Source organism: Pelodiscus sinensis, chromosome 9, assembly GCF_052426305.1.
Source record: "Pelodiscus sinensis isolate ZL-2025 chromosome 9, ASM5242630v1, whole genome shotgun sequence".
NCBI lineage: Eukaryota > Metazoa > Chordata > Testudines > Trionychidae > Pelodiscus > Pelodiscus sinensis.
The window spans coordinates 40,305,280-40,449,458 of NC_143060.1; the positions used below are offsets into that span (position 1 = coordinate 40,305,280).

The 144,179-nt window shown below is 41.6% G+C and overlaps 1 protein-coding gene across 1 annotated transcript; it reads right to left on the reverse strand.

Moving 5' to 3' along the window:
- Positions 1-25,486: 25,486 nt before the first annotated feature.
- On the reverse strand, positions 25,487-98,667 carry PLPPR5 (phospholipid phosphatase related 5). Its single transcript, XM_075936596.2, has 6 exons — positions 97,529-98,667; positions 67,640-67,772; positions 63,956-64,206; positions 40,202-40,378; positions 37,151-37,270; positions 25,487-25,651 (listed from the first exon to the last, which is right to left on the reverse strand). The coding sequence occupies exons 1-6, from the start codon at positions 97,730-97,732 to the stop codon at positions 25,619-25,621; spliced, it is 918 nt and encodes a 305-aa protein (XP_075792711.2). The 5' UTR covers positions 97,733-98,667; the 3' UTR covers positions 25,487-25,618.
- Positions 98,668-144,179: the final 45,512 nt, after the last annotated feature.

Here is a 144,179-nt window from a genome sequence, read left to right on the forward strand (position 1 = left end):
CGTAATTTGCATCCTTATAAAAGAATTAATGGAGCTTTAGCTTTGAAGTTCAATTATCCATGTGCATGTTTAAAACAGAGTATCTTAAACGTATTCTTCTGTTTGTACAGCTGCTAAGGACTCTTGATGGTTGTAGATTTACTAAGGACACTCAGCCAATAAGAATATAGTATTATGGTGCAGGCCAGAGAAGGTCTTACATGTGGGCAGGCTTTGAAGCACAAGATTTGATTATCTGAAGAATGTTTATGGCTCCCACCTTCATTTGTGAAGTATGAAGATAAATACAGTAACTCTCTTGAGAATGTATATATTATGGCAGTGCTGTCTGCAGCTCCATAATTAAGCTTGAGCTGAGCTTTGAACTTAAAGCAGGGATTCACCTTTGTTATTTATGAAGAATATATTGTATCCTCCCTGACTTTACAGCACTTGATCATTTTTTAATACAGAATAGATTTTTGGGGGGAGGGGAGTAATTTACAAGTAAAGAGTTAGCACTAAAATTTAGTTTTAAAGTAGGTCTTTGAAAAAATATAGCACACCGATATTTTGGTCTTGAAAGATATTAACAGAATAATACAGATTCTTGAAACTTTCCATTACAATTCAAACACATTGAAATCTCATGCGTAGGCTGTGTTTCAGGAAATTAGGTTATAATTAAACTAAAATAATTAATTATTGTGATGATTAACAGCTAATTTATTCTTACTTGAATAAGAATAAGTAACTTCAGGTAACTCAAACCAATGTTCACCCACCCTCTACAGCTAATTTGAATGCTACCATTTTATTGGCTGTAATGAGTCAGTGGTATGAAGGAGACTAGACACCATGTCCAGAACTGGATACAGGAATTATTCCTGGATCCATTTCTGTTCAGTATCTTCCTCAATGATTTAAATAATGTCATAGAGAGTACACATCTAAAGTTTGCATATAATACTAAGCTGGGAAAGGTTAAAAGTTGTTTGGAGGATAGAATTAAAGTCTTAAGTAAATAAGGACAAATGCAAAGTATTCCAGTTTAGATAGAAAAATCAAGTGCACACACACACAATGGGAAATTATTGGCTAGGAAGAAATACTGCAAAAATAGATCTGGGGGTCATAGTGGATCACAAGCTAAATATGAGTCAGGGGTGTAACATTGCTGCAGAAAAAAGCAAATATTCTGGGATGTTTTAGCAGAGGTGTTGCAAGCAAGATATTAGAAGTAATTCTTCTGCCTTACTCTGTACTGATAAAGCCTAAATTGGAGTACTGTATCCAATTCTGGGTGTGACATTTCAGGGAAGATACAGATAATTTGGAGAAAGTCCAGAGGAGAGCAACAAAAATGATAAAAATGTTCTTTCGAGTACATAAAAGTTTGTTACAAGGAAGAGGGAGACAATTGTTCTCCTTAACCTCTGAGGATAGGATAAGATGTAATGGGCTTAAGGGCAGCCAGAGAGGTTTTAGGCTGGACATTAGATAAAACTTCCTAATTGTCAGGATAGTGAAGCACTGTAATAAACTGCCTAGGGAGGTTTTGAAATCTTCATAATTGGAGATTTTTAAGAGTAGGTTAGACAAACATCTGTCTAGCTAATACTTGGTCCTGCTTTGACTGCAGGGGCTTGGACTAGAAGACCCTTTGAGGTCCCTTCCAGTCCAACACTTATGAGTTTGTCTGCAAAGAGTTCCCTTGTTACCTTGCTTGTCCCCAGCTTTTTTAAGGATTGGTGGTTGCATGCTAGCATGGACATTGAAAGACTCCATCACTGCCTGAGTTTCACAGGTGGCAAGGGCAGCTGAGAAAGAAGCACCAGAAATACTTAAAGTAAAAAATTAATTAAATAAATATAAATCAGTGTTCAGGAACTGGTCTCCTTTTCCCTGCCTCTCATCTTTTACTTAGCACCAGTCTTTCGAGCACCATGTTTATCATTCATAGTCCTCAAGGACATTTCTGCTTTCCACTCCCTCTTCATAAGCCTCCACTCTGCCCACTCATTTCCCCCCGAACACCATATAGCTGTACCTCTTAGAGCAAATGGAAATAGGTGCAGGGCAGGATTAAGACCTTTAGAGGCCCTAAGCACTGAAAAGATTATGGTGCTCCCCCCATATGTAATTCAAAATAAAATAAATACTATACCATAAAATCTCATTTTGGGGGATTCTCCTGCTTTGCTGGCACCCTAAGCACATACTTAGTCTGCCTATTGGGTAAGCCAGCCCTTGGTAGGCATAATCATCTCCAGAGAAAGGCGTGGGGTGAGTGGTGGGGTGTAGGAGACAGGTTAGATGTGCGTGGGCCTTGGGGAGAAAAGAGGCTGTATTTGAGGAAGAGACTATGTCAGAGAGACCAACAGTGTGCTATAGGGAGTGGTATTGGTGCACTGAGGAGAACTAAGAACCCTAGTCCCAATGATTCTGTGCTTTCAGGGCATCCTCTGCTGTGATGTCTTACAACAATATAGCTCAGGCAGCATGCTAATAGGAGCCTGATATCTTGTCACAGAGGAACTCCTCAGCCACACACCTATTCAGCCCAACCATGTGTGTGAACCTGACATTCACGAGAGCAATTATATTTCTCATATACCCTCATTTTAGCTGTAGCTGATAAGTGGTGGTCCCAGAAATCCATTTGCTATGGAAAAAACACAGAATTTGCTTTTTTGAAAAAGACCAAAACATATATTAACTGCTAGCTAAACTTGAGTGAAAGTACCAGTGGCACATAACCAGTGCATATAACCTCCCTCCTTATAGTAAATTTTTGAATGTATTTTAAATTTACATTGCTAAAATGTATGCTAATAAACTACTTCCGCAGATTACACAACAGTGCAGAGGGATTCATCTTTTAATTTCTCTCAAATTTCACTTCAGCCTCCAGATGTAATTAAAGTTATGAAAAGCTGAAGAAAACTTTTAAAATCACCCTGAGAGATCATGTCACTGAATTTGGCAAAGACAAATTTCACTTTGATGATAATATGCTGTTCTGTAAGACATGCAGCAAAACTATGGATTGTGTTTGAAGGCAGACAATTGTAGAACATATGGAAAGGACTAAATATAAATTGAATGAAAGCAAATGAAAACAAGAGGCTGAAACAGCAGGGACATCAACAACAGTAAAGAAACAATGCACTATGACTGGATGATTCCAGCATTTCTGTGCATTAAAAAAACCTTAATTTTAGTGAATAACTAGGCATAGAAATATTTCATACCTGTAAGAAATACAAATTGCAAGTCTATTAATTTTATTTTATATTTATGATTGATGGCAGCGGTAAGCTTTGAACTTGCTTAAAAACATCATGAGAAAACTAAAGTTCATCATTTTATTTTAGACATGGAAAAACGTGGATTTTAAGGTTTTTTTTCTAGAGTATTTTGGGGGCTTTTTAATCATGTAAAACTAGGATCTCTGCTGATTAGACAGTAAAACCATTGAACAATACATTAAAAGACCAGAGTCTTTCAATACAGCATAAGATATACATTAAAAGTAGTGCAGATTGTTACATGTGAAATCTATTAAATAAGTAGCCATAGGTGTGCCATGGCTTATGTTATATATTCAGGGTATTTGAATTTTAAAAGAAATTTAAACCTTACATAATTTGCATAATCCTTCATAGAAAACTGCCACTGGACCATATTTTGGTTCCTAGTCATTATTACACTAAATAGCAGGGATCATAGCAAAAGAGCTAGGCATAAAACATAATATTTATCTATGTTTGGAGTGGATATTTTGATTTGACATTTATAGTTATTGCTACTGATTAATCAAAGTTTCAGATCAATATCTAAGGCTCAGCAGTTCTAATTTGCAGGCAGCCTAACTCTTAATAATAGCAACATTGTAACAGCAATGATTCTATAGCCTATGGCATTTGTTACATGAGTGCACTTGGTAAAACGTAAGAAAAACTGACAGAGAAAACCTTACCAAAATAGAAATACTGGAGCTCTAATTATATTAATGCAAACTAACAGTCTTTGAAAACATGGCATTGTTTATCTAGCAAAGACTGCTGAAAAATGGTATGCAGGCAATGAGGATTTTGGAGATGCAGTGGGTAATTAAGGAGATCTGTTGTATGATAACGAAGTATGCTTTTTACAGTTTCAGGCAGTGAAAAATCTTTCTGAAGGGAAAATGCTTTCTAATGCTTTCCACTATACATTTTGTAATTAATTTGGTGTAAAATATTATCACATTTTGTTATGGCAAACTACTCTAAATTAGTGGCCAATCAGATCTCTCTAATTCATATTCAATTTATTCAGATTTTCAGAATTTCCCAAATAAACTCAAAAGACTGTAATCTCTTTCTGAAGATATTACACTTTTACTGGGATTAAAAGTACTTCACTAAGTACAATTAAACCAAGTTTTTGGTAAATCAGATTGAATAAACTGTATTAAACTTTTCTGTTTCACTCAGTGAATGATTTATTGGAAAAGCAGTACATCAACAGATGATCATAGCACCAGAATAGACTCTTGTTCCCTAAAACACTCTGGGTATGTCTACACTACCCTCCTAGTTCGAACTAGGAGGGTAATGTAGGCATACCGCATTTGCAAATGAAGCCCGGGATTTGAATTTCCCGGGCTTCATTTGCATAAGCGGGGAGCTGCCATTTTTAAAACCCTGCTGGTTCGAACCCCGTGCAGCGCGGCTACACGGGGCACGAACTAGGTAGTTCGAACTAGGCTTCCTAGTTCGAACTACCGTTACTCCTCATTTCACGAGGAGTAACGGTAGTTCGAACTAGGAAGCCTAGTTCGAACTACCTAGTTTGTGCCCCGTGTAGCCGCGCTGCACTGGGTTCGAACCAGCGGGATTTTAAAAATGGCGGCTCCCCGCTTATGCAAATGAAGCCCGGGAAATTCAAATCCCGGGCTTCATTTGCAAATGCGGTATGCCTATATTACCCCGCTAGTTCGAACTAGCGGGGTAGTGTAGACATACCCTCATTTACTTCAATGGAAGTGAGAGTATTATACAAAAGGAGTTGTACCATTGCAAACAAAATCAACATTGCCTGAACGTCTAAAAACTTGCAATCTAAAATTAGTGAGGTTTTGTTTTTTATATCTTAGTCTTGATCCATTCTTTTTTAAAACTATTAAAGCCATTCTTATTAATATACGGTTGCAATAAATAATATATTGTTACTTAAATGAAAAAATCCTGCTAATGCAGGATGTGCGTTAAAACTGATATTCAATAATGGTAATTAATCAGGTTTCATCTGAAAATAAGTGTATTCTGATCAGCTTCAATGAGATCTGTGAAAACTTGTTTTCCTACTAGAAGGCTAATAAGACAGATTTTAGTTGGCATAATCTCCCCTTTAGAACGTTGGTTTTAAAGAAAAAAAGTTACACTTTTGACATGTGAGGCCTGAAAGAGGTATTTCCAAGTATTTCTATAAAAGTAAGAATACAATTGTTGTATACTAATGTAATGCTAATTTCCAGGGATAGCAAGCAGAAGAAATAGAGATAAAGATAAATTAAAAATTTATCACCTGCATTGCATACATCTCAATAAACCTTCAATCTACTCTCAACCACAATTGCTCCCAAATAACTGATAGAAAAAGATGGCTTTGCAGTATATCCATAGAGTCAACAGAACAAGCTGGGTACCAGATTTCATAATCATTAGGAATGAGGACTTCTAGCAATTGCAATGGTGGCAGTAGAGCAAAAATAATTGGATGAATACTACATAAATATTTGTAGGCATTAGCTTGAATTTTTTAAAAAAATGCCATTTGACTTTGTTCCTTAAACCTTTTTGTTTGCAAAAATGTCAGTTTTTATTGGTATGAATATTTGTAGAAAGTGAATTTCAAAGTCACATGTACAAGTACTCATAGAAACTGAATGTGAAACATTCTTTGTGCCTGCATGTTTGCTGAAGTGTTTGTGTACATATCCAGTTGTAAAGCAGAAAGTATATCATGTCATTTGTCTGACCAGCACAGTTCTAGCTGTGAATATTGAATATTCACATTTCGCAATTAATTCAAAGTAGCAAAACATTTACCTTAGAAAAAAATTGCTAAACTGGATCAGGACACTGGTCACTATTTCTCCTATGAAAACCATCAGTGCCATATTCTTCACAAAAAGGTATATAGTAGACAATGATGCAATAATTTTCCCATAGGAGAAATCTTTCTTGTCCTCTTGGATAATGGATGGACTATGCCTTGAAGTGTCTTTATAAAGTGGTATCTAAAATAATTGTGGCTGTTCTCATACGTGAATCTAATCCTTTTTTTAATCCTACTAATTGCTTAGTCCCAATGATACTTTATGGCAATTGGTGCCACAGGTTAATTAGAAAAGTAATTTCTTTAAAATTTACCTTCTAAAACAGTTCCCTTTTTCTTGTATCATAGGGTGTGTCTGGACTACAGAGATTTGTTGACAAAAGTGGACTTTTGTCACAAAACTATACCTGCGTCTACACTACCGCTGAGTTCTGTCGACATAACGTCAACAGAACTCAGCAGTTTTGTCGACGCTGGTAAACCTCATTTTACAAGGCATAACGCCTTCTGTCGACAGAGTTCTGTCGACAGAAGGTGTTATTGCATGTAAACTGTCCTTGCGTCTACACTGCCATGTCGACAAAGCAGCTTGCTTTGTCGACAGAACTGAATGTAGTGTAGACGCTCTTTGTCGACAGTATCTGTCGACAAAACTTCTGTCGACAAAACCCCGTAGTCTAGACATACCCATAAATATGTAGGCATGGATTGTCTACATTTTCAAATGCAATGTACTATTTTCTCTACTTGCATCAAGTCCTCCCTTTGTCTCCTCTCTAAACTACACCAGCTCCATATTTTCAGTTTTTTCTCATAAGGAAATTTCCCCAGGCCTCTATTTGCCAAAAAATTAATTAGATAATAAATACATTCAAATAAATCCATAAATAAGGCTGAATTCACTGGACAAATTATTCATTTCAAATTGTACACTCAAATCTATAATGTTATAATTCATTTTATGTTGATGCATTACTTTATTTAACCTTTTCAATATAAAATGTTTATTGGTACTATTATTAAGCAGAATTGCTGTAGGGATTTCTGTATTAGTGCAGCCCCACTGTTTATTTTCCACTGTCATTTTTCCCTTTCTTTATAAAGGTGTGTTTGATTTTCAAAAATAAATATTCCTTTTCCCTTTACTCAAAGCAAAATGCAAACATCTTAACGAAAGTGATATTTTCATATCTCATTTGGTGAGCAAGTCACATTAATTGAAAAGCAAGGCAATTTCACAGTCATGAAACAGACCATAGATTTGTTAAATGTCTTCCTTTTACACTGAGGCTGACGAAGAACACTGAAAGATGAGCCAAGTGAGAGAATACCTTTTACTGGACCAACTTCTGTTGAGAAAGCAGAGTTTCAAGCAAGAAGAGCTCAGTGTAAGAAGCTTGTCTGTCTCATCAACAAAAATTGGTTCAATAAGAGTTGTTATCTCACCTGCTTGTGTTTCTAATATCCTGGGATAAACATGGCTAAAACATAGGCTGTGTCTACACTGGCAAGTTTTTCCAGAAAATCAGCCGCTTTTCCGGAAAAACTTGCCAGCTGTCTACACTGTCCGCTTGAATTTCCGGAAAAGCACTGACGATCTAATGTAAAATCATCAGTGCTTTACCGGAAAAACTATGCTGCTCCCGTTCGGGCAAAAGTCTTTTTCCAGAAAACTGTTCCGGAAAAGGGCCAGTGTAGACAGCACAGTAGTGTTTTCCGCAAAAGAGCCCCGATCGCGAAAATGACGATCGGGGCTTTTTTGCTGAAAAGCGTGTCTAGATTGGCCATGGACGCTTTTCCGGAAAAAGTGCTTTTCCGGAAAAGCGTCCTGCCAATCTAGACGCGCTTTTCCGAAAATGCTTTTAATGGAAAACTTTTCCGTTAAAAGCATTTCTGGAAAATCATGCCAGTGTAGACGTAGCCATACTGTATAAGCATCCTATGGGGCTTCCCCACAAGGCCAGGGTTTGACTGAATGCCATATTTGGAGATAGGAAGGAATTTTCTATGGGATCAGATTGGTAGAGACCTTGGTGTGGTTTTGCCTCCCTCTGGAGCATGGGGCATGCGTCACTTGCATGAGTCACTTGCATGTCCCCCAATAAGGTAAATGATGGGTTCTCTGTGACTTGATGTCCACAAACCATGATTTGAGGACTTTAGTAGTCTATTACAAAACTTAAAACCAATAGACAAAGTCTGTTACAGGAATGTGTGAGTGAGGTTCTGTGGCCTGCAATGTGCAGGAGGTCGGAGTAGATTAACAGTTTTCAGCCCATTGCCAGTGGACTGAATGTAGACCAATTAGCTCACAGCGGCAGCATAGCTGTGTGCTATTGGCTGCCTGACTCTGAGGGGTTGGCCATACAATCACCGGGGTCCAAAGCTGTCACCCAGACTCAGGAGGAGAGATTCAGGGCAGACATGCAGCTAGGAATCAGGGGCCTGTGACTTCTGGTCAGCCCTGTGGGATGGGAAGTCCAGGATGGCTGCTTTCCCACCCAGGTGACACATTGTGGACCACATATGCAGCCCACAATGATAAATAAGTTGAGACCCACTGAATTAGATTATCCTACTGGTCCCCTTCTGTCTTTAAAGTCTGTGAGTTTAAGAGCTAAAAACATGACTCTAACAAAGTACTGTGCTTCTACATTTCCATGCAGGCAAAGTTCCAAAGTCACTCTGTATGATGCTGAGTTAGAGACTAAAATGTCTGACATGTGACTGCTCATCTCTCAGAAATCAGGAACACAGATGATGTGCTTCTCATGAGGAAAAATCTGGTTAAACAGATCACACAATCTGTCCAACGGAAATGTTGCTATTGTAAAATACACAGCTGTGCCAAGTCCCCCAATATGTTCTATACTTCAAAGTACAATTTTGGTGATAAAAGCCAAAGAAAGAAAAGGTACTTACCCTGGTATATGGTAAGGGAAAAGGACCTACTTGTGAATTTAGAGGTTAAAAAAAACACACCCAAATTTTTCAGTACCATCAAAAAGCTGAAACCTCCTCTTCATGACAGAATTCATCACTGTACTTTAGATCTTTCCATCAGAAAGTCTAATGAGCTCCGTGGAAACCACAAAGCTGCCAAGAAAATATTTCATCCAAAGGCACCAATGACAAGACTCTTCCAAGTTCAGAGAAGTTGCCAGTTGGCTGTCATTCTCAGCACTATCTGCAACTCTTCCTTGAAGTTCCAGGAAAGCATCTAAAGGGTGAAAATTTGAGTCATAGCTCAGAATTGCTTCCAAATAGAGGACAAAAATAGCTATCAGTTGTCAAAATGGCCTTCCTGGAACACTGGACAAAGGCTGCTGCAATACCTTTGAGCAAAGCAAATGCACCACAGCCACAACTATAAATAGTTCTGAACAAAAATTTCATCTAATTGTTTTCTCAGTGAAACATTAAAATAAATACCAAGAAATCTGCTGCAAAGAGTTGTGACGCTCATGCGAGAAGATAAAATGAGGATATTTCCCCCCTCCCCCATTTATCTTGCTCTCACATGAAGTCCCTGATTCAGAGAGGGGAGAGTGAATTTTATTTTCTAACTTCTCTAAAATGATGAATTCTTCATTTGGCACCAGTTTGGTACAAGAGGGAATTTGACATTGAATCAGTAAAAACAAAAAGTTCCACATGCTCTAATTGGCTCACCATCCATCCTGCTGTTTCAAGGAGTTAGTTGTGTGGAACAAAACTATATAATTTAATGGAGTATTATCATCTATAAACCACTAGGCAGGCCCAGAGGTGTCCTGAATACCTCTAAAGGGAAAAGCATTGGCAGTAAAGAGCATAATAAACATCATTCTTTGCTTATTTACTGCTTAGAAGTATTTGAAATCTGCTTTTTTATTTGCAAGTGATATCTTAGCTGATAAACACACAACGCACCATTAGAAATGCTTCAGATCATAGATTATCTTATTAAGAGATCTGAACTACTAGTACACTTCGGAATGTTGCCCCAAATTATTTATAGTGTTGGTACTGTCAGAACACATATTTCCAGAGCAATAAGTATATGCTACTAGGTTCAGCATTAAACTTTTGTACAATGGGCATTCTGTACAATTGGCATGTCTAATGGAAGCAAGTGCACATGCTGTGGAAAAAATGCTTTAAACTGTTATCAAAGTTTGTTACATGAAAATGCCCTAGCAGTGACATAAAGACAGGGCTAATTCCTGATTTCAGTGAGAGCTCAGGGGGTGGGGGAGGAGCTCTTAATTGAATCCCAGAAGGATGTTTTGTGCCTTCCAAAATTCAGGCCTTTATAGATCACTTGAATTATGATGCAAAAGCTGGTATAGATTAAAATAAGCCTAACTGTGAAATTCAGATGTATTGAACAGTGAGGCATAATTTATGGTAAGTGTGTCAAATAAGTAGACATTAATAAGACACATCAATAGGATTTACAAATGAATAGTTGTGGACTACAAAATATAGTCTTAAAAATTAATTTAGGCCCTGATCCTGAACACAAAGGAATATCCAAGTTCTTAAAGTTAAGTACATGCCTCAGTCTTTGCAGGAGTAAAGACTTATGCTGGGTTAATGTTGGTATAATATGACAAAATAACCAAAAAACCATTATCAATTAGAAGAATGTTTATAGGCACACAGATATAATTTTTACAACAGAATTATTTGTATAAATACTTATAGCTTATTGAAAAACTGGATTTTAAATGGAAGTTCTTTGGTTTGAAACTTAGCCATGCACACCTGCTCTAGGCTGAATTATGGTATCTAAAAATTCAGAGCAAGGACATAATTTAGGCAAATGTGATTTACATGTAAATGTTTTGGAATTATAGTATAAAGATTATTAGTGACCAAATGTTACCATCTGTTACAGCTGTTTAGAATGCATATAAAACATTAAAAGGCTGGTCTAAGTCTAATTCCTAAAAGACAGGTAGCCCTTTTGGGACTGTTTCAAAAGAGGTTGAAGCCAAGGATTGACTGGACTTTAAAATTGTCCTTTCACTTCTAGCACTGATTGTTTCATTTCAAACAAACAAATAGCTGAAAGCTTGAATACTTGTTCGGTGTAAACATACCGTGGCAGGGCTGTACATGTTACACATCGGCTGCCAAACAGCTATTAGATGTCTATTCCTGCTTACCTGGGCTGACCTAAAGGCTGTGTTCCCATTTCTAATCCCCCTGAGCTACCTAGATCAGGTACCTAGGTAAGTCCTGTTAATTTCACTAGTCTTGCACAGGTATAACTCATGGGATGTGATAATGCTCAAGAAAGAATAAAACAGAGGTTTAATATTCCATAGTTGTGTTGGCTCTGTCTACTGTACATGGCCAAAGGGTAATAAAAACTGAGCAGATGCTAAACACACAGGGAATTATTCTGTAAAGAAAGGAAGTTCCATTTTTACTCTGCTCACTTTCTGCCGGAGATGTCCTGTGCCAAGGTAATGGTCTTTTTGTTTTATTAGATTAAGTTCCCTACAAAGCCATAATCAAGATTGTTGATTAGCTTTTAAAAGATGCTTATGCATCTTACCTTACTACTTTTGTATTTATAGACTGTGTGCTACATCTCAAGGAATGCTAGTGTCAGCTCCTGAATTGCAGCCAAATATATTCGTAGGGATGAGATACCAACTTTGGCTAATACAGAGAAAGGTACTTTACTATAGCAGTATTGTGTCCAAAGGTCTCAAGTAATCTGAAAGCTCCACTGTTCTAGACATTGTACATACATAAACACAGACAGTCTCTGCCCCACAGAGCTTATAATTTAAAAGATAAAATCAGAGAAAGATTTGCAGACAGGGAACAACATGCAAGCAAATATGGCTATAAATTGATACTGTTTTGTTATTTACTTTTCCCCCTTTTTTCATTTAGATAGAAGGAAGGTGAGAGAATGGCATAGCAAGCTTGGAGAAATTGGTAAGAATAAGGGTACATCTACACAGCAGGGCTAAAGTCATAGCAGAGCTATGTCAATTGCGTAGTTTAAGTCAAAATTATTTTGGTTTTTGGTGCTGTCTACACAGCAGAAAGTCAGAGAGAGAGCACTCTTCCTTCAGCTTCCCTTACTCCTCGTAAAATAAAGTTTGCAGGAGTCAGAGTAAGAAGTCCTCCAGCTCAACATTATTTTGACATTGTCAAAATAACTGCTTGTAGTTACACATGGATTATGTTTTTTGGAATAATGTGAATTATTGTAACGTCTTCTCCAATTTCTCCACATCTTTCTTGAAATGAGGTGGCCAAGAACTGGGCACAATACTCCAACTGAGGTCTAATCAGTGCAGCGTAGAGAGGAAGAATGACTTCTTGTATCTTGCTCACAACATGCCTGTTAAAGCATCCCAGAATCATGGCTGGTTTTTTTAGGGTTATTTGGGTTTTTTTTTGCAACACTGTTTACTCATATTTAACTTGTCGTGTACTAAGACTCCTAGATCCCTTTCTGCAGTACTCCTTCCTAGACAGTCATTTCCTGTTCCGTATGTGTGAAATTGATTGTTCCTTCCTAATTGGAGTACTTTGCATTTGTTCTGATTACACTTCATCCTGTTTACCTCAGACAATTTCTCTGGTTTGTCCAGATCATTTCAAATTTTGACCCTATCCTCCAAAGCACTTGCAACCTCTCCCAGCTTGGCATCATCTGCAAACTTATTAAGCGTACTCTCTTTGCCAATATCTAAATTGTTGATGAAGATACTGAACAGAACTGGTCCCAAAACAGATCCTTGTGGAATCTCACTTGTTATTCTCTTCCAGCATGACTCTGAACCATTAATAACTACTCTCTGAGAACGGATATCCAGCTAATTATGCACCTACCTTATAGTAGTCCCATCTAGGTTGTATTTCCTTATTTTTTTGATAAGAAGCTAATTCAAGACCGGGTCAAATGCCTTATTAAAATCTAGGTATGCCGCATACGCCACTTCTCCCTGATCCAGAAGATTTGTTAGCCTGTCAAAGAAAGCTATGGTTTGACATGATTTGTTCTCTACAAGACCATGTTGGCTGTTAACTATCACCTTATTATCTTCCAGATGTTTGCAGTTGAATTCCTTAATTATTTTCCCTGTTATCTTCCCTGGCCCAGAACTTAAACTGAGTGGTCTGTGGTTACCCGAGGTGGTCTTATTTCCATTTTTATAGATGGGCTCTGTATTTTCCCATTTTCAGTCTCTCCCAACTTACATGACTTTTAAAAGATGACAGCTAGAGGCTCAGATACCTCCTCTATCAGCTCCTTGAATATTCTAGGATGCATTTCATCAGGCCTTGGAGACTTAAAGATGTCCACATTTTCTAAGTAATTTTTAACTTGTTCTTTTTTATTTTAACTTCTAAGCCTACCCCATTTTCACTAGCATTCTCTGTGTTAGGCATCCCATCACCATCAAGCTTCCTGGTGAAAACCAAAACAAATAAGTCGTGAAGCACCTCTGCCATTTTCAAGTTTCCTGTTATTGTTTCACCCTCTTCATTGAGCAACAGGCCTACCTTGTCCTTGGTCTTCCTCTGGAAGAAAGACTAACACATTGCCACCTGCCTCCATCATCAGCAGGCTGGGTTTTACCAGTTTTATGGAAGAAATTGAAGGAAAACAAAGGTGATGGCAATATAGATTTTGCAGTGCAAGAGAATGTTCAAAGGTGTTGGAAAGGTGAGATATTTTCAATATTACTCAAATTTCCATATAGAGGATACACCAAAATGTGCTGAGTAAATTAGGTATTTGTTTATAATATATTCTAAGACAACTGACAAGCTGCTAAAGAAAAGGGGAGAAGACAATACACGTCGATAATGCTAACTGAAGTAGAATGTAAAGTATAAACTGAGTGGAATGGAAAAAAATGGCACTGAAAGGAAATGGAAATTTTTTAAAGCTAGATTAATGAATGCTTCAAGGCTGTTTGTGCCATCTGGCACTAAGAGCAATAAAAGGCCAATATGGAAGAATGAGTAAGTTTGAAAAGTAATCAAGAATAAGGACTAGACATATGAAAGAAAAAAAGCATCTGTTAAAAAGAGTGAATGGAAATTACATCCATCTACTTCTCCAAGATTTAGAAATAACAGGCTCAGACACATACACTCACTGATAACATGCTGCACTGTGAACGACATCCTGCAATAGTCCAAAGTTTTCAGAAAGCATAAATTCTGTGTGCATGATAATTCTTCTGCCCTCTTGTTAAGTGAAAGAATATACCCAGGCTGTAGCAGGAATCACTGATTACATGATATATTGCATCCGTTCTAACCACTTATCATAATCAGGTCTATTAGAAGAGACAATACTGTCATAGCAACATGAATATGCAAGTCATCTCCAAGGCTTAGGACCATAAACAACAGTCTGCATATTTAAAACTTTTGGCATTGGTTTGATTTAACTAAATGGGAAAGTTGTGGGACTGTGGCCACATCACACAGCACTAGATCATAGAACTGCCTGGTGGCCGTTTAGCTCTTAACTGACTTATGACTTCCCAAATGGCCTACAGCTAGTTCCTCTGTGCAGCCATACTAACGGTCACAGCTAATGCAGGCATGTGTTTGTATAAAACAGAAATATAACACAAATGTCAGATCTAAAAATCTAGCATCTGCTGAGGATACTTTCATGATACTTTAACCTTTTTAGTAGTACAGAACATTTTCCCATCTTGATTGGGGTATACAATATTCCCTAAAACTTCCTTTATATTATGCTTTCTGCCTTGATTATCCAGTTGGAATTTATTATAAAAATTTGCTTTGCTTCTTATTGCTTCTTTCGAATGACACCACCTTCTTTTCTTTTACACCTCTAAAAAAATGAAAAGAAACATCTTTGTAATTTTATCCTTCCATATTTGTTTGGAGAATAGATGTTTTTGAAAATGCATTTTACTGTTGACAAAGATCTGAGCTCCAAGTCCATGTGCTGGTTGTGACATAATGTCATATTTGTAATATCTGATGAGAAAGAGATGCAGCTATCAGAAGCTAAGGTTGCAGGGAGGGGAACCATTAAGCTAAAGCACTATGCAAAAATTCAGATGTATGAAAAGGGGAATGAAGAGAATGAAAATTCTGTTGGCATTTTCTTTTGTATTGGTTTGCACTAAAAATGTTCTTTATATTGAAACTACAGAACTGACAGTGAACACATTAGGTGAAATTCTTCACAGTTCAGATAGTGAGTACACAGCCTTAAAGACCACTGAAACCTTGTCTTGCATAATTCCATGAGAACTGCCATCCTGGATCAGCCCAATGGTCCATCTACCCAAGTACCCCATTGTCCAGCACTGGGTGGTGCCAGGAGATTCAAAGAGAATTAAGACAATGGCAATTTATCACACAATCCATCCCCTGTTGTCTAATCCCAGTATCTGGCAGTCACTGGTTAAGAGACATCCAGAACATGAGGTTGCATCCCTGACCATCTTGTCCAATTGCATTGATGGATCTGTGCAACTTTTTTTGAACCCAGTTGTACTTTTGGCCTTCACAACATACTGGGCAATGAGTTCCAGAGGTTGCTTGTGCATTGTGTAAGAACTATTTCTGTATGTTCCATATGCTGCCTATTAATTTCATTGGGTGATCCCTGGGTCTTATGTGAAGGAGTACATAACACTTCCCATGCTTTGTTTTCTTGTAGTGGCTTGTCCAAAGAAGTTAATAAGTCTCTGAGCTCATGGAGAGAGCCCTTTTTGCTTAAAATACAGATGCTCATTACATTTTAACTTGAGGTTCAAAGTTCAGTCCTTGCAAACCATCTGGACAGTTGCAATATTACAAGTACATAACATTTCACAACCTCACATAGAGCACCCCTTGTTATGAAGTCCATGGTTGGGACTGAACTTTGGTTCTAAAAGCATGAGACTCTGCTCCTTGGAGACAGTAGCAGATTCTTCAACTTCTATTCATTGCCTGGTCACTAGAAGGCAACAAAGGGCCACACTAGGTTAGAATGGGTACAGTTTCCATTAAACTTTAAGAGTAGCTTTTGGGCCTTATTCAGGTCCTTGTGGAGTGGGCTCAATTTCACTCATTGACCATAACAAGTACACAACTTAAGCTTGAGTTCCCCTGGTGACCATGCTGCTTTCCTTTCCAGTGGATCATGAAAAGAGAGCATTGTAATAGGTCTTCATCTGTGTTTGGGTTTAAGCAGAACAGAGACTCCACGTGTGCTGCTGTGATGGGCAGTCAGCGGCCCGCACGCCGAACGGCCCAAACCGCCGGGAGGCGAGCGGAGTCGCGGGCCAAACCCCCCTGCGCCGCGGGACAGCAGGAGAATGGCAGCGGGGCCAGACCCTGTCACCTTGCCTGCGCCGGCGGGAGGCTACTGGCTCCTCCCCTGGGAGGGCTCAGAGAGGGGCTGTTGCGGGGAGTGAGAGCCATGAGGCAGCTGGGTAAGCCGCCAAACCGCCAGAAGTGGGGGGCTCCCGGACCACTTCCAGCCCGGCGGGCCATTTTAAAAAGTTCGCCGGCAGAGCGAGAGGGCGCGGCCTCCTCTCGGGGAGGGAGAGGCGAACCAGGGCCCAGGATGGACCAGGTGCACGTCCAAGACCACGGCGGTCAGCGAGTCCCAGGTCGGAGGACAATCAGGACAGACCCCGCCACTCACAAAGGGAGCAACTCGGCCGGGACCGGACCCTCGGAGACAGACAGCCCCATGGGACTTGGATGGAACAACCCCAAACCCGGACCCCAGAATCCCGGTAGGTCATGGGAAACAGCAGGGGTGCTCAAGAGACTAGGGGAAGGGAGGAAGCAGCCCCGGGCAGGAGCCTTCTGGCATCCATGGGCAGACGTGTTACAGGAGGAAACATCCCCTGTCTGCCATGCAGGGGCGACAGCGAGCCCCTGCACTTAGGGCCCCGGGCTGGGACCCAGAGAGAGGGTAGACCCGGGTCCCCCTCCCTCAAACCCCTTGAGCACCCGACCCCTTTCAGAGCCAGAATGCACCCAGACGTGCGAACAGCAGCGGCCGGACAGCAGGGCCAGCCAGGGTATTGCCCCTCTGAGGGGCAAGACTTGGGGCGCAAGCCCCCTCCTTTTCCGCTAAGGCGGGATATAGGCACTGGATCTGCTGAACCCTCCTCTCTGGCCCTGCAGGGAGGGGCGATCACACCCACCATCCGGGACGTATGACCGGGAATCCTGGCTACGGGGCAGGGGGGAGGACGAAGGGGTTTGCTGAGCCTCCCTACCCGCCCGGTAGGGGGTAATCGCACCCCACTGATCTCCCACAGCTGCCAAACATGACACAATGAGTGATACAGACTTAAAATGAAGGAAATGCAAACAACAAAAATCCCCTTGAGGAGACTTGAAATGACATGCGATTCTGTCTGCTAACGTAAATAACTATTACTTTAATCTCAGCTTTTTATTCAAATAGGCTATGTCTACACTCGCAGCTTCTTGAACAAGAAATATGCAAATGAGGCTAAGCATGGAATATCGCAGAGCCATCTCTTTTGCAAAAATGGTGTCTCATTAGGTATGCAAATGAGGCTCAGCAATATTCCACGCTTAGCCTCATTTGCATATTTCTCATGCAAGAAGCTGCGAGTGTAGACATAGCCATAGTGTATATGACAGAGAAAGAAAGAGGTCCCCAAATGTTGTGGGAACACAGGTAATGCAGCTTAAACTGAGTGATATTTCTTAAAATGATATTAGATATGTAGCCGTGTTAGTCTAATCTAGCTGAAACAAAAAACAGGACTATGTAGCACTTTAAAGACTAACAAGATGGTTTATTAGGTGATAAGCTTTCATAGGCCAGACCCACTTCCTCAGATCAAATTGTGGAAGAAAATTGGCATGACCATATATACCAAAGGGATACATGGTCATGCCAATTTTCTTCCACAATTTGATCTGAGGAAGTGGGTCTGGCCCACGAAAGCTCATCGTCTAATAAACCATCTTGTTAGTCTTTAAAATGCTACATAGTCCTGTTTTTTGTTTCCTTAAAATGAGTTTTACTTAAAAGAATGTTTTTCATCATTTCATAGATAGATAAATAGGAAGGAAGAAAGGAAAATTGGTTTCAGCATTACTTCCAACATTATCAAATTACATATTTACCTGTTATTGTTACATGTTTACCTGTTATTTCAATGGGTATAGGACAGCACACTTTACTAATGCCAGATTCCTGGATGAGAAAGCTACCTCTGGCTTTAGAGAAGATAAGTAATGTACAATATCCATGCTGTATGTGTCTGACAAGCTGACGAGGAATTTTAGAATCAAACATATTGTTCATCTTTTTTTCCCCCAAGTAAAATGTAAAATGCCTGAAATGTATTTGTTGTAAATAAACAACCTGTCATCCCCAGGTTTGCTGTAGGGACGTTGTCAGAGAGACAGTTACATAACTTTCAAATATGAAAGTACTTGCAACAGCTGCCAATATAAGATCTTCAACCCTTGTTCTTTCCCTAAAGCAGGTAAAAATGGGAAAGTTCCTACAAAATCCTCTCCATTGGTAGAGCACTAGTAGTCTTCAGTCTTAAAATTCTCCCTCTTATGCATCAGATTCCTTAGTCAATAAAACTGTATATCTGTTTTTTAAAGAAATCCAAAAGGACTTGCTGGAAGAAAAGAGGAATAGCATACCTCCATGTCTTTATACTTCTGGTTTTGCTAATTCTACCAGAAAACAATTGGATAGTTGCCAACAAGATCCAAAAAGATATGTCACATCCTACTTAACAGCAGTACAGCGTATTGACAAATTGCAAAGCCTTGGTTTATATGCAGTGTTGTTTCCCACTGGGATTATGTTCAAGCCTTCTGGCTGAAACAGGAGCAAAAGGCATTTAGGGTTTTGTTTTGCTAAAATGAGCATGTTACTCTCATCACATTAGGCCTATTTTTAGAATGTTTGAGCCTGAAATCTTTAAGATGTCAGCTGGCACTGTGCAGATAGTGCTAAGAAAGCAACAGTCACTGCTTCTTTAAGCAACAGTAGCAGAATAGGATGTAGCAACACACAATTTAGCAGAACAGTTGGCTAATCGAAGCAATTCTCTTCTTCTGATGCAATTTCATGACTAAAGAAATGTTTTCTACCAAACCAGCAGCTTTCTGTGCTATATTAAACTACAGCAAGTTTCTCTGCAGTTAGTGCATTTACTGTTCAGATTTCCCAACTGTGAAAATTTAAATAAATTAATATAAAAATGCTTAAAAATAAGCATTCATCAAAATAACAAAATCAAATTCTGCCAAGCCTATATATGCTCTGTTGAGTCCCTAAATGATGAAATTCATAAGGCACATGGGGACACCAGCTGATCTCATATTCCTACCATTTTAGTTGGCCTGATATGTTTTCTGTAGTTTGTTTGTAATCATGGAATGCACAAGACATACAGTGACAGCATCTGGACTCACTTCTATTCAGCTTGTACAAATGTTTATTTTTAACAATATATATTAAAGGGAAATAATGTTACTAAATTTTCAGTTGCAATTTGCTTTGCTATTTGTTGCTTCCTCCTAATTCTTCTACTTTCCAGGATCCTTGGAATTGTAGCAGTGTATTTGTCAGTCCATTTTCATATTCTGCTAGTAGGAAGCTTTCTGCACTCCAACAAGTACTTAATTTTGGCAATCCTGTAGCATGTCAACAGAAGGCAGAAGCAATACATGTTACGGACAGATAATGCCCACCTCCATTAGCATAAAAAAGAGCAATGAGAGTACTGCCATATATGATGTGGGAGGCAAAGGAGAAGATGTAGGAGATGGAAAATCAGAGCCTGTTCTTACAGATATAGATAATGGATTGATTTAGGCACATTAACACATATGCCATTGTAATCCATGTACCTAATAGGAAGATATCTCTTTAAGGGGTCATAGTGGATCACAAAATAAATATGAGTCAACAGCGTGATATTGTTGCAAAAAAAAAAGAGCAAACATGATTCTGGGATGCATTAACAGGAATGTTGCGAGTAAGACACGAGAAGTCATTCTTCCACTCTACTCTGCACTGATTAGGCCTCAATTGGAGTATTGCATCCAGTTCTGGGCACCACATGTCCCACTCAGAGAAGACTGAGGGAGACATAATAGTGTTTTTTAGGAAAAAACTTTGTAAATATCAGGGTGGTTAAACACTGGAATAAATTGCTTAGGGAGGATGTGGAATTTCCATCACTGGAGATATTTAAGAGCAGGTTAGACAGATGTCTATCAGGGATGATATAGACCTAGCTTGGTCCTACCATGAGGGTGGGGGACTGGACTTGATGATCTCTCATGGCCCCTTCCAGTTCCAGTATTCTATGAGTCTAAGAGACCCCTTGAGGGGAGATAAGAGAGAGTTGTTACTGGGTCAGTGTTGCTAGGCAGAGTTAGCACTACACATCCAGAAGCTTCTGGAATTGGATGTAGTAGTTTTGGGCGTTTGCTCTAATAGGTTCTGTCTCTGTTGCTGGGCTCAGACTCCATGAGCAAGCAGGCAGGGCAGCTGCTTTTCTAAGGGCCTTATGGTCTGTGTGAGCTGGGAGAGGCTGAGCCAGGGGCAAAAAGTGGGCTGTTGTGTCTCACTGTGAAGCATGTTGCAGCAGGTAACAATGATGTTAACCCTCTAGCAGGGAACACTGTCAATGTTAATTATAGCAAGAGAAAACTAGGAGGGAAAAAAACTTCTTCTGTTTTAATTATGCAAATGTTTTAGCCAAACAGTTCTAGTTAACCCATTACAAAGATAGCTTCCCCAATTATCACCCCTAATATCATTATCTCATAAACACTAACCTCTCCCTCTCACTCCCCTTCTGTTCTAAAATCTGATTTGTCAATTTTATATGTGTTCACTTTTTTTTTGTATTGTATCCCTTTGGTATATATGGTCATGCCAATTTTCTTCCACAATTTGATCTGATGAAGTTGGTCTGGCCCTCGAAAGCTCATCACCTAATAAACCATCTTGTTAGTCTTTAAAGTGCTGCATAGTCCTGTCTTTTGTTTCTCAGATCGTGTGATTCTTCAGCTCTTCTTTAGTAACTAGCCAATTAGCCCGCCATAAGACGGGATTTTCAGGTCTCTCCTCCACGTCCTCTTCCCTTTCTATCTCAGTCTTCTCTCCTGAGCCTCCGGTCTCTCGCTCCTTCTCTCTCTCTCTCTCCCCTCCTCCTCCTGCCTCCCCCTCTGTCTCTCAGCTCTCCTCCGCCTTCTGCCTCTCTCTCCGTCTCTCTCTTTCTCTTCTCCTTCCCCTCTTGCCTCTCACTCTCTTTTCGCTCTCCTCTGTCTCTGTCGGAGATGCACGCTCATCAAGGCCCCACCCCCTGGGTGTGTATGTCACCATCCTGCCCTCCTTCACCTCCCGAGAGGGAGGAGGAAGGGCAATACCTAGGTCATGGTTGGTTACTTTTAACATAACCCTGTTTCTACTGAGATACCCAACTGCCAGGCACCCTTAGATAAAAGATATCCTGAAAACGAAGGCAAACATTTCTGTGATTTATTATAAAAGAAAAACTGAAGACATGAAGAGCCATTATCAAAATGACAGAGACACATGGGCTGAAATTCCAAATTCAATGATGTAAGTACGTATATGGCTTCCTCTTCCAATGAAACCTCCACTATCATTAGAACCCTACCAAATTTCCAGCCCAGAAAAATACATCACAGACCTTGAAATCTGGTCTCCCCAGTAAAATCTGGCAATTGTAGGAGGGTCATGGTATGGTCACCCTTCTGTAGTGCCTTCAGAGCAGTGGCTGCTGGTTGGGCACCCAGCTTTGAAGGCAGCACTGCCACAAGCAGCAGCTCAGAAGTGAAGGTGCTGTGCACTTTTTGAGGGAGGGCAGGGATGGCATAATGGGTGGGCAGCTTGGTCAGGGATGGCACTGCAGTCACCCCCCCCCTCCCCCCCCACAGCCAGTCACAGGATGTTTTAATACCAAAGTGCTTGGGAGAAGGAAGGCTTGGGGTATGCTGGCCATGGCCATGTAACAGGCTCTAGCTGCTAGCTGTGACTGGGCTGCAAAGGGAGGGGCCACTCAGACCTACCTCTGGTGGAAGCACAGAAGCTAAGGGTGGCAATACTATAACAGGCTCATGGTTTTGCTGCTTTTAGAGCTGGGCTCCCAACCACAGCCAACATTCTACAGCTGCAGTGTCGCCACCACCAGCAGTGCAGAGGTCAGGGTTCTAATACTATGACCTCCGTAGTAAAACCGCTTCCCCCCACTCTTTTTTTAATGTCAGGACCATCACAGTTACACCACCATGAAACCTTAGATTTAAATATCTGAAAATGAAATTTAAGATTTCAAAAAGAAAGCTAAGACTATAATTTAATGATAGATGTTGAGATTCAAAAAGCTAAGCCTCATGACCATTAACGCCAGCATTGTCATCACCACATGTAAAAACATGCAAATAGAAATCCTTAAATCAAACCCTAAGTTCTCAAGCAGTGTTCTTCTTACTTTGCCTAACTGTAAATTATTATTATAAATGGAGAGCTTTATCCATTTATTAGTGTGTGTGGTGAAATCAATGTTTACAGATTCAATTGTTATCAATAAATGTCTTAAGTAGAGCAGCAGAACTGGTTTCTACATGTTAGGCATCTTATCTTTAAACTATACAAGTCAGATTTGCTGCACTGAAGTGTTCTGTGCTATGATCAAAACAGGCTCATCAAGAGTTCATGAAATTGCATTTGAAAATAATTGAAATTTTACAGTCATCTAATGTGTTTTACTGGGAACACTACTGGTCTAACTAATATATTTTCAAGGAGGGTCATGATTGATGGTTAGGTATGGAAACCTCAGGCCAACATGGTACCATACAATTCTTTAAAAAAAAAAAAAACCAAAAAACCGTAGGATAGAGAAGTAGATAAATGAGGTGGTAGAAAGCCATTAGTGGGTGTGTTTACTGACCTGCTAGTGCAGTAAGACCAGCCTTTCCTACTGCACATTGTGGATGAGGATGAATTAAATATTGTGGCAGTACATCATGGAATACTAGTGCATCCTATAATAATGGAGACAGTCTATCAATGTCAACTTTTAAATTACTCAATATAGCTTATTTACTTATAGACTATGAATAACTACTGTCCCACATCCCTTATCTAAAAATTTTGTACCTATAAATGAAAAACAATATTTAAAAATACAGTACAGAACAAATACAGTACAAAATATGCCACTTCGTTTGTTTATCCAGTGTCAGTTTACAATGAAAACACCTGATACATTTAACCTGAATATGTGACTGGAATAAATCCTGAGGAGGGAGAGAGTAAGAGACCGGTTACAAGCTGATACATAATATTCAGGGAAAAAAATCTCAACATAAGAGTCTCATAGTAATCTTATATAAAATCTGCAGGCTCACTACCATGCAAAAATATAAACAGTGATGCTTTCACTTAAAACTGCACATAGAGCAATTTTAGAGGATGGGTCCTAAACAGTTAAAGTAAGAAGGGCAATGCACGTAACAGGATGGTGCACACATTTGAGATGCTACAGTTAAAACAACTGATGTTTTAATTAAGATTATTGTCAATAGTGTAAGTTGCATTGTGGCGACTAAGTCTGTTTTCACTTACATGTGTCTTTTTTCTAGATTCTCAGTTTATCTGAATAATTATATGATCTGTTCTCTGTTTTACTTGAACAGTTCTCTCTGCCACTGTTCCTTAAGCAGTGTTAAGATTACTATGCTTTATTTAAAGTAAGAGATTAAATGGACCTTCAGTTTATTGACCAAATAAAGGGAAAGTATAGGGTTAAACATAATATACAGATAACATTACAGGGATTTTTTGAATAAGTTGGGCAGCCTACACCATTGTTAGTGTATAGGCACTACATGGAAGCACGAAAATGCAAGGCTTTGCATGTTTTGCTTGTTGTAACAGATCTACCAACACTGCTATTCTGGATATGTAACTAGCATTATTTGCCAAAACTCAGTCTTCAGTTGAAAACACTTTTGGGATCGCCACCACTATAAAAGAACTCTATAGAGGTGAAGATCAGCATTAACGGAAAGCTAGATTGCCTTTACAATGGGGAGGTTTGATATGATTGTGAAAAGCGATAAGTGGAAAAAGAAGATTGAGTGCATGGTGTTAAAGACAAGTCAGGTTCTCGATTACACACTAGAGAAATTGTTGGAAAATTCATTCATCTGAAATATGTCCCGTTATGCGACCAAGGGCAGTTAGCTAACTTGATTATATGAATTCTGGTCATGTAAGCTAAAAGGCTGAAATCTATACAGGTATTCAGGTGCTGCACCCACGGTTGTGATACCTAAATGATTTAGGAGCCTAAATTTCATTTTTAAAATATATTTAGGCACTTACAAGCCAAAAGCTCATTGACAACCATAAGCTTATCAATGTATAAATACCTTTAAAAATTTGGATCAAGATGTCTATAATACAGCTTACATTTTTCCACAAGTTTCCCCAAATAAAATCGTAAAGTAGAAAAATATGTACATTGCTTGTTAGGCTAGTCCCCCCTTCTTCTTTATTCCTCATTCCATAGGTGCTGGAAGTGGTGTTGCACAGGTTTCCCATATATTCAAGATTTATTGTTTGGTTTAAATTACTCACAGCACCCTCAGTATAAAAACTGTCCCAGCACCTCTGCCGGATTCATCTTGATATGTACTCTTCCAGCATACTATCTCCATGTCTGGCGATGCACAAGGAATGTTTGGGAGCAGGATATAGACTCTGCTTGGTTTCAGTGCTCTGCAGTATGGATATATACCAGTGACCAGAATTTCTATATTTTGTCATTTCCTTTATCCTAGATACATTGTAAATCTCTCAAGACATTCAAGAACTTCATATCAACCACTAGATTCCACATAAGTCAGGAAAATATCCAAATAAACTTTTAATTATGATACAATACTTATTACAGTAAAAATTGGCATTTTTTCTTTTCAAAAGCAGAAGCACCAGTCTTACATGTAACATATGGTATGAATTATGTCTTAAGTGAAATACAGCATAATACAATGAGCAAACAGCATTTTAGTACAGAATATAATTTTAAAAAAAATTTACACACTGAAATCTGCTCAGATGGAAAACAATGTCATGCTGAATTAAAAACTCAGATTTTAAAAATCCAAACAAATCAGAATATGATGTACTGCTGAACGAATACATGAATAATCAAAATAACTAGCCAAAAAGGCTACAGAGGGCATTGTCATACAAACATGACTAGTGTTCAAATTCCTCCCCTTCCCAGCCTCCCTTAAATAAATACATAAATAATGGTGCAATGCTTTTGTTCAAAAGTAAAGTGAACTGTTATATTTAAGAAGCATTCTTCAAATGTTGATGTAGTTTTAATGTTGTAAAAATCAAGTTATACATCAGACAATTTTTACTCTCTTATTTTCAACACACTTCAGTTATTATGAGTGGACTGTGAAAAGAGATGATGTCCAATGTAGTGAATATACCTCAGCTTCATCATCATGTGATTTCTGCAAAGGCCGTGATGTGGTTCTATAAGTTTAAAAAAAAATAAAAAACACATAGTTAGATAGCATTAATCATCATGACTAAAATTATTCCTATTTTGGGGTCTGAAACAAACTTGTGCTTGGGGAGTTTTGTAGAATAATGTAAATGTAAGTATTTCTAATTGCTGTGCTGTCCATTCCGTCCCATAGCAAATCTTTATTTAAATATTGCAAAAATTATATGCATAAGTACAGTGAATAAAGTACCTCAGTGTTATAGTTCTACCACATTTTAGCTTTTAATGTATTTTTCATTTAATAACAATGTGAATAATTAAATTAGTTGTAGTTTTATTACTGTCTTATTTATAATTAAAAGCTAAATGTCTGAGAATGAAAACCTGACAGCTGATAGTATTCTGCTTTACTGTTAATGCAATTTTAATGCTGCATTTCTTTTTAAGTTTAATTGCTCCCTGTGAGCCAGATGGCATGGAATGAAGTAGTGAAATGCTAGAATTCACTAGTTGATCGAACATATTAAAAACTACTAATTCAGAACCACTGCAGCATCATTTGCAATGCTCTGTTGGTTCCTTCAACAAGTGTATTCTTTAGGGCTATATCTACACAGCAGGCTTCTTGCACAAGAACAGTCATTCTTGTGCAAAAACGTGGAGCATCTACAGTGCACGTGCAGTGAATTTACAGTAAAGTGTTGGAACAGAGGGCTTTTTGGCAAGAGTTATTCCTCTCTCCATGAGGAATAAGCCCTCTTGCACAAGAAGACAGTGTGGACAGGCAACAGGGGTTTCTTGCGCAAGAAACCCCTATGGCTAAAATGGCCATCAGAGCTTTCTTGTGCAAGATAGAGTCCACATTGCCATGGACACTCTTGCGCCAAAGCACATGGCAGTGTGGACGCGCTCATGCGCAAGAACTTTTGCTCAAGAACTCTTGCGCAAAACAGTTCTTGCATAAGAAGCCTGAAGTGTAGACGTAACCTAGACGTGTGTGTATTTGTAACAGATTTGACTTCACTTTTTCTTAAAACACTATACAGGTGTCCAAAATAATTCATTGTTATGCTCCAGTTGGAGACTGTTCAGTCAAATACTTATGCAGGTGGACAACTTGATACATGTGAGTCTCAGGCTATATGTCTACACTACAGAGTTTTTTTCAGAAAAACAGCCATTCTTCCAAAACATCTTCACTTACGTCCACACTGCAATTGCGTTCTCTCCAAAAACAATCAAAAGAACGGGGGGGGGGACGGACGCGAGGGTTCTGATACTGGTAAACCTCTTTCTACGAGGAAGAAGCCTTTTTCTGAAAGAGCTCTTTCAGAAAAAGGAGTGTGTGGACGGGGAAGAAGGAGTTCTTTTGAAAGAAGAGGAAAGAGGAAAAAGCACAGGTGCCCTGGTGGCCACTCCGTTCATAGTAATCACAGTGTAAATGCGAGATAGTTTCCATTCAGTGTGGACGCTATCTTTCGAAAAAGCAGATCTCTTTTCTGATGCTTTTTGGCAGTGTGGATGCTCTCTTTCAGAATAAGGTTTTTTGGAAGATCTCTTCTGGAAAGACTTATTCTGAAAGAAGCCTGCAGTCTAGACATATCCTCATTCACACACCTTCTAAAGTGTGTGCATTTGGCCTGAGTGGTGGGATTCTGCAAAGCATTGAAATCTCTCTCTGTAGTACCAAGTGTTCTCAACTCCTATTGTATTCAATAAACAATCTCTTTTCTATGGAATTTTTAAAGCCACCCCTGTGAAATATGTTTTAAACAGACAAAATGAAGTAGTCCTGTTGATAAAGGGCCCTATGTATCTCCTCCCATGTGAAAATACACCAAGAAAAAATTAATGTAGAAGCACTGCAGATTTTGGTGTATTGCTGTAGGATCACATCTCTCCTTTGCCACTTGCTCAAATCCCCAGCCATAGGACCACATGTAATGTGGAGTCAGGCCAAGGTAAGGAAAATAGGTAAAGGATATGAATGACTCTGTATAGTCCTTGCCCTTCTGCCACTTAGTCTCACTTTTCTCAGTGCTCCTTCAAGTGTCATCTCCCTTTGCCAGTAACATTCCTGTCTTCCCAATTGCTCTCTGGTTGTAAGGTAGTTTTGTGACTCATATGATACGTTCAGAGCTCACATTCAGGTAATTCATATTGGACCATGCCATCATTATTTATTACAAGGAATTTAATCAGTGCAGGAGAGGAAAGGTGCTACTTAAAGTGCAGATTTCTTAGCTCTTCCTTTAGACAACTCTCCTATGGGAATAAGAGTATTTTACAGAAGAGAATGCAGTAGTTACCCATCAGGGATGGAGAGATGGAACATCCTACCCCATTACACCCTATTCCCCTATGTCTTTAACCCTAATCATTCTGGTATGTTTGTTCCTGGCCCCAGAGCACAGCAAAGGGACATAACTATTTTTTATTTGGGGGGGGAGGGGGTGGAGAGAGAGAGTTTTACCTAGTATAGATTTAAAAACATATTGGAATAAAAAAAAAGCTTTTGTATTAGCACAACTGTGGGTTTCTATAAAGTCTCCAAAACATAACACAAGGGCTTTAAAAATGAAAATTGATTAAATGTCTGCTAGCAAACTACTTTCTCTAATGATCATTTTGATTATTTCAGAACTTGAAGTGAAGAGGTTTTCAGAGTTTAACAGAATTAATACTTCAGAGAGATTTCTACACTGTATTCAACAAAAGCAATATAAAATTAGATTTCCTAAATGGAGAATAACATATTCAGATGAAGCAAAGGGAATTATTTACTTAGCCAAATTCTGCTTTCAATTATGTTTGTGGCACCGCACTGAACCCAAAGCAGTTCCAGGGGATTATGAAATTTTGCCCACTGCATTTGTATTTGACACCTATTAGGACCTGAAAAATGATACTGTCAATGTAAATCTGATTGCTGTCTAAAAATTGTTTATCTATTGTTATACAAAACACTTAATTGAAAGAGCTTAGAGAAAGAAATATTTGCTCTTTTTACATTAGGTAACATTTCGAGAAAATGGGACATAGGAACGTTTAAACATTTTACTGTTAGTGTACTTGACCCTTTAATATTCAGTTTCTCCTGTTGTTTATATGGATTTTTCAAAAAGCAACAGAGAAAAGGAAACATTGTAAAGAACACATTCTGGCAGAGGCACTGCAGGGAAAGAGCTAAGATCATTGTTTTGAAATTGGATTTATTGTCTCAGTGCTTGTCCACAGAAGTATCCAGTGAAGGGATTAGTGGATCCAGATTGGTAGTCAACATGGAGTTTTTCCTGGGGGTAATGGAGGAAGCAGAAGTTATGGCTTTCCAAAGCCATAGATACTTGGGATCTCCAAGAAAGGGAACACACAGTCCTGTAGATAACTGATCCACCTTTACCACTCCTCTGCTAGTTTGGATACTGTGCATAATCCCCCTTTCTGAGGGATGTGTGTGCATGAGAGAGCAAGATAGAGAATGCGGAGTCCAGGTTTAATACTGTTTCAATGGTAGTAGTTCTGAATGGAAACCTACTACGTAAGAAAGAGAGAATGCCATTGACAGTGGTTTCATCCTCCTACCTCTAAAATCCAGCAGGTCACCAAATTCTTAGATCATTCCCTGAGGAGAATCTGTGTGGTCTTATGGCAAAAGGGTATCCTACTACAGAGGAATTCCTGCACAAGATCCTCAGCAAGGTCTGCTAACTTAGGATTCCCTCCAATTAGGGAAAGGTTGACCTTGTGAACATCCTTAAAACATGCCCAGTTATTTTCAGTGGAGTTCACAAGATGACATTTTAAATGGATTAAAATTAATCATTTGCTATGCAGTGCCTGATTGGAACTGATGCATATAAGTGTGGCACAGTTCATGGTTCCATATAGTCTTCTCAGACAGATTCTGAGGAAGGATGGTATTTAGAGAAAGAACAATCTCCCTCTAAAGTAAGTGACTCTTCAGTTGCTTTACTATGCCCCTGTACTTCAGGTTAGTTTTATTATTAAAGACTAGAGGACTGAGCCCATTGCGCTCTATGCTCACCAGTCCCCCTCTCTCTGGCAGCTTTCACAGCCAGAGCGTGTGAGAGTGTGATGACATCATTCTGTCACCTGACAGGAAAAACTTTTTATATAGAGAAAGACATAATTCAGGGTATGAAATTTGCAACAATGCCAGCCAATAAAGGCACACGGATGCAGTAGACAAGCAAAAATCCATGCATGAAAGCTCAAATCTCAAACTCCATGAAACAGTTATACCATTCAGTGCTCAAAAGAACTAGAATACAGTTGGGTTCTGTTAAATTTCAGCAGCTTTCTATATTGGTACACTGTTTTCTGGTATTTTTAATTGACAGTATGAAGTTTAAAATCTTTTCTTTCTGCTTCTACAAACACGTTGTGCTTTGTAGTAATTCCTTCAAATCAATAAAAATTAGAGAAGTGAAATGCTAAAAGCTACACCTTGAGTGCAGGTTTTTTTGGGGGAAAAAGTCCATGTTTTGTAACATGTTTGTATTTATTTAATTTTGATGTATAAAGTGCATGTTGTACATGAAAAATTTAGTATCCTCTTACTTATATTTTGTACTTTCCTTTACTGATTTCACATTTTAGAGTAGGATATAATCTTCCCTGTTGTATAAAAACAATTATTACTATAGCTGTGCCTGTGAACCATAACCATAGCCATTTATGCAACAACTTTTTGTCCAAGACATTTTAAAAATCATTCATATATTGCTAGCAGGGTGAAGTTTAGATTAAAGCTAACAGAAAAATTTAAGGAGTGATTCAGAAAAAATTCTGTAGTTGCAGAAATTTAGCTCTTCTATATTTAAGTTCCAACACAAAAGAATGTCTCCTGGTTCTATAGGAAAGAGAGACATTTTTAGAGAATGAAGGAAGTGTTCCTTTAATGAAATGCTATTTTTTCCAAAGTTCTAAACCTGCACAGAAGGCTAGCATACGTTAGATCTGCTTTTGCCTTAACTAGACACTCCATAACACTAGCGCGCTTTTGCACCCATACGTTTATTGCCTTATGTGAAGATGTTCGAAGCGGTTCATTCGTGTTATCCAGGAGAAGAACCTAACGAGGTGTGCTTTGAAGGAGTTTTGTTGTAAAGGGTCTTCTTGACTGTTATCAATAGCAGAATTCTGTAATACCTACAATATGTATTTTTACAGAAATCACATTAAACATATTTTCACATTTCTTTTGTTCAACTGCTCTCTCACTTGTACTACTTACTAAAACTTGAATACTCTGATAATATAGTTTGCATTTGAAATAAAACTATTTTATATACATTGACATTGCCTGGAAATAGATGTTTATTTAATAGGAGAAAAGGTCTGTTGGGACCAGCTATCCAGATACTTGATTTCAGTAAAATTGGGAGCTTAACTGTTTTTTTGAGCACTCTCTTCTGCGTTTACTATACATATTGTTGACATACTGAGTGTTTAAGATATAGCCAGATGGCTACAACAAATCAGCAAAATTTCTCATACAAAAAGTAAACCCATGCATTCTGTTTGGATAGCACGCAAGTGAGCACAGATCTGTCCATGTGTTCAAATACGCATTGCATGTATGGCTACCCACATGGACCTCATCGCCACAGCATTTGAGCATCTTCCAATTAAATAATATAAACACTTCACACTAGCATTCTAAGGAGCAATGTGTTCTGCCCTAATGTTAAAACAGCTGTGTTGCCCGTGCTGGAGCAGGAATGCAATGACCCTTCCAGGGGAGACAGTACCCATAGCATCTGAGCATCAAAAAGACCAGATATCTTTATTTCAGTACTACAGTTACCTCCATGCATCCACAGACTTGCCAGACCATTAATAGCCAGTCCTTACCATTAAGTGGCATTAGACTCAATTCAGCTTGCTAAGAAATATTCCAGTTAAGTGTATAGAATCATAGAATCATAGGACTGGAAGGGACCTCGAGAGGTCATCGAGTCCAGCCCCCCGCCCTCAAGGCAGGACCAAGCTCCGTCTACACCATCCCTGACAGATGTCTATCTAATCTGTTCTTAAATATCTCCAGAGAGGGAGATTCCACCACCTCCCTTGGCAATTTATTCCAATATTTGACCACCCTGACAGTTAGGAATTTTTTCCTAATGTCCAATCTAAACCTCCCTTGCTGCACTTTAAGCCCATTACTCCTTGTCCTGTCTTCAGAAACCAAGAGGAACAAATTTTCTCCTTCCTCCTTGTGACACCCTTTTAGATATTTGAAAACCGCTATCATGTCCCCCCTTAATCTTCTTTTTTCCAAACTAAACAAGCCCAGTTCATGAAGCCTGGCTTCATAGGTAATGTTCTCTAGACCTTTAATCATTCTTGTTGCTTTTCTCTGTACCCTTTCCAATTTCTCCACATCTTTCTTGAAATGTGGCACCCAGAACTGGACACAGTACTGCAGCTGAGGCCTAACTAGTGCAGAGTAGAGCGGCAGAATGACTTCATGATTTTTGCTTACAACACACCTGTTGATACAACCTAGAATCATATTTGCTTTTTTTGCAACAGCATCACACTGTTGACTCATATTCAACTTGTGGTCCACTATGACCCCCAGATCCCTTTCCACCATGCTCCTTCCTAGACAGTCGCTTCCCATCTTGTATGTATGGAACTGATTGTTCCTTCCTAAGTGGAGCACTTTGCATTTCTCTTTATTAAACTTCATCCTGTTTACCTCTGACCATTTCTCTAACTTGCTAAGGTCATTTTGAATTATGTCCCTATCCTCCAAAGAAGTCGCAACCCCACCCAGTTTGGTAATCATCTGCAAACTTAATAAGCGTACTCTCTATCCCAATATCTACATCATTGATGAAGATATTGAACAGTACGGGTCCCAAAACAGACCCTTGTGGAACTCCACTTGTTATCCCTTTCCAGCAGGATTTAGCACCGTTAACAACAACTCTCCGACTACGGTTATCCAGCCAATTGTGCACCCACCTTATCGTGGCCCTATCTAAGTTATATTTGCCTAGTTTATCAATAAGAATATCATGCGAGACCGTATCAAATGCCTTACTAAAGTCTAGGTATATGACATCCACTGCTTCTCCCTTATCCACAAGGCTCGTTATCCTATCAAAGAAAGCTATCAGATTAGTTTGGCATAACTTGTTCTTCACAAACCCATGCTGGCTATTCCCTATCACTTTATTACCTTCTAAGTGTTTGCATATGATTTCCTTAATTACCTGCTCCATTATCTTCCCTGGGACAGACGTTAAACTGACCGGTCTGTAGTTTCCTGGGTTGTTCTTATTCCCCTTTTTATAGATGGGCACAATATTTGCCCTTTTCCAGTCTTTTGGTATCTCCCCTGTCTTCCATGATTTTTCAAAGATCATAGCTAAAGGCTCAGATACCTCCTCTATCAGCTCCTTGAGTATCCTGGGATGCATTTCATCAGGACCTGGTGACTTGCTGACATCTAACTTTCCTTTAACTTGTTCTTTGTGTATGCTATCTTCTAAACTTACCCTCTCTCTGCTTGTATTCACTACGTTAGGCACACCTCCAGACTTCTCGGTGAAGACCGAAACAAAGAAGTCATTGAGCATCTCCGCCATTTCCAAGTTTCCTGTTACTGCTTCTCCCTCCTCACTGAGCAGTGGGCCTGCCCTGTCCTTGGTCTTCCTCTTGCTTTTAATGTATTTATCAAAGGTATTCTTGTTTGCCTTTATGCCTGTAGCTAGTTTGATCTCATTTTGTGCCTTTGCCTTTCTAATCTTGCCCCTGCATTCCCGTGTTGCTTGCTTATTCATCCTTTGTTATTTGTCCTAGTTTCCATTTTTTATATGACTCCTTTTTTATTTTGAGATCATGCAAGATCTCTTTGTTAAGCCAAGCTGGTCTTTTGCCATATTTTCTATCTTTCCTACACAGAGGAATTGTTTGCTTTTGGGCCCTTAACAACGTCCCTTTGAAATACTCCCAACTCTCCTCAGTTGTTTTTCCCTTCAGTCTTGCTTCCCATGGGACCTTACCTACAAGTTCTCTGAGCTTATCAAAATCTGCCTTCCTGAAATCCATTACCTCAATTGTGCTGGTCTCCCTTCTACCTTTCCTTAAGATCATGAACTCTATTATTTCATGATCACTGTCCCCTATACTGTCTTCCACTTTCAAGTTCTCAACTAGTTCCTCCCTATTTGTTAAAATCAAACCCAGAACAGCTTCTCCTCTGGTAGCTTTTTCAACCTTCTGAAACAGAAAGTTGTCTCCAATGCAGTCCAGATTTAAGTGCACCTTATGTTCTCTAGTATTTGGCCCCCATTGGGAGACGATGGAATGCAACACAGCCCTATGGGAGCTCATGGGGAGAGGATGAAATATGTCAGTCCTTTCTCCCATTCCCTTTTTTGTGCCCATGTTGGTGATAACAAGGAGCATTCACCGTGCACATGAGTGCATGAGCTAGAACTGTACTTGTCCTAGCAGAAGTGGTTGCAGTGGAGAAGGACCTGAGTGTCCACCTCCTTTGGCCACCCAGCAATGTGCTTGGTGCCATCTAACTGTATGCAAAGAGTATTGCATCACAGCTATAAGTACTGATCGGGGCACTCCCAGGCATAGTATATTTTCTTCATTTATGGAAAGAGATTAAGATACAATTCTAGGATGGATAAGTAAACACCCATTCTGCTGGGGCAAAAAATGAAGTCAGGTTTCAGCAAAAGAGTGACTCCATTTTAGTTTGTTTGTTTTTTAATTTAAGAGAAACAGAATAGTTGAAATGCCTTGGTCCATGGAAACATGATCCTCTCAGAGTTCTAGTCAGGCAAGTAGTGATTTGCTATCATTAAGTTATCCTAACTATTTCAATAGAAGCATATAAACTGATAATAAGGAAAAGAGATTTAAATAAGCCACATTCCAATAAATGCAAAGTCAGGATTTAGATTCATGATAGTCAAATTTGGTATATGCTCATCAATAGCACAGGGAAGAAAAAAAGCATCATTCATGCCAGCTTTCGAGCTTGCCCTTGTCTCCAGAGAAGACAATATTATAAGAGGTTAGGTAGAAAACAAAGAATGATAAAAATAAATAGCTAGAGACTGGGGTTTAAACTAAATTAATTTTACACATATCCCTACTATTTATAATTAATTGTGAATTACTATTTGATTGTTTCTCTGGATCCTATCCAGAAGTGTAGGTTGCTCAAAAAATCTTTATCACACCACTGAAAATCCAAACAGTGCAAATACAAGACTTTAGTTCATCAATTATTTTCTAATTACAAATCTTCTGAAAAAAAGATAAATGCTTTTCCCACTGCCAAAATCATCTTTCAGTCATCAGCCTCTCTACCTTGGGACACCTAATATGCCTAAGTGCTGAGAAGACTAATGGAAAACACCTGCTGGTATCCCCCCTGATTAAACTCAGAGTGAATCATTGATCTCAGTTGAGAGAGTATAAGTAGGAGCCAAAGGCAGTCTCTCATGTTACAGGGTCCATCCCAAATCACTCACAAATAGTGGACACATTCTATCAGGCAGGACGAAGCCACTATGCAGGCAGACATATCCACTGACTTCACTCAATCTATCATCATCAAATCAATCTTGTCTGCATTAAGACTCAGACAGATATTATTATCCTTCAGGAGATGGGAGGGAATGAAGAAGAAAATACTCGCTTGCTTCCATGAAATCTTCACTCCAGAATGGGTGGGATGGAGAGAAAGGCTTCAGTTGCTAAGCTGGATTTCTAGTCAATAGGTCAGCTCTGCACAGATTCAAAATGCATGACCTATGAAGGCTCCTGCCCTGTCTCTCTGGCTTTCAGCCCAGGAGAGCACATAAATAAGGGATGTTTTCTTTTAATAATACAGTCTGTTCTAGGCCAGCCAATATCTTATTTTGTTTACTGAATAAATACAATCAAAATGATCCATTCATCAACTAAAATGCTTGTTAAGGCAAATGAGACTGTGACCTCCTTATGACAAAAGCTCAACGTAACTGACTTAGACACATGTGGTTATAAAAGGCATATTACATAATTCTGAGAAGCAATCTGCTTTCTCTTCCAAGGAAATGAACAAGAAACTGAAGTCTCATGCAATAATCTTTAGTGGTGGAAAAATCCCATTCTCAAATAATGGGCATAGGATATGAATTGATTAAAAACGCATCTTTTTCTTATGCCTTAATACAAAGCACATAATACTAGTTTGTACTAAAGTGAACTTGTTTACCATCTTCAAATGAGAAGAGATTTTAATAAGTAATGACAGGAAAGCTCATTCTAAAAATTAGATTTACTTTAAAATTTGCATTAGTAGTTCAAACTTTCCTTTAGGTAAAAGGTCTGAAGTATTAATGAACTTAGTTACTGCTCTGATATAGCCGAGCCTAACATTTATATAACAGCATATTTGCAAAAATTTTAGAACTTTAAAAATTAAAGAGATTTTTAGAACTTTAAAAAGTGCAAGATTAAATGAACTTTAAATACAATACAATAGTTACTCATGCCAAGCTTTTTGATTTATCCCAGGATTTTGTCATTAATTAATGCCAATCTAAAGGCTTATTTATTTTGGCAAGAGATCACAACTTTTTTCCAGTTACTGTACCACTGGTGTTTGAACCATTTTATCCTACGTGATCATCACTCTCATTCAGAAGTTAGCTCTGATCTTCCAGTCTTTACAGAAGCAAAGATATTATTTTTTAACCTGGTCTTGCAAAGGTAACATACCCAGAATTTTCATTTACTTAAATGGAGATTCTGTACATATGGTAAAAGTTGTATGGGAATACAAGACCAGCACTACACCCGGGAACCTCTTCAGCTCTACACAGGTATCAACCCATTGGTTGAACTGCTTTTGTGTATGTAAGCCCTTGATGCAGCTGCATAGCAACTCTGTACGCACTCTGCTCCAACTGCTCCTCCTTCTACCCACTCTCAGACTGAATACCCAGTCAATTAAAAGATCCTCATCTCAAAGCTCTTCACTGCCAGCACCCTAACACCAGCACTCAGCCCTAAATCTGTGGGATGGAACCTGAGAAGTGGACTAGTTTCCAATGTAGTCAAACCATAAAGGACATAAATGGTAGATGAAAGTAGCACATGCTTCCCCTCTTCCCATTTACTCCAGGTCATTTCATAGTCACATTGTACATGACCTGATGTGTCTGCAGCACCACTAGTCATGGCTGCAAGAAGGGCAAATGGCCATAATCCAGTCTAGAGCTTGGCTGACTTCACACATTTCCCAAAACACAATTGCTAGAAGGGCCTCACAGGGAAGCCTCATGTGTCTCATAATATGTCTTTCCCCTTCTTCCAGAACATAAACACACCTTAATAACAGCATTTCCTGCCTCGCACTCTATTGAGGCAGTCTGAGGTACAGGATACAAGCATCAATGTTCAGCCAATCTAGAAAAGTTAGTCAAGTCACCACCACATTTCGGTATTTAAAATAAAACCACCTGGATGGACATTACCTTTTCTAACGGACTTTCTACTCGTGGGATGCTGATCATTGGCATCTGGGACAGATTATCCATATGAGAATTGTCATGTTCTGGTTGTCTTCCTCTAAAATTATTTACCACACATACAACCTAAAAAGGTCAGAAGGTAGTTAGAATAATGAACAAACATTTTACTTATATGAGACTGAGATTGAACTCCTTACTCAGACAACATTCCTACTGACTTTAATTTAGTTCACAGATGTTTCTGTGTTCCTACCATAAGCTGTTACTAAAGATACCCAGTTTGTCCTACCATATCTCACCCTCTAAATACTAATTCTTTTCGAACTAGCCTGAGTTTAATGGACATTTTACTGAAGTAATAAAAGTCAGGAGTGGGCCCTTTACACCAGAAGCAATGGCATAGTAACTCTAGCAAAGTTTACATTACAAATTTGACTAAATTAACCAGACTGACTGAAAGAATCATGTGAGTGTGTTAGTCAAACTTATGCTAATACGAAATCCTTAATATTTCCAAGATGATATAGTTTTAAACAATATATTGTTACATACATGATCATAGTACAAGTACAACTATTATTCCATGATGTGGAATAATAAATAGTCAATTATAGTAATTTAAATTTCAAACTAAGTACATGTTCAAATCAAGTTTTATCAAATAAATGCACAAAAAGTACAGCAATAACACTGAACTATAACAATTAGCAAATACTGAAGATCATGATAGTGTTTCTAACAGAGCATAATTTAAATGCTTATCATCTGGCACTATCAAGCACCACCATGAACATTCACAAACACTTTCTCAAGCAATGACTATACAAATTAGTTGAGTTTTATTTTATTAATTGCTTGTATAGCTTATTCTCAACATGTTTATTCACTTGGCTTTTCAAAATGTATTGCTGGACTTGTACAGAGTAGAAACTGATTTTAGTGACAACTGACTCGTTTGAAATACATTTTTCAAAATGTTAAATAATGTTTCTTCAAGTTACTTGAGTTTAAATTAAATGTCTTGATAACAATTTATTTATGTAATGCCATGCATTTTTTTCACATAACATTTATGGCAGAATATAATTTCTTTAAATAAATACTTAGTCAAATTGAGGTATTTCTACAATTAATATCCGAATATAAGAATGATACTTACAGAAGTCTGCATGCCTCATTTTCCCTTCCCCAGAAACAGCTAATGAATAATCACATATTTAAACACCATGATTTTGATTGTTTCTACTAAGAACTCATTATAGAACTGGGGGGTTTACCAATGTACCGTCTCCAAAATCTAATTAAATATGATGTCCCTACCAATTTTATATCAACTCCTGGAAGTATGAGAAGCTAGTACTTGTTTCTTTGTAAAACTCTTGAGGTGTCAGCAGGATAGAAAGCTAGCTTAAACAGCATGTGAGGAATTCTCCTACAGTAAACTGTTTAGTGCAAAACCCACCTGTTCCTAGCTCTATCGGGTAGGAGGTCTATGTGGCTAAGTATCTAACATTCCCTCCCTTTGTTGTGAGCAACAGGACCAAACCTGGAAGGATTTGAGTGGGGAGAGAGCATAATTTAAAGAAGCCTTAAGGATGCTCTCAAATGTGCCTCCCCAGAATCCCAAGGATCATACCCAAAATATTTCTTAGGGGAAAATAAATATAAACTTTTGGGATTGTGAATTAAGTATTAGTGAATGGTGTCAGAGAGACAGAGCTATAGGGAGTTTCAATATTGATCAGCACCTGTGTCTTTTCACAACTTTCAACTCTCTCGAGATTGTCAATAAAAGTGTTAAAGGATGGTGGAGGTTTTATGATGTCGACACAGGTCCACATGAACTGAGACTGCAGATCTGGATACCATAATAAAGTTGCATCAATTCCAAAATTCTCTCCAAAAGCAAAAATGAACCTTTTTACATGAAGTAAACAAACCAGGTACCATTTGCAGCATCACTAATGGCTATACTTGCAATGTCAGAAAACTGTACACTAAATCATCCTTTGTTGGTTTCTATAGGATTTAAAGTTAAATGAATTTATTTATTCTTGTAAATCACATAAATTTCAATTAAATATGAGTACAATGTAAATTTACCAGGTTGTTTGGTTTCATTTTACCACAAAGAGCAACTGATATATTATACTAATGCAGAACTTTAATATTACACAGTGAAAATGAAAATTGGATGTCTTTCTAAAAGAAATATCTTAGCTCAACAAGTTAGGGGCTTGATATATGAACTATGGCATGAAATTCTATGCTCTCTGTTCTAAAAATTCTATCCATCTAGGAAAACTGATATTTTAATTATAAAGCTGAGGCCTGCCTCAAAAGTCTGGCATTTTAGTTTCCTGTAAAAGAATCTGAAGTATTGGTACTCCAATTAACATAAAATTACACATGGAATTATTTAATCTGATGTAGACATTTGTCCACATGAACTGAGGGTGTGTCTAGACTACAGAGTTTTGTCGACAAAAGTGGACTTTTGTCGACAAAACTATACCTGCGTCTACACTACCGCTGAGTTCTGTCGACATAATGTCAACAGAACTCAGCAGTTTTGTGGACGCTGGTAAACCTCATTTTACGAGGCATAACGCCTTCTGTCGACAGAGTTTCTGTCGGCAGAAGGTGTTATTGCATGTAAACTGTCCTTTGCGTCTACACTACCATGTCGACAAAGCAGCTTGCTTTGTCGACAGAACTGAATGTACTGTAGACGCTCTTTGTCGACAGAAGTTTTGTCGACAGATACTGTCGACAAAACTTCTGTCGACAAAAGCCTGTAGTCTAGACGTATCCTGAGGCTACAGATCTTGGTGTCAAAACATAGGGGCATACAATTTCAGAAGAAAAAAGGCATTTTGTTCTATGCAATATACAAAATAGACACCTAAACTGCTACATCACTAAGCTAAGAAATCTAGGATGCAGTGAGGTAGAGGAGAATTTTGACATTGACTTAATGGGGTTAACATTTTACCTTTTGTGTCTCTGTCACCAACATCCAAACACACACACACACATATTATGTGCACTTACCAAAAACACTGCTATTGATATTCCAATTATAAATCCTGCTATCACATCTGACCAGTGATTTCGATACTCGGCTACTCTGTTGATACCAGTAAGAAATGCCAAACACATTAAGCCTAAGCACAGAACAGGTTTTGCAAGCCTTGTTCCTCTGGCTTTTATTGTGTTGGTAATGTACATCTGAAAATTAGAAAAAATGAAACATAAGACTATAACCTCAAAGGGAAATCTTTAATTTGGTTTGAAAAAGACAACTATGCATACTTTGTTTTTTGTATAGAAAAAAACCGAGGGCTCATTATGCAGTACAAACCAATTTCATATTCTTCTTTTCCAGGGATTAGATGGGTACAACCTTTACTTGGGATTCAGAACTACAGAAATTAAAAATAAGAGTGGCACAAGACATGCTTATTAAAAACCTTATATAATGCAGTCAAATGTTCATTTCCCTTTTTAGTTTGCCTGTTTTGCTTTACATTCTCTCTCTCTCTCTCTTTTTTTGTTGCTAACTCTAAAAATAAAGTTAAATGGAAACAAATTAATCTCCAGTTAATTTAAAAACCAAAAAGAAAATTCTTGCAGTGTTATAACATAATCTTCAGATTTCACATTGTGAAATAGGGCGGCAGCATTTTAACAATAAGCAAGGTCCCTTTCCATACAATACAGCATATTATCTCTACAATAAAGCGACCTCCCCCCTCCTTCCCAGGATTATGACTGAAGTCCCAGAATGAATACAAAATCCTACCCACAAGACACCTGCTGTTCACAGTTTGGCCTAGCACAGAAAAGAAATCCTCTTCTAACTGCTGGCATCAACTGGCTCAACTCTGTGCATAACAATAGTGAGGAGGAAGAGAGAGTCTTCTATAAATCTGGCCTGGGAATGAATTTCTGACTGCAAGGCTGTTAAAACTAAAGCTGAGCAAATGAGATTTAAGGGATTTCACAGGTCACTCACATCTCCATGCTGTGCTCCAGTACCATACAAGGAGGACCTGGCTGACTCACCCCCAGAGCAGGTTTCCCTCTAATCTGTGCACCTGTGCGGCCATGCACACCACATTTTAGGCCTGTGCTCCTCACCTGCAGAACCACACAGCAGCACTCACCACCACTCACTTTCCTGCTGGAGGGAAGGTGAGTGGTGGCAGTGGCTCTCTGGCAGGGCCACTTGATGGTGGGCAGGCTGCCCTGCTCCTGTTTGCTGTGGTTGGAGCCAGGGTGCGTTGAGGCTGTTCCTCACCAGCTACGGTTCCATCTATGGCAGGCAGGACGCTATGGCCTTGCTGGTGGGGCCGTGTGGCTGGGGGCAGTTGCTTGGGCAGCCTTGGCTGGGGCTGGATCCACCTCCCCAAGCCCCCATCCTGTGCTCCTCCTTGCCCCTGAATCCTGCAACCCCTGTCCTGAGCCCACCCCCTTATCTCCCACCTCCTGCCCTGATTCCTGTACCACAGGTTCATGCACCTTGTTAATTATCCCTTGGTTTAATATTTTTCCTTGTATAACAATTTTGTGTGTATGTTAGTACCTGGCCGGTGCCTCAGGGGTGCAGGTCCAAATAAGTGCACATGATGTCAATGTGGGTGCACAAGACAAAACTCACTCTGCTCAGGGATGGGAAATCTTAGAGGAACACTGCCCCTGAGATAGCTCTAGCCTTATTCTAGTGAAATTTCCAAGGCATGCAGAGGAAAACCAGTCTCTTAAACATGTTAGGTGTCAAGGTAGCCGAGGGTATGTCTACACTACCACCCTAGTTCGAACTAGGGTGGTTAATGTAGGCAACCGAAGTTGCAAATGAAGCCTGGGATTTAAATATCCCGGGCTTCATTTGCATCTTGCCGGGCGCCGCCATTTTTAAAGCCCCTGTAGTTCGGACTCCGTGCCCGCGGCTACACGCGGCACGGAGTAGGTAGTTTGAATTAGGCTCTCTTACCGTGGAGGAGTAACGGTAGTTCGAATTAGAAAGCCTAATTCGAACTACCTACTCCGTGCCACGTGTAGCCGCGGGCACGGAGTCCGAACTACCGGGGCTTTAAAAATGGCAGCGCCCAGCAAGATGCAAATGAAGCCTGGGATATTTAAATCCCGGGCTTCATTTGCAACTTCGGTTGCCTACATTAACCACCCTAGTTCGAACTAGGGTGGTAGTGTAGACATACCCCAAGTCATGTAATTTTATTGCAAATCATGTGATACTTGGTATTTGTGGAGTCATGGGATTAGGATAGATTCTCAACATCCATTAAAAATAATGGAAAGTATTTAGCCCTCATGATGGTGAAAACAATCTTGAAAATATGAATATTTAAACACTCAAAAAACAGGAGGCAAATAGGAAAAAACCCCAAGTGTATCATTTTTAAAATCTCACATTTTTTAAGATCATCTCATATTTTAAGTAGCTGACTCATGATATTTGAATACCTGGTGCTCCCAATACCGGGAGGATGCTTGTCCTGTAAGTTCCTGACCTCTCAATGCAATTGTCTGTATCTCACATACCTGTTAGCAATTTTAAAGAGGGAGATTTGTCCATTTGCTCATTGCATAATCTGAAGGTCCATGGGGATTTACCCATAACATTGAGATTTATACCATATCACAATCACCACCACTACAGTGAGGACTAATTTTTGAAAATAAAAAGACAGCAGGAAGTTTCTGTAATCCTGGATGGATAGTTTACCTACACTTCTTAGAAGCAGACTGCGGACAATTAGTGACAATAAATCCTATAGTGTGACTAGACCATCTGAAAGTTGAAGCATTTATATTCAACAGCAACTTTGCATGCCAAACACCTCCCATCACCTACTTATCTCTAAGGGTATGTCTACACTACAGCACTAATTCGAACTAAGCTAATTCGAACTAACGCGTCTAGAACTAAAAACTAGTTCGAATTAGCATTTTGCTAATTCGAACTAGCATGTCCACATTAAGTGGACCCTGAACCGGGCTTAAGGATGGCCGGAAGTAGTGCCGGCAGGGCATCAGAGGAGGACTTAGAGCGTGGAGATGCTGTCTCAGGCTAGCCGAGGGCTGCGCTTAAAGGGTCCCGACCCCCACCCCGGACAGACAGTTCTCAGGGGTGCCCCGCTTGCAAAGCAGTCCTGGCTTGGAGTGCCCGGAGTACCCACACTGGGCACATCACAGCACTTGGCCATCAGCCCAGCTGCACTTGCCGCAGGCTGCCATCTGTGGAGAGGGGGCAATTGGGGGGCTGCAGGAGAGCTTCCACCCCCAGAAGCCCACAGAGCCAGCCCAGTCCTCCCCATCGGGGGCGCGTACCCCATTCCTCCCTCACCTCCTTCCACTTACCCTTCCCTAGCCCCTTTTCTTGATGTACAAAATAAAGGACAATTGTGTTCAAAAATGGAATCTGTCTTTATTGAACAAAACTGGGGGAGACTGGGAAAAGGAGGTGGGAGAGGGGAAGAGAGAGGCTGGGAGTGGGGAGGGCAACTAAAATGATCAGAGGTTGGGAACAGGTCCCATATGAAGAGAGGCTAAAGAAACTGGGACTTTTCAGCTTAGAAAAGAGGAGATGGAGGGGGGACAGGATAGAGGTCTCTAAAAGCAGGAGTTGGGTGGAGAGGGTGCATACAGAAAAGTTCTTCATTAGTTCCCATAAAGAAGGACTAGAGGACACCAAAGGAAAGGAATGGGTAGCAGGCTTCAAACTAGTAACAGAAAGTTGTTCTTCACAAAGCAAAGAGTCAACCTGTGGAACTCCTTGCTGCAGGAGGCTGTGAAGGCTAGAACTAGAACAGAGTTTAAAGGGAAGTGAGATCAAGTCAAGGAGGCTGGGTCCATGGAGTGGTATTAGCCAGGGGGTAGGAGTGTTGTCCCTGGCCAAGGTTTGTGGAAGGCTGGAGAGGGATGGCACAAGACAAATGGCTTGGTCACTGTCTTCGGTCCATCCCCTCCAGGGTCCCTAGGGTTGGCCGTTGTCGGCAGACAGGCTACTGGGCTAGATGGACCTTTGGTCTGACCCAAGACGGCCATTGTAAGCTCAGAGCTCAGGGTCAGGGGTCTCAATGGACCCCCTTGATTTTCATGCACACTTGCTCCTGGGTGGCCAGGCTGGCAGCTCTCCTGCCCTAGCTGGCCACTTTCCTGTGCCTAGTGCGGAGATCGTGGACGAGGTCCACGATGTCTGCACTAGCCCAGGCGGGTGCCTGCCTCTTGGGGTCCCGGGAAAACTCCCGGGAGCCGCCAGCCTGGTCCCAGGAAGAGGGGGAGGGCTGGGGGGCATCGGGTGGGTGGCTCGATCCGTGTCAGGTGCAGGGTCTCCTGGCTGGGTGCTGGCAGGCTTGCACCTGGCATGGGCACCGTAGCCAGCCCATGCCTCTTTAAGGTCTCCGGGGCTGGGAGGGGGGCATACAAGTTTCCCTGGTGTTGGCCAGAGTGGCCACCAGGGAAACCTGGGGAGGGCTAGCCTCCCACTAGTTTGAATTAAGGGTCTACACAGCCCTTAATTCGAATTAGTAAATTCGAACTAAGCTTAATCCTGATGGAATGAGGATTACCTAGTTCGAACTAAGCACTCCGTTAGTTCGAATTAAATTCGAACTAACGGAGCACTAGTGTAGCACCTATGAAAGTTAGTTCGAACTAATGGACGTTAGTTCGAACTAACTTTGTAGTGTAGACATACCCTAAGTGACATTGTCAGTGTACACACCAAGTGCAGTTGTAATGCCAACAGCTGGAACCAAGCCTGGGACCTCTGGAGCTTAGTGGACGAGCTAAAAGCCAGTTGGCTCTCAGCTAAGGCTGTAGAGTATATTCATTCTTTCTCTTGCTAAGTAGTCAAGTGCCTCTACATGGGACAGTATACCACATCCAGCAGATATACGAATTACAGAGTCACACTGCAATGGTATGAACGGTGATTGTTAGGATACAGCCAGTCTAGGCCAGTGGCTAATGACACCTAGCCATGAATGGCCTGGGCACAAAGAGCTCCAGCATTGAGTGTGCAGGAGATCCTAGACCTCATTGCTGTGTAGGGAGAGGAAACTGTTTAGGCAGATCTATGAATCAGTAAAAAAAAAAAAACCAAAAAACTCGCTGATATTCCCGACAAGGTCGCACAGAGCATGGTAGAAAAAAGATACGCAAGGGATGCCCAGCAGTGCCACACAAAAATAAAGGAGCTCAGTCAGCCATACCAGAAGACGAAGGAGGCAAACGGATGATCAGGGTCAGTGCTGCAAATATGTCGCTTCTACGAGCAGCTGTACGGGATTCTAGGGGGGAACTGACCAGTTTCCCAGCCCAGTCTGTTGATTCCCCCCAAGAGACTCTTCAGGTAGTAGCCTCGGGCAACAGCGGGGAGGACAGTGTGGATGAGGAGTACGAGACTGGTCAGCAAGCGAGCAGAGCATCTGATCACACCAACAGCCAGGACCTTTTTATAACTTTGCAACCAATTGCCTGCTCCCAGGATGTCTCGCTGCTGGGCCCTGATGATGGGGAGGACACTTCTGGTGAGTTCACATTTTTAATCATGCTACAAGTGGGTTAAGGCAGAGGCAGAGTGGGAATTCTCTCACAGAGGTATTCTTTCATCCTTCTTAGAGAGTTTCCGGGGAAGCCTGCCTTATTCTGTCCTCCTTAGTAGGATACCTTTCCACGCCAAGCTAAGGGCATCATTTCAGGAGGCGAGGAGAGGCAGAAGTCATGAGTACCGGGATGCTGTTTGCTTTTCTCCTTATTCCCCTGACTATCAGGGAGCGAGGGGATAATCCACGGCTTCTGGGCATGCCTATCACTCCTGGCTAGTGAAGAGAGGAGTAATTCACAAAATCCATGTACTTTCTCCTTGCTCCTAGATAGGGGAATGGGAAGGAAAGCAAGCCATGGCCCTCTATGCACAGCTTCTGCCTCCCTCCTGCACTCCCAAAATGGCACCCTTGTGCCAAGCCAGCAGCAAGTGGTCTGACATCATTGCAACACAAAGCATTGTAGCATAAGTTCCAGGTGTATGGCCACATTAACTCAGTGTTTGCTCCCTGTCACTGTGTGTGATTCAGAGAAGACTGGTAGCACATATGGCAACCTGGATGAAGCAGGGGAAGTGAAATATGTAACTGATACCACTGGCAGCATGCCTCCATTTGCTCATTCCCAATGAAAGATAGTTTGAGCCCCTGCTCTGCTGCCATGCTCAGAATCCCTTCCCCTCCCACCTGCAGGTTCCTCAGTGTCTGCATGAAACCCTGTCCTTCCAATGCTCCCATGCCCTTTCCTGCCCACAGAGTCCTCTGGGAAGGGAACATTGCACTCTCCTGACAAATGGGGAAGAGGAGGTGACGAACACACAGTCACTCTGGGAGCCCCTCCCTGCCCTGCTGCCATGCCACTGTGGTCACCCTTTGCAAATGCAGACACTTGCCTTGCTGCGGAAGCTGCTATTTGCAAGCATTGTGTTGCAAACCTGCTTCAAACACAATGTGGTTTGAGTTATCCAGTGACTCTCTCTTTTAGACTTACTGGGTATTTTAGCACTGTGCAATCATTGCAATTCATACCATGTAACACAGGTCGCCTTCCCCCTGGGATCAAGGAAGAGAGCAATATCTTAAGTGCAACAAGAATTCAAGCATAGCTTAGACCAGTGGTAGGCAACTCAGCCCACTGGAACTGCACCTGGAGCCCACGAACCCTCTGTCTGGCTCCCCTCCCCCATATGCCTCTTGTGCACTGGGGAACTGGAGCCCCACACTTCCTACTCCTCCCTCTCCATCCCTGCACTTCTGGAGCACACCAAATCCACTGATTTGTGCTCTGTCTCTGCTCCTTCCCCTCCCTCCCAGAGCTGGAATGCCATGAATCAGCTGTTTGTGGCTGTTCAAGCTCTGGGAGGGAGGGCAGAGGAGGAGTGGGCATGGAGTGCGAATCAGGTGATTTGCGGCATTCTAACAGGTCTGAGAGGGAGGGGAAGAAGTAGAAAGTGCAGGGCTCCAGTGTCCCAGTGCACAAAAGGTGCATGGGGGAAGAGAGCAGACAGAAAGTATCTGGGCTGCAGGTGGCTGCAGACTGCTGTGACCCACTGAGATGAAGGAAGGCCACATATGCAGCCCACCACTAATCTGGTTGCCCATCGCTAGCTTAGACAGATTTGACAAGAATGGAAGGAGGCTACCCTGATTCAACTCTGCACCATAGGGTATCACGTCAAAATGACTACTAAGCAAATATGAACTAAATAAATGGCTTTTCCAAAGGCACGTGATGGTGATGCATACCAACTGCCTGTGATCTATGCTTATTGCTTCAGTACATAATCTTAACTCTAACTCAGGAGCCAAAATATTATAGTCTAAGGAGACAATTCAGCCAAGTCCCCTTAAATCCATTCCAGATTGAGCACTCTGTGAGCGGCATTCAGTGGTGCTTAGAACTCCTCAACTCTTTAGTCAGGCAGAACACCCTCTTGAACAAAATAGGAGTGTGGCCTGAGTCAGAAAGCACTGCAGGATCAGGCTCTGTATATGTCCTTGTCCTCCTTGGCTAATTAACAATAAGTTCCCGCTACTGAGCCTACTGAGAGCCTCAATCAAAATGGTAATGCACCCTCACATTCTTCACAAGGGTAACTTAAGAGTTCTCCCAATATGGTCCCCATTTGACCTTGTCTTTATCACACAGGCTGATTTTACAGATAATGAATCAGGAAATGGGCCCTGTCTCTAGACTCTCTCCTCCGCAGTGGGGCATTTCAAATGTATAGTGTTCTCAGTAGACACTAGAAACAAAGAATTACAGCCATCCATCTCTAACACGGATTTCCTGAACTTTTGGAGGAATACGTTCTAATATTTAACTCAATCAAAGATTAGCCTGGCAGTGTACATACACAACATAATAAAATACACTTTCTATTCTTTTTCCTGAAGCAAAGTGACATTAAACAAATAAGTTAAACAAAACAATACACACTGAAAGAGTACAGATTTTTTTCCTATGGTTTATAAAAATGTTAATTTTCATAAATATTAAATTCATCTCCACAAAGGAAAAACAGCTCAGTGTATTAAACCTGTGCTTTTATTAGTGAGGCTGAAGGATGTTGGATGAATAAAGTTGCTTACTGAAAAAGTATTTAATTTTATTTCAAGGACAAAAATGTGCAGAAATCAAAAATAATTTGTAAAGTAATTAACATAGCAAAAAGGCCAATAACCAAATCAGATTATGCATGTAATATCAAGGTACGTGTCCTGTAATGATCCATCAGAGAACTATTATAGATAGCACTGTTCTATCTCTCTCTCTCTCTTTCTGAATCAGTTCCTTGTTAAATCCTGATCAGTAGTACTCTTGCTATTGCTAATCTTGTTTTCCTGGACATGTAGCTAGCAGTGTTGGGATAAGAAGCTGTTATGCACATAGGGGCATAAGATCAGTAAGAAGGTGACTTCTCACATGGTGTGATGGTTTTGAGACACGGTGGCAAGTTATAAAAAGATAACCTACCTCTTACAAAACCATAATGCCTTTCTGTAGCCAAATTGTTATTAATATGCATCTTTTTTAAAAGAAAAGACCTTTGTATATATTATTTTTCCCCAAACATATTATACATTTGATATGTTCAAAAATTGATTGTAACCATCCATACCACAATTCATACCTACTGCCACTAGAGGTCAGAATGATCATCATCTTCTTTGCTATGCCTTACACAAAGAAAACTATTAAATGGAATCCTCTTTACGACTATGTCTTTAAAGACTTAAGCAGAAAAATGACCACACATATTGGTTAAGATTTTAACAGGAAAATTTCCAGGTAAGAGTGTGACAACACTATCCAAGATGAAACAAAATATAGGTTTTATATATTCTGTACATACACATTATGGGGTAAATGAAACAATCTAGAAACATATGAATAAATTTTAAAAAACCATGTGGATCCATGGATCATTTTGAGAAACACTGGTCTATCCAATAGTCATTGGGCCAAATTCAATCCTGGAGTAAATCTAAGGGTATACACTAGCCCCCTGTTTCGGAATAGGAAAGCTAAAGTAGGCATTCGGAATTGCAAATCAGGCCTGGGATTTAAATATCCCACGCTTGATTTGAATCTTCCCAGCCAGTCGCCATTTTTGAAATTTACAAATCCAGACTAACTGTCCGTGTTTACACGCGGCAGGGACCTGGTATTTCGAATTACAGCCCTATTCTGAACTACCTGGTAAACCTCCTTGCAGGAGGAATAACTGGTAGTTCGGAATAGGGCTTTAATTCGAAATATCGGGTCCCTGCTGCGTGTAGATGCGGGCAGTTAGTCCGGACTTGTAAATTTCAAAAATGGCGACCGGCCAGGAAGATGCAAATCAAGCGCGGGATATTTAAATCCTGGGCTTGATTTGCAATTCTGAATGCCTACACTAGCATTCCTATTCCGAAATAGGAATAGTGTAGACATACCGTAACTGCGTCCTTAGGGAAAATAGAAAATATATCTGTTTTCCACTCTTCTGAGCCTTACCATAAACAAAAGAATTTCAAGAAAGAATTGCAAAAAAGAACTAGATAAATTAATGGAAGTTAGATCCATCAATGGCTATTAGACAGGATGGGTAGGGACGGTATCCCTGGCCTTTGTTTGTCAGAAGCTGGGAATGGGTGACAGGATAGGGATCACTTGATGATTACCTGTTCTGTTCATTCCCTCTGGGGCCACTGTTGAAAGACTGAGCTAGATGGACCTTTTAGTCTGACTCAGTATAGCCGTTCTTACGTGAGACCTATAGAAAATTCCTCGGTTCTTCTGTTACCACACCCAATCTTATACTTCTTCCATAGCATTGCAAATACCAGATTTTAGTTAGGGATGTAAATGACCAATCAACTATTGACTACTAGCCAATAAGCATATGCTTATCAGGTAGTCAAATAGGCTATGTCTAGACTGCAAGCCTCTTTCGAAAGAGGGTTTTTCGAAAGATACTTTCGAAAAAGCCTCTTTCGAAAAAGAGCGTCTAGACTGCAAGCAGAACTTTCGAAAAAGCAAGCCGCTTTTTCGAAAGAAAGCAGCGAGTGAGTCTGGATGCTCTCTTTCTAAAAAGCCCTGTTGGCATTCAAGAACGCCTTTTTTCGAAAGAGCACTTTCGAAAAAAGGCATTCTTCCTCGTGAAATGAGGTTTACCGCCGTCGAAAGAAAAGCTGCATTCTTTCGATTTAATTTCGAAAGAACGCGGCTGTAGTCTAGATGCAAGTGAAGTTTTTCCGAAAAAAGGCTACTTTTTTCGAAAAAAACCCTGAGTCTGGACACAGCCATAGTGACTCAACTAGTTGCTTCCTCCTCCCCTCTCCTCTCCTACTGCCTCTATCAGAGAGAGGCAGAAAGGAGGGGGAAGGAGCCAGTGCTGGGGGGAGCTGGCTTAAAAGCTGGTTCCCCTCAACACTATCTCCATGGCGGGGGGCAGTGGTGGCAGAGGCACAGCGGGGAAACGGCATGAGCAGGGAATGAAGCAGTCCTCGCTCATGCCGTCCCAACAACTGCATCCTCTCAGCTGCGCAGGTGGCTCTTGTACATTTCAAAGGGAGAGGTGCAGCAGATAAGAACCTGCATGAGCTGGGACTGCTTCGGTCCCCCGTGCGCGGGTTCCCCACTGCACCTCTTCCTTTGAAATGTACAAGAACCGCAGGCAGCTAGTGTACATTTCAAAGGCAGAGGTGCAGTGGGATAGCGAGCACCCTCCTTACTGACTAGTCGATTAGTTGATTATTCAAAATTTAACATCCCTAGTTTTAGTAGAAATGTTATTTCTCCACATTACTAGTGCTCAGAGTAAAGAGAGAATTCTGGGCACTTTTCTGTGGAAGGTGCTGCATAATACAAAGTACAATTTCCTAGAACTTGTACTAATCAATTATTCAGAGCTCAGGACTTTCTGACACATACAGCAGTACTAAATTCTCAATTCTCAATTTAGTCTCCTATGTTTTAATTACTGAATCATGACTTCTCTAAGAATACAAGCAATGCTGAAATCCATTAGATAAATACACCAACCTTGACATGACTCTAACTTCACAGTCCCAACAAACCACCGGAGCTTCCTCTAATCCTCCATTCAGGCAAAAACTTGTGCTAGGATAGCGGTCTCCAACCTTTTTACACCCAAGATCACTTTTTAAATGACAGAACAAGCCAAGATCTACCGCCCCGCCCCTTCTTTGAAGCCCCCCCCTCTGTTCTCCTCCTCTCCATCATTTGCTACCTCCCATCCTTACACTGCTGTTTCCCTCCCCCCAATTCTTCTGTAGGAAGAAGTTTTTCCAACATTTGGCCTGTCTAGACTTGACCAAATGTCAGAAAAAACCCTTCTTTTGGAAGCCCCCTTATTCCTCGCGGAAAGAGGAATATAGGGGTGACCGAAAGATCATGCTTGCTCTTCCACTAAAAGAAGTGGAAGAACAAATGCATCCCTGGATGCAGAAAAGTTTTTCTGCGGTATCTCTGGAATCCTGAAAAACTCCTGCAGTCTAGACGTACCCTCACCGAGCTGCTGCGTGGGGCCGCAACGGCCGCTAGAGCCACTTGCTCCAGCGGAGCCCAAACAGCGGTTTGCACTGGCACCGCTTGCTCCCGCACGACGTCCCAGCTGTGCAGCACAGAACACAGCTGAGGGCCATGGTGGGAGGCAAAGGGCGTGATAGAAGCCCCAGGTCCTGCCCCCTAGCTGTGTAAGTCACTGCCCCGCCCCCTTCGCCTCCCGCCATGGCACTCGGCTCTGCACCGCTCAGCCGGTGCAAACCGCCATTTGGGCTCCGTCAGTGAGAGGCAGGAGGAGGAGAAGAAGAGAAAAGGAGAGTGAGGCAGGAGGAGGAGAAGAAGAGAGAAAGTGAGGCAGGAGGAGGAGAAGACAAAAAGGAGAGTGAGGCAGGAGGAGGAGGAGAGAGAGAGACAGATGTGGAGGAGAGACCTGAAAAGCACTATTCGCTAGTTTTTTAAATAATGAACACTTAACATTGATATGTGAAACGTGTAATGAAGTAATGTGAATACGCAATGGGTGACAGATTGAAACTGATTTGCGCACGTGCTACTACCTGTTAGTAAAAAAACTCCATTTTTTACAGATAAATAAAAATTTTATAAGGGTAAATTTGCCAACAACCCCAAATTATAAAATGACTAGCAGAGCGAGAGACGCAGGTAGAAAATATTTGTCAGGAAGTCAAAAATTAAAGAAGAAAAGAAAACTTGAAGAATGTAATCTCAGTCTAAAAGGTACTATGCAAAAATTTGTTCAAAAGACAAAAAAATTAGATGAAGAACCACAACAGTCCTAATCATTGTCACTGTCATCACATTCAGATGCAGTAGAAGTAGATTCTGTGGAATTATCCACTTACTCCAACTTCAATTGCGACAACAGAACAAAATCTGCCATTAACATCAACATTCACTTCGTCTTCAATGGCACCAGATCTGCCAGATGACCCATTAACTGCAATAACATCAAGGTTATTAGACAAACTAAAGCAAAATCATCTGCTTTTTTTAGAAGAATCCGCAATAGCTGAAGTCAACATTAGTAACAAAGATCTTGCCGAAATTGATTCCAAGTATTCAGAAGAGCTTTCATCAGAAGATGATAATGGTGAGTTAGAATATGCCCCGAAAAGAAGTTTTACCGACCCTGCAAAATGGGCAACTATTCTAACTGATAAAGTCAGGTTGTTGATTGCTGAGCAAGGAACCGTAAATAAAAAGTTTTAAATTTCCTAGAGATGAACAAAACAGATCTTTTTCAGCAAATCATTACTCCGGATTATTAAACAATGGAGAAATGATGGAAAGAATGTGGTTAGTTTATTCTTTACTTCAAGATACTGTGTACTGCTTTAGCTGAAAATTGTTTGCGCCAATTCCAATTGCCCTTGTTACTGGCGGTTTCAATGACTGGAAACATTTGGCTGAAAGATTAAAAGAACATGAAAATTCATAGAATCATCGTGAAGGAATGATTAAATGGACAGATCTACAAAAACGTTTGAAGAATAAAGTAACTATCGATAAGATGACGCAAAACATGATAGAAAAAGAGAAACAAAGACTTATTGCAGTTTTCAAACGTATAGTTGAAATAATTATATTTATGGCGAGTCGAAATGTATCATTCAGAGGAAAAACCAAAAAACTTTTTCAATCCCATAATGGAAATTTTGGGGGAATAATTGAATTATTAGCTAAATTTGACCCAGTGATGGCAGAACATGTATACCATTTAACAGAAAAGGATACTTGAAACCATTTTTTGAGTCACTTAATTCAAAATGAATTAATTATATCAATATCTGAAAAAGTTAAGAAACACGTAATTGATGAAGTAAAACGGGCAAAATGTTATTCTATAATATTAGATTGTACTCCTGAAGTCAGTCACCAAGAACAATTATCGATGATAATCAGATTTGTGAATATAGAAAATCAAGATTTTAAAATAGATGAAAAGTTTATCAATTTTTTAGTTGTTGATGATACAACAAGAAGAGGGTTAGCAGAAAGATTAAAAAATGAACTCCAAGATCTAGGATTAGATTTAAAGGACTGTCGAGGACAAGTTTATGACAACGGGGCTAATATGAAGGGTAAAAATGTAGGAGTGCAGGCTTTAATTTTATAAGAAAATCGAAGAGCCTTCTATGTACCCTATGCTTGTCACAATTTGAATTTAGTGTTGGGAGATATTGCAAAATCGTCCACGCAAATGGTGACATTTTTCGAGATACTACAAAGGATTTACACAATTTTTGCGGTGTCAACAGCAAGATGGGATGTATTTAAAAGACATGCTCCTCTACTTTCACCAAAACCACTTTCAGAAACTAGATGGGAGTGCCGTATTGGAAGCATTAAAGCAATTCGATTTCAAACAACTTGATTGGACAATGCTTTAAGTGCACTTTTAAATACGGTAATGGATCACAAACTTAAATGTGAAGTACTTGCTGTCAGAAAGCATCTAAGAACATATGAATTTTTAACCAGCCTTGTTATTTGGTATGATGTATTACTTAAAGTAAATACTACCAGAAAAATTCTGCAGAAAACAAAATATAGAAATGGATATTGCTTTAAATCATTTGAAGTATCTTGTATCATATTTGGAGGAATGCAGATCTTCAGAATTCCAAAGTGCATTAACTACAGCCAAAGAGATGTGTGATGAATTGAACATCAATCCAACATTTCAGGAAAAACGTCTAAAAAATAAAACGAATAGTTTTCATACAAGGGAAATGATGAACCTATTGAAAATGCAGAGGAATCATACCAAATAAACTACTTTTTGATAATTGTTGATTCTGCTCTTGTTTCTATGAAGAAATAATTCGAGTGGTACGAAAATCACAAAAATGTATTTGGTTTTCTACATGATATGAAAAGCATCAAAGAAATGGATAAGGACACACTAAAAAACATTGTATGGATCTTCATGTCAATCTACAAGATGGTGACTCCTGTGACATTGAAGGTTTAGATCTTTATGAAGAGTTGCAGAACTTTTGTAGAATTATTCCAGACAGTTGTATTACAGTTCATGATTGTTTGAAAATAATTTGTTCGAACAATATGGAAGACATATATCCTAATATTTATATCACTCTTAGGATACTTCTAACTAGTCCAGTGACAGTAGCTTCGGCAGAGAGAAGTTTCTCTAAATTGAAACTAATAAAGAATTACTTAAGATCTACTATGAGCCAGGAGTGTTTTGTAGGTCTTTTGATTATATCGATTGAAAACGACCTGTGTAAAGAAATGGACTTTAATGACATAATTGAAGCATGCACTGCCAAAAGAGCTAGACAGCTATAATAGACTAAAATACAAATGAAAATATTTAATTATTAATGCAGAATTTTGTTTAAGAATGACATAATATAATTCAAATAAAAATTTTCCAACTAAATTAAGTTTCTATCGAATTTACCCAATTCACATTTAATATGAAAATAGCCATCAATTTGAGCATTTGACGCCTTTTTTCTATTTTTTCTCCAAAGGGGGGCCCTGCAAAATTGTGCTGCCCTGGGCCCCGCAAAACTTTCATCCGCTCCTGGCAGGGCCAAACCCTCTTTCCTACGGCGCGGCGTGGCCAATCCCACCCCCCTGCGGCGGGGCGAAATCCCCGCGGGCACCTGCCCCGGGGCCAAACCCCCTCTCCTGCAGCACAGTGTGGCACAGTCAGTCCCCCCCCCCCACTGCAGCATGGTCAACCCCCCCGGGCGCCTGCCCCAGGGCCACACACCCCTCCTGTGTCCTGGCTTGACCAACCCCACCTCCTCCCCTGACAGCGCAGCCAACCCTTGCAGGCGCCTGCCCCAGGCTAAACCCCAAGGCTGACCCCCGCTCCCACGGCGCAGGGAAATCCCTGCGCTCAACTCACCCCTCCAGCGCCGGCAGCGCAGGGAAGCCGCCGCACTCCTCCTCCAGGGCTGATGCCTCCTCCCCCAGCACGCAATAGAGCCGTGGGAGGGGAGTAGCCTGCGCACTTCCGGAACCTGCGGAAGTGACGCGGGCTTCAGACAGGCCTTCTGTCCACCCCGGGGGAAGCCGGCAGTACATTAGAGGTAGGTAGTGGGGTTTCTCGGGGGTGGGGGCAAAATGGGGGGTGGAGATGCCCGAATGCCTCGTGATTGACTGGTCAAGGCCTTGCCATCGACCAGTCGATCGCGATCAATGGGTTGGTGATCACAGTGCTAGGAGGTGGACCTTCCCACATTCTTTAAATACCCAACAAACTGGGCTCCTGGCCATAGAGGAGAGTGAGTTCCAGAGCAGTGGGTCCTTGACAGAAATGCTCTGCTATGAGCCCTGAGACATGTAAATCTGAGGGCTGGTGCGCCTCATCTGTTCTCAACAGGAGGGTAATAACACAAGGAGAGGGACATCCCTAATATAACCAGGAACACTGCCTTTGTATATTAAAACTAACAACTTGAAGTCCACCCAAAAGAAACTGAAAGGTAATTCAGACAATGGAGCACAGGTGATATCTATTCAGTGGGAGACACACCAATAGTTTAGTTGGCAGACACATTGTGCATTCAATAAAGACACCAAGTGGTCTTCAGGTACAGTCTGAACCTCAGCTGAAGTACCATTGAAGTCATTCAGCCTGAAGGTGACAGAGGCATCTAATAGATGAGACAAGATCAGTATTAAAGGGGAAAGATTTTAATCAATGCTCATTGTTGGAAATAAATTCCGTGGGTGAATATTGCTGCTCCTTGACTTCTAAGAGCAGCCAAAGACAATGATTCCAAAGGCCCCTTGTGTTGTACACCTTACTAACAAAAGATGGGCAGCCCCATCTCTCTTTCGCTATGTACTGGGAATACCATCACATATTTCCCACAGACTATCATCATTGCTCTGTCTTGTCTGGACTGAGTTTCAGCCAAGTAGCTATTATCCAGATACCATTAAGTAGACAGAGGGAACACTAAGAGACTATGCCCTCTGGATCTCTTAAGAGATATACTGAGGTGAGTGTCATCATCATCATCCTGATGGCAATAGAACCCAAACTGTCCCATGGTCTCCTCCTATGGCGTATTACATGCAAGGATGATAATCTCACAGGACAGAGCATAAAATGCCCAACATTAGGGTTCCAGAGAAAAAAAATGGAGTTCCTTCATTATACCAAATTCTATCCCTGCCTAGATCACAGCCATGCCTAAATTTCATACTCAATGGTATCAAATGCAATCAACAGATCAAAAAGTTTTGTCTAGCATTTGGAAGGCAAATAAAATGTCCATAGATGGCTCCTTACCATATCCAGTTAGAAATGGATCTAGGAGATCTTTAGCACTCTTGATATTGCCAGATTTACTGCACTGTAATCCCAACCTGCATTTATTCATTAATAATAATAAACAGAACAAAACCAAAAATGATCTGAATATTTTTCAGACATGTAAATCCAAAATCTTTTAATCTCACAAATGGAATTAAAATCTCTTTCAAGGTATAACTTGCAAAGATCAGTGCCCACATTTTCAAAGTAGAGTAACAATTGTTAGCCACAATACTCATGAAAGCCTAAGAATGATCCTAATCTACTGCTTTGAATTTGTACCCAAAAGACTCATGGATTCTTTTTTGTGTATTCAGTTATCAATATATTCATGTTTTTTTCATAACTGATGTATTTTAATATACTCCCAACTTAATGAGACCAGGTTAAGTTTTAGCTTATTCTACTATGTTGTATTTGTTTGCATGTCAAAATTCTGTTGATACTTTATTCTGTTTAACAAGCAGACAATGGTTACCTGACACATCCCATTGTGTTAGTAGGGAACATTTCCTGTTCGGAATTGGTTCTAATGATTTTCAGTAGAACCTCAGTATTACAAACATCTCAGTAATGGAACTTTACTATGAGGAAGGAAAATGCTTCTTTTCCTTTATTTTTAGAGGTTATATTTAACAGAGTATTGTATTTGCCTTTGCCCCCCTTCCCTCTGGTGCTGCCTGATTGCATACTTCCGATTGTAAATGTGGTGTGTGATTGACTGCTCAGTTCATAACTCTGGTCTTCACAACTCTGAAGTTCTACTCTACTGAGCCAGATGACTCATCACAACTGGCTATTAAGGTTGGGGAATGACTCTGGAGAAGACTGTGGGCTGAGCAATCTTTAAAGAGGAGTCCCCAGGAGTAACCATGCATGGGTAAAAGGTTTGGACTGGATTTTGTGTTGTTTCATTTAGAGTTTTGTTTTCATTTAGGGTTTTGGTATGGGGGAGGGGAAAATGCTAGGAAAAGGTAAGCTGAATCACTGCAGTCATCTGTGCTTGGAGTAGTGTGAGGAAGACAGTTCATGTTGCTAGTCACCAACATTTCAGTTGCTAAGGCCTTCTGGAGAAGTCCCTAGTAAAGAAAAGGTTCAAATATCAGAAACAAAATAGTTTGAGAAGGCTGAGCTTTCAGCAGAAGGGAAATTCAGAGTTGCCATAGCATCCACCCACATGCAAAAACAAAACAAAAAAAGCCACACTCTGCAAAGGAGTTAGCCAAAAAAAGAACCTATTGTTAACAAGCCAATCTGCTCAGATATTATGGTGACAGAGGCCATAGATGTTTGTCAATAGACCAATACAGAAGATAGCACAAACAGGGCTCCTGAGTTCAGGTGTAAAAACACTGCGTGGTAAAAATCACACCAATCCTGCTTAAGGTGAAATCACTGGCATAGTTCCTTCCCTGCTTATTTCCTAAAATGTATTTAGTGCATAGTAGGCTGACATGCAAAGGGAGTGACAACTGGGATTCTGCAACAACTTCCAAACAATACGTCCTGTAACAGTCAAGGAGCATGTTTGCCCCAGAAAGGGAAGAGTTGCACTCAGTACTCCAGTAATGCTAATGCGCACGTCAGCCTGGGTGAGGCCTGCAGTCTGTGCATCCTTGGACTCACCCTGGTACCCAAGTTCTAATGGAGTCCCAGACAAATTAAAACTTCTTCCCTGTTGAATAATTCTGTGGAAGGTCAGCTGAGTGGGTACATATAAATCTGAGGAACAGGCATCCGAAATAATGGGACACTGCACTTCTTACCTTTACATGTACTAAACTGGGCTTTCTAGCGGTACCAGTGCACACCACAAAACTTGTAGAAAATGAATGATGAAAGCAGGAAATATACATTTTAAGGGACAACTTTCTCCCTATTCTGTACAATGTACTTATAAATGTGTCATGAATTAGAGCAGAAGTGGGTAAAATCAAGCCGGGTCCAACCCACCAAGCATTTCTCGCTGGCCAGCCCAGCTGATTAGCAGGGCATGCACACTTACAGCTAGCAGTGTACGTTTAGCTGCCCCTTCACTATCTTGCTCAGTCCTGCAGCCCAGTTGCTCCCAGGATTCTCCTGTTAGCTGTGCAGAGGGGAGGGGAAAGGGAAGTGTGGAAGTCAGGGTGTTCCCCGTCCCTGTACCCTATCTGTGCACAGTAGAGGTTGGGGAGAGGGAGACACACAGCAGAGCTGCTCCAGTCTGAAGCATGGTGACTCAAAAAATGAAGTACGTGATTCAGAGGAGTTCCTGTCTTAAGACGTAGTGTATTTTTTCTAAGATTTCAGTACTCCTGCTCTCTCATACACACGTTTCCCCCCCAATACTCCATCTCTGCAGGGTGCAGGAGAGTGGAGATAACAGAGCAGGACAGCTTACCCAGCAGCAGCAAGTACACACATTCTCTGTGGCACTGTGATACACACCCACTTTGTGCCACATTGTCCCTGTGGCACAAACACACAGTCACTGTCACACACACACACACACACAGCCACACACACACACACAGCCACACACACTCTTCCAGTCTCTGTGCCACGTACACTCAATCTGTGTCACAAAGTCGGTCTGTCTCTCTCTCTCTCTCTCACACACACACACACACACACACACACTTTCTCTCTCTCTGTAGCTTCCAGATCCACCACTTTTGCCTGAAGCTCCGCCCCTTCTGGGGGGGGGGGGCTGAAGCTGGCATGTGACCACATACCAAAATTCATGAAATGCCCACCCCATGAAAATGAATGCCCACCCGTGACTTAGGGAGTGAACTGCATCATGATCATTCAGTGGATACTAATTCAGAATTCAATTCATGTCATTATTTTATAGCATTGTAGTATAATTAACTATATTGATGTATACTTAACTATATTGATGTATACTATGTCAGTGTTTCTCAACCAGTGGTATGAGTACCCTCAGTGGTACTTGAGAGAAGTCTGGGGTGGGGTGGGGTGGGGTGGAGTGGAGTGGGAGGGGGAGTTTCATCAACACAACTGAAATTGGGAGAAAACTGAATTTTTGTTTTAAGTTTTACAGTAATTGTGGAAGAACTTTGTACATGTGACAAATAGGGGTGGTGAGGCATGTATTTTCCCCCTTCCGCTATATCTGATGAGCCAGAAGCAAGCCTCTAGAAACACATACATTTAAGATAAGCGGTGGTGCTATTGTAGCAAAAACAAGTTATAGATAAGGGTAGGGAAAAGAGCAGGAACACATCACAATCTTGTTTACCCAGATGTACTGATCATGTAAACAAGGTCAAAGGACAAGTAGTACCAGATCGATAGTTAACAGCTGAACATACATTAACAAGTAATATGAAACCCCTGTAAATTTCCAAACTGCAAAATAAGGTAGAGACATTGTATGTAAAGCTGCACCACAGTATAGCAATTTGGACTTCACTGATGGACTCTGGTACCGGTGCCTCGGAAGCCTAGATGACTTCCCACTCGTCCACAGCTGAAACGGGGTCCCCAGCTTGCAGAAGGGACATAAGATGCCATTTTTCCTATCATGTTGTTCTTTTAGGGTATATCTAGACTGCATCCCTCTGTCAGCAGATTTAAATATCCCATGTCTAATTTGCATAAAAATGGCCACCACATTTTGCTGAATCAGCACTTTGTCGGCAAAAAGCAGCAGTCTAGAAGGGAATCTGTTGAAAAAGCCTTTTTCGCCAGATCCCTTCTGCCTCCTGCAAGGAGGTTTACAGGATCTGTCGAAAAAGGCTTTCTAGACATACCCTTAGTTAAGGGGTACAGTTGAAATCTATCAGGAAATAAACTGCTGGTGTTTGACAGATACTTGTGCAGCGTGTTTTGTACTTAAAGAACCCAATGTCGTACCTGAGAATTACTCTTGCCGGCAACAAATGCTTTATTATTTTTGTACTTTTTACACCCAAAAATTTCATCGCCCACCAGGCTATGATTAAGTTGTTTAAACAAATGTGTTACAATGGTAGAAAAAAATTGTGGGTGTCTGAAAACTAGGTACTGGGAGTACTCAATTTTTTTTAAAAGGGGGTACTTCTTTTAAAAAAGGAGTACAGGCAGTCCCCGGGTTACGTACAAGATAGGGACTGTAGGTTTGTTCTTAAGTTGAATTTGTATGTAAGTCGGAACTGGTTCATATTGTAGGGGAAACTCTAGCCAAACATTTCTCCAGAGCTCAGTTTTATTCTCCCACATCTCACTTCCCTCAGTCCTTTATTCTCAAGCTGAGGTGTCTGCTGAGAAAAGCCGCTCCACGTCTCCCTGGTCTGCTGGGGGGGGCGGGGGCGCTAGCTTCGCGTCTCCCTAGTCTGCTGGGGGGAAGCAGCTAGTGCGGGGTTGCCTCACCCCGTTTGTAAGTAGGGATCCGATGTAAGTCAGATCCATGTAACCCGGGGACTGCCTGTACTTTATTTTAAAAAGTTGAGAAACACTGTATTATGCAAAGTACATGATACCTATGGGATGCATTCATTTCTGCAGCTATAGAGAGAACTCACAACATGAAATAAACCCCCATTTATTTAGTTTTCTGACCTTGTCACATGCACCCTTGCACACCAACTGTACTAGAAATATCTGAAGCACTCCAATCGTTAATCAGTTTTCCTTCACAACCACCAGTTTTTCTTCTTAATAAACCCTACAACAACAAATGTTTTCTTCTTTCTCCAATCAAAAGCATAGGAATTGAAAATGACATAGGTCTAAGGACCAAGACTTGAATTATTCATGTCATGGCCACTGAGGGTTTGCAAACTCTCAGAGCAACAACAAAATGATCTATACACTTAGAAATCTGAAAGCATTATAATAAATGGAATAAGGTATTTGTACTTTCTTCTGATGACTCACTAGATATTGGACCTTGAAATCTTGACTTTTAAGAAAACGGTTTAGAATTGTTTGGCTTTTAAATACATTAGTGTTATTTTTTCCTTTTGCTCTGCAGTGGCTGTAGCAGCTAGTTTTCTTTAGTTGCCATGACTCATGGTTAAAGTGGAAATCCAGTTTTACAGATGGCTAAGACATATCAGAGCAATTAAAATGAAAAAGTCCAATTATTTTATAAAATATCTTGAAGCAAATACAGAAATAAGTTTCAAAGAATGAAAAGATGCTTCAAGTACATCCCCAAAACAGGAGAGAGAGCTGAAGAGGAGTGTTGCTCTTACCCACAGGCATGATGGAGGCTGTTTTATTATTTGCCTCCCTACTTATTTGCAGATAGCACTCTCTTTGTGGGGATGCTGATCAATGCTCCTAGAATACTCAAGGAAGGAACTTTCTGTAAATGCTCATTTAGTGCCAGAAACACAAATGTGTTGTCTGTAGGCCCCTAACAGTTTCTAGGAATACAAGAAGGTACTCTAGGAACAATGTTTTCAGTGTTCTGGGATCAGTGGACATAAAGGACTGCCAGCCAGTAGGAATTTAGTTGATAAATATCAATTGTCAACTCACTCAAGGTTTTCTAAATATAAATAAGCTTGAAAAACAAACATCTCTGAAGCAAAAATTGCTTCATTTGAAGGTAATAGTTTATCAAATGATGAGGACCACAGAGCTATCTATACATTTGCCTTGGTTCTCAACTTAGATGAGACCAGGAGGTTGTAAATTAAGGCCCTGAGGGTGACTATATTAAGAAGAAAACTGTGGATTTGGCTCTGAATGGGAAGTGTGCTCTGTACGCTGCTCCCTATAATTTTAAACTGCAATGTTGGAATCAGCCCCATTGCTACTTCCTCCTCCACTCCCCTTCTGCCACCACTTCTACAGCCCCTGGAGCAGCTCTGGTGTGATCCAGATTGACTGGGAGCAGCTCCTGTCCCAGTTCCCCTGCTGTCACAGGGAAGGGAGGAAAGAATAGTTCTGGCTCTTTCATTCCCTGCTTCCCTGGCCAAGAGAGGAAGAGAAGGACTCATCTGGCTTCTCCTGAAGCTAGTGGAACTCCTGGCAAAGGATGTCTCCTCACCCTCAGTCAGCCACCCAGGGAGGCTCAGGAGAGGTGTAAAGAGGAAAAGATGAGATGAGAAAGCAGCATTTGCAAATACCTGACATGCTACGCCATCCCCTGGACAGGTGAGAAGAGCCATTGGCTGCTCTAATTTCCACTAGCTGACATGTGTCTCCAATAGGCTGCTAACCAGAGAGGGACAGCCAGAGCACAATGAGCTGCCATCCCACTCTCACCCTCCCAATGCACCCCTGCAGCCAGGGGGGTGTCGGGAGGAGGCACAGGAGATGGCTATGGTGATTCCATGGGAATCCCCAGCAAGGAATTTACAGATGCCTTCCCTTTGCATTACCACCTGTGTGGCATAAAAGGAGCAGGACAGGAGATTAAATATACTCCAAAGTGATGTCTATGGCTGCTTTGTCTTTCTGAAAGATATCTGGCCTTCAGGCTGGCCATCACTAGATTAGATGTGCACACACAAATCCATAGTGTGTCCACTGAATTCAAAGGAGTTAGTCATGATTTACATCAATACGAATGCAAATTTTGGGCCAATGAGGTTCTCTTTGATGACTTTTGTTCTAATCCATTACTTAAGGGTGAACAGAAATGCCTTTTTAAAACAAACACACTCATAAACCTGATCTCTCCTCAATTTTCCCTCATATTATCCCTACATCTAGAGCCCACAAAAGTAGTATTCATGTAACTGACAGCAGAATTTGGCCTCATGTAATTATTCAAGTTCTCAAAGGAATCTCAATACTTTACAAAATATTTCAAGTCTAAATTTTAATGGATGAAAAGTCTCAGATATATTACTTGTTATTATTTATTTTACATTCAAAAAAGTAATAAAATATCTCAGACTGCTTATATACAGACTGTATTCAAGATACAATGAAATTAAATGGCACAATGTACTTACGGCGAGATATGTAGCTGCATATACACTTAGAGCTGCTTCTTTGGATGGAAACGTTTTTCTGGCTTTCATAATAAGATCTGGATTTCCAGTACAGGCATGTGCACCACTGACGAACTGTGTGAACTGCTGACATCCAAGTGCTGTATAATTGGGTTTACAAAGTGCAAGAAAATGTGGTGCAAGATTCCCCGTTACTACTTGTCCAGCATTTACAAAGATATCTGTAGCAAACAGTCCAAATGCATAGATTCCTAAACAGGAAAACAAAGTTAATTTCCTGCTCCAGTACAATATATTGTAGCTCTATTATTTATTATTATATTTAACATAAGAATGGCCATACAGGATCAGACCAGTGGTCCATCTGGAGTAATATTTCATCAGATGTTTCTGAGGGTATGTCTACACTACCCCCCTAGTTTGAACTGGGGGGGGGGGGTAATGTAGTCATACGGAGTTGCAAATGAAGCCCGGGATTTGAATTTCCCGGGCTTCATTTGCATAAAGCCAGCCGGCGCCATTTTTAAATGCCGGCTAGGTCGGACCCCGTGCTGCGCGGCTACACGCAGCACGGACTAGCTAGTTCGGATTAGGCTTCCTATCCGAACTAGCTGTACGCCTCGTGGAACGTACATGGGGAACGAGGTGTACAGCTAGTTCGGATTAGCACAGGGTCCGACCTAGCCGGCATTTAAAAATGGCGCCGGCCGGCTTTATGCAAATGAAGCCCGGGAAATTCAAATCCTGGGCTTCATTTGCAACTCCGTATGACTACATTACCCCCCCTAGTTCGAACTAGGGGGGTAGTGTAGACATACCCTGAGGGAGTGAACAAAACAGGGCAATTATCAAGTGATCCATCCTATCAGGCAGTCCCAGAATTAGGAAGCCATGAGCTTATGGACACCCAAAGCATGAAGTTCCATCTGGACCATTTTAGCTAATAGCCATGGCTGGGCCTATCGTTCATGAACTTATCTAATTCTTTTTCAGATCCACTCAGATTTTTGGCCTTTACCACATCCCCTAGAAATTAATTCCATGGGACAGTTTTGTGCAGTGTGAAGAAGTACTTCTGTTTGTTTTAAACTTCCTGCCTATTAATTTCATTAGATTCTGATGTCACGTGAAGGGTAAAATAACATTTTCTTAATCACTTTTTCCATATTCTTCATGATTTTATAGAGCTCTATCAACCCCCTCCCCCATCCCCCACCATTAGCTCGTTTCTGAGCTTAACAATTCCACAGTCTTTTGAATCTCTGCTCACATGGTAGCTGTTGCATATACTTAATAGCTCCTGCCATTCAATACACCTCAAAGCACCTCACCCCTATTAAGTGTCAAATGGTGGCATAAAGCATGTAGTGGGGTAACTAGCAGGACTTGCGCCTCAAGCACAAGGTCTGTAATTTGTCTGGTCCATAAGCAGCAGTGCAAGGGACTGTGGACAGGTGCTTTCAGCTTTCTAGCCACACATATTTTGAACAAGCTTTTCCTTTCCCCCCTCAACTGCTTAAACTAGCTGAAATGGTGAATTATTTGATATAACTGTGCACAAGCCAGCTTTGCTATCTATCATTTCTGTGTGTGGCATGTTTACCAGAACATCAGTTTAGTATGGTAAAGATCTATATTTAAGAAATTATTTATGCTGAAGGATTTAACATGAAACAGACATCAGGAAAGTATCAGCCTTGTTTTATTAGTGTGGAAATACATGTATCTGATTATTCAAAGGAAAAGCAGATTTGCTACTATTTAACATACATGTTACATTTCTTACCATTCCTGCTGGGAACAGTAGCTAGCACTAGCAAGGACAGTCTAGAAACTAGAACACCAGCCAAAGACGTAGCATATTTGTAGGTTCCATTTCTAGCCCAGCCACAGATTTCCTAAGCAAGTCTAAACCACTCTATGCCCCATTTGTTCCCCATGTACAGATGGGGACAATATTACCTCTTAATCTGTCAGAGTGTTTTGACAATAAATGTGTTAATGACGGTGAGCACCTGGATGGAGGGAGCTGCAGAAGTACCTACACTACTAACAGTTGCTCTTCTTTTAGACATTGCAGCAAAGCTTAGAACCAAAATGATTTATGAGGTGGCTGTTACTGAACACATATAACATTCATTTGGATTTCTAGAAATCACTGAAATGTAGATTATTCCTGGGTCTGCATGGGAAGACTCCCTCAGGCCCCAGAAGCACACAGCTCCCAAATGGGCAGAAAGGACACATGGCTTTAGGGCCAGTGAGAGGGTGGGACCAAAGAACAGTTTTCTCCTTCCTTCTCTGTCTTATTGCTCCTTGCTTCTGCACACTTGAGGGTTCATTGAATGAGCAGGAGTGCACTCACAGGCTACACACATCCCTACACAAAGTAACCAAGTGGTGGTAGCTCCTTGCCCTATCTCTTCTCATCCTCCTAGATCCACACAAAGCCCCAGCATAGTTTTGTCCTTAATGATTTCCACAAGCCCAATAGTATTGCTGCAGGTTGCACCTGCATAAACTAGGACCAGACAGCTCCCGGGTCAGGAGCTCAATGACAGGGGGGAGCCCTGCAGGGCTGATGGCAGTGGGGCTGGAGCCAGCAGCAGCCCCAAGGCAGGGAGGTGCGATGGCAGAGGCCAGTCAGGGGCCAAGGGTGCCGGACTAGGGAGGTCCAACCTACAGTCCAAACCTGTGAACTGGCTGGAATGAGTCTCTAATGAAAGATAGCAATGCCACAGAAATGTTCAGGCTGTAAAGTATGGCACAGCTATGTGCTCCTCTTACACAATAGAGCCATAAGGGAGGGCTTGAGCATCCCTAAGGCTTCACCTCCTGCTCTGGACTGCGTCTGAGAGTCTCCACTGAGCCTTGCTATGGCATCGCCGCATTTATCCAAAGGTTACAAGAAGTGACGTTTGGAAACGATTTTATGGATGTTGTAAGTGGTATTTTCCCCAGTGAAAGTTTATGCTGCACAGAGTGGTAACAGTGAGACCTGGCCCTACTGAAGTCTGTGGGAGAGCTGGCATTGACATCAGTGAAGCCAGAGCTCCAGCGTACATGTGTACAATGGCAATACAGGCTTTGACTCAGCAAAGCTCCTAAGCACGTGCTTCGCTTTAAACAATATAATTAAGTCTCAGTGATGTCAAGTTGGACACATGTACATGATGTGCTGGTAGCCAAGCCAAAGACCCTAAGAGCCAAGCTACCTCTGTATTCCCTGTTGGTAGTGGGCCTGGTCAGCCAATCTACCCTGCTGCAGGTCTGCTGACCATGTCTCTACTTTCACTAGGCCAGAGTGTAATTTTTAATTAAGGAGGTGCCAGGGCTCAAGCAATTTTTTTTATATTCATAACTGATGCAGCAAGCCCAGAGGTGCTGGCGCTATGAACTGCCAACCCTCGAAGTGACAGAGCTCAGCATAAATCAAGGACAGCCTGCACCCAATTCTTGCTATCTGTGCTGCTGCTAATAATGGCTAATCACCCAACACTCCCACTTACTGCACAAAAGAGCAGTGCTAAGCCTACAGAGGAGTCCATACACGGGGAAGAAACCCAAGATATATGTAAGTGCTATATGTGAAACATTTGATGTTACATAAAGTTTTTCCTCCTTTGAAAACTTATGATACTATTTGCATTCATTAAACCATGAAAGCATTAACTTTGCTCATACCAAGGAATCGGATGGTTCTGCGCACCAGCGGATTTATATAACAACAGTCTCCAGTTAATATGGTTTTTTCCTGGTTTTCAAAATCCCTTGTTGCTAACTGTAGGCAAAACACTGCAGTTTCTCCAACGATTATCTAAGGAGGGAAACAAAAGGGAAAGGCATGGCACATCAGAGTTCAGCAAATATAAATACTAATGATGTGGAGATGATTGTTTGTTTGGAGGGAGAGTTCAGACAGGTCAAGACAAACAACAGAAACCCACATAAGTGAGTCAAGTCCTGCACAGTTCATCGCTTGTGAAGGAAATAGATTGTATAGCTCGCTTAAGTTTATTTGCATAAAAAGAGGATAACTTTTTATAAGACTTGGAACTTATACCCACAACCCACTTTGCAGGGGAAAAACATGTTTAGTCAAAAGTCATTGACTACATAATACCTGAAAGGTGCATAAAAGCATCAGGGGTGAAGGGCTGATGCTGTGAGGTGCAGAATGCTCAAATCCTATTGATTGCAAAGGGCACTCAGCACCTTACAGCAGTGGGCCCTAAACCATTTGATCACAGAGGAGATACTCACTCTAAAACTTCTGTCCACATCAGGGACTGTTTGGCCACCATAGGTACTTCTGGGACTACGCTAGCATATATTGCTAAGTGAGATTGTCAAGTTCAATATTAGCTTTGTTCATCACACTTCAACAAAATGCCCTTGCTGAGATCTGAACACTCGCTGGATTCTGTTTCACACTGTACATTCTTTACATCAAAGTGGATTCATATTTGAAATGCTTTTAGACCTCGCGCTTTTCAGCTCTGTAAGAATGGAATCATTTGGAAACACTAAGCAAATGCCAATCTGAAATTTCAAGTAACCGTTAGAGTGTACATCATTTTAACATATGGTTACACACTGCCCTTGAATTGCATGTGCCAATGCATGATAGTTGTGACAGGGTCAGGCCAGAGGGCTACCGGAGAATGATAGAAGGGAAATATATTAGCCCTAGATTAAATAGGTCCTTGTTCCCAGGGTAAACTAACAAGGGCTGATCCAGAACCTGAAGTAACCTGTCTTGGGGAATCGTATCTGCAGTTTCTTAGTAAGTGGGGGAAGCAGACTTGAAGTGGTTGCCTGAACTGAACCCTCATGGGAATGTGGGATTCCCTGTGAGAGTCTTCCTGGAACTGATCAAGGCCTGCAAGCTGCCTCCCCCACTTATTAAGAAATGGATCTACTATTCCCCAAGACAGCTTCCTGCTGGTTCTGGATCAGCCCCTGTTAGTTTACCCTGGGAGCAGGAAGCTATTTAATTTAAGGCTGATATAGTTCCCTTATATTGCTCTCCTGTAGCCCTCCGGCCTGACCCTGTCACATAGTATAAAGCTCAGCTAAAACAAATGTGTATACAGAACTGAATTTTTGTATACAGAGTACTGAAGTTTAACAGCATGTACAGTGTTGTGTGGTAAAGGTGATCTAGTGAATGAAGTATAGGGTTAAGGCACTGTATATTAACTTGCCAGGGTTCAGTTCACTATGTGATCTTAGACAAACCATTTTGCCTGTTTGCCCTCAGTTAACCCATCTACATGAAGAGACTATCATGCCCATTTACACAGCACTTTGAGAACTCTAGATGTAAAGTGGTACCTTGCTATTAGTGAGTACCTTGCTATTAAATTCTGGCCAGAGAGCAAATCTTATGCAAATAAACAATGCTGTATTGTGTCCCAAATGTTGTAAAATATTCACATAACAGGAAATAATTAACCTTTTTAAAACCACAAAGTGTGTGTGCTTTATGAGCTATAATTTTCACAACGGCATCATACCACGATACATAAGAAACGGCAGGTAAATGCAATGAGCAAGTTGCAGACATCAGACTAAAGGTCATGTTATCTGACTCAGTTATTATTTAGATTCCAGCAGAAAATGTTTTGCTACATTGGGAGATGGACTACTCACCCACACTGTGGAGAAAATGGCTTGTCAGTAATAGTGTAGTCCAAATAACAAACAACAAAAACTCAGGGAGGTTATCTGGTTGGAATGGAGGGCTCAGAGACACGGAACGTTGATTTCTCTGACTGTAGTCATAAGCCAGTCTAACTGCATACTTTTAAAATTAAACACAGCAAATCCAGTACACAAACTACCAAACTTCCTTCCTCTCCACTTTCTTTCCTCTTTCTATACTCCTTTTATCAAGTTATGATTCAGAAACAGTTAAGTACATGTGTGAAGTTTAACTCAACCTTGAATCTGAGTTCATCAAAACAATGGTAACGGTAACAAGAGCTCAGCTTAACAACTCCTACAGCTTTCATGATAAAAAGCTTTAAATATGTGATGCAACGGCTGAAACCTCTTAAGATTTGTTATATGCTTCACAGATTTCTCCCCACCCACATGGAGAATAAAAAAAATTAGGATTTAATATTAGACATTTTGGACCAGATTCTTCCCATTACACCTATACCACTCTAAAGTGTCTCAGTGGAATTTCTCAAAATATCCACATTGTAATTAAAAGAAGAATCTGGCCCCCTTAATATGAATTCCGTACATGTACATGCCATAATACAGAGCGCTGGTGCTTGCAAACTCAAAGCAGCTTAGCATCTCTGAATCTGCTGATCCATATTTCTCTCTCCTATGAGTTTCCCTTCTTGGTTTACAGAGAAGCTGGGGCTTTCAATGGGACAAGCAGGCTTTCCAAGTAACTCCCATTTCCAGGTAGGAGAGGAGCCCTTGTCCATGACTTTTCAGCTCATCTGCAATGGTTGTATCAGAGTCCTGACAGGCAGCAGTGACAGGTCTTCTGCACCTCCTAGCTCTGTAGTAGGCCAGGCAAACACAAGTGCCACTCACAGTATATTTATACAATAGTGTTCTGCCTCTGAGGTGAAATAAGTTATGCTGGTGTTGAATGGCCAGGATGTTTGGGAATGCTGCTGTAAGCAGAGCTGTTGATGTGCCTTAGCTATAATGAACAATGAGTGGAATAAGGCATTGTGCACAACATGCAATCATTAGTATTCCTGCAAGACTCGAGTGTTGATGGATTTCTCCCAGAGTTTGATGATTTAGCTCTTCAGTCAGCTCTGATAAATTGTTCTTCTCTCCCCACAGCCTTTTTCATGGGCACAACTCTGCTCAGAATTCAGCCTCCATTGTTGCTAGAAGGTGAATTACCCCTGAGTCTCACAGCAGATCCTGAGCCAGATTCTGTTTCCTATTCCAGCACATATCCCTCACCCCTACACCTCCATGGATAGTCATCTCTACAGGGCATAGGGCCCATCACCTCTCCTCTACCCTGCCCCTTTGCTATGGTTTGACCACCCAGTATGGACTAAGCAGGAGCAACCACTGCAATCTGTCCAGAACAGAGGCTGCTACAGTAACCAGGTTTGCATTTGGGAGATGTTGCAATGGGAGGGAAATTTTATTTCAAATTTATTGAATTAAATGTGATTTCCTCTGCACTTATTTCAATAAATCCCCAAACAATTATTTTCCTTAATATTATTCAAAGCCCAAAATGAAAAATTCCGTTAGATAAATTAGTAAACAATTAATCGGTTATCCATGGTAGCATTGATACACTTATAGGAATACAAACATACTGATAATCATGAAAAAATGACAGATAGGAGCAGTATTCATTAGTGTGCACTATGCTTGTTAGCTGGGACCACTAAAGTAAAGAGCACACACAAGAATTCAAAGGGCATGGATGGAGTCTGCAATTATTATAGTTTTGTTGAGAATGAATGCCAGATTTAAGAGACTGTTGAGATGGAATTACAATATATAAGGTCTCAGGAAAGCAAGATATGAATTTTCCAAACAGAAGTAATTTTACACTGTATGAGTTGCAGTAACTTTCTTATTTGAAGAAAATGAATTACTACCTTTCTAACATTCCTCACATTAAATAAAATACTGACTATATATAGGTCTTTAAAAATCTTTAAGTTGTAATTTACCATGTGATTTATAGTAAGGTTAGCAGGAGAAAGATGGTGTAAGTGGCTAGGGAACAAGTCTAGAACTTGTGGCACCCATGTGTCAGCCACTTCTCTATCACAGCCTCTCTCTATGATCTTGGGCAAGTCACCTGGACTCTGTGCCTTAGTTTCCTATTTGTAAAACTGGGATTGTGATCACTTCCTTCCTCACAGGAGTACTGTAATTAAAGGATTGTGACATGCTCAGATACTATCATGACAGTCATTAAGATAGAATGCAGAGGATATGCACATTACATTTTACGTTGCAAACTTCATTATGAGTACTAAAATCTCCACAGAGAAGCAGAGTCAGACATACAGAATCAGACACACACAAAATAGAGCACAAAATGCTAAACTATAGGCAAAGTTGTCTGCCCTACACTTAACCCTCTCCATGGCAAATATCTTTCCTATAGTTTGATCCATGCTACACCCAGTTCTTAAAATTGAGAGGAGGGAAGTCTAACAGTATTACTATTCTAAAAATATACCTTAATACCTTGTTTGTTTTCATGGCTATTATGCACTGGTTCCACAGATTCAACAGCATTTTACAATGTAAGCCCTTTTTCTGTTAATTTTTCAGGGTGACTGTAGCATTTAGCACATATTTCCTAGATTGGCTCTCATTGCCAAAATCATTTCAGTTTTTTCTGCATTAGTCATCGTATGATACTACCTCCTGAACAATCCAAATCTTCTCTAATAGGGTTGCACTAGTGCTTATCTTCTTTCAGTTTTAGCATCATGTATACATTTTGGTTATGTCTAGACTACATCCCTCTGTCGGCAGAGGGATATAAATGAAGCACTTTGAAATATCCCGTGCTTCATTTGCATAATCACGTAATGGCACTCTTTCAAAAAAACACGATTTCAAAATTGAAACCGTAGTCTAGACGTGGGTCTTTCAAAAATGGGGCACTTTTTTAAAAGATCCTCTAAACCTCAGGATCATTCAAAAAAGAACCCTGTTTTCGAAAGAACCGCATCTAGACTGCGGTTTCCATTTTGAATTCACATTTTTTCGAAAAAGCACCATTACGTGATTATGCAAATGAAGCACAGGATATTTAAATCCCAGCTTCATTTGCACTTTCAAAGTGCTTATTTTACATCCCTCTGCCGACAGCGGGATGTAGTCTAGATGTAACCTTAGAGATCTATTTTGTATATCACCTAACCATTTATATGGTATATTCCAAACAACAGACACCCTAAAGTCTGAACCCTTTTCCAATTTGAAATATCACTATACACCTTTGATCTAGAATAGCTGTGACCTCAGTAGTTTGTCAAAGTACAGGATAAAGAAGTACCCTTCTTCTAATTACATAAACATGCACCCTTTGTCTGCTGTGAACAGTTGGAAGCTGAAAATATCCATATAGGTTAGATCCATGTATTCTAGAAAAGATTTTTCATGGACCTCACCTCTTATTCACAGTTGGTTCTTTCATTCACGATTTAATAGTATTTCAGGGTAAGTCTAGACTACAAGCCTCTTTCGAAAGAGGATTTTTGAAAGATTCTTTCAAAAGAGAGCGTCTAGATGCAATCACTTCTTTCGAAAAAGCAAGCCGCTTTTTTGAAAGAGAGCGCCCAGGCAGTCTGGATGCTCTTTCGAAAAAGCCCTGATTGCATCAAGAATGCTTTTTTTCAAAAAAGCACTTTCGAAAAAAGGCATTCTTCCTTGTAAAATGAGGTTTATCACTGTCAAAAAAAACGCCGAGTTCTTTCGATTTAATTTTGAAAGAACGCAGCGGCAGCTAGACGCAAGGGAATTTTTTTTTCAAAAAAGGCTGCTTTTTTCAAAAAAAAAAAACCTGTTGTCTAATCTTTTTTATCTGAGGGTGTGTCAAGACATTTATGCAGATAAGAATATCTAATTACAATACTAAGAGATCAGAAGGAAACCATTTTAAGAACAGATTCTCCTGTTACTGCCCACTTTAGAATTTACTGAACCTTTCGATAAAGTATCAGATAGTAGCCACTGTATGTGAGAGGATACTAGACTATACTGACCACTGTTTCAATTCACTATGTCATTTCTTATGTTTACTAGACAATTAGCCTGTCATAAGATGGGATTTTCAGGTCTCTCCTCCATGTCAGTCTTTTCTCCTGAGCCTCCAGTCTCTCGCTCCGTGTCTCTTTCTCTCTCTCTCCTCCTCCTGCCTCCCCCCTCTCTCTCAGCTCTTCTCCGCCTTCTGCCTATCTCTCCGTCTCTCTCTTTCTCTTCTCCCCCTTCTGCTCTCACTCTCTCTCCGCTCTCCTCTGTCTCCGTCAGGGATGCACACTCGTCCAGGCCCCGCCCCCGGCCGTGTACGTCACCGCCCCGTCCCCCTTCACCTCCCGCCGTAGCACTCGGCTGACTTTTACGCCGCTCAGCCAGGCTTTTGCAGGGGAGCAAACAGAGCAAGCGACCGTTTGGGCTCCCCCGCGGTGGCCCAGCTGGGCGGCGCAAAAGTCAGCCGAGCGCCATGGCAGGAGGCGAAGGGGGATGTGAATGGGGGGGGCAGGGTGGTGACATACACGGCCAGGCCCCGCCCCCTTCCCCTCCCGCCATGACTCCTGTGCCTCTCAGCCGGGCCGCCGCAGGGGAGCAAGCAGCGCAAGTGGCCATTTGGGCCCCACGCTCCCCACGAAGCATGGGGGTGCTGCATGGGGACCACAGCACCCAAACGTCCACTTGCGCTGCTTGCTCCCCCGTGGCAGCCCTGCTGAGCAGCGCAGAAGTCAGCCAAGCACCAAGGTAGGAGGTGAAGAACGTGACTCAGGCAACAGCGCCGCCCAGAGGGAACAACCAGCATTTCAGGCAACAGCGCCACCCAGAGGGAACAGCCAGCATTTCAGGCAACAGCACCGCCCAGAGGGAACAGCCAGCATTTCGGCGTTACAGACTCTCAGACACTGGTCTACTATATATATGATGTTTCAATTACAGCAATTGCTCATGTGAAAAAATAATTCTAGAAAAATATTTATATAAGTGACACATTCTTTAATTCGATAAATGTTATGTCCGTCTTGAACATATCAATGATACGGTCTACTTTTGCTCCTCTTTTCATTCCTCTCTCCTACCAGTCCTGTTTGTCTCAGCTGGAAACAATGTGCCTGATTCAAAACATACTAAAGTTACTAGGAGCCTTTCCATTAACTTCAATAGGACCACACCTAATGACAGACAGCACCACACGGTCTGTGAAGAGCTAGCTGCCCAACGGAACGCGTTCCCCAAATTGGTATGGTCCGTAGGCCACTGCGGAAGAATCACAGCCCTGAGTCAACAAGTCCTGCTTTTCTTCCAGAAGAAATTAATTTGTGAGTTGAAAAAATCTTAGTGAAGATGGAGAGGAATGTTCACTATAGCAAGATTTTGTGGAAGAAACTTCTGTAAAATGTGGGTTTCATCCAGCAGGCTCTCCCTGTTGGTTTCAATAAGAGTTCTCTCTCAGAAAGGGCTGCAGAGTTGAGGGGTTTTGTCTTGCTGTTGCTTTTCTTTCTTTAGCTTAAAATAAAAACAAGATAGCACTGCATTTTTGGCCAGCATTCACCTTCCAGTGATATCGATATTCACCTTTAAGTGACAGCAGCATCCTAAAGATCATGCAAAATCTAGCAGCACAAACGGTGGTGCTGACTGATTTTGCAGACCAGCTCCACAATCTCCTTTAAAATAAAATTGGCTTATGAGGTGACAGCCCTGGCAGAAAAAGTGGCAATATTACCAACAGTAGCAATTTCAAGTTCATTATGCAGAGCTTTTCCTCTAGGCCATTTTCTTTGTGGTTTCCTCATTCTTATTGCTTGTTTAAACTGACTCAGAAAGCCATTGTTTGTTTCACCTAAGCACATTTCCTATTGTAAATATGACCAAAAGTTTTGAGGAAAACAACAACAAAAAATTCTTCTGAAGGAAATGTTATCTGTTGTCCATTACACAGAGAATAACCCTCCTGCCTTTCAGCATGTAGAAATGCTATCACGCCGAGTAACCACTCAGTTGTGAAAAGATGCAAAAAAAAAAAAAAAAAAAAAAAAGACAACAATTTAACAGTAAGAGTGTGTCTGCACAGCACAGTTACGTTGAAATAAGCTATTTTGAATTGTTTAGAAATAGCTTAATTCAAAATAGCAAATGCACACTACAGGGAAGCCTCAAAATTAGTCTGAGGCAGGCTGCCCTAATGTGGATGCACTATCTTGATTACTCCCCAGGAAGCACTGGGGAGTATTACTTTCAATGGCCCCGGGAAGGAGCTATTTCAAAATAGCAGCAGTGGAGCGTCCACCTTACCACGATTTTGAAATAGCTATTTCAAAAGAGGTGTTATTCCTCATGCAGAGAGGTTTACTGATTTCAAAATAAGTCATCCATTATTTCAAATTCATTTCAAAATAATGGAATTGCTGTGTAGACACACCGTAAATGAGCAGCAAGAAAAACTCAGAAAATATCCTTAATTTTCAATGTGGTTCCTTATCCAGATTTAGGAAAGGGTGTGTGTGTGTGTGTGTCAGTTCAATGGACTTAAAGTTACCATGGGAAAAATATTAGTATATGCAATTCGATTTATAAATATTAGCAGCTTTAGCACAAGTTTTATAATGTAGAAAAATGTAGGTTGTATATCAGTCAGTAAATTAGCTATTTCTAATGGTTAGAAATGTTCTTTATTTCACTTTCTGATATATGGTATGGTTAATCATTATATAAAAACAGTAAAAGTTATTCACTCTCCATAAATGTTACTCTGGCTCATAGGTGAAAAGTGCATATTAATCAGACACTTTAGAAACAGAGGTCTTCAAGGGAATGCTATGAGAAAGCACTTTATAGAATACGAGTGACTAGCTTTGTCACTCATCCCTCAGCCTCTGAATTACAATAATTTGGTATACTGTTACATTTCAGTGGTACAAAACAGAATGTTTTGAGGTGCATTGTGGCTAAAAGCTTTCTTGTACTGAGCTTTTGTACTTATCTGTGAGAACCCTTCTACCCTCTCTTGAATGTTTACATGGCCCCAGAGGTGAGTTCTCCATATAACATACTATGTTGCGAACATAGGAAATGCATCATCTGCGACCAGCACTCAGACAAATAAAAGACTGGTTTTGGATATGATTATAGGAATTTAGATTTAGGCTATTTCTAAAGCAGTTACGAGAAACTCCTTTCATAAGGGTACCTCCAGTCTTGACCAGCTATGTACACAGATTTTGAGGTGATCATGCATAGGGGGAGGTGCACAATAAGCCCTTGTGTGCAAGGAACTGCCGTGGAGAGATTCTGCCTGTCTGAGGAATAATCTCTTAGCGCCACCTCCTCCAACTCTATAGTTTTGCACTATCCCCCCTACTCAAGGCTCTGAGTTAAAAGGCAAAGTCTAGTCCTCTGGATTGTTGTGTCACAGAAAGGCAGCATCCAACAGTCTGTTATACATGGAAACTCCTTGGATGAATAGGAAATGGATAAAACACTGGAATCACTATGGAGATGCTCTTAGCATTGCTATTTTGGGGACCCAACAGGCTGCTCCTTTAAAATTATGTCACTGGTACCATTGCATGTTGCTGGGACAAGGGGAACATTCTGGAATGTCACATTACAGACAGAAGAGGCAGTAGATTTCAAACACAATTCTCTCTATAAATAGAGCTGGTGAAGAAGGTGAACAGTGGCAATGATGGCCAGTGGTCATTACCACTTAGTGCAAGTGGGACTCAGAGAAAGGCATGAAATATATTGCTACACCAAGTTAACATGAGGACATTGGGAAACATGGTGATTGAAAGCAGAAGCAAACAGTTGTTTGTGCCTAATAAAGTGCATTGGTGACATTGTTCTAGACATGCTTAACTATGCAAACCGATCAGCCATGTAATATTAGCAAGCTGCAGGCTAAAACGCTGTTTAGCAATTGGCAACTGAAGGGCTAATTTCTCCTCCGGGCTCACAGATGTCTCAGAGTTGTCCACATTCAATCAAGTGTGAACACACCTCATCCTGGATGTAAAATATCAGTAAATACATTGGATTAGTAGCTTAGGCTTTTAAAAAGGTTCCTAATATTTGTAAAGCAAGGTCAGTTTGTGTAAGGTCCCACCATTATTTTTCTCAGGAGAAGGTAAATGCCATGCAGCATTGCTGGAGCACACTTTGGGTCTTATCCTCAGCCCACTGAAGTCAACGGCAAAGCATTCAGTAAAGTAACTGATGCAGGATCTTCCCCTTTACCTATTGGGCCAGATCCTGGCCCCTGATACACCCCCTTTATGCTGATTTGGCTGTGCAGAACAGCCATCAGCTTTTGTATCACATGACAATAGTTTGTCTCCTTATGTCTCTTGCACATGATGTATTAATCATAAAGCATATGATTTAGGTTATTTTCCCCCAAATGTATTTCTAATAGCTGTATTCCTTTCTATTTCCATAAGCCTCAGTTGAGCTACACATCTGTAACCCCATATTTATAATTAAACTGAAATGGTAAAATTCAGTATACACTGTGCCTAAGCAATCTTATCATACAAAGACATAGAATAACTATGTCTCTGAAAGTCCTGATCATAAATTAACTAGGGAGTTTGTGGCTTGACTGCTGCACCCTGCTCTTTGTGTTTATGGTTTGGTGGAAGATAAAAGTCTGAATCTCCTACCTTTCAACCTGTCCTCATTCAAATTAGGTTCTCCGTAGTCCAACTGACACTGAACAGAAATTGTAGATTGACAACTTTCTCTCTCCCTAAATGTACCTCTCTGTGCAATCAATCTCTGTGCAATGTTTTGGATAATGGTACTTCCTGCTTCATAGTGCCTTGATTTGCAGCATGTCAGAAACTAATTTCAATAACTCTGCAGAAGTTTGGACTTAGGCTATCTTCCACTCTTTCTAATCCTCCAATTTTCTCAAGAACAGAGGAAAAACAAAAGCATTTCTGAGATTCCTGAAAACCCCTGACCTGCCATACTTTAAAATATATTGTAAAAAATAGAGATGATCCTCTCCCTCTACTCCCATTCCCAAACATTTCCCTCATGTTTGGAGACGTTGCTCTTATTCTGAGTATCATTATAGTGTGCATGATTGTCAATCACTAGAGTGTTTAATAGAGCGGGTCTTGTGCCACTAGTGATTTACGTGGGAACTGGCAAGTCTCTGGTGTGATCATCTCTGGATGGAATTGCTGCCTGAACTTGTATACATTTCCCAGATTTTGGGCTAATCATATAGTTTTTATTCAAGCCATTGAGATTAAAGGATCACATCCTGTACCATGTATCATTATCAACACACGGTGGTCTAGTATTGGAATTAAATGCTACTGCTCAAGAAACTGATGTTTGTCACTAACGTTGCTTTGGCTTTTCATGCCAGACAAATGGATTTGAGAAGTCAATATTAGTACTTCCTCTTGGCTCCTATCGGTCACCATTAATCATTATTTGAGCCATGATTCCAAAGAAACTGAAATAAAACTAACAACAACAAATAGTCACCATTTTGCAAAACTTTTTCTTTATCTTCTAAACAATGTAACTGCTTCCTTTGATGCCACACCTGTAGCACTAAACTAATTATTAGGGACCCTGTACAAAACTCTACCCCTTCACATGTATCTTTAGACTACTAACTACCAGCCCAATCGCTCTAACTTTTTCCTGTTTAAGTTAGTGATAAAGCTCCCAATGAGTTCAACTGGAGGAGGATTGGCACCTAAATCCTTTTGCAATTAGGAATGAGATCAAATAAATGTGGGGTTGAACCATGAACTCTAAAAGTGAATGCTGCCCTAGAACTACCTGAACTAACGCCAGTAAAGTTGATAAAGGGCTAAGTGTCAACTTACGGGGAAGGAGTACAATGTTCACATAAATCAAATAGAAGAGACCTGACAAAAATGAGAGATTTGCTCATTATCATTGTAATTATCTTACAGTATTTACTTATGGCCCTCAAAATTCTAAGTAATTACTGTATAAGGATGAAATATAGCTAGAGATGAATTAAAGACACACTAATTTCCCTAATGGAGAAATACCCGATGGCATGGAATTATTAAACTAAATTCAACTTAATTTTATCTTCTGTACTTTGAGCATACGTATAGCATGTCTTCTGGGCCTCCGATTTGGTTACTGATGATTTCAGAAGTAAAATCCTGACCCAATTTAAGATTATATCTCGAGCACAAAATCAACAGTAAAATTCTGAATAACCAAACACTGAAATACAGATTACTTTTATTATTTCTAATGTGTGCAAAAGACAGAAGAGTATCCTGATGAGGGAATGAGATATCAATCTTTATTGAATGTTTGACACATATAGAAGGAGCCGAGGTAAAAATCCTGGCCACACAGAAGTCAAGAGCAGATCTTTCATTGACTTAAATTAGGTTAAGATTTTACCTTAGAAATCATCAGTAACCAAATCTGAGGCCTAGAAGAGATGCTATAAGTATGTATTAATAAGCAGGGACAGAGCTAGAAAACAACAAACTACAGGTTGAACCTCTCTCATCCAGAATTCTCTGGTCTAGAAACATCCGTAATCTGTAATTGTTTTAGTTAGCCAGGTGTCCACTTTTCATGGATGTGGCCAAGTTTTCTGTGGTCCCATAAAGTTTGTTTACAACCACCATTCCTGGCTCTCAGTGTTCTATGCTGTTATTTAGCTCTAATTTATCTCTAAGCATATGTCTACATTACAAAGAAAAGTCAGAAAAAGATACGCAAATTGCTGCTTTTCTTCCGAAATAGGCTTTTCCGACATTTGGCCCATCTACTCAGGGTCAAAAGTCAGAAAAAAAAAACTCCTCTCTTTCAGAACATCCCTTCTTCCTCATAGAATGAGGTTTATAGGGATGCCAATAAAACGCGTCTGCTTTTCCCAAATTGTTTGGAATTATGAAGTGCAGAGATAGCCTAATGTACACTAACAACCCAGCAAATAGTGGAAGTGTTGGTAATGCTGCTATACAATATTGACTTCCTGTGATCCAGAAAATTCTTTGGTTCAGGAGGGTTCCCCTTATTTAGGCAGCCCAAAAATAACAGGTTAAGTAGTAGTGGTAGCTATTGATAAGCACAGAGACAACAGTGTAAGACCATGTCCTGAAGTCCTTTACTCCCCTCAACACTTGAAGGGCTCTAATTTCACTGTGTCCAATTACTTCTCACTGAGAATGTTGCTACAATAAATGAGTTTACTGAAGTGATGTTTATTAGAGATAAAATTTTAATGAAGGTTTAGAAATGGGAGCAAATAGTTATTTATATAACTTAATCATTAGAGGTTTTAATGGCTACTATGTAGTTAACTAATCCATACAAGTCTTTTCATAGTATAGTACATGCCAGCAGCATAAATTCCTTTGGTATTTAGGAGTACATGAAAACAGCATGGCTCAACATAGGATTTTTTGTTCATAGAACCAAGAAACCAAAATGGTGTATCTACACTAGGCTTTTTTTAGCCAACCCTTCCCCCCCCCCCCCCCCCCAAATTATAGTGTTGTTAGCTGTACTGGATGGTAGGAATGGCAAGAAAGGTAGATTAGACTGGGCTCCAGATGAAAGTGGCATTTCTTTTACAAGGAACATACCATTATTTTATAACTAAATGCCTAATGTAACTAGACATAATTGGATGTGTCACATGTCTTGGGAAAAACAAGAGTTGAACTGAGGCACATATTTTAATGAAGACCGGACTATATCTGTATTAAAATATTAGGGATTGAAAAATTGTGAAACTGATAGGCTTCAATGCCGACTTTACTGTGGCTTTTTGTTATTCCTCTCTGTGAAGATAATAAACAGTATGTAGTTAAAATATGTAATTGCTATGTGAGTTTACACTCATTAAATTTAAAAATCAGTATTTGGGCCAATATCTCATACTTTAGTCAGCCAGAGCTCTCTTTGGAAACAGGAGTTCCAGGTGTGGTGGGAATGCAGAGTTGTGGTGCTGGATATTTATACAAGTTTAGCAATGCTGTTTGAACTTCTCTAGTCCAGGACTTTCTGGTCTGGCAACATCCGTGGTCCGGCATCCTCAGGGACCCTGTGGGTGCTTCAGGGTTGGAGCACTCAGGGGAAAAACCATGGCGGCAGTACCATGCATGTTGCCAGAGCAGAGAGCTATGGCAGCAGGGAGCCCAACAACAGTGGGACTGGCTGGGGCCAGAAGTGAGGTTGGGCCGGCAGCCAGGAGCCTGGTGGTAGGGAGCTTGGCTTGGGCCAGGAGCAGAGACTGATGACTAGGTCCAGTGGCCAGCAGGGGAGCCCAGCAGCTGGGAGTAGGGCTGCACTGACCTCCCCTGGTCCAGCAAATTCTCTGGTTCAGGACTGGCCAGGTCCCAAAGGTGCCAGACTAGGGAGGTGAACCTGTATTAGGATTTTTTCAGATGCTTAGCTGTACAGGAGTGGTATTGTCATATGCCTGACACTTTGAATAGCACAAATTACCAAAGATTTACTTCTTTGTTGGTATTAAAGCTTTGTCAGTCTTTTCCATCTGGGTGACTATATGGCTCTTTCATTGTCCTTGGTTTTCACTGTTTCCACAGGACAGATTCTATCACGTTCTACCTGTTTCTTGAGTTTTTTGCTACATTTCCTGATGCACAACCTGAATCTTCTCCTCTTCTAGTCATCTTGTGCATCACAGTCTAATATTACAAACAAGAGATGAGAAAACTTCCCTCACCCTCTCAAAGAATTACAAATACATTTAGCTAGAATTATAAACATATTTAGCAAACTGTGACAAACTATGCAGCTGCCCAGGGAATTGAGAAAGAGGGGTATGGAAGGGAAAGCATCCACAAGCCCACTTCTTTCCTTTCCGCAAATATAAGATGTAGGAGGGCAGGAAAGTGGACAGAGTCTTGGCTCCCCGCTTCCTTCCCACACAAATCCCTAATCAACACAGCTGAGCCAATGCATCAGAGGAAGTATCTGTGCCAGATGGGAACAGGGAACCAGCAACCAAATTGTGACTCTCAATCTGGTTAGCTCCAAGAAGAGCAAAGCTACTAGATGCCCTTTATTTTGAGCTCAAGGAAAAGCCACCATTACTCTTTTTTTCCTAGGTTAGGGCTCAAACAAAACCACATTTTACCTTTTAGGGAGATATGTGAAATATTATTCTAATTGCAAAACCATCCAAATTCCTCCCTGCTCCATTTCTTCTGACTTGAGTGAAGCTACAGAGGAGATAAATGAACCAAATATTTCCATGCTATAAGCACAGGAGGGTGCTGCTTGCTGTCAAGGAAATGACACAACCTATATATTTCTATACAAAAATGCTGTTTTGAAAATTAGAATATATACTCATTTTCCTAGTTCCTAAGACTTATCCTATGATATTGCAATCCATAAATTATTGGACCAACTTCAGCCGGTGAGAGACAATTTTTCAAGTTAACACAGAGCTTTTGGTCTTTGAGCTCTGTGTAAGCTAGAAAGCTCATCTTTCTTGCCAACAGCAGCTGGCCCAATACATGATATTACCTCACCCGCCTTGTCTCTCTAGTATCCTGGGATCAACACAACTACAACACAGCATACAATCCATCAATGGCATTTACTGCATTCTATTTATTTGTTATGGTTTCACATAAATATAGTTATTTTCCTCTCACCTCCAAGAAGATGGTTTGAGGAGTTGATTCCACAAGAGATAATCCTGTCTTATTCAGAATGTGAAAGACTTCAATATCATCCAAACGATGGCAGTAAAGATCAAAAACTTTGATGGTTTTATTTTTAATTATATATACAAAGAAACAGCTCTTTAATTGCACATAATTAAGTAATAAAGAGAGTAATAAGCATACACGCCTGTGTATTTTCCTGTACCGGGGCCTTAGTTGCTATAGATGTGTAATACAAATCCTTATTACAATACAAGACAACTATATATGCAAATGAAGTTCCACGTATTGATTCCAACATCATTCTTGAATAAAAAGTGACAGGCAACTAGCTGATTAAAGAAAATGTTCAGAATATTATTCAGAGTTTGAGTGACAATGAAATCATGAGTCAGATTCCTTTAGTAACTGCATGCCACCCACATGCCTAACACCACCAAAATGGTGTTTGAGAATGTTACATAGAGAAGGAAAAATAATCAGCAAAGCACATTAATGGACTGGTTTCAGTTTTTGAAAGCTAGTATGTTATAATCTCTATCAAAACTCCGAATTAAACCTTTGTTAACAAGGTTTACTTTCAATCAACCAAACTCCCCAAACAACAAAAAATCCCAAGACACTAATAAAGATCAACTACTGTAATTTATAATGGAGGAAGACGCTCAAAATAGAACCAATTTAAAATTATACTATACATTGCTTATGGCAAGTGAAATTCATATGACCATGAAATCATATGAAACAGCATGTATATATGGGACCAGGACCTACATTTTTAAATGTACTCACTTATCAGACAAATAGACTAAATGAAATTAAAATAATCAAATTTCATAGTCATTTTCAACTGTAGATCTCAGAGTACTTTTCAAAGGAAAATCAGTCTTATTCCTGTGTTACAGACATGGAAACTCAGCCACAAAAAGGATGAAGTGACTTTTTTAAAGTAACGCAGAGAGTTACTGATAGCCAGGAACAGAGTTCTGATCTACTGACTCCCCATCTGACGTCTTACGTACCAGACCAGGCTGCATCTACATAACTAAATATTAAAGGCTGGGTTACAAAAAATGTTCACAGAGTTTATTCATTTTTAGAACAAGATATCCCATGGAACTTCTGGGGAAATGGCCTATTAGCCTCAGCTACACTTTATATACATCCTAAACAGATATTCCTATGAAATCAGCGTCAGCGACATATGTCAAAATTTCAAACATATCATAGTTTTCAGTGCAAAAAAACAGAATTATAAGTAGCTTTTGCTATTAGTTTTGGCTGTCATTTATTGCATATCATATGGCCATATAAATCCTCAATCCTGTATTATGTGCAATGAATAACAGTTATTTAGCATGGTAAGTAGTTTTCATTCTCCATTATAGATTTAAAATAATGTGCCATGTGATTTAGGGATTTATACACAGGATTATTTGAACTCACAACATTCTCTCTTAACCATAAGTGAATCATTTAAGGACAAACAAGCATTCAGCTGTTGAAAACAGATTCTGGAGCCAATGCATGGATTAAAATACATGACCCAAAGGTGGCTCACGTGCCTTAGTGCTGCATTCAGTAAGCATAGTAGGTATTGTGAATTCCATTTTGATATACTTACTTATCTTTTGTGGTGTAATGGTGATTTACATTCCAACAAAATGGCAACAGGAGGAGAAAACAAATACCACTGAATGGCTCCCAACAAGAAAGGTTAAGGTTCAGATTTGTATCCTGGATGTACAGATTACAATGCCACTGGCCTTTTGTTTTACTATGTGAGAGCAGAATGAGACTCTAAAACAATGTATTTGCCCTGGTATCTGTGCTGACAGTCCAAAAGGTATAACACTGTCTGGTTAATAAATAAGTACCAACTTAACTTAGATCTAGTTAGAAAGACTTTATGCTACAGAATTGTAAACAAACAAAAACAAATTTGTAATGCAACTTTTCCTTCACACAAACTGATGTGGTATACGTTTCCTCTTTGCTTTATCATCAGGTGCCAAAAAGAAAAAAAAGAGACTTTCTAAAGCTACTTTTCGCACAAATAGTGAGATAACATGTTATATGTATAATTTGTGGAAATTAGCTTCTTGTGAAAGGGTAAGAATGATGAAGGGGGGAAAATTACACAAAAGAAATTAAAACCAAGATGGCTGGTTCAAATGGAATCCTGAAAGCACTTTGGAGAAAATTAGTGTGAAAATGGAAACATGTTTTTCCCTTACAGAACACTATAAAGGTGAAAGTACTGTGGAAACATAAGGGTTTGGCGATGACTGGATGAAACATTTGTAAATAGAAAAGACAATTTCAGCAAATTAAATAGAGCAGTCATTCATTGCATTTGTTTAAGTATTAAATTTAGCATATGGAAATTAAATTCATATCCCAAGATTAGATTTTGGTATTAAGCAGGGTATAAAGATGCTGGGGCCTTTCGGGAGTGATTCGATTAGCTGGTGAGAAAAGAGAGCTTTATTGGCTAGCTTTTCATATCAAGTATTATTAACAACTGTCAAAAGTACCATCTAAGTCATACCTGTAAATCAGCTTTAGCCAATAAAAGATGTTTAAAAACTGCTAGATAGGTCACACATCAGGAAAGTTGATTTTGCTCATTGTACGTGTGAAAATACATTTCCATTTGATATGAAAGTGGAGATTTCAAATTCAGGGTTTATTTAGGAACTGGGTATCCAACTCCAATGTGTTATATGACTATTTATTTGTGGAACAGCACTCAGATGTGTTCACATATTATAGTGATGGGTGATGACTGCCAAGTGTAAAATCCATTCAACAGAACAGTCAGATTTTTCCAAACTTTCTGGCATGATACCTTCAAAAGACTATTTGGAGGACTCTCAGTAATGAACATCTTGCCACACAAAAGATTATCCTTTCAGGGCATCAGAAATTGGTAACTTCTCACCCTGCTAGAAGGATCTATGCCTTCCTGCTTCAATTATCCAATTTCCTTGATTTCTTGTCAGGAGAGATCAAATGAAAGAAGTATTGGGACCGCATAGGAATCATTAAAGGTATGTTACACAGCAACTTGACATCTGGCACTGCCCTATGTCAAACAACTCAGGCTTATGGGGATCGAATTGTGGGATGTTTCATTGCTGTGTAGACTCCTGGGATGGGACTGACACCTTAGTCCTAGGATCTTGTGATGGGAGGATCCAAGAGCTTGGGCTCCAGCTAAAGCTCACTAGACTACATGGTAATTAATTAATATTGCAACCCAAGCTCCGTGAGCCTGAATCAGCGGGCATGGGTCAACTGGGGGTATCTAGTTGCAGTGCAGCATACCCTTAGACATCTGCTTTGGAATCATGGTGAAGCAGGTCTGAAGAATATTTCACCAGTGCTTTTAAAAAGATCTATGGAGGAGGAAGTTCACATGGGTCAAGTCTAATCCTGGAAAGGATCCAAGGAAGATTAATTGCACCTCAGAATGAAGCAGGTAGCACTTATATAGCAGAAAGACTCAAAGGAGGCAACTACATACATAACAGAATGGTGAATATGAATCCTAATAGAAGGTCACTGTGTCTGCACAAAAAGATGACATCAAATGAGGCTTCTGTATGTTTTCAAGAATTGAAAAAGATCTGATTCTCTCCATTCTGACCAACTTATTGAATACTAAGGTGGATAGCTGGATAGGGATGTAATAGTGTAGTCGATTATCTGATTACCCAATAAGTGAAAGCTTATCAGTTAAGGCATCAGACTACTCTCATTTCCCCCTCACTGCCTGCCAATAATTTTTTTGCAGGCTGGCCAGCAGCCTGGCTCAGTCCCAGCTTGCACTGGGTCTGAGACATACCTCTGCTGTGGCTCTGCATTTAAAGTGTATTAAGAGTCAGGTAGGCAGGCAGCCCAGCTCAGTTCCAGTTCATGCTGGGTCCAGGAGCTCAGACCCCCCGCTGGACAGGGGAACTAAACCAACAATTAGGTGACTAGCGTACTAAAGTAACAAGAATATGTTGAACACTTGCAGGTGACACAAGAGCAGTCCCAAGAGCAATAGCCTGAGGAATCAATCTTAAGTGTAAGGAGGAGACTGTAGGAGACTGGAGCAGTTTCAAAAGAGGCATCAACAGGATGAGTACAACTGTATGCGTATGACTCTCATATCCACACAGTAGTTGTGCCTCTGGAATCACAGATGCGCATATGGCTTTTTACAGAAACAGTCTTAGCACTGTACAGCGCCCATGCATTGACCCATAGCTTTCAACCCATCTTAACTAAATTCGTAGTCACAGGTCTGATCAACTCAGGCAAACTCTAGGGGCAAATGTGCCACGGAAAGACCAGAGATCTATGAAAGCTGTGGTGATACATCCTTCCCATGCAGGAAAGTTAATATACACTTATTGGTTTACCAAGACCTGAACCAAGAACACATTGTTCTCCTTTCTCTCTCTCCTTGAGAACGTGTTCTCAGTTCAGGCCTTGGTAAACCACAAGCATATATTAACTTCCCCACATAGGCAAACAATTAGGGAAACTTTTGGGAAAGAGAGAGCGTATACAGGAAGGATGGGCTCCACCTAGACCAAAATGGAACAAGATTGCTGGCACTAAATATTAAAAAGGTGGTAGAGAAGTTTTAAACGAAGGGCTGGAGGAAAGCCAACGGGTGCGGAGGAACACAAGGATCAGGCAGAGACATCTTTTAGGGAAAGGTCTATTAATAGAGATACTCTATGATCAAGTAAAGAGGAGAAGATAGAAGATGATAAAGTATGGCTAAGATCAGATGTGAAACAATCAAATGAAATAGAGTCTAACACTTCAGGACATGGCAGACAGATAAATAGTGAGAAATTTTTAAAGTGTTTATACACAAATGACAGAAGTCTAAATAATAAGATGGGTGAACTAGAGTGCCTTGTATTAAAGAAGGATATTGATATAATAGGCATCACAGAAACTTGGTGGAATGAGGACAATCAATGGGACACAGTCATACCATGGTACAAAATACATCAGAAGGACAGAATAAGTCGTGCTGGTGGGGGAGTGGCACTATATGTGAAAGAAAATGTAGAATCTGATGAAGTAAAAATTTTAAATAAAGCAAAATTTTCCATAGAATCTATATGGTAGTAAATTCATGCCCTAATAATAATAATATAGCAGTAGGGATATATTATTGACAACCTGACCAGATTAGTGATAGTGAATATGAAATGCTAAGGGAAATTAGAGAGTCTATCAAAATAAAAAACCCAATAATAATGGGTGATTTCAACTATCCCCCTATTGACTGAGTACATGTCACCTCAGTACAGGTTGTAGAGATAAAATGTCTTAATTCCTTAAATGACTGCTTCTTGGAGCAGCTGGTTCTGGAACCCACAAGGGGAGAGGCAATTCTTGATTTAGTCCTAAGTGGAGCACAGGATCTGGTCCCGGGGCAGATATAATTGGACGGCTTAGAAATAGTGATCATAATGTAAATAAAATTTAACAACTCTATCATGGGAAAAACACATCAACAGCCCAACACAATGGCATTAATTTCAGAAAGGGGAAACACAAAAAAGATGAGTTTAGTTAAACAGGAATTAAAAGGTACTGTGACAAAAGTAAAATCCCTGCAAGCTGTACGGAAACTTTTCAAAGACACCATAATAGAGACACAACTTCAGTGTATACCCCAAATAAAAAACACAGTAAGAGAACAAAAAAAGTGCCACTGTGGTTTAATCAAGTAAAAGAAGCAGTGAGAGATAAAAAGGCATAGTTTAAAAAGAGGAAGTTAAATCCTAGTGAGGAAAATAGAAAGGAACATAAATTCTGTAAAATTAAGTGTAAAAATATAATAAGAAAAGCCAAAAAGGAGTTTAAAGAGCAGCTAGCTAAAAATTTAAAAAGTAATAGCAAAAGGTTTTTTAAAAGTTCATCAGAAGCACAAAGCCTGCTAAACAAGCAGTGGGACCCCTGTATGATTGAGATGCTAAAAGAGCACTCAAAGATGATAAAGTCATTGCAGAAAAGCTAAATGAATTCTTTGCTTCGGTCTTCACAGCTGAGAATGCCAGGGAGATTTCCAAACCTGGCCCATTCTTTTTAGGTGACAAATCTGAGAAATTGTACCAGATTGAGGTATCATTAGAGGTGGTTCTGAAACAAATTGATGAACTTAAGAGTAACAAGTTACCGGGACCAGATGGCATTCACTCAAGAGTTCTGAAAGAACTGAAATGTGAAATTGTAGAATTATTAACTGTGGTTTGTAATCTATTCTTTAGCTTCTGTATCTAATGACTGGAAGATAGCTAATGTGATGCCAATATTTAAAAAGGGCTCTAGAGGTAATCCTGGCAATTACAGACCAGTAAGTGTAACATCAGTACTAAGCAAATTAGTTTAAAACTATAGTAAAGAATAAAATTGTCAGACACATTGAGGGAGTCAACACACATGTGGACAAGGGGGATCCGATAGATATAGCGTACTTAGATTTCCAGAAAGCCTTTGATGAGGTCCCTCACCAAAGGCTCTTAAGTAAAGTAAGTTTTCATGGGATAAGAGGGAAGGTCCTCTCATGGACTGATAACTGGTTAAAAGACAGGAAATAAAAAGTAGGAATAAATGGTAAATTTTCAAAATGGAAAGAGGTAACTAGTGTTGTCCCCCAAGGGACCGATCCTATTCAACCTATTTATAAATGGTCTGGAGAAAGGCATAAAGAGTGAGGTGGCAAAATTTGCAGATGATACTAAGCTGCTCAAAACAGTTAAGACCAAAGCAGACTGTGAAGAGCTTCAAAAAGATCTCACAAAACTAAGTAATTGGGAAACAAAATGGCAAATGAAATTTAATGTTGACAAATGTAAAGTAATGCACATTGAAAAAAATAATCCCAACTATACGTACAATATGATGGGGACTAATTTAGCTACAACTACTCAAGAAAGAGATCCTGGAGTCATTGTGGATAATTCTCTGAAAATATCCACTCAGTGTGTAGCGGCAGTCAAAAAAGCCAACAGAGTGTTAGGAATAATTAAAAAAGGATACAGAATAAGACAGAAAATATCTTATTACCTCTATAAAAAACCATGTTATGCCCACATCTTGAATACTGCCTACAGATGTGGTCGCCTCATCTCAAAAAAGATAGATTGGCATTGGAAAAGGTTCAGAAAAGCGCAACAAAAATGATTAGGAGTTTGGAACAGGCCCCATATGAAGAGAGCTTAAAAAGACTAGGACTTTTCAGCTTAGAAAAGAGGTGACTAAGGGGGGATATGAGGTCTATAAAATCACGCCTGGTGTGAAAGAGTGAATAAGGAAAAATTATTTACTTATTCCCATAACATAAGAACTAGGAGTCACCAAATGAAATTAATAGATAGCAAGGTTAAAAACAAACAAAAGGAAGTTTTTCCTCACATGGCGGACAAATGGCCCATGGAACTCCTAGCCACAGGAGGTTGTGAAGACCATGACATTAACAGGGTTCAAGAAAGAACCAGATAAATTCATGGAGGTTAGGTCCATCAAAGGACATTAGCCAGGAAGGGTAGGAATGGTGTTCCTACCCTCTGTAAGAGGCTGGGACTGGGTGATGGGAGAGGGATTGCTTGATGATTCCCTGTTCTGTTCTCTCCCTCTAGGGCATGTGGCACTGGTCTCTGTGGATACTGGGCTAGATGGACCTTTGGTCTGACCCAGAATGGCTGTTTTTATATTCTAACATTGGTCAGTTGCGGAAGAACTTTGTACGTACTAGTTTAGGGGTGGTGAGGCCTGCATTCTTTCCCCCCTTTCCCATTTCCCCCCCTTTTTCCCTACTACTGATGAGCCAGAAGCAAGCCTTTAGGTACATACGCCATTGTAGCAAGAATGAATTGTAGATAAGGGCGGGAACAAAACAATTCTGTTTACCCTAACGTACTGATCATGTAAACAGGACCAAAGAACAAGTAGATCCAGATCAGAACCAGATTGATAACTAACAGCTAAGCCCTACATCAGCACATAATGAGTAACCCCTGGAAATTTCCAAACTGCCAAACAAGGCAGGAAAACTGTATTTAAGGCTCCCTCAGAGCCTAGCAAATCAAACCTCACCGATGGGCTTTGGGTACCAGTGCCTCGCAAGCTGAGACAACCTCCCACTTTGTCTGCAGCCTACCCGAGGTTCCAGGCTTGCAGGAAGGGACATAAGCTATGCCGCTTCTTTGTTATATTGTTCTTCCATTCATGAGGCATAGCTGTTAGCTGTCAAGAAATAATAAACTACTTGTGTTTGACAGATACCTGTGTGGCATATTTTGTACCTTGGGAACCCAGTGTTGGACCTGAGACTTACTCTGGCTGGCTACACTCCCCCATCATTCATTCCAAGCTTCGGGTAGTCAGAGGTTAGACAAACCAAGGACATAGAGATGCAACCCTGACAATCTTAGCTAATAGTCATTAATGGACCTATCCTTCATGAAGTGATCTAGTTCTTTTTTTGAACCTTGTTATAGGCTGTATTTTTTTTAACTTCACAACATCCCCTAACAAGGAATTCCACAGGTTGACTGAGCATTTTATGAAGTACTTGGGATTTTTTTTGTTTTGTTTTAAATCTGCTGCCTATTAATGCCATTGGGTGACCCAGTGTTCTTGTATTATTTGAAGGAGTAACAATTTCTTATTAACTTTCTCCACACCATTCATGATTTTATAGATCTCTATCATGTCTCCCCCTTGTCATCTCTTGTCCCATCTAAATAACCTTATATGGATACTTCACCTTTCACCTCAATTGCCTTTTTTGCCCTTCTGTTAGCATGTTTTGACTGATGCTGTATGCTGAGTGTATATATTCAGAGAACTATCCACAAAGAACTCTCTCTTTCTTGAGGGCTAACAGTTAATTTAGAGAGCATCTTTTTGTATATATGCTTGGGATTATGGTTTCTAATATGCAGTACATATGATGCAGAAGTCCTTGCTCCAAAATAGCAGTGAGATGGGAGTTCGTGCATCTATAGATTAGCCTTAAAACTATCTGACTTGGACATCAGTTACTTCTTTAGATTGCACCAATGAAAAAGTTCATGCAGGCTACCAAAACAAAAACCAACAATAAATTATCTCTAAATGGATCGCATTTTTCAATGATATTAAGAGGATAATGCTAAAATACAAATTACTAACTAATTGATTTACAGAGAAAATATGAATATGCTATGAATCTGCCTAAACAAACAAAACCGTGAATGTTTTAAGTACTATAATCATCTCCTTATTACTTGGATATAAAAACAACCAATATTAGCATGATGTAACTTAGTGTTTACACAATGTATTAATGAAAATGTGTCATCTCCTTCTGTCTTATGTAAAGCAGTCAGTATACATTATAGTCCTGATCATCCATTCCTTTACACTGATTATATGCTTAAATAATTTTGTCAAGTTCAATCATACACACTAGTATGTGGCTCCACTAAAATCATACTTTTGTTCATTTCATCATTTTGACCTTTGCAAACTACTATTAAGGTCTACCGGAAAGAAATGGAGCAGAACAGATCATTTTGTAGCTTTTGAAAACACATGAGCAACTAGCAGAGAATTCTACAAATCATTTCCACTGGAAGCTAAAGGAGTAGACTGACGTATATTTCTCAAACGGCATCTGTCATAACAAGTCTAAAAAAGTCACCAGCCTGCTGAGCAAAAAATGGCAATTTGGGAAAAGGTTTAAATAGCACTGAACACAAAACTTATCATTTCTATGCTTCTTTTTTCATACTGTTAAATAGACTCAATTGAGACCATATTTATTTTCACTTTACTTTTGACTTCAAGTTATAAAGAAGGATTTAATAATTCCTTAGGACAGAAGTATCATTCTGGATGTTATTTTCTTAAACCAGCAAAAATAAGGAGTCTCAGCTAAAGCTGCTACTTCATACTCAACTCACATTAAAGGTCAGGAGGATAAGCCAAACCTATGAATTCTACTGACAGCATATTGGAGTCGCAGATCCTTTGAACTTGACATGTCATCAAAGCCATTTAAATTCTTCTGCTGAAATGTGTTAGTGTGTTCTAAAAAGAAATGCCTTAATATTTCCCAGTATAAACAGTATACCTGCTTGTACAAGGTTTTCTTGTATAGGTCATGACTTTATATCTATAAGGAAAAACCAGAAGTGGGAAAAGCTCACAAATAATATTGCAATCTACAATTAATAGAATGGATCCTGATCTCAATATAGCACCTCACACACTTTGCTTTCTTATAATATATCCTGAGAAGATGAAATTCATGCCTCCCTGCAAGAAATCCACATGAAACAGGCATAGTATGGAAGTCTCACTGGCAATGCTATTTTCTCTAACCCACAATCAGGGTGTTAAACTATACCCCAGTTCCTACACGGGTGCTGCTCTGTTCAATGGGAAGCAATAGCAGTCACAACCCCTTTCTCTCCATAGAGCTTTCTAGTCACTTGATGTGTGTACAGGTGGGTGATTAATAGCTTTTTATTTAATTTAACAGGTCTTTCGTGGAAGTTCTCATCAGCAGCAACGTGGTCTGTATAAAATATTATGCAAATTACAGTATCTACTATGATCGTTTGCATCACAACTCATCCGGTTCAAAACAAATATACATTACATGCTCCTCCCTGAACTGTCTCTTTCCACTACACAGAGTCTGCAGGAATTTGGAAAGAGAAAAATCCCAGGGAAGCTCACTGAATCTCCACTTAGTGCAATTGCCCCAAGTTTGATACACAGAGACTTTCACCCTCATCTATTAAGAGAAGCTCTGCCAGCCTAACACACAAAAGCCTAAGGCCTCCTCCGTCAAAAGCAGCCATCCTGCCCACTAAATCAGAGACACAGTAGCTCCTCCCCAACACTCCTTAAAGTGCACTTCCCTGACTTCAGTCTGAAATGTTCTCCCATAACAAGAACAACCTTCTACCCAGAAATACCTTAATTTTCCCTCTGTTGGTTCCACAGAGTTCTCCAGCTCATCTGGTACCACAGTGGGTCAGAGAGCTTTTCCTGATGTACTTCCATCAGTCTAGGCTATAATTCTTGATCAGCTTGAGTAAAAATAATGAAAATTTAAGGAGGAAAAATATGCTTATCAAAGCTGATTGGAAAATGGGAGCGAAAACATTGCAAGGATTGGTACCCTTTCCCCTCCTGCACACACACACAATTTTCATCAAATTACTGTTTTTGTCAAGTTTCTAACCAGCTCCAATATTTAGCATGAATGAGAATATTGTTTGGATTTTGTTTCCCATTTATAACTTTGCAAGTAACAAGATTTTTTTTTAAAAACACTTCCCTATGCAAATCATTTTTTCATATCAAACAAACATTTTTAAAAAGTTAATATCTTTGTTTGTGGAAATAGATCTTGCTCTTCAGCCTACATTTTCAGCTAGGTATGAAGAGACTTAGCCAAGCGACAGATTTTTTAGATCTTCCCTGCATTTCATTTTTAAAGACAGACTAGTTTGTTTGCACATCAGTATGCAGATGAACGACAAAGGCAGAAAGCAATGCTTAGTATAGTAGCAGACTCAAACTCATCCTTAGGAGAATTCAGTCAGTGGAGTTCCACTTTTGACTCTGGTCAACAGGTTTGGATTTGGAAAGAATAAACAGCTTTACTTCTTCCACCACAAAGAAACAAGTTACATCAACCAAGTAAATTAAAGAGCTTCATCAATAATATGCACAATGAGGCTGGTAGTGTGTACTAAAACACATCCCACGAAAATCCAGTGAGTTCAATAGGATCATGCAAGCTGTAGCAAAGCAGAATTTAACCAATGGCTTGCCCAATATATTTTCTTTATTAAATTCATTTAGTGTTTGCTGAAGATGCCATCATGGCATCCCTAAAGGCTGAAGTCTTCTGTTTATCCAAGGGAAAGGGTACAGCATAGGCAACTGCAATGCAAGCTTCCTTGCCCTAACCTGCCAACATGTCTCAACCCTTTTCTAGCAGTGACTGTACTGGGGCGCGGGATGGGGAGGGAGAGGGGAGAGAAAGAGTGTAGTGGTGAATAGGTTGAACCTCTCTAGCCTGGCACTCTCTGGTCAGGCAACAGCTGTGGTTCAGCATGATTTTAGTTAGCCAGATGTCCACTTATAATGGGTGTAGCCAAGTTTTCCACGGTGAAAAAGTTTGTTTACAGCCACCAATCCTGGCTCTTGGTGTTCACATCTAATTTATCCCAAATGTCTTCTAAGAGCCCAGTAAGCAGTGGAAGTGCTGGTAATGCTGCTAGGCAATATTGACCTGAAAATTCTCTGGTTTGTCACTGACCAGGTCCTGAGGGTGCTGCACTAGAGAGGTTCAGCCTGTAGTGCTAAATAAAGAAGTGTCTAAATCAACATAAATTAAACTCCATATTACCCAAATGAGAAGTGGGTAAACTCTATTTATGTGTTTAACCTCCAAAACTCTACCAATTAAATCCGAAACTTACTGTGCTGAGACAGTCATTGACATGGGTGCCAACTGATAAAAATTGTGATGATTTTTGTGTGCGTGATGTAGACATATAACAATTAGAAAATGGAAACCACCTAGGCTGTCAGACCTTAATAATTTTTGCTCACTACCACCTTGGACAATAGCCAATCCTACTACTGTACAAACTTTGGAACCATCAAACTGCTGTGAAAGTTAGAGTTTAAAACATAACACAACAACACACACATTTGGGCATTGAAAACAGCAAAAGAATAATCCAAACATACAAAACTCCCCTCCCCCCCAACTTAAAAATAATATAATTGGTTCCTTTAGTAACAGTTGTTAAAATCAAAATTAATTCTGGAACAAAAACCTATGCAATATATTTTACCACAGGATGCATTTCAATCCCTAGAAAACAAAGGACCAGATACATCAGAATGACACTCATCCAACCCCATTGACTTCAATATGAGAGCAGAATTTGTCCCAAAGGGTTTGAATTGGAGGATTTGACAGAAACAGAAGCATCATGGTGATACGGTGGTAAAATGAAATTAGATTTTAGGGATTACTGACAGAACTTCTAGATGAGAAAGCAATTTATTCTCAAATGTGTTTTAAAGATAATTTGCTGAAGGGGAATACATTTGTAAAATAAACAATTTTAATCTCCAGAGCTCTTTTTCTTGTTTGACAAGCTTCTTCAGCTCGTGTTGTGGAAACAACAGCAGCAAGTGCCAGCGTGCCCCACAATCGCAAATGGTTAAATACTCCCCTGGCTGATCCTCTCAATCTTCCCTGCTCAATATGATCAGGGATTATTAAAATGATGCCAATGTCCCTATCATCTGACAGTGTGCAGCTTGTACCTTCAGCCACTTAAAGGCCGGTGTTTTATTATGTGTTCATTTATATGCTTCTAAACAAAGAACACCCCTGAAAATAATCTTATATTGAGAAAATAATCTTATATTGAGAAAACCACACCAAAGTAACAAGTGCTTGGGTTTATTTTTCAGTAAAGGGAAAACCATCTAGCCTAGTTTGCATGTCAACTTTCAGAAAATAAAATACATAGAAATACATCTTTTTATTACTAGTAGATTAGCATGTGGACGTTAGCAGCATTGGCCGTCAGGATGCATCCCAGGGATGGGTGACTAACCCACAGGCTTTGGGAAAATAACTAAGCACATACACTAGCTAATAAATGGATTTAAGCCTTCAGGGGAGAAAGAGGCAGGTTAAGAAACCCGTGCATCAATGAACTTCGGAGGCAGACATTGGGAAATGGCCCCGGGGCGCTGGGGCTCGGGGGCCCCGGGTTTAGAGGGCCTGCTGGGGAGACTTGCAGCCCCAACACACGGGCATTCGGGAAGCAGCAGGCTCCTTCCTAGAAGGGAGCAAAAGGTAAAGATCCCCGGTCGCTCCTCCCCAAGAAATCGGCTCTCTCCGGCGCCCAGCCGCGGGAAATGGTGGCCGCGGATCCCTTCCAGCCAAGGGAATGCCCCGTTACCCTGATCTCGGTAAAGCCCCCGGGCTGCGCCAAGCCCGCAGCCGTCCCTCAGCGGTGCCCTCGGGGATGCCCTGCCACGAAGTTCATTCACTGGCGTGCTCCGGCTGGGCAGCGCAGCCCCAGGGCCGGGCGCCGGAGCGCGGGGAGAAGCGGCTCGTGCTTACCACCAGCACCGGGACCCCCGCGGCCAGCGCGTAGAGGAGCGCCGGGGGCACGGCGCTGCTGTCCTCCGGGCCCGGGTAGGGCTTGCGGTAGGCGCCCTCGTAGCAGAAGAAGCCCTGCACGTTGACCGAGAAGGTGTCCGTGTACTCGAAGTAATACGCCAGCATCACGGTCCCTGCCATGATCACCATCTGGAAGTAAAGCATGCTGGTGAGCGCGCAGGGCACTGGCAGGCGCTCCGGCTCCGGCGGCCGCGGCAGCCCCCCTTCCCCGGCTGCGCGCTCCGCCCGCTCCCCGGCGGCATCCACCGGGGGAGGAGGCGGCTAGTCCCAGCCAGCGGCGGCGCCCGGGCGCAGGTTGGTTAGTTCCGGGCACCGGCTCGGCCCATGGGCAGGCGGCGGCGGCTAGAGCCGGGCAGCTGCACCAGCCCGGCCCGGGCACAAGCCCATGCCCAGGGGCTGCCGCTGCCAGGCGGCTCAGTCCGGACACAGGCTCGTGCGCCGCGGGAGCAGGCGGCAGCGACGCCCGGGCAGCAGCGCCAGCTCCGCTCGGGAACGTGCAGGGGGGGCGGCGGGGCTCCTCCCGGGAGCAGCCCCGGCCGCCGAAGCGGGGGAAGCCCGGCTGGGAAGCGGATCCGAGAGTCCCCCCTCTCCAGTGGCGGGAGGGCCGCAGCGTCGGAGCCAAGCCCGCCCCCGGGCAGGTGCCTGACGCCTCTGCCCAGCGCCAGCCTCCCCCGCCAGGGGGGCGGGAATCCCACAGTCACTCTGAGCTCAGTCCGCACGAGCCCGGTTCCGGGCTGCCAAATCCGCCAGCGCAACTCCCCCAGCTTTAGGATTCGGGTTCTTTGTCCAAACAGCTGGAGCCATAATTCCCGCTGCTGAGCTGCCTCGTGCACAGCCCGTGCCGCCTCCGCCGCCTCCACGCTAGCTGCTTGCTAGACTTGGCGGTGCGGAGCTCTCCTCCAAGCCAGCCTTGCCAGCCAGTGGAAACGCGCGCGCTGCCAGACTCCTCTTGCTCGGCGGCTGCTTCCACCTCGCTTTCCAAAATGCTGCGCGAGGGTTCCGAGGACTTGAGCAACCAGCGGCGCCCCCCCAAGCCCCTGCCCCAAACTTTGCCCTACTGCAGGTTGTTTGCGCCTCGGACACACTGATGCTGTCTCCCCTGTGCCAACGCAGTGGGTGCAGCTCGCGATAAGCAGGCAGTGGGCACCTCCCTAGAGCTCCCTCCAGGCAGCCCCACCTGCAGCACTCCAGGGGGTAATGAGAAAGGCAGAACGGACCCAAAGTTCCCCAAAGAGCTTATTTTCACCACTAGGCTCATCGAATTTTAATTTAGTTAACAAGGTTGGATTCTAAGGGTAGTCTACACAGCAGTTACTTCAAAATAATATAGTGCACAGCTACACAGCAAGCTGTTATTTCAAGATAATGTCCAGATGGAGGACTTTTTACTCCAACTCCTATAACCCTCATTTCACAAAGAGTAAGGAAAGTGGAAGGAAGAATGCTCTTCTTTCCACTTCCCACTGTGTGGACAGCACCAAAAGCCAAATTAAGCTATTTCGACTTCAGCTAAGTAATTGATGCAGCTGAAGTTACATATCTTAATTCAACTTTTGCCCTGCTGTGTAGACATGCCCTACAAGGCTGATCCCAAATCCACTGAAGTCAGCATCCTCTTTCAATTGTGTTTAGTGAGACTCTGGTCACATCCTAAGCTCACACTTTTATTACTCTCCTTTCTATGTGAAAATTTAATTCCTAGGATAAATATTTAGTGAGGTGAGCATTAAGAATTTGTTTTTTTATAAATTCTCAGACAACTACAATATATTTGGCAACCCTACAATAATAATATTATTTTACAGCAGAGCAGTGGTGAAATGATTTTCTTCTGTTCTTTAAATGCTTTATATGTTTACTTCATATAACTTGCTCGAGTATGCAAATAGGATCTTAGCTGAAAGAGGACAATGTGTATTTAATTTGATAAACTGAAGAAAAAAACAAATAATTCATCCTTTTGAGAAATCACTTCTAAGATAAAAATGGAAAAAGGAGTCTTCTAATTAAAAATGCAAGATTAAACAACAAATGGTGAATACTTTTATGCTTCAATATATTCTTCAAAAATTTATGCTTTGATATTAAAACCCCCCAAAAATAAATACAGAGAAGTAGCTTTAAGGTTGAGCCACAAAAGGATAAAAGCCAAAGACTGTAGTCAAAAAGCTAAAATGGTCTTTTACAAGCCCATATGGTTTACTTTAAATTCATTTTAAACTCTACTTGGCTTTGCTACTGCAATCAATTAGGGTGTGTCTAGACTACAGCATTTTGTCGACAAAAGTGGACTTTTGTCGACAAAACTAAACCTGCGTCTACACTACCGCTGAGTTCTGTCGACATAACATCGACAGAACTCAGCAGTTTTGTTGACGCTGGTAAACCTCATTTTACGAGGAATAACGCCTTTTGTCGACAGTTCTGTCGACAGATGCATTATTGCATCTAAACTGTCCTTTGCATCCACACTGTTATGTCGACAAAGCAGCTTGCTTTGTCGACAGAACTGAATGTAGTCTAGACGCTCTTTGTTGACAGAAGCTTTGTCGACAGTATCTGTCAACAAAACTTCTGTCGACAAAACCCTGTAGTCTGGACTCACTTATTTCATTTCTCTGTTAACTTGGGCTTATTGATCTTTTCCTGCTCGCTGTACTTGAGTCTTGAAAAATTGATTTACTTCCTGGGTTCAGGAGCATTTACTTAGTGTTATCATGGCCTTGCAAGATGATATTGGTCTATATGCACTCATTTTTAACCACTGCATGAAATATTTTCTTTTATCTCTGTAGATGAAACGAAATCTGTTTTTGTTCATTTTGAACTTATTCTCCAAAAGACGCCTTAAAATAATTCATATGTTGTTACAGATTTTATTAGCTTGCTAGATAAACCGTTAATGTGTACAGAAGCTTCAGGGGGTAGGCAAGTTAGTCTGTACAGGATAAATTTAAAAAACAACAAATGGTCTGGTAGTACTTTATAGACTAACAAAACATACAGATGGTATCATGAGCTTTCATGGGCACACTTATTCAGATGACAGGAGTTTTGAGTTTAGGATGACTAGAGTTTTGAGTTTAGGATCTGCACATTCTAAACTCAAAACTCCGGTCATCTGAAGAAGTGGGCTGTGCCCACGAAAACTCATGTTAATATATAATGAGACATCTAGTGGTCAACTCTGCTCTGCCCAGATAGTTTTACTTTCCTTAGTGCTTCTGCTAGCAGTCACTAAAAGTGACCTATCTGTATCAAAATCTCTCAATGTTAAGGGTGGTGTTAGTTCACTAAAAATATACATAACTATTGTAACAGGGCCTGATCAATGCCCTTTAAAATCAGTGGAAAGACTCCTGCTGATTGATAGACATTGCCTCCAGCCCCTAGTTTCCACTATATTTCACTCAAAAAACAACGAGGAGTCCTATGGCATCTTAAAGACTAACAGATTCATTTGGGCATAAGCTCTTGTTGGCTAAGGCCACTGTGGGTCTTTGCCTGAAAAAGCTTATGCCCAAATAAATCTGTTAGTCTTTAAGATGCCACAGGAATGTTTTTGCAGATGCCAACTCACATGGCTACCCATCTGATACCTGTATTTCACTGGGAGTGCCATAAGAAAGGTGGCAACATTTGATGTTTAATGTATGAGCATATAATGTAGTTCTCTGTAAAAAGAGTTTGGGCTTTTACTAATATAAAATGTTTCTTTACAAATCTACTATTGTTAAAGAAAATTTTATTTTGTGGTTTCTAGTTATTACAGCATCGGTGAACATCCTACATTCTGGAATACTTGCTGTGCAGCAAATTCTTTTCCTGTGCAAAAAGAAGTGCCATTATACATATTCATTAAGGAGCAGGAAATGGTCTTTCTTGTGCTGATAAAATAAATGCTGTTTGAAGGTAGTCATCAATAGCAAAAGAGTGATGCATGTTTAAACACCAAGCAGTTGCTGTGTCTTCATTGTTGATATGAGAGATCTGCTGTTTTTAAGTGCAACATAGGACCATTTAAAGAAAAACTTATAGTGAAGAGACTTTACTGTTTCTCTTTCGCTCTATAATGCAGTCAAATCTTAGCTGGGCACTCTAAAGTAGGAGGTTTCCAGGCATATTTAAATATATTGTACAGCAGACTGAAATATATCTGATTCACCATATTAAATCCTATAATTTTTTTCATTTGAGTTTGGTTGTCTCAATCTAGTCCCCAGTACATCACGCACACAAAAACATCATTACATAATTAGTGTCATATTGGTTAGCTCACCAGAAAAACCAGGTCCAAACTTGCCCCTATGGAAATGGAGAATGATCTATCTGACCCAATCAAGCAAACCTGGATTTTAATGGAAATCTTATCAAATGAATTAGTAATGTATTAATAGGTTTACAGAGCAAGGGTCTGATCCTGTACCCTTAAAAAGTCAAACTGGAGTTTAACATAATTGTCACTATGATAACTCTTCTATGGGGGTTGTGATTCTAAAAAATGAAGAAATTATGTAGAAAAATCTAGATTTTTTAATTGAGAATAATTGTTTGTGATCTAAGAAAGTTTTATTAATTAAATCAATGCCAGTAGAAAATCGTAAATGTTTAAATGGAATAGTAATAACCACATATGCCTGTAGATCTTAATATTGAAATCCTCATGTAGGATGAGATCCTTTATAGAATAATATTTTGCAAAAAGTGTAACAAGGTTTGTGTTACTGCTGCCCTTGCTATAGCTATTTTAAGGATTCATAGAGAATTTGGTTCTGTGGGATTATCAATCCAGCCTCTTTGACAAGCCCCAAATCAATTTCAAAGGCATGAATTTTTTAAATTACAAGAGGATAAGCAAGCATCCAGAACCTAATTTAAAAATAGCCACCTTTAAAATATTTTATGCACAAAAGTGTAAAACATAAAATAACTTCTAGGCAAAGATTCTGAAAGCAAAATTTCAGACCTGAATGAATATTTATCACTGTTATAAAATTCTGAAAACATGATTTATAATAGAAATGGTGACAAACAACCTTAACTATGGCAGAACAAACATAATGAAAACGTCACAGCAAGTGTGCAGAACTATAGATACTCATGCTTGTTGAGTGTGTTCTCCTGCTAAACCGGAAGCATCTTAAAAATGAGTGAAATACATTTCTGATTAAAATCACTCAGGCTACTTATTTTAATGTCAAAAGTCTTGCTTCTTATCATTCAGCATAATCTGGAAAAGCAGAATACCCCAGCAGTGGCGTGGCTACTGCTGCATGTTTCTGGAAGAGTACAGGAGTTCAATATCAATATACAGGGATATTCCTCTGGCTGAATAAGTACTCAATTTCCATTGAAATCATACTGGAGTTGGGGATTTTTATGTTTGATGTTTGGACTCCACAATTCCATTGTTTCAAAAGATATTGTACAAGCTACTTTTTTTAAGAAGCATGTTGATTTATTTGCATATTGTGAAATGATTGCTTGGACAGTCCAAGGTATTAGGTATATTTTTAAATATCTTTGAGTTTAATTAACAAATCTAGTGTTGTACTTAGACACAAATATATAATGACTTTTTTTCAATTAAATTCAAGAAAGGATTCTAGAATCTTAGTGTAATAAGATCTCCCATTAATTGCGGTCTCTTCCTCTCATTAGACCCTGTATGGTACAGGTTACTTGTATGCTCTTTCAGTTGTTGTAAACCCAGGCACAGTGCCACCTTAAGTCCACATGGAAGTTATAGTGTTGTCAATTAAATTACCTGAAGAAGCAAGGATTGCTTACATGAGTAAAGGCCCAATGATTTAATGTACCGTATATTCCGGCGTACAAGACGTCCTCTGATGTTAAAAAACATCCCCCAAAAATCAGGGGTCGTCTTGTACGCCGGGTATACATCCCAGGCGCGCCTGGGATGCCCCGCCGCCAGAGCCCCTCTGCGGCTTTGAAAGTCTCGGGGGAAGCCGGCGGGGGGGCATCCCAGGCGCGCCTGGGCTGCTCCCCCGCCGGAGCCCCTCCGCGGCTTTGAAAGCCTTGGGGGAAGCCAGCGGGGGGGCATCCCAGGCGCGCCTGGGATGCCCGGCCACCGGCTTCCCCCGAGGCTTTCAAAGCCGCAGAGGGGCTCTGGCGGGGGAGCAGCCCAGGCGCGCCTGGGATGCCCCCCCACCAGCTTCCCCCGAGGCTTTCAAAGCTGCTGCGGCTTTGCTCCCGGTGCCTCTGGTCTGCTGGGGACCATCTCCAGCAGACCAGGGACACCGGGAGCAAAGGAGGCGGAGGGGCGCTGGGGTATAAGATGAAACCCTATCTTTTAATTAAAGATAGGGGGTCGTCTTATACACCCAGTCGCCCTATACGCCGGAAAATACGGTAATATCTGAAATTTAACCCACAATTCTAAAAGAGTATTAGCTATGATTTACCTCTAGAACTAGGGATGTTACAATGTAGCTTGAAACAGATACAGCAATAAAGTTAAAAAATGCTTGGGGATTATTTTTGGAATGAATGTCAGGCTCCACAAGAATCAAATAATGCCAAATGTTTGGTTTTTCATATTCATTCACACACTTCCATTTATGCATGCATACTGTACACACAAATCTCATACAGCAGTAGTTTTATTCTGTTGACTTATCAAATAAAACCACAGCTACGCATTAAATTATGGGTGTAACATTATTGGGTAGGCCATTAAATATGCAAACATTTATTAAATCAAACAAACACAATCAAACACAATCCCCAATGATTAATGCAATCTGCTATATTCTTCACTTACAGCATTCCTTTGATTTATACTAGTAATATGCAGTGGCAAGTTGGCAGAGAAAGGATCAATAGTTTCACCAAGTGCTGCAAATGGCATAAAAAGTAAATTGGTCCAATTGCCCATCTAACTATAGATAAAATGTGGGTGTCAAAACCTGTGTCAGATAATATCTTATTCAAGAATAGTCTCATTAATTTAAATGAAATATAGTAGTTCAATTAAAGAGCCTTATTGATTCTTGTTTGTTTCCATAAATAGAACTGAAGCTGCACAGTCTTGTAATATTTTGAAATAGTGATCATCAGACTGGGATATTGCTTCAATTGAAGACTTAAATTCATTCAGTGCCTCAAAGCTTCTGAAAATGTTTCCTAACTGCAAAATGTTTCCTAACTGCCATTAATGCTACAAAAGATGGTAAAGAAATAAAGCCAATAACTTATTAACATGAACTGTGGTGAGTCAGAAAGGATGAACAAGCTATTGTAACTACATCCACCCTAGTATCCCTGATAGGACATTGAGTGGTGTCCTTACTCATATTTACTGCTACATCATATATATAGTAGCCCAATGTCTGTGACTCTGTAATGCTGAAATGCTGGCTATTCCCTCTGAGCGGCGCTGTTGCCTCCCTGGCTGTTCCCTCTGGGCAGTGCTGTTGCCTGAGTCATGTCCTCCGCCTCCCGCCATGGTGCTCGGCTGACTTCTGCGCCACTCAGTGGGGCCGCCGTGGGGGAGCAAGTGGCGCAAGCGACCATTTGGGCACTGCAGTCCCCATGTAGCATGAGGGTGCTGCATGGGGAGCATGGGGCCCAAACGGCTGTTTGTGCTGCTTGCTGCCCCACGGCAGCATGGCTGAGTGGCGCAGAAGTCAGCCAAATGCTATGGCAGGAGGGGAAGGGGGCGGGGCAGCGATGTATATGGCCAGGGGGTGGGGACTGGCCGTGTACGTCACCACCCTGACCCCCCTTCACCTCCCACCATGGCACTCGGCTGACTTCTGCGCCGCTCAGCCGGGCTGCCATGGGGGAGCTCAAATGGCCACTTGCTCCACTTGTTGCCCTGTGGCGGCCCGGCTGAGCAGTGCAGAAGTCAGCCAAGCCCCACAGTGGGAGGCAAACAGGGGTGGGGCGGTGACATGTGGCGTGACAGTGGCTCCAGGCCCCGCCCCCTGTCCGTGAACATCACCACCCCACCCTCCTTCATCTCCCGCCATGGCACTTGGCTGACTCCTGCGCCACTCAGCCGGGCCGCCGTGGGGGAGCAAGTGGCGCAAGCAATGGTTTGGGATCTGCACTCCCTATGCAGCATGGGGAGCACAGAGCCCAAATAGCCATTTGGATTCTGCGGTCCCCTGAGTGAGAGGCAGGAGGGGGAGGAGAAGGGAAAGAGAGAGACAGAAAGAGAGGCAGGAGGCAGAGGAGAGCTGAGAGAGATGTGGGGGGAGGCAGTAGGAGGAGGAAAGAGAGAGAGACACGGAGCGAGAGACCAGAGGCTCAGGAGAGGAGACCAGCGTGGAGGAGAGACCTGAAAATCCTGTCTTATGATGGGCTAATTGGCTAGTTGTAAATAAATCCACTAGTCCAAATTCCTTCCTCAGAAATGTACATTTGAACTCACTCCACTGACATCGGTACTAAAAATATTCAGGGCAGAGTGTAGGGACCTGATCAGGATGGGGAGGATAGTGGGAATTGATATCAAAATATCTTGCTGTAGGCGATTTTTTTGTCTTCCACCCCATTTCTGCTAAAAATAAATTTCAGGGCCCAATTTTAAACATAGTGATGCTCACACAAGGTGGTTTACACCCTTGTACAGAGGATTTTCAAATCCACATACTGCTTAAGCCTTGAGTTGGAATAGGCCTCTCAGGACCCATGCAGAGGGGTTAATTTTGCTCACAGGCTCCCTCAACTGCTATTAGAACTATGCATGCGTGCATGAAAGAATAATTTCCCCTCATTCTAAATATATACTCCTGTTTAGCACTTTATATGCCAGAGAGACAGAACCTGCCAACCTTATTCCTGTTCCAGTGCCATATTTCCATTCTATGCTAAGCCAATCCTTTTCTAGGGAACATTTCTTGGAGTACAGTACAGGAAAGAAGGCAAAGCACACAAACTGCAGAGGCTCCTTTCCTTTGGCAGGAGATGAAAAAAAAACCTGATAAAAGCTCATAATTTATCCAGTGTTATTGAGTCAGGAATTCCTGCAAATAAGCAGAATTAATGTTTATTTTTAGACAAATCTTGATGGGCCTTGGGTCACGGTGTGATTCTCATGGGGATTACATTAGAAATTAAGGAGGAACAATCCTGACAGTCATCTGAAAATAAAGGCTCTATCCTGTTTGAATCATGATGTACAACTATTTTAGCTGTAGTGGAATAAGAAGAAAATAATGATTCTGGGTCCTGTTATTTTCTTTTAAACGTGGTGAGTGAATTTGATGTAAATCAAATTGAGGAAGAAGTAGCTTTGACAGAAACCCTGGCATTATGCAGGCAAACATTGTGCAAGCATTTCCCTCACACAGCCCAATCTCCTGTCTCTACTCACCAAGAAGTTCATAGTGTTTGATAAGAGATACCTTTAACTGTTAACCAACAGAGTAATTTGAATTGTTCAATGAGGTAAGTTGGTAGATCTGATCCAGGCCTGATTTAAGTGTTGGTCCAGTAAACACAAGATGAATAAATACACTCACATGAGTAGTTCCATTGACCTACAACCCAAATCAACTCCCACTTATATCCAGGAGTCAAATTCTCATAGAATATTTCCTGAAACCTACCATGCCCCCGCCCATCCCCAGGTGGCACCAGTTCTCAGGGTTTCATCTCCATATTGGAGCTCAAGACTTTGGCCTCCTGAAGGGGTGCCAGGAGCTCAGGACTTCAGTAATTGGCCCCATAGGCTCCCTGAAACTGGCTTGTGGCTCACCAGAGGCTGGAGTCAAGGTCTGAAAATATTTACCTTAGGACAGCTCCAGTTTAATTTAAACCTTGTTTATGTCCATGAAAAAAAACACCCCAAAAATTATTGCTGTTTTCATTGGGAGCTGGATTGGCTCTTAGTTATGAAATCATGTACTTGAGAAATCATATTCTTAATGAGGAAGATATAAGGAAGAATATTTTTTAAGAATTGGAACATATGATGGGATCAACTGTTTGTGGTTCAGTTCCCAGAGCAATGTATAGTTTTAGACAAATCACTACATTTCCCACCCTCCATCAGTTCATCTGTGAAATGGGAATAACAGAATTTATGAATCACACAGGCTATAAAGCAATATTATTTCAAACTAATGCTAGTTATTTCATATGTTTAATATATTCCATATATTATTTTATAATAACATAGTCCGCATCTACACAGCCAGCAGTTATTTAGACAGAAGGTCAAAATACTGTCAAGCTGGAGGACTTCTTACTCAGACTCCTGTAAACCTAATTTGATGAGGAGTAAGGGAAGTCAGAAGAAGAGTGCTTCATTTCAAAATAAGTGCTGGGTAGACTGCACCAAAACTTGAAATAAGCTTTTTCAAAATAAGCTATGCAATTGAAGTAGCTTAATTTGCATAGCTTATTTTGAGATAAGCCCTGCTCCCTTAGGGTATGTCTACACTACTGCATTATTTCAAAAGAGGAGGTTACTCACCTCCTGTAACTGACGTTCTTCGAGATGAGTGTCCCTGGAGGTGCTCCACATCAGGTGTAGAGCATCCCAGTGCCTCTGGACGGAGTTTCTTCAGCAGTGCCTTAGCAAGGGCTGCACGTGCGCAGCATGCAAAGGGTAGTGGAGCACCCCCAGGGACGCTCATCTGGAAGAACATCAGTTACAGGAGGTGAGTTACCTCCTTTTCTCCTTCAAGAGGCATCTCTAGGGGTGCTCAGCATCAGGTGACTACAAGCAGAGCCCAAGGCAAGAGAGTAGTGTTTTGCAAAAGTGTGATTAGTGGACCACGTTGCTGCTGCACAAATGTCCTCCAGTGGAACTTTCCTGGGGTATGTGATCAAGATTTCCACTGCCCTCGTAGAGTGTGCTCAGATTGTAGCAGGTGGAAGTAAGTCAACAAGTGAGTAGCAGGTATTAATGCACTCTGCGATCCAACGGGATAGTCTTTGAGATGATATTTTGTCCCCATGTTATGGTTTGCGATAGGAACAAACAGGTGTGGGGAGAATCTGAATGATTTTGTTCTGTCAATATAGAAAGAGAGAGCTCTTTTGACGTCGAGAGTGTGCATCTGTGCTTCAAAGGTGTTGAAATGGGGCTTTGGGAAAAACACAGACAGGTGTATTGTTTGATTGATATGAAAGGCTGTGCGGCCCTTAGGTAAAAATTTGGGGTCTGTCTTTAAGAAAAATAGTGAATGGTGGACCGGACATGAGAGCAGCCAGTTCGCTTACTCTGCATGCTGAGGTGATAGCCACTAGGAATGCTCTTTTAAGTGGAGTAAGGAGCATGTGGCCACAGGTTCAAAGGGTGGTTTTGTTAATGTTATCAGGACCAGGTGGAGATCCCATGGTTCTTGTGGGGGGTGACATGTCAAGGTATAGAGCTTGCAGACCCTTCAGAAACCATTTAATTGTGGGGTGTGCAAATAAAGTGGTGTCATCCAGTGGCGCATAGTTGCTAGGTGCACTCTGACTGAAGCTAAGGAGAGATGAGACAGCTTTAGGTGCAGAAAGTATTCCAGAATTACCAGGAGTGGGGCTATTTGCAGCAGTATGTTGCGCTCACTGGCCCAGTGTGTAAAACGCATCCATTTACTAATATATGTTTTCCTTATTGCAGGAGCTCTGCTGTGAAAGAGAACTTCCTGGACTTGTTGGGAGCATTGGAGTTCTATGCCAGTGAACTATTGAGGTGCCACGCTTTTAGATAGAGCATCAGGAGTTGAGGGTGAGATGTCCTGATTTGCAAGTGATAGAGGATATGAGGTACTTGCGGTAATGTGATTGGATGATTCTGTGTCATCTGAGTAGTAGGGGAAACCAAGGTTGTCGTGGAGCTATGAAGATGATCTTTGCTTTGTCCCTCCGTATCTTTATGATGACTCTGTTGAGGGGAAAGGGAGGGAATGCATATAGCAGGGGTGCATTCCATGTCAGAATCAGAGCATCTCCTAGGGAGTGTTTGCCCATGCCCGCTCTGGAGCAATACATGGTGCATTTTCTGTTGGATCTGGTGGCAAACAGATCTATTCAGGGGTGGCCCCATTGGCTGAATATTTCTCGTAAGATTGTATGGTCCATCTCCCATTTGTGTTCCTGAGGGAGGGCTCTGCTTAGGGCATCAGCTGTTGTATTGAGAGCCCCAGGTATATGGCATGCAGATAATTGGATATTCCATACTCTTGCCCAGTTCCAAAGGGCTATGGCTTCTTGCACAGGGCCTGTGACCGTGCTCCGCCTTGTCGGTTTACATAGAACATGCATGCTGTGTTTTCAGTGAAGATACACATGTGTATCCCTTTCGCTTGAGGGAGCAGTTTTTGACACACTAGGTGGACAGCTGTGAGTTCTAAGATATTTATATGCAGAGCTTGCTCCACAGAAGACCACAGTCCTTGAACTGTTCTTCCTTCCATGTGAGCGTCCCAGCCTGTGAGTGAGGAATCCGTGGTGATGACCATTATGGGCTCTGTGGATTGGGAGGGCATGCCTATAGTTAGGTTGGACATCTCTGTCCACCATTTTAATGATGACTTGACTGATGGAGGCATAGTTAGCCTCTTTGTCAGTGAATGAATGTTTGTTTTGTATTGGGTTAGGAACCAGCCTTGGAGACACCTCATAAATAGTCTTGTGTTGGGTACCACCGGGTTGCAGAAAGCCATATGGCCTAGAAGTTGGAGGCAGGCGAGTGCGGTGGCTGTAGGCATGTCCTGGGGGGATAATGCCAGGTGCCTGATGTGAGTAGCTCTGTCAGGAGGGAGGGAGGCTTTGGCTGTCTCAGAGTTGAGGTGTGCCCCAATAAATTGGATGGTCTGCAAGGGTGTAAGCATTGATTTGGGGTGGTTCACTAGAAGTCCTAGAGAGTGAAAACAGTCTAGCACCATGTGACTATGCTGGTGGCACTCTTGTCTGGACCTTGCTTTTACTAGGCTGTCATCCAGGTAGGGGTGTATGGTAATTCCTTGTCTCCTTAGGTCGGCAGTGACTGTCACTAGGATTTTGGAAAATACTTTCAGAGCTGTAGAGAATCTGAAGGGTAGGACCGTGTATTGAAAATGGTTTGAATCTGAAGTAAAACAGAGAAAACGACATGAGATGATCTGATAGAAATATGAAAAAAGGCATTTTGTAAGTCGAGAGAGGAAAACTAATCACCTGTCTCCAGAGCTGGAATGATTATATTTAGGGTAACCATCTGAAACCTCTGCATCTTTATGAAGCTATTTAGGTATCTGAGGTCTAGGATAGGTCTCCACCAGCTAGTCTTCTTTTCTATTAGAAAATAATGAGAATAGAATCCTGTTCTGTGGAATTGTGATGGAACAGGTTCTATGGCTCCTAGTTGTAACAGGTGATCTATCTCTTGTAAGATGATCTTGTGATATGGGCCCCAAAAGAGGGATGGGATAGGAGGTTGGGGGGGGGGGGAAGAAAGGGGATGATGTACCCCTGGGAGATAGTTTAAAGAATCCATTTATCTGAGGTAATTAATTCCCATTGGTGAAGGAAGGGGAGTAAACCAAGAGGCTGAGGAGTTGCACCAAGAGGCCCACCGCATAGTAACAGCTGTAGCCATCGATCTTGTGGCTGTGTCTGCTGCGTCGAGCGCCGCTTGTAGCACTATACGTGAAATTGTCTGTCCTTCAGAGACAATGGCCTTAACATGTCCGTTTTTGCTCTCTGGCAGATCATCAATAAATGTGTTCATTTTCATACAATTGTTGTAGTTGTATTTACTAAGTAGGGCTGAATAGTTTGCTACCCTCAGCTGGAGTGTGGCTGAAGCGTATACTCTTTTGCCAAATGCATCTAATCTTTTGTTCTCCTTGTCAGATGGGGTTGAGCGATTTTGTTGCTTGTTTCTCTTCTGTGCAGCATCCACCACAAGGGAATTGGGGGGGGGGGAGGAGAATATGTGAAGAGAAAGTCATATCCTTTGGGTGGCACAAAATACTTCCGGTCTGCCTTCCTGCTAGTAGGGGGAATCGACGCAGGTGTTTGCCATAAGGTTTTTGCAGGTTGGAGAATGACTGGGTTGATAGGGAGAGCAATTTTAGAGAATGAACTGGACTGTAAGATGTTTGTGAGCTCATGGGGAGCATCTTGTACCTCCTCCACAGGAATGTTTAGGTCTTGTGCTACCCATTTGAATAAATCTTGAAAAGAGGAGACGTCCTCTGAATTATTACTGGAGGGAGGTAACATTGCTTCTCCTATATCCGCTAGTGATGATATGTGAGCCAAAGAACCCGTGGCTGACCTGGGGGAGTATTGGCTGTCATTATCACTCCTCATTTCTCTGTGAGGAGATTCAGTGGAGCGTGAGAGAGGCTTCTCTATAGCTGTGTCTACACTGCACCCCTTTTCCGGAAAAGGGATGCAGATTAGACCAGTCGGAATTGCAAATCTGCGGGGGGTTTAAATATCCCCCGCGGCATTTGCATTTACATGGCTGCCGCTTTTTTCCGGCTTGGGGATAAGCTGGAGAAAAGAGCCAGTCTAGACACGATTCTCCGGAAAATAAGCCCTTTTCCGGAGGATTTCTTATTCTTTCTTACTTTGAAAGTAGGAATAAGAAATCCTCCGGAAAAGGGCTTATTTTCTGGAGAATCGCGTCTAGACTGGCGCTTTTCTCCGGCTTATCCCCAAGCCGGAAAAAAGCGGCAGCCATGTAAATGCAAATGCCGCGGGGGATATTTAAACCCCTCGCGGATTTGCAATTCCGACTGGTCTAATCTGCATCCCTTTTCCAGAAAAGGGGTGCAGTGTAGACACAGCCTATATGTTTAATCTTGCATAATCTCTTTCTGTGCTGATGTGGTGGATGGTTCCACATGTGCCACTGTGGGGCGTATGCCCATGGGGCCATTTGTGCTATGAGAATGTCTGGTTGCATGTAACTGTGTGTCCCCAGTGCCCCTTGTGATTGAGGGGACAGCTGTGGTGAGAACACTTCAAATTCATCCCCCTCTTTGTTTGAGAGGGGGGGGATTGCGGATGTGAGTTGTCAGAGAGTAGTGACTGAATATATCTATTTTCACTCAATATAGGGGAGTGAAGAGTTGAGTCTTTACTGTCCCTGTAAGTGGTCACGGGAGTTTGTGAGGTGGAGGGCTGCGCTAACTGAGAGGATCCCGTATTTACCTCAGAGGTGAGAGGGAGAGCTGTAGCCCCTTATTGTTGAAAGGAGGGGGCAGTATTCACAGAATGCTCTATCCCCTCTTTGGGTGCCATCATGAGAGGCTGAGGTACCGGTGTATCTGTCATTGTGTCAGAGTTACCGGATTTGCTGAGGCTGGCACAGAATGGCACCTTGCCTCTGTATGTGCAGTGTTTGAAGTGCTTTCAGGCTTATTATGCTGTTCGTCCAAAGTACCTGGGTGGTCAAATGTGCTCAGATGGTTCTTGTCTGAGTGGTCTGACTTTTTTACCTCAGAATGCCTCTTGGTGGGTTACCGAGGTAGTAAGCTTGCCCTTCTTTTAGAGGGCTTAGAATTATCCTTGTTAGGTTTTGAGCTCTGCCCAGAGGCATTTCGTTTGCTGTTATCATTGTGGAGCATTTTCAGATTAAGCTCCTTCTCTCTGTGAGACCTGGGTTTAATTTTGACACAGTGGGGGTAAGCTTTGTGAGCGTGACAGCTCCCCAAACATTTCCGGCAGGAGTCATGCCCATCTGAGGCAGACATCGCGCCCTTGCAGAGCGCACAGTGTTTGAAGCCATGAGAGCTCATACCAACTTGTAGGCTGTAGTGGCAGTTCAAACCCCGCGTTGTTTTTTTTAAATACTACTACTATTGTATTCTAACTAACAAACAGTAAAAACCTTAACAAGAACTACTAACTATGACTAAAACTAACTATTTTAACGAACAAGGTATGCTGAGGAGAGGAGAGCACTGCTGTGTTCCAGCCACAGCCGGGGCCGGTAGAAAGGAACTGAAGGGAGATGGGGGCCACGCCTGCACATAGCTAGTGAGGGAGCCTGTGCGCTTTGCGCATGCACAACCCCTGCTGAGGCACTGCTGAAGAAACTTCATCCAGAGGCGCTCTACACCTGATGTAGAGCACCCCCAGGGATGCTTCTCGAAGGAGAATAAAATATTTCGAAATAATGCGTCTACACACAAAATGCATTTCGAAATAGTGTTTTGCTATTTTGAAATAGCACGTCCACACTGATTGGACGTTGAATTCCATTTAAGGCCAGCCAGAACAGGTTCTGGCAGGGCATCAGGTCAGGAGTTAGCTTGTGTGGCTGCTGCCTGAGGCTATCTGAGGCTCGTGCTTAAAGGGACCTCCCTGGACAGCCGGTTCTCAGGTTTCCCTGCTTGCCTGCCTACCTTGCTGAAGGACAGCAAAGTGTTTTTTCTCTGCGTGCTCTGGTTGCCCTCACTCAAAAGCACTCTCCAACATGGAGCCGAAGCTACCCCTGGGCACTCTGCAGCTCATGGACATGTTGCTGCCAGTCTTGCAGCACTTTCTGCAGGCTTCCTCATAGGCTCTGCAACATCCCAACCCCGAGGCCATCTTCCAGATCCTCCTGTGGTATGTGGCGGAGCGGCTGCAGGACCTGGACACTGGCGTGCCCCGTCGCATCTGGCATCTGGACACCAGTACCAACTGGTGGGACCACATAGTCCTGGAGCACTGGAATGGCTCACCCTGACTCTGAGGCGACAAGACACGCATATGAGGCCTGCCATTCCCCCTCCACAAGCATGTTGCCATTGCCCTCTGGAAGCTCTCCATGCCGAACAGCTACTGATCTGTGGGGAACCAGTTCGGCGTGGGGAGATCCACTATCGGTGCCATGCTCATGCAGGTATGGCAATATCCGGCGCCTGTGCCAGGAGGGGCGGGGGTGGAAGGAGGGAATGGGATGCCCTAGGGAAAGGGGGGTTCAAGTCCTCAGTGGTTCAAGTCCTTCCCCGGGAGGTTTTGTTCTGTACTGCCTACACTAAGGACTGCCTGTGGTGGCCAGGATTGCAGGGGGAGTTGCTCCTGGGGAGTGGGGCAGTGGCAGGGAGGGGACACTCTCAGGTGCCCTGGCACCCCAGTGACTCTCAGTTTTATGTGTCCCTGTGCAGATGGTCAGGGCCATCAACAGAGTCCTGCTCCACAGAATCATCCACCTCACTGATGTCGACGCAGTCATCAAGGGGTTTGGTACCATGGGCTTCCCCAACTGCGAGGGGAGCCATCGACGGGACACATGATCCATGCCCTAGACCACCAGGCCTCCATGTTTATAAACCATAAGGGATACTTCTTGGTCATCCTACAGGCTGTGACTAACCACCAGGGCCACTTTGGGGACATTAATTTTGGCTGGTCAGGCAAAGCACATGACGCACGTGTGTACCGCAACTCCTCCATGTGCCTGAGGCTGCACATGGGACCTTCTTTCCCAACCACCACTGCAGGGTCAGGGATGTGACCCTGCCAGCCTGCCTGGTGGGGGATGCAGCCTATCTTCTCCAGCCCTGGCTCATGAAGCTCTACACAGGACACCTCAACCCTTCCTGATATGCCTTCATGCCAGGCTCAGCAGGGTCCACATCATGGTTGAGGGTGCCTTCTGGCAGCTGAAGGTAAGGTTTAGGTGCCTCCTCACCTGCCTGGACCTTGCACAATGGACTGTTCCGCATGTGGTGGCAGCATGCTGTGTGCTGCACAATGTGTGTGAGCGGAAGGGAGAGGCCTTCCTGACAGGCTGGGTGGTGGAGGCAGAGTGCATGGCCAGCCTGTACGCACAGCCCCACACAGCTGCCATCCGGGAGGCCCATCAGGGAGCTGTCCACATCCGGGAGGCCCTCAGGAGAGCTTCTACCCGAAGGAGCCCTAACAGTGCTCCCTGATCTGCCCCGGTGGGAGCTTGCGCCTCATTCCTCCCTCGCGTCCCTCCGCTTACCTCTTCCTAACCTCGCTTCCTGATGGAAAATAAAGACGTGTTTTGATTAAACCAAACTCTGTTTATTCAACAAAACTGCGGGCCGGGGGGAATGAAACTTGGGGGGAGACTGGGGAAAGAAGGTGGGAGAGGGGAGGGAGAAACATGGGAGAAGGGAGCTGGAAGGGTGAGGAGAGGCTCAGGGCTCAGGGTTGGAGTGGTGCTGGTCCCACTGGCATTGTGACCCAGGGGCCTCGGCATCCCTGGGTGGGGGGTGGGGAAAGGGTGGAGGATGTGGAGGGAGAAGCAGGAGGGGAAGGAGTGGGAGGAGGAGTGATCACTGGGGAGGCAGCGGAAGCTGGAGTGGGAGGAGGAAGCAAGCTCTGCACCAGAGTCTGCAGATGGGCACAGATGGCATGGCCCTGGGCAAGCTGCTCCTGCCAGCTCTCCCACTGAGCTGCAGGTCTTCCTCCACCCAGTGGTCAAGGGTGCGGTGCAGGGCTCGTAGTGCCCCGAGGTGCTGCCACTGGTATTCCTCCAGAGGACAGGCATGCCTGCAGAGCCCTCAGGTGCGGGAGGATGTCCCAGCCAGTGTGGTGCACCCTCCACTCACAGCTGGTATGGCTGTGGAGAACCAAGAGAAGTGGTCAGTTATCCCTGGGGACACAGTGCGTGAAGCCCAGCCTCCTTCTGCAAGGCAAGGATGACAGTTCTCCGCACCATCAGGGATAGGATCCAGAGTGATCCGGACAGATTAGAGGATTGGGCCAAAAGAAATCTAATGAGGTTCCCAACAAGGACAAGTGTAGAGTCCTGAACTTGGGACAGAAGAATCCCAAGCATTGTTACAAGCTGGGGACCGAATGGCTAAGTAGCAGTTCTGCAGAAAAGGACCTGGGGATTACAGTAGCTGGATATGAGTCAACAGTGTGCCCTTGCAGCAAAGAAGGCTAATGGAATATTAGGGTGCATTAGGAGGAGCATTGCCAGCAGATCCAGAGAAGTGATTATTCCTCGGCTCTGGTGAGGCCACATCGAGAATATTGTGTCCATTTCTGCCCCCCCCCCCCCCCCCCCGCTATAGAAAGGATGTGGACGCATTAGAGAGTGTCTAGCAGAGGGTGACCAAAATGGTTAAGGGGCTGGAGCGCATGACCTATCAAGACTGAGGGATTTGGGTTTGTTTAGTCTGCAAAAGAGAAGAATGAGGGGGGATTTGATAGCAGCCTTCAACTTCCTGAAGGGAGATTCCAAAGAGAATGGAGAGAGGCTGTTCATAGTAGTGACTGATGGCAGAACAAGGAGCAATGGTCTCAAGTTACAGTGGGAGAGGTCTAGATTGGATATTAGGAAAAGCTATTTTACTAGGAGGGTGGTGAAGCACTGGAATGGGTTACCTAGGGAGGTGGTGGAATCTCCATCTCTAGAGGTGTTTAAGTCTTGGCTTGACAAAGCCCTGGCTGGGTTGATTTAGTTGGGATTGGTCCTGCCTTGGGCAGAGGGCTGAACTTGATGACCTCCTGAGGTCTCTTCCAGCTCTATGATTCTATGATCAGAGCCAATGTGCTTGAACAGAGGCCATGGGATATCCTGCTATCCCCAGGAGCGGGAGCTGCCCCGAAACTGCACCCATGCTCCTGTGCTGTATATCAGTGTGGGTGTGTGTGAAGGGGAGATATCCTCTGCCTCTTTGTAGAGGGGGCTTGTGGAGGGAGGCCATCCTGCTGTGTCCCACCCCAGGGTCAGGAGTATGTCGTGTCTCTCCACACAGCCTTGTGGCTAACAGGCCAAGGCCCCTGTGTGGCAGCCAGCTGGGGCCATGTGCCCAGGAGTGGCACAGCACATGCTTGCATGTGCATAAGTTGCTGCGTGGCCAGCAAGGCCCAGGTGCGCAGTCCCTGGTCCTCCACCCTCCATCCACCCCCCTGGATAAGGGGACAGTGATGGCACTCACATAATGTTCCCTTCCTGGCTTTGGATGACACCTGGGACAAGCCATAGGGATGATGCTGGCCTCCTCTGGCTCCTGGCCCTCCTTCTTCTCCGTGCTGTCATCAAGGCCCCCACCGAGGACAACATCATCTGGCTCTGCCCCGGAGTCGATGGCCACCTGGGGGAACGGACTGTCCCAGTCCCCATGATGTGGTCCAGGGCATCGAAGTAGGGGCAGCTGTCTGATTCTGCCCCGGGTCAGGAGCTGCCCTCTGGCATAGGCCTGTCACAGTTCTTTAAGTTTCATCTGCACCTGTTCCTGGGTGCGGATGTGGCTTCTTTCCGCCATGCTGGCAGCCATACGGCCATAGACAAGTACATTCCTGTGTCTAATGTGGAGATCTTGGAGGTTGGTGTCATCCCCCCAAACCTCAATAAGGTCCATGACCTCCGCACTACACCAGGAAGGTGCCCGTCTCTTCCAGCCCATGGCAGGCTCTTGGGAGCTGGAGGACTGCTCCCAGGGAGTGGTGGAGGGCTGGCGGGTACCGGCTGGCCGACGCATTTTGGGGCCACTGTGTCAGCGCAGCAACAGAATGGCTTAGGGCAGGCAGGCCTGGTGCTAGCTGCAAAAGCTCTGGGCAGACTCTAGACCTTTAAGAGCTCTGGGGGGAGAGAGAAGAGTTTTCCTGGTGTATGCCAGAGTGGCCAGCAGGGCACCCTGGGAAGGGTTGGAGGCCCCCTATTTTGAAATAGCCCCTATTCCCCGTCTACGCAGTGCCTATTATGAAATAGCTATTTCAGAATAGGCGCTGTTCCTCATTGAATGATGTTTACGTATTTAGAAATAATCCCTCCACTATTTCAAAATAATTTCAAAATAGGAGTTTGGTTGTGTAGACACTAGCAAAGTTATTTCAAAATAACTTTGCTGTGTAGACATACCCTTAGTGATTATGAGGCTAATAATAATTGGTATTGCATTAGCTCTTAGAGGTCCCATTGTGCTAGACTTAACAAGATACACTCTGCCCTAAAAAGCTTAAGGGGTTTTATAATCTAAGCATATGAGGACAGACAGCAGTTGGAAGTAAAACAAATGGGAGGGAGGACAGGATAACAGAGAAGTGCTTGAGTTTGATATAACGTGTAGCAGTCACAGCACATCAAGTACTTAGCCATGGTGCACATGGCAAAAGTGATTAATTTTTGTAAAACGATTTGCTATCCTCAGATGGAAGTGGAAGTGAAAAGTATTATTGTGTGCAAGTTCACAGTAGGATGGAATAATACATTTGGAAAAGCACAAAGACCTTTATAAAATAGGGGCTATACATATTCCAAAAAATTACAGCCCGTACTTGCATACCCACTCTTAAACTCCTACCATAAAAATAAAAAACAGGATTCTATTAGTCAATGTGTAAGCCAGCATTATGTCTAACAGTTTAAGCTACTTCCCAGAAATCAGAATACTGTAGTTATATATCTTGGATATTTGAGTGTCATAATGGTAATGTTATCTGATGTAAGAACTATAAATTAGAAAATTAATTAGAAAATTATTGCCACTGCTGTAAAATCATTGTCATCATTGGCGGATTGGCATTCTATTACTATCACAAAAATGTAACTGAGTTTAAGATTGCAAATTACATTGTATTTGGCAAACTTTAGCTCACTTTTTGGCACAACTATTTAGATAAAAATTACATGTGCAACCTCAATAATTAAGAACAAGCTTCCAAGTCTCATCACCCTAATAGCATTTCCTTAGGCAAAGGAACAAATGGCCAGGGAACATTAGTAGTAGCACTGAACACTGCTGAATCAATAGCTAATACCATCAGAGTTCTGCTTTTTTAATAGTGCAACATGTAACTGAAAAATTACTCTGAACTGCACTATATATATATTACATGATATATGTCTAAATGCCTAAATGCTTAGGATTTATAACACATTCCTGAATTAGTTCAGACATTTGCAGAATGTATAATGGTCATATGTTCAAATCCATGAAACTCCAATTACAGTATACCAATTTGGATCTGGTCATGTTGATATTTATCTAAAGACTCCTAAAGAGTTTTATTTGCAGATCATTCATAATAAATAGTGATAATAATAATAATACACTGACTATTTAAGCATCTTTTATTATAACAGTGATCATAAATTTACTGTATCTGTCATAACATCAAGGTTATAAGCTTAGATTTTTATCAAATTGAAAATCTATGCTGATGTTAATGGAGTAAGTATTCAATTCATCTAGTCACCTCAATGTGATGATTATCTTTTTACTTAGGGTATGTCTACACTACAGCGTTAATTTGAACTAACTTTGTTCGAATTAGTTAATTCGAACTAAGCTAATTCGAACTAACGCATCTAGAACTAAAAACTAGTCCGAATTAGCGTTTTGCTAATTCAAACTAGAGCGTCCATATTAAGTGGACCCTGAAGCGGGGTTAAGGATGGCCGGAAGCAGTGCCGGTAGGGCATCAGAGGAGGACTTAGAGCGTGGAGATGCTGTCTCAGGCTAGCCGAGGGCTGTGCTTAAAGGGTCCCAACCCCCACCCCGGACAGACAGTTCTCAGGGGTGTCCCGCTTGCAAAGCAGTCCTGGCTTGGATTGCCCGGAGTACTCACACAGGGCACATCACAACACTCGGCCATCAGACCAGCTGCACTTGCCGCAGGCTGCCATCTGGGGAGAGGGGGCAATTGGGGGGCTGCAGGAGAGCTTCCACCCCCAGAAGCCCGCAGAGCCAGCCCAGTCCTCCCCATCGGGGGCGCGTACCCCATTCCTCCCTCACCTCCTTCCACTTACCCTTCCCTAGCCCCTCTTCTTGATGTACAAAATAAAGGACAATTGTGTTGAAAAATGGACTCTGTCTTTATTGAACAAAACTGGGGGAGACTGGGAAAAGGAGGTGGGAGAGGGGAAGAGAGAGGCTGGGAGAGGGGAGGGCAACTACAATGATCAGGGGTTGGGAACAGGTCCCATATGAAGAGAGGCTAAAGAGACTGGGAATTTTCAGCTTAGAAAAGAGGAGACGAAAGGGGGACAGGATAGAGGTCTCTAAAAGCAGGAGTTGGGTGGAGAGGGTGCATACAGAAAAGTTCTTCATTAGTTCCCATAAAGAAGGACTAGAGGACACCAAAGGAAAGGAATAGGTAGCAGGCTTCAAACTAGTAACAGAAAGTTGTTCTTCTCAGAGAGTCAACCTGTGCAACTCCTTGCTGCAGGAGGCTGTGAAGGCTAGAACTAGAACAGAGTTTAAAGGGAAGTGAGATCAAGTCATGGAGGTTGGGTCCATGGAGTGGTATTAGCTAGGGGGTAAGAGTGGTGTCCCTGCCCAAGGTTTGTGGAAGGCTGGAGAAGGATGGCACGAGACAAATGGCTTGGTCACTGTCTTCGGTCCATCCCCTCCAGGGTCCCTAGGGTTGGCCGCTGTCAGCAGACAGGCTACTGGGCTAGATGGACCTTTGGTCTGACCCAGGACGGCCATTGTAAGCTCAGGGCTCAGGGTCGGGAGTCTCAGTGGACCCCCTTGATTTTCATGCACACCTGCTCCTGAGTGGCCAGGCTGGCAGCTCTCCTACCCAAGCCGGCCACTTTCCTGTGCCTAGTGCGGAGATCGTGGACGAGGTCCATGATGTCTGCACTAGCCCAGGTGGGTGCCCGCCTCTTGTGGTCCCGGGCAAGCTCCCGGGAGCCGCCAGCCTGGTCCCGGGAAGAGGGGGAGGGCTGGGGGGCATCGGGTGGGTGGCTCGATCCGTGCCAGGTGCAGGGTCTGCTGGCTGGGTGCTGGCAGGCTTGCACCTGGCATGGGCACCGTAGCCATCCTGTGCCCCTTTAAGGGGTCCGGGGCCGGGAGGGGGGCATTAGAGTTTCCCTGGTGTTGGCCAGAGTGGCCACCAGGGAAACCTGGGGAGGGCTAGCCTCCCACTAGTTCGAATTAAGGGGCTACACACCCCTTAATTCGAACTAGCTAGTTCGAACTAGGCTTAATCCTCGTGGAATGAGGATTACCTAGTTCGAACTAAGCGCTCCGTTAGTTTGAATTAAATTCGAACTAACGGAGCGCTAGTGTAGCGCCTATGAAAGTTAGTTCGAACTAACGTCCGTTAGTTTGAACTAACTTAGTAGTGTAGACATACCCTTAGTGGTTAGTCAATCGTAGGAACTTATTAACTCAGTTCCCAGCACCTCTGTACATATGGGCTGTGTCTACATTGGCACCCTTTTCTGGAAAAGGGATACTAATGAGACACTTTGGAATTGCAAATGCCGCAGGGATTTAAATATCCCCCGCGGCATTTGGATGAACATGGCTGCCGCTTTTTTCCAGCTCGGGGCTTTGCCAGAGAAAAGCTCCAGTCTAGACAGGATCTTTCGGAAAATAAAGCCTTTTCCGGAAGATAAGAACATAAGAACGGCCGTACTGGGTCAGACCAAAGCTCCATCTAGCCCAGTATCCTGTCTGCCGACAGTGGCCAGCACCAGGTGCCCCAGAGAGGGTGAACCGAAGACAATGATCAAGCGATTTGTCTCCTGCCATCCCTCTCCAGCCTCTGACAAACAGAGGCCAAGGACACCATTTTATCCCCTGGCTAATAGCCTTTTATGGACCTAACCTCCATGAATTTATCCAGCTTCTCTTTAAACTCTATTATAGTCCTAGCCTTCACAGCATCCTCTGGCAAGGAGTTCCACAGGTTGACAACACGCTGTGTGAAGAAGAACTTTCTTTTATTAGTTTTAAACCTGCTACCCATTAATTTCATTTGGTGTCCTCTAGTTCTTCTATTATGGGAACTAATAAATAACTTTTCTTTATCAGCCCTCTCCACAACATTCATGATTTTATAGACCTCTATCATATCCCCCCTCAGTCTCCTCTTTTCTAAACTGAAAAGTCCCAGTCGCTTTAACCTCTCCTCATATGAGACCCGTTCCAAACCCCTAATCATTTTAGTTGCCCTTTTCTGAACCCTTTCCAAGGCCAAAATATCTTTTTTGAGGTGAGGAGACCACATCTGTACACAGTATTCAAGATGTGGGCGTACCATAGTTTTATACAGGGGCAGTAAGATATTCTGGGTCTTATTTTCTATCCCTTTCCTAATAATTCCTAGCATCCTATTTGCCTTTTTGACCGCCGCTGCACTCTGTGTGGAAGTTTTCAGAGAACTGTCCACGATAACTCCAAGATCTCTTTCCTGATTTGTCGTAGCCAAATTAGCCCCCATCATACTGTATGTATAGTTGGGGTTATTTTTCCCGATGTGCATTACTTTACACTTATCCACATTAAATTTCATTTGCCACTTTGTTGCCCAATCACTCAGTTTGGTGAGATCTTCTTGGAGTCCCTCACAGTCTGCTTCTGTCTTGACTATCCTAAACAGTTTGGTATCATCTGCAAACTTTACTACCTCACTGCTTACCCCTTTCTCCAGATCATTTATGAATAAGTTGAAAAGGATTGGTCCCAGGACTGACTCTTGAGGTACACCACTAGTTACCCCTCTCCAATCTGAAAATTTACCATTTATTCCTACCCTTTGTTTCCTGTCTTTTAATCAGTTCTCAATCCAAGAAAGGACCTTCCCTTTTATCCCATGGCCATGTAATTTACACAAGAGCCTTTGGTAAGGGACCTTGTCAAAGGCTTTCTGAAAATCCAAGTATACTATATCTACTGGATCCTCCTTGTCCGCATGTTTGTTAACCCCTTCGAAGAACTCTAACAGATTAGTAAAACAGGATTTCCCTTTACAGAAACCATGTTGACTTTTGTCCAACAAATTATGTTCTTCTACATGCTTCACAATTTTTCCTCTTAAAATCAGGAATAAGGGATCTTACGGAAAAGGCTTTATTTTCCGAAAGATCCCATCTAGACTGGTGCTTTTCTCGGGCAAAGCCCTGAGCCAGAAAAAAGCAGCAGCCATGTTCATGCAAATGCCACGGGAGATATTTAAATCCCCTGCAGCATTTGCAATTCCAACTTGTCTCATTAGCATCCCTTTTCCGGAAAAGAGTGCCAATGTAGACACAGCCCTGATGAACTCTTGGGTCTAAGATTTTGTAATCTCTAATCTTGTGAAAAGAGAGATGAAAATAAACAACTTTGGCCCAGTGTGCTGTAACTAAGGAGAGAATGCATTATAAGGAAATCCAGGCTAAAACTATCAGTGCAGGGGAAAGAATTTTTGAATGATCACACTTTCAGAACCAAATGCTCCACTCTTTTCAAGACAAGCATAAGGAGAAGCTGGAAGTTAAATTCAGCATGGGATAAGAAAGCAGTAAGAGACAGATGATAATATGATAAAATGAATAAATATTAATAACTTGAGGATACTTCATGGTAACTCAGTATAACTGGTATCTTGAACTACTACTAATTTTCACGGCCTCCAATGCCATATGATCAACCTATATTAGAGAGTGTTTTTCATTTAACCAAATTCTGTGCTAAATAAATTCTGATGCTGAAGGGAAAGGAGTTTATTAGATTAGGATGTCATAATAATTGAATTAATAGTCCCCATTTTCAAATGATTATATACAGAAATGTGCCTTTGCTTGGTTATTATAAATCTCTCCGTTCTGAATGGCTACTTCCCTTGGAATGCCCTCTGCATGATGGTACCCAATTTTGTTACCTGAAGTTAAATTTAATGTCAAAAGGAATAACTATTAACCCATTTGTGTAAATGCTCTCACAAGAAATTGTACTTGCATGTGTGTGTGTGATATAAAACCTTGAATTAGTTGAGGTTACAGAATGAAGAAAAAGGTTAGAAGTTGAAATGATGATGGTTGGTTGATGGGGAAGTGCAGAAAGACAATTGAAGGGGAATCCTGGTATCTGTAGATTACACAAAATCATATATATAGTAGCCCAATGTCTGTGAGTCTGTAACGCCAAAATGCTGGCTGTTCCCGCTGCGGGGCGGTGTTGCTGAAATGCTGGCTGTTCCTTCTAGGTGGTCCGTGCTGCATGGGAAGTGCGGAGGCCAAACGGCCGCTTGTGCCACTTGCTCCCCTGCGGCGGCCCAGCTGAGCGGTGCAGAAGTCAGCCGAGTGCCACAGTGGGAGGCGAAGGGGGGAGAGGCAGTGACGTGCGGCATGACAGCGTCTCCAGGCCCTGCCCCCTGGCTGTGAATGTCACCGCCCCGCCCCCCTTCACCTCCTGCCGTGGCGCTCGGCTGAATTCTGCGCTCCTCAGCCAGGCCGCCGCGTGGGGGCAAGTGGCGCAAGTGACCGTTTGGGCTCCACACCCCTCACGCAGCACGGGGAGTGCGGCACCCAAACGGCCATTTGGGCTCCACGGTCCCCTGATTGAGAGGCAGGAGGGGGAGGAGAAGAGAAAGAGAGAGACAGAGAGAGAGGCAGGAGGTGGAGGAGAGCTGAGAGAGAGAGGGGGAGGCAGTAGGAAGAAGAGAGAGAGAGAGAGAGAGAGAGAGAAGGAGCGAGAGACCAGAGGCTCTGGAGAGAAGACCGACGTGGAGGAGAGACCTGAAAATCCCATCTTATGACGGGCTAATTGGCTAGTTACTGTAGAATGAGAAGAGTCCCAGAGAGATCTAAAAACTGGCTGACTGGGCAACAAAATGATAGGTGAAATTCAATACTGATAAATGCAGAGTAATGCAAATTGGAAAAACAATCCCAAATATACATAACACATGATGGTTACAGCTGTTACAATTCAACCTGTTACAATTTAAGAAATAGATCTTGGAGTCATTTTGGACAGTTTTCTGAAAACGTCCACTCATTATGCAGCAGCAGTCAAAACAAAACAAACTAAAACAAAACCCCTATCGGAATGCTAGAAAGCATCAGGAAAGGGAAAGATAATATCACAGAAAATATCATAATCTCATGGTATACCCGCATCTTGAATACTGCACACAGATCTGGTTGCACATCTCAAAAGAGAGACATTGGAATTGGGAAAGGTACAGAAAAGGACAACATGATTAGGGGATATGGAACAGCTTCCACGTGGAGAGAAATTAAAAAGACTGGGACTTCTAATCTTGCAAAAGAGATGACTAACGGATACAATAGCAGTCTATAAAATCTTGATGGTGTGAAGAATGTGAGTAGGGAAATGTTATTTACTTTTTCACACAACAAGAACTAGAGGTCACCCAATAAAATTAATAAGCAGCAGGTTTAAACAAAGAAAAGGAAGCATTTCTTCACACAAAGGACAAGTAACATGTGCAAATCCTTGACAGGGAATATTGTGAAATCCAAAAATCTGACAGAGTTAAAAAAAGAACTAAAAAAAGTTCATGCAGGATAGGTCCATCAATGGCTATTAGCTGAGATGTGGTGGGATTGAACAATCTCTTTTTGACAGAAACTGGAAGTGGATGACAGAGGAGGATCAATTGATGATTACCTGTTCTGTTCATTCCCTCTGAAGCACCTGGCATTGGCCATAGTTGGAAGACAGAATACTTGGCTAGGTGGATGACTGGTCTGTTCCAGTATGGCCATTCTTGTGCTTTCTTTTCTTATATTCTTATCTTAAAGTATTGAACTAGAGAATGCTTATTTTTCCTTACTAAACACTAATATATCATAGAGATATAGCACTTTGGTGATGAAAGGAACTATGGCTATTTATTTTTGACAGTCACAGCCAAAACTTTTTTGCCAGTGTGCCCAAAAGGTACTGATACAACTTGCTCGTATGGTCTTCTGTTGACTTTGGAAGGAACAGTAGCACCAAGCACTATTTTGCCTACATTAACCCAACAACAAATATCATTTTTAACCTTCTACCCAATGAATTGCTTATGTCAAAATGAATGTGGTATAGGAGACTTGTACATCTTAAATACATATACTCTCACAGGTAGAAGCATTTTAAAATACAACATGCTTATTTTGGGGGGTTTGTCCCATAAGAACTCTGTTAACTACTTACACATGAAAATAAAATGGGAGAGCTGACTATCATACATAAAGACTACAGAACCATATTCTCCTTATTAAGCCCTCATGAAATGACCTTTGGAAAATAAAGTTTAGCAGTTGCTAAAAGATATGAGTGTCTTGGGAGGCCGTATATTGTCATGGTGTTAACCTTATTTCATAAAGTCAGTGTTGGTTTTCAGCATGCTGAGGAGTTTCTTGATATCAAGTAGGAAAGAACCAAATTGGATTTAACCAAATTATTTAGCTTGTTAGATATCCTAATGGCCAGTTATTTAATTTCACTGGAAAGGCACATTCAGGTCTGACACAGCATGCTCTCTGATCTAATGGTCTATCAGCTTAGCATAAGCAGAATTGTGCATATGGAAGAAAATGCAGAATAATCCTGTTTGTGAGGAAAACAGACGATAATGTAACCAGAAGGCTAGAAAAGACTGGTTTGAGCTAGCAGAAAACCTGTACTGACAGGAAAAGAGATTTTATAAGGAAATTAAAGGCTAATACATATGCATAAAAAAGAACACAAAAAGTTATATATAGCCACTAGAACAAAAAATTGGGGAAGCTGTGAACTGCCTGGGATGACACCAGACTCTTACAAAATATGCTTCCCACTTGTGAGTAACTGGGTATTTTGCATTACTGATAAAGCTTTGTTAATTTGATCTATTGAGGAATGAATTTATATACAGCAATATTTAAAATTTCGGTTAGTAAAGAGTGATACCAGGAGAAACAGACATGAGCCGTCTGGTATTAGCTGTGGATCTCTAATAAATGCATACATCTGTGTGTGAGATCTCATCCTATTCATGCACTTACACTTAATAACTTTGCACCTTTGACTTTGCAGCTTACAGCTCCAGGGACAACAGTAATGATAATGGGGACATTGGGAAACTCTTGTCATATACCATTCCCTTAAAGGCAAAGAGAGGCTTAGAATGATAAATGTTTATGATTGTTCCTATATATCAATTTAAACCACTGTCACTAGTTTCTATTGAATGCCAGATTTATATAATGTCTTGAATAGGTGCTTCCAGCTAAACCTGTCAAATGGTTTCTTTGTGTTCAAGAGAAATATTGACAACAGGGGTGTTTTAAAGAAATACAAAGTAACCAGATTTATAAGCCACTCCTACAGTTTCCAGGATAAAATCTTCCATCTTTACTTGACTAGAAATATTAAGAAGTTACTTCAAGAGTGTGTAGCTCACAGAGAGGAAAGTTGGAGTTCTTTCTCCCTCCAGGGAGAACGACCAGCTGAGTTAAAGTAAACTACTACTCAGGTTCTCTTTATCATGAAGTTTCTTCATTAAGTTCCTCTCAGTGCAAAATGTTTGAAAAGTAATAGTGGGGGGAAGGGTTGGGAAGGTTCAAAACCTGGAAAACTGGCTCTACCCTCTAGAACTCAGGGGCATTAAGGAGGAGTTGACCCCTGGATTTCTGCTTCCCCAGAAATACAGCCACCAAGGGAGACTTACTCTTATTGGTCATACTCTTATTGGTTTCTCCTTTTAATATGCCCAAGTACCTTGGGAAAAGGTGTGGGGAGGGGAGACCAAATGCTGGTTCCATTAGTATTAAGAATTGTTTTCCTCTTGGACATCCACCAGTAGTTCAGAAGAAATCCAATGGCAGTTAGCTCACTGTTGGCCATGTTTGAGAGATGACTGCCCTTCTCCTAAGTCTCATCAGTTATACATAGCATGTTCTCTGTCAAATCCTTATTTTTAAAGCAATTAATTAAAATTAATTAATTTTAAACACAAACAGGAGAGTTACTTAGGACAATTGCTCTAAAAATAAAAAAACATTTATGGAATGATTTTGCTTTATTGCTCTTTTCCATTTTCAAACCAATGGCAGCATCCCAGTGCTTTTCTTATCCAAAGACATTAGAAAAGTGATTAGCACAACTGCCATTTTTCATCAGCATCAGTTCTTTTCCTGTTTCAGGTGCATTGTTCTCATTAAATAATTAGTGCTGAAATTTTTGGATATTTATCTCCATATTAGATGCATTTGGAAGCTTAATTTTTCAGTTCATTGCCAAAAATAATTTGTTGATACTTCTAACATTGAAACCTAAAACGTCATTATATATGGCTATGTTTTCTAATAAAGTCATAGTTGGATAAGAACAATACAAACAGAAGATTTATTGCCTTCTACAACTTTTTAAATGCAGAATCTGTACTGAAATAATTTATTGAAATTCATAGTGAATCATTTTACTTTCCCCTCTTCCCTTTTAAACAAACACTATCCAGCAATAACTTTAAATAATGCAGATTGCAAATCAATCTAGGCAATTAGTGCAGCATCAGCATATGGCACTGTTGTACAAAAGACTTGGGTTAAAATAAAACTGGCTATGGGCTATTGCTTTCATCTCAAGAAAGGAGGAGTTATTACCATGTAGGAGCAATAGTCAATTCCTAAAAATGCATTTCTCTGAGTTGTCCTTATTAAATGTTCCACATAGCAGTTGCAAATAGGATGTTTGAAGGCCCAGTAATAAAATTCCTTTGGTGAACAGTTTTTCAATTAGATCAGTCATGTGATCTGCCTGAGCTGTTCATCATTGCTTCTGTGATCCCATCAGAACTCATCAGCCAGATAAGGTTGGGTCAAGTTAGTATTTGGATGCAAAGATGTTTAAGAAATACTCAGCTGCTACAGAAAGCGTTGTTGGAGATTCAATAATCCAGCACGGTGATAAGGGGCATTAGAGGTGTTACCGTTCATATGAAATGAAGACGCTCATCAGTTAAAAATTGTGTTTGTCTATCTGTGTCTGTGTAATAAGTAAGATTTCCCCTAAATTCTAATTCCTGTATTTTCAAGCAGATAAACTAATCCCCATTTTTCCCAGTCCTGCTCAGTAATGTTGTAATTTGTCTAAAGGCAACCAGTGCATGTCAGTGATGTGTATTTATAAAAGAGCTTCATACTAATAAGCTTCTTTGTTTACCAATGTCACTAATAAAGTGCTGCTCCTCACTCACTGTGATGGGATACTGATAGCAGCTATGTAGGTACTCATGGGGGGGGGGGAGAAAAGAAACTTGAGAGAGTTTTTGAGCAGTAAATTTTAAATACCTTTCCTAGACAGAAAATAAATATTGAAAAGTCCAAAGGGTAAAGAATAAGATTGACTTTATACTGTTGAGTCAGCTGTAACTTATTCTAGCCATTTTGTTGCTCATCTTTGAGGAAACTTATGATTCCTTGGGAAATGATTGCATAAAGAGCTCTGCAGAGTACAGAACCAATGAACAAATATATATCATGTCAAGGTGTCTTGAAGAACATTAAAAAAAGACTTTCTGGCTACACAACAATATCCAGAAGATCAAATGAGTAATCCCATCAACATGATGAAATAGAGCATAGGGTTCTATTCTGAGAAATCTATTTTTGAAGTGCACAGAAAATAAGATTTTAATGAAATTTGGATAGGACGTTACAGAATGTAGATTCTAGACTAGATTATATACATTAAAGAAAAAAAGTTTAGCAACTTTTGAAGGTATGAGTGCAAGGTGGAAAAGTAATTTATCTATCTCCAGATATTTTGCACTGTTACCTCTCAAAAACAGATGAAAGCTAGAAACCTCACATTTGGCTTGTTTGGTACCTGTTCAGTATTTTTAATGGCATGAACACATAAGCCCCAAATCTCTGAAAGTATTAGGGCTTTAAATCTGGTAATTTTATGCACGTGCTTTGGAATAGTTAGAATAGTGTTTCCAGAAGGCACTTTGGACAGCTGTGGCACAAGACCCTATTTAAGGACATTTAGATTAAGGAGGAATATTTAAGGATCTCTCAGATATGGACTGTTAATTTAAGGATATGTGTTGTAAGGATGCATACTTCATTAAATGCTAAGTTAAAGCAGACTCCAGTGACAATGACAGAGATAAGCAAGCTTCACTTACAAACTCATAAAGATGCATTTGTTACCTCCAAAAGTCAAATAGGGTCAGAGCTCCCATAAATTCTGTAGGATTGTTGCCGATTCTGCAGAGCATCTAAGCTATCAAAAATACTGCAGCTTCAGGGCCATTCAGGGAACTGTTGAGTTCTATTTGTTAAATTAGTGGAGCTTGTATATTCTATAACCCTAACGGTTCTGGTCCAAAGTATTTTTGAACTTTATCAGCAAAGTCAGAAGAGCCTGTAAGCTCCAAAAGACATGCAGTTTGGGATTTTTCCCTAAGGGGGGAAAAAAAACAACAGGCCCCAGGAAAGTTATACTGAATAATTTATCAATATAACCTTAATATTGAGAAATCAAGCACCTCAAAGTCAAATGCCTGATTCTCCTCTGACTGCTCTGATTTGTTAGCTTTGCAACCCCACTAATTTCCTGATTTACACCTGTTTGTCTGGAGGATAACCAGGCACAGGAAGATCCTTAAGTTATTTTTTTTCCACAAATTCAGCAGAGTCTTAATTCAGAATTTCCTTTTCATGTTTTCCTTGAGAAGGGTTCTTACTTGGATTATTAAGACATCAATAGCCCTATGATGAAAATGATTGAGTTAGCATTGCAGGAGAAACCTTAACTTCTTGGAATTGCAGGTCTATGTTTGAGTTCTCAGATTCATACTTGCATTAACATTTTTTCTGGTAGAAGAATAGACCATAACCCTGCTTGTCTTCCAGAGGAGAGAGTATTAAACACTGTTGATATTTTATTTGTAAACTGCAAGTATTGACTAGACATGATTTAGTATCCCTTTCCAGAGAACCTTCAGGCATTTTTTAAATTTTTCCCTCTTAGTTTGCAAATAACCAAGTATATAAAATACTAAAAAGACAGAGTGGAGTGTTGCCCTATCAGAAAGTTTGGTTTGGGATCAGACTTTCAGAAAGAGAGATCTTACTCCATTTTGTAGCACCACCTGCAACTCTCTCAAGTTATGCCTTAAATTTAAAGCTTTATAAGCACCTGTCTTTCTTTTCTTCCTGATTCTAGCTGCTCCCCATGAAAAAAAAAATCACAGGTTAGTGAAATGGTGACAAGAGTGCTAGCTCCTTTCCTTCCAGGCAACTTTACCTAGAGTCAACTCAATAGAAACTAAATAGAGTAGTGATTATTAATCTCCAGAACATCCTGATATGACTGATCCTGCAGCTTTTTCTTCTCTGGCTTTAGGAAGCAGGTCTTTATATAAGCTCAGCTGGACTTAAACAGGCTCAGCTGAACCTACTTGAAAACCAGCTGGGAGAGACTCTATCCCCTGCTTGTGTCCTCTAGCTGTGAATTAACCCTGCAAACCTCAGATACTGATGAAATGAGTAAGATTTGCTTGTAGGAAATTCCTGGGATGGAATGTGGCAGGGCATTAGGTTTCCCAGCTCTCACAGGGGGCACTAAAAGACATGTAATCACATAAGGTGATGTATATTTGTCTCTAATGATATGTGTATTTTAGCAGCCAAGAAATCACTGGCTCATCACCTTTCAGGGAAGGAGATTTTCTGACAGATTTATACACTGATTAGGTTCATTGCAGAATAAACTGTTGAAATAAAACTGGATGAAGCTTCATCCAAGTCAATTAGTTGTTAGTGTGCTCTTGGGGACAAAACTTCCCCTTACTATGCATCCCAGGCAAATGAGCTTTGCACAGAGTTAGGACTTCAGAGATCAGAGGAACAAGGTGCTATTTTGTGAAAAGCTTCATGTAGCAGCCCCCATGATTTCTCTGCCCTCCTGCTTTGCTGGAGTTTGGCTGGTTGATCTGCAACCACTAGTTTCCTAAGCACCTCTGCAGTCTGAGTAAATATATCATTATGCCCTATCATGTCTTCTGTGACTGTGATTGAATAAATTTCCTCCCCTGTAAAAATGAGGCAAGCAAAATGGGGTTTCAGAATGAAGGTTGAAGCAGTTAGCAAACCTTTTCATCAGCCCACTCAGTTCTACATTAGGAACTCAAAGATTACATATTTCTCCTATCTGTTACTTAAGAAAAAGTTGCATCTGTTCAACATGTGCATAGGCCTTTGATAATTAATAGTAATAACAATAATAAAACAGTATTTATACAGTATAGATATTTATAATAATGCTTTTTATTCAAGCATCTCAAAGACCATAGCAAAAGTAGGTCATCTGCAGTAGCCACATTTTACATATGAGGAGACAGAGGCGAGACAGAAAGATTAGGTGCTTTCCTCCCATTTCCCACACAGAGAATCTAAAACAAGCTCAAGGTCTCCTGACCCTTTTTCTACAGCTCTAACTACTGGACCATGCTGATTCCATGTTGTAGATTCTAGATTGCAAACTGAACAAATAGTATCAGGATATTAACCCAGTTTTTGGATCTCCAAACACTTTGGCTATGTCTACACTGCAGGCTTCTTGCTCAAGAACTTTTTATGCAAATGTTCTTGTGCAAAAGTTCTTGCGCAAGAGTGCATCCACATTGCCATGTGCTTTTGAGTAAAAGATGTGCTTTGCACAAGATTGTCTATGGCAGTGTGGACGCTCTCTTGCACAAGAAAGTTCTGATGGCCATTTTAGCCATAGGGGTTCTTGCGCAAGAAACCTCTCTTCCCATCCACACTGGCCTTTCTGTGCAAGAGCTCCTGAGCAAAAAAGGCTTATTCCTCATGGGGAGAGGAATACTCTTGCACAAAAAGCCCTCTCTTCTGATGATTTACTGTAAACTTTCTTGCGCAAGAATGGGCTTGTAGTGTGGACGCTCCACAAGTTTTCGTGCAAGAATGGTCATTCTTGTGCAAGAAGCCTGCAGTGTAGACATAGCCTTTGAGATTGGACAGTCTGGAAGTCTTGCAACATAACACAACAAAGGAAAGCCAATGGATCTGTAAGGATGTGTGTCACCGCAGAGCATAAATAGTACCTGAAAGCAGTGTATGTAAATTGCCAGGTTACAAAACTCATTGAAATTATGACAGAAATGATACAAACAATGAAGTCATTTCCTGTCCAAACAGAAGTAACATAAAATGTGCTGATAAAAGAGAAAAGGAATATAGCTGGGAGAAGAAAAGAGGGACTTAGAAACTTGTACAGGGAAGGCTGTTTAAATTAGAGCTTTCATTTCAGAAATACTTATATGTTTGGTGTATTGCTACAGTCTCCCTCCAACAGATGATGTTGTGCACTATTTATCTGTGGTACTTCTATGGGCCTATCAGAGCACCTGGCAATCATCCATGCATTCATCCTCACAACACCACTGTGAGGGAGGGAGGTAGTATTATCCCCCTTTTGCAGATGGGAAACTGAGTCACAGAGAAACTAGGTGACTTGCCCAAGATCACATGAGAAGTTTGCAATGGACCAGGGAATTGAACCCAAGTGGCTGAATCCCAAACAAGGACCTTAGCCTGTGGCCCTCTCTTGGATGTAAGAATGTACAATATTCATTGTAACAATATTCATATTAATCAGAACACATTCTATCTCAATTTACATTTCCTGAGCCCCAATGATTGCAGTGTGTATATGTTAATCAGGCTAGAATTTTGTCTTTTTATACCAGTGTTTTCTGTTTTACCCTGTCATAGCTCTCACAGACATTATAGCATCCGAGCAGGTAAAGATTTTTCCCAACTGAAATGCTTGGCTGATGGTGATGCTTACATAAGTACACTCTGAGGGACAAACAGACTAAAAGCCATCTCTAGCTAATGACACAGAGATGAAATTGCAGGGTGCATGAGCAGAGACAGAGTGTACTATTCAAAGTACACCAGATCATTGCTCTACAGGCATGGAACTGCACTAGGAATGAGCAGCCCTGCTCATTTGCTCTTCAGAGAAACATGGAGAGAAATTGTGAATTTCAATAGGACAACTTGATTTAATAAGGGAAACAGAAGAGAGAAAACAAAAGAAAAAACATTTTCTTGCCATGTCCTTGTTAAGGAGATTTAGCTATGGCATGAGCTTAAAAAGGACTCTGTAAAAAAGATGGGAGCAAATTCTCTGCTAGTGTAAATGGACATAGCTCAGGTGGTCTTGATATAGCTTTAATCATTTCTACTAGCAGGTAATTTGTCCCCTAAAGACTTTGGGATCTTCTAAACAGCAACATTTTCTGATTTCCATATTATAAATATAAGTCATATAAGATGGGCTAGACCACAGAGGTGAGACTAAGCCAACATTTCAAAATGGATGAGGTGTTACTTTGTAGTAATCTGGTGCTCCAACATTGCATGATTTGCTGTGAAGACAGTCTCTGACTGCCCAGGAGAATAAATGTGAAATGCCTTAAATATTGACATAATTATTACATATATATTAGAAGACTTACCTGACATGGTTCAGGTTCTTCAGAGCAGGAGGCTGTTGGTGTGGATGGTGCAGGAGTCAGGTCAGAGAGTTGGGTAGTGGGGGGTTCAGGACAGGGAACAGGGTTGCAGGAGACAGGGCAGGAGGCTAGGAGGTATGGGGGGGGCTCAGGTCAGGAGGTCGGGTGTGAGGAGGATCAGGGCAGGTGGTAGGAGTGCAGGAGTCAGGGCACAGTGGGTGAGGGGCTCCGGCCAGGGGGTTGGAAGGTGTGGGGGGCCCAGGGCAAGGGGATACAGGATTCAGGATGGGGTAAAGGGCTGGGAAATCTGGAGTGTCTCCACAGGGCCAGCCATGGTGGATTCTCCTGGGGATGGGGGGAGGAGACTGTGGTGCCCAGCCCCAGCCACTGGCTCCTCGAGGGGAACTAGGGCTACAGTGCCCCGTCAGTGCTTCTCAGGGGAGGGTGGCAGGCCAGGGTGGTGCTGGCCGAAGTCAGCCTCCAGCTTTGGGGGAGGAGGGAGATGGGGCTCCCCTACTTGTCCCTGGCCTGCAGCTTCTCATGGGGGAATGACTCCATTGCTTGGCCCTGGTTTGCAATTCCTCTCGGGCAGCAGGGCTGCTGGCTGGTGGAGTCCTCTTTTCCCCACCCCTGTTCAGTGCTGTTTCTGAAGGTTGGGAGGGGGAGGGGTTTGGGGCACCTGAGCTAGTGGCTGGAAACATGGAGAGCCCTGGCCCCAGCTGGACACTCTCTTCTTGGTGCAACCAACCCCTGTGGTCACTCTGCAGCATAACTGTCCCTCCTATCAGCCCCGTCCTTTTCTATATTATGGAAAATAATTGAATTCCAGACACATCCCATTTTCCTGGCACAACAAACCCTGACCTTGCTTTACATTAGGATAAGAGGAAGTTGCATACCAACTCCTTAGCTCTTAAGGTATATCTACACTACAGAGTTTTGTCGGAAAAAAGGCCATTTTTCTGACAAAACTTGAGGAACATCCACACTGCAATTGCATTCTTCCACAAGAAAATCGAAAGAAAGGGGTTTTTCTGGCACTGGTAATAATCCTCATTCTATGAGGAAGAAGCCTTTTTGCGAAAGAGCTCTTTTCCAAAAAGGTGTGTATGGATGGGAAAGAGGGATTTCTTTCGGAAAAAAAGGAAAAAAAGCACAGGTGCCCTGGTGGCCACTTCGTCCATAGCAATCACAGCTTACATGTGAGAGAGCATCCATTCAGTCTGGACGCTCTCTTTCGAAAAAGCAGATCACTTTTTCAATGCACTTTTGCAGTGTGGACGCTCTCTTTCGGAAGAGATCGCCGAAGAACTTCTTCCAAAAGAAGCCTGCAGTCTAGACGTAGCCTTAGACTGTGTCTACATTGGCATCCCTTTCCGGAAAAGGGATGCTAATGAGACACTTCGGAATTGCAAATCCCCGGGGGATTTAAATATCCCCCGCGGCATTTGCATTTACATGGCTGCCGCTTTTTTCTGGCTTGGGGATAAGCCGGAGAAAAGCGCCAGTCTAGACGCGATTCTCTGGAAAATAAGCCCTTTTCTGGAGGATTTCTTATTCCTACTTTCAAGGGCTTATTTTCCGGAGAATCGCGTCTAGACTGGTGCTTTTCTCCGGCTTATCCCCAAGCCGGAAAAAAGCGGCAGCCATGTAAATGCAAATGCCGCAGGGGATATTTAAATCCCCCGCGGATTTGTAATTCCGAAGTGTCTCATTAACATCCCTTTTCCGGAAAGGGATGCCAATGTAGACACAGCCTTAGTGTTTAGGAGGAGTTCTAGAACAAATGGATTCATTATGAATTTATTCTGTGATGGCCCTAATTCCTATCTCTGCCACTGATACACTGTATGATTTTGAACAAGTCAACTTAACCTTTCAGCACCTCAGTTTCCCATCTTTAAAGTGGGGATGATATCTACCATTCCATTTGTACGGTGCTTTGAGATCAATGGATGAAGAGAGCTATAGAAGTACTGGGTATTATTACATTAGCCAGGGGAAGCTTCCATCATCAGTGGTGTGCTGGTCTTATTGAGAGGTATTTTAGTTTCCAAGATATGTGATCAACTTCAAATGGAAAGTGCCAATGTGCAGGACCCCATTGTTTCACTTTCATTCTAAAAATGAAACAAAAAATCGCAGTGATGGTGCTAAATGTTACTGATACACATTATTGAATATCCTGTATTAGCTGGCAGAGTACTTTGATAAATGTAAGTATGTTCCTCTGGTGAGAGCTCTTCCTTTGGAAAATATCGCAGGTAACTTTTCAATTTATCTTAAATGTTTCCTTACCTCGACTAATATGAAACATGGTAAAACTGCGTAGCTTCTCCGAGTCTGATGCCTGCTGTTTGAAATCATGTTCTCCTGTGAAGGAAGTAAAGCATATTGTGTACATCCAGGAAGATTAAAGAAGCTTAGAATCATAGAAATCTAAGGTTAGATGGGACTTTGGGAAGTCATTGAGTCCAGCGTTCTGCACCATGCAGGACCAAGTGAATCTCGACCATTCTTGACAGGTGTTTGTTCAACCTGTTTTTAAAAGCTTTCAATCATGATAACTCCATGACTTCCCTTGGAAGCCTAATCCAGAGTTTAGCTACTTTTATAGTTAGAAAGATTTTTCTAATCTCTAACCTAATCCTCCCTGAGTACAGATTAATCCGATTACTTCTTGTCCTACCTTCAGTGGACACACACAGAACATGGTCCTCTTTGTAACAGTCCTTAACATACTGGGAGACTGTTATCAGATTCCTCCACCCACATCAGCCTGCTTTCCCTGACACTACCCATGCCCAGTTTTTTTAACCTTTCCTCAGAGGTTAAATTATAAAAGGCTTTTTATAATTTTATGGCTCTCCTCTGGACTCCTTTCAATTTGTCCACATCTTTTCTAAATTGTGGTGCCCAGAATTGTTCACAGCACTCCAACCAGAGCCCTACTAGTGCTGAGTAAGGAGGAAGAAATTTACTGTACAGTACACTACAGAATCGTATTAGCCTTTTTTGCAGTTGCGCACACTGATGGCTTATATTCAGTTTGTGATCTACTATCACCTCCAGATTCTTTTCAGCAGTATAACTACCTAGACAGTTATTGCCCATTTTATAGTAATGAATTTGATTTTTTCCATCCAATCTGAAGTACTTTGCACTTGTATTTATTAAATTTCATCTTGCTCAACTCAGACCAAATCTCCCATTTGTCAAGGTCCTTTTAAATCTGTCCTCCAAGGAGCTTGCAACACTTTCCAGTTTGGTGTCACCCACAAAATGCATAAGCATATTCTCTACTCCATTATCCTATTTATTAATGAAAACATTGAATAGTAATGGACCCAGGACTCCCCCACCCTTGTGGGACCCCATTTCAGAAAATTATTTTAACCATCTAATGGTAATTTCATCTAGACCACATTTCCCTAGTTTGCTCAGGAGAATGACATGTGGAACTGTGTCAAAAACCTCAGGTAATATCACATCTGCTTCCCACCTCCATTCAGTAGGTTAATAACCTTATCAAAGAAGAACATTAAGTTGGTTTGGCATGATTTGTTCTTGACAAATCCATGCTGGCTATTTCTTATAACTCTATTAGTTTCCAGGTGCTAAACTGATTGTTTAATAATTTGTTCCAGTATCTTTCTAGTATTGAAGTTACACTAACTGGTCTATCATTCTCTGGGTACTTCTTTTTCCTCTTTTTAAGATAGGTACTATATTTGTCCTTCTTCAGTTTTATGGGACCTCTCCTGTCCTTAAGGCAATTCCTAATCTCCCTGAGAATGCTTAAGGTAGCTCCTTAAATAGTGTAGCATGAATCTCATCAGGATCTGTCAACTTGAATATCTCTAACTTACCTATACAGACTTTAACCTGTTGTTGCCTTATTTTGGCTTGCATTCCCTGCCACTTCCTTCATCTTTCTCTCACTCCAAGTGTATTTAGAGCCTCTTTGTATTGCCTTTAATGTCCTTTGAAAATTGTAACTCATTTTGTGCCTTAACCTTTCTGATTTTGTCCTTACACACTTGTGGTTTGTTCTATTCCTCTTTACCAATCTGACCATATTTCCACTTTTTGTAGGATTCCTTTTTTATTTTCAGGTCATTAAAGAGCTCCTGATGGAGACCTATTGGTCTTTTACTATTCTTCCTAACTTCCCTTTGCATCAGAATAGGTTGTAGTTGTGTCTTTAATCTTGTCTCCTTGAGGAACTGCAGGCTCTCCTGAACTCCTTTTTACCTTAGGCTACATCTACACCGCAAGGTTTTTGTGCAAAAATGACAATTTTTGCCCAAAAATCTGTGGAGCGTCCACACCTCAAATGCACTTTTGCACAAGTAAATCAGCAGTAAAACGGCAGAACAGAGGGCTTTTGCTGGTGTAGATAAACCTCCTTCTATGAGACCTAACTCCCTTTTGCGCTAAAGCTATTGACCAAAAAGGCAAGTGTGGATGCTCCAGAGAGGTTTCTTGTGCATGGAGGAAAAAGCACAGGTGCTCTGATGGATGTTCTGTGAATGGCTATCACAGCTTTCTTGCGCAAGAGCATTCATGCAGTGTGGATGCTCTCTTGTGCAAAAGCACATCACTTTTGCAATGCGCGTTGAGGTGTGGACGTGTTTTTGTGCAAGAACTTTTCCACAAAAGACTTCTTGCACAAAAGCCTTGCAGTGTAGACATAGCCTTAGGCTTTGTCTACACTACGCACTTTGCCGGAAGACGCAATGCAAATGAAGTGCTGATTAGCATTTTGTCTCACTTTATTAGCATAATCCATTCCGAGCCATTTTTGTGCAAGGGGTTTTTGCGCAGAGACAAGCAATGTAGACGTTTCCTTTTTGCCCAAGATCCCTCTCTTGCAAAAACCCCTTGAGCAAAAAAGACTCGGAATAGATTATGCAAATAAAGTGCAACAATATGCTAATCAACGCTTCATTTGCATCGCCTTTTCCGGAAAAAACCATAGTGTAGACAAAGCCTTAGATTTTCGTTCCCATAGGACGTTGTCTAGCAGTTCTGAGTGTAAAGTATTCTTTTTAAAAATCCATTATCTTTATACTGCTGCTATCATGCCTTCTTTTCTTGAGATTCATGACTCCTTCCTGATCACTGTCACCCAAACTGCCTTTCACCTTTTTATTCACTTTCAATTCTTCCTAGTTGGTCAGAATCAAGTATAAAAAATGGTTGTCTGCCTGCTTATTTCTTCACTTTCTGGAACAAAAAGTTGCCCTGATATATTCTGAGAACTTAGTGGAAATATTGACATTGGAAAGAACTGTTTGCTTGCACCAGACTGAATGCAAACTGGTTTACATATGACAAAATAATAAAAAGTGTGAATGATATCTTATTTCATTATTTCAGTGCACTCAGTGTGTAGATGTGAATTCTGGAATAAAATTGATTCAAGTTTACTTCAGTAAGGTTGGCTTGTTACTGGCCTGTGCTAAATTTAATGCAGCCATGTTTATTCCAGAATAAGATCGTGTCTATTTACATCTACAATCAATTTAGTTAAATCTTTACAAGTCTGTGTTCTGAGCAGTCCTAGTAATCCATCTCTGTTCAGCAAATCACATAACCCTGTATTATAGTCCTATTGATAGCAATGCAATTTCAGCACATGCTTAAAGTTTAGTGCATACATAAGTGCTTTTCTAAATAGCGGTGGACTTAAATTCCATGCTTAAACACTTTGCTAAAATTCCATGCTTAAGCACTTGAGTCTGACAAAATACAATCTGAACTTATAAGATGCTCAGTATCTCCCATTCATTTCCTTGGAAGTTGCAGTTGCTATGCCTCTTGATGGGTCAAGCCCAATTTTTGCTGACTCTGAACAGGGTCCATCTTCCAACTTTTCTGGCCTGTCCGGGTTTATAGGAGCTTCCTGAAGAGGGGAAGGTCAGATGCAAAACAGCTATTGAGAACTACCAGAAAAAGAAATGCCATCCTTCCTTACCTTAAAAAGAACTCAAAGGATACAACCAAATAATAGTCAGGATTTGTGGCAGGAAGGCTAGGAATTAAAACTCGCTCATATGCAGCACAGGCTTGTACTAAAAAGGGCTCAGGGAATCTGCCTTGAAAATATATCTTCATTCTCATTTCTCTTTTTATCTCTCCCACACACACACCTGGCATTGGTCTTTCAGACTGTTTACTCTCCTCTTTTTCCATTGTCTCCTGTCCCTGTTGTTTTCATTATCCTTTTTTAACCTCCTATCATCACCTTCTATAGTTCTCCTTGTGCCTCTTGCTCTTCTTTGCTCACTCAGGCTATGTCTACACTCGGGGCTTCTTGCGCAAGTGATATGCAAATGAGGCTAAGCATGGAATATCGCCAAGCCTCATTTGCATACCTATTGAGCCACCATTTTTTTCAGAAGAGGCTCTTGCACAAGAAGAAGCGTCTACACTGCCCCTTCTTGTGCAAGAAAAACCCTCTTGCGCAACGCCGTTCTTCCTGAAAAGTAATAGGTGTAACAGCGTTACGCAAGATGGTTTTTCTTGCGCAAGAAGGGGCAGTGTAGACGCTTCTTCTTGCTCAAGAGCCTCTTCTGAAAAAAATGGTGGCTCATCAGGTATGCAAATGAGGCTCAGCGATATTCCACGCTTAGCTTCATTTGCATATTACTTGTGCAAGAAGCTGCGAGTGTAGACATAGCCTCATTGTCTCATTCCCCATTGTTGTCTTGTGTTCCTTTCTTTCCTCCCTTGCTTTCTCCCATGTTTTGTTGCTTCCCTCCATCCCCCATTATCCTATGCATCAATTCTCTTTTGTTCTTCCCATAAAAACATAAGAATGGCCATATGGGTCAGACCAAAGACCCATCTAGTCCAGTATCCTGTTTTCCAACAGTGGCCAATGCCAGATGCCCCAAAGGGAGTGAACAGAACAGGGAACCATCAAATGATCCCTCTCCTGTCATCCATTTCCAGCCTCTGACAAACAGAGGCTAGGGACACCATTCCTACATATCCTGGCTAATAAGTATTGATAACCCTAACCTCCATGAATGTATCTAGTTCTTTTTTGAACCCTGTTAAAGTCATGGTCTTCACAACATCCTCTGGAAAAAATCATGACTCTATCAGGACTCAAACCTGGAACTTGTGAATCCCTTCACCTGATAGATGGCCAAAGCGCTATCCATTGTGCCACAAAACCGTGTTCTCTCTTTTGCCTTATTCTGCTTCTCCATGTATCTCTCCCTGCACCTTACCTCCTCTCTCACTCTTCCATGTTTCTCAGATCTGTCTTTGCACCCTCTCCAGTTTAGAGCATTAATAAGAAAAAGAAACATGTCCGCTGGTTCTTTTCCTTTATGATCTGCCTACATCCTGTACTCCAATTCTGCATACTTCTTGCTGAGTTAGGGACTAAAGGATGTGAAAGGCATAGCACTGAATAAATTAGTCACCCAGTCACTGCCAAGCAACATCAGAAAAACAAATTCCAGTGGATGGGTAAAGCCTCCACAGTCTGGTTCCCAGAAGTGCACGGTACCTTTTGGCTCCCGATGTTAGCTGGGGTAGGGAGAATCCAGTGATGTGCATACAAGCAGTTGCCCTGTTCTGTGCTGTATTGCTAGTACTGTTCTGGCTGGGAGTGGAAGCTCACATTGAGACCCTGTCATTCTGGGCTTTTTTAGAATAGCATTTGATTGTATTAAACACAGTAAAGGTTGTTTGCCTTCGGCTCATGTTTAAGTAGTGAACAAGAAAATGCGTTATAAAAAAAGGAGCATGACACATGTTACCTGAATTCTGTCTCTGGTTATTAATGACTGAGCAAATTTACGAGCCAAGGAAAAATGACAGATCCATTATATATCAATTTACTTATATCCATCCAAGGTCAAATCCTGAAGTCTGTATTTCTTCCCTCCTTACATAGCCAAAATGCCATTGACTCATTCCTCCAAAAAAAAAATCACATTGTTGTATAATGCAAGCTATTAACAGTGCCTATGAAAACAGGCATACACAACTGAACTGTGTTAGGACTAAGGGGTCAGCTCATTAAAGAGAGAGGGCAGAATAGCTATTATTTATTATTTACTGAGTGCAGACAGTATGCTGAAGAGAAGAAAAGAGAAGAAAGCAAAATCCCAGTGCTGAGGAGCTTGCGAGGCCAGCTCATGGTTGGGGAGATTCACTGAGGATGGGGACAGGAACACCCCCAGATCCCATTTCACTTAGCCTGCTGCAGAGGGAACAGCTTCATGATGCTTGCTTGTGCTCCCTAGATACAAAGGATGGTTGTTTAGAAGTGACAGCTCTCAGTTCCCTAAAGGGAGCATGATGGAGTAGTGTGTGTTAGCAGGGTGGGGGGCAAGTTTCAAGTGTTACTACCTTTAGAAGTACTCACAATCATGAGTCACTTTATCATCACGTTTCTCGGGCTAGTCAATTTCTAAAATGGCAACCGTCCGGGAACATGCAAATCAAGCGCGGGATACAGGCAGTCCCCGGGTTCATAGAATCATAGAATCATAGGACTGGAAGGGACCTCGAGAGGTCATCGAGTCCAGCCCCCCGCCCTCAAGGCAGGACCAAGCTCCACCTACACCATCCACCATCCCTGACAGATGTCTATCTAACCTGTTCTTAAATATCTCCAGAGAGGGAGATTCCACCACCTCCCTTGGCAATTTATTCCAATATTTGACCACCCTGACAGTTAGGAATTTTTTCCTAATGTCCAATCTAAACCTCCCCTGCTGCACTTTAAGCCCATTACTCCTTGTCCTGTCCTCAGAAACCAAGAGGAACAAATTTTCTCCTTCCTCCTTGTGACACCCTTTTAGATATTTGAAAACCGCTATCATGTCCCCCCTTAATCTTCTTTTTTCCAAACTAAACAAGCCCAGTTCATGAAGCCTGGCTTCATAGGTCATGTTCTCTAAACCTTTAATCATTCTTGTCGCTCTTCTCTGTACCCTTTCCAATTTCTCCACATCTTTCTTGAAATGTGTTACGTACAAGATAGGGACTGTAGGTTTGTTCTTAAGTTGAATCTGTATGTAAGTCGGTACTGGTGTCCAGATTCAGCCGCTGCTGAAACTGATCAGTTTCAACAGCAGCTGAATCTGGACGCCAGTTCTGACTTACATACAGATTCAACTTAAGAACCCCAGGCATCCCCAAGTCAGCTGCTGCTGAAACTGATCAGCGGCTGATTCCAGGAATCCCGGGGCAGGGGCTTCCTGTAGTCATCCACTGGTCAGTTTCAGCAGCGGCTGACTTGGGGACGCCTGGGGCAGAGCAGCTGGGGTGCTGCTGGGTTGGTCCAGTAGCACCGCCGCTCCTCGGCGCTACTGGACCAACCCAGCAGCACCTAAGCTGCTCTGCCCCAGGCGTCCTGATTCAGCCACTGCTGAATCTGACCAGCAGTGGCTGAATCAGGACGCCTGGGGCAGAACAGCTGGGGTGCTGCCCGGTTGGTCCAGTAGCGCCCAGAGCGGCGCTACGGGACCAAGTGGCA

Bases quoted from the DNA above. Each gene is read 5' to 3' on its own strand.
- PLPPR5 (XM_075936596.2), bottom strand. From the start codon at position 97,732: ATGCTTTACTTCCAGATGGTGATCATGGCAGGGACCGTGATGCTGGCG. The intron at 64,207-67,639 runs GTATGAGCAAAG...TTTCCTGTTTAG, and splicing joins CAGAACCATCCGATTCCTTG to GAATCTATGCATTTGGACTG. The intron at 40,379-63,955 runs GTAAGTACATTG...TCTAATTTTCAG, and splicing joins ATGCAGCTACATATCTCGCC to ATGTACATTACCAACACAAT.